Source organism: Crocodylus siamensis, chromosome 10, assembly GCF_052110815.1.
Source record: "Crocodylus siamensis isolate JL-2025a chromosome 10, ASM5211081v1, whole genome shotgun sequence".
Taxonomy (NCBI): Eukaryota; Metazoa; Chordata; order Crocodylia; family Crocodylidae; genus Crocodylus; species Crocodylus siamensis.
Window position 1 is genome coordinate 63,654,074 of NC_143404.1, and position 121,656 is coordinate 63,775,729.

The following is a 121,656-nucleotide window of genomic DNA, read 5'->3' on the forward strand; positions in this document are numbered from 1 at the left end:
ATAGCCCTTAAGGCTTTAGTGCACAGGGCCAGCTGAGACGGGGCACTGACCGGGATACATCAGGGGTACCGTGTCCAAGGGGTTGAAAAGGCAACCTCCCGTAACTCTAATACCATCAAAGACGTGGCGGGCAAGAACAAGGGTGCATTGACACCAACTTGGCACAGTAGGGGGTGCTAGGAGAGATCACGGCTGCTCCTAGGTCCCCGCCCCGTGACACTCTTGTAAACCACTTTGGACAAAAGTTTATTGCATAACTGCTTGTAAAAGCAGGGGACTGGACTAGATGGCCCAGGCAGCACCTTTCAGCACACTGAGTGTTTTTACACGTGCTCCAGGGGGCAGCACTTTAATTAGTGAACCTCTGAGAGCTGCTCTAAAAAGCACCCCGAGCATCTCGCATATCAGCATTCCCGTGCTTCAAAATGGCAGCAGGGGCACTTTATCTAAAACTTGTCAGCCAAGCTTTAGTTAAAGCACTCTGCCACCATGTTGAAGAGCAGGGGCGCTGATACATGAGATGCAGAGCCTGGCTGGAGTGCAGTAATTCCCATGCTCCAGCTGACTCAATTAATCAAGTCTGCTCTAATATGCTGTAATTACAGTGCCTCGGGGCAGCCTTCACCCTCAGGTACAGGTACCCTCTGTTCCTTTGCCTAAATCAAAGACACCAAATCCTCTGTAAATCACTGTAAAATCGGCAGCTTTGGGTTAGTTCCTCAGCACCAGCGCCTTTTGCACCTGGATGCATCTTAGGAAGAGAAGAGGGTCATGAAGGTGTTTTGTTGCCACCTATCAACACCTCTCCAATCCTTGGGCCAGTTCTGAGATGCAATTCAGGATGCCTCTAACTTGCATTACCTGGTTACTAACACCAAGGAATGATTGAAGCAGCCTGGGATTTAGAGACACCAGCCGTGGCCCCTCTTGCCAGAAGTGTGTTCTAGGTCAGGGCCATGTGGGGGAATGGCAAAGTCCCTAGATAAGCAGATCTGGACTGGCAGAGGTGTAAGGAAGCTGAAACAGAGTAAGAGCTGACCTTTACATGGAAGGCAGCGCGCTCGAAACTTCAGATGAATCATCCCATTGCCTTCACTGAGAGCAGAACTGGGCCTCTTGTGCAAATCAAGTTGATCACATAAATAAGGGATTCAGATTTGGCCCTTTATCTTGCTTTAAGCTCCTGGCTTGGTGCAACTCAGAAACTTAGACTAGGAAGAAGGGAGGTAAGGGCAAAAGTAGTCGTAGGCCATCTCCATCCCTGGTCTAAAATCAACTGACTTGCACCTGCTTATCCCAAGCCTTGTACATATCTAGGCTGATTTTTTTTTTAAAGTCACATCATGACATGCTTTCGTAGCAATCATTTTAAACGGATGCAACTTTTCAGTTTTAGTCTAAAGCACTAAGCAATGACTATCTGCTCCTACAAGAGTATTTTTTCATTATGGTAAAAAGGTTGAGCAGCTTAATATAAGCAACAAGATTTGTGATGAGAAGAAAAATGGTGTAAACTTCTAAAATCACTGCTAGTTCCTTAACTACAGCTCCTTGCTTTCAGCTGAGCTGCGACAATTGATAGCAACAGGGTATCCTCTTTGTGTATTAAGCGTTTTTACAGTTGAAGTGAGAGGTGAATGCGCTTCGTAGAGCCCTTCTTCTCCAGGGCCCTGGGTGGTTGTTTGTGTAGACCAATGCTTCTTATCGAAGAAAAAACGCTGGATGCTAGACTAAGCCACAAGTGTGGGAAGTTTCTGGACCAAGGCTGTATCTATCATTTATAATTACTGGTTTTATGTCTTATTAGTTTATTGATCCACTTTTCTGTGGGCAGGGTCACAAATTAATACGCTTCCCTGAACGCTGCTTCTTTCATTCAGGTCTCTTAGCTAAAAGATTTGTTTTTAAAAAGCAAACAACAACAACAAAAGTCAGTCATCTATAAATATTCAGGAGCACAAGCTATTCCAGCAAAATGACTCAAAAAGGCATATTCTGTTATTTGCCTCCAGATATACCTCTTTCATGTAACATTTAGCTGATACACAGTTTTCTTGTAGATTCTCAAATCATTTCACAAAGCAATGTATTGTTCCCATTTTATAGATGGGAAAATGGAGCTGCAGGGCAGTCTAGTATAAGTTATACAGCAGGCTAGCACTAGATCTACAAATGGAGCCAACGTCTCCTGGCTCCCGATGCCATACCTTATCCACTGCTCGTTCAGTGGCATAGCAGAGATGCACACCACATGCTCAAACTCAGGCTGGGTCCAGGGCTATGAGGTTCCAGTAAGTTGTGCCCTTCAGCTCATTTTCAAAACTGAAATCATTTTAACTTCTGTGTTTCAAGTGGCTCCATTACTATCACACAAAGTGGAGAGCTCGGAAGATGATGCAAGTGCCGTAATGGCTAGTTCACAGCTTTAACAGAAACACACAGGGGAAGCTTGTTATTCACAGAGCGGTCCTGTACGACATGTGCTGCTGCTTCCTTTTAATTCAGTGTTTGTTATATTGGTAGGTGATGGGGTCACCATTAAAGCTATGGATGAAAATAAGCTTGGCTGGACTAGCACCAGTGTAAAGCAGACCTTGATCTGCTCAGGGGAATTTTTCTTCTCTCCCCTAAAAGTACCAAACAGCACTTTAAACACGTGAAACACATATAGATTTTTAACCTGGTATTTAAATGAAGGTAAAGGATCACTGCCTTGTTTCTCACACGACACTCCCACAGCATACAGGGGTCATAAGAGGCCCAACAATTTTCTGGGAGATAAGCCCCTGGGAGTGTGCCAGGACAGGGGCGCCACGGCAGGGGTCTCCATGCTCCTCATTGATGCAGGAATTCCAGCTCACTCCACCCAGCCCACAGGTCACTGTTGTAAGGCTGCCATAAGTCAGTTGACTGGGGGAAGAGGGGAGTATGTCTAAGAAACCAAAAGGTGACTTCACCCCTCTTACTCCTGTCCTGGGGCTGCTATCTCTGTGCTGCACCTCAGGAGAAACAACCCTGGGTCAAATTCTTATCTAAAGAATTAGGAACAAATAATAGAGGCAGTTCTCCACAACATGGTTTCTTCCAGACAGCTCCCTGACGAGGAGTATCTTTATGCATCTAAACTTCCCTTAGTTATGAGAAAAAATGGAAAAAAATTGTATGGGTCACAGAACCCATTACTTCAAAGCAAACAAAAATAAGTTTAGTATGACTAAATATAGTGACATACTATAAAAGCGCCTCTGTGTTCTTAGATGAAGAACATTAGATCAGGCATATGTTAACACTAGCAATCATCCTTTGACAATGGCATTACAAAAACCCTTTTGTCATCACCCCTGCTTTCTCCTTTCTTTGTGTGTTGGGTGGGTTGTACATAGTTTTCTTAACACATCTGAATGAGTATAATACTATAGAGCAGATTCAGCAACATGACTGCTGTGGGAAGCTGTGCACATCACAAGAGACCAGAAAGAAATATGTTTACAAAAGCAAGACCTATAGAAAAAGAATGGCCTTGTCCTGGAAAGCCATGCGAGACATGCAAGGATTTCAACAGAGACTGCAAGTGCAAGGCCAGAAACATGTAACACTCTCAGGAAAATCTGTATTAGGATTTTGAAGGTGGCAAGGTTGCTCATGAAAATGCAGGGCGTCACAACAGTTACAAAATTCTGAGATCATGAAAAAGTTGGTCAATTTTACTTATATCTGATCCACCCAATTGCTTTCATGCTGAGCCCTTGAATTTAGAGGGCAGAGCTGACTACCAAATTCTTGATCCTATTTTCCCCAGGCATGTAGCACTGCATGAGTACATATATTATTCGCATTTTCCACCTTCATCTAAAGCAGCTAGCATCAACTCCTGCTGGAGACAAGATGACCAGATTACAAAACACTGGCATATTCTGCTGTAGCCACAGAAAGTCATACACTTAAAGGAAGCGGAGCAGAACCTCAACTGTGGTATGTTATCATTGCTTGACCAACTAGCACCTCACCCAGGTAATTCTGTATTGCCAAATTTGCTTCTAGTTTTCCAAAGTGGAAGTATACTAAGGAAGGAAATTTTTCTGCATAAGGCTATTTCTCATTTCTCATCATTATACAGTAAGCATGCAATATGTCAAGTTGTTTCTTCCACTGATGAACAAGAGCAGCTTCTGACAAATTTATGGTAAGTTATTTTTCAAAAAAAAGGGAATTGTCATGAATTATCCCAAGATGCTCTTCAGTTCTTTCTGGAGTCCCAAAATCTTCTCCCAGAACTCTTTGCTTGTAAAAACTATTGCATTACATTACACACAGAAAATTGAATCAAGCCCCTTTAGCCACAAATACAAATAAACACAAAGCTCCACAGCAGCTCTAAGATACCCATCAAGAAAATTAGACACAGGACAGCTCAACTCCCCTGCACTATGAAAAAAAGCTCCATATGTCCCTATTAGTGGGAATAACAGCCAGTATCCATGGATAAGCATAATCATCATTGGTCTTTTACTTTATTACATGATATGTTCCCTACCATTAGTCTACTCTTCAAGAGAGAAAGCAAGCACTTTCAAATCAGGAGACAGAGTCCTTTCTCTTTCCTTATAACAGGTATAATAAGCAGCATCATGGCACTCTCTCAACACACTACAGATATAATTACCAGAGCTGCAAAAGTGCACATTAGGACTATGTCACATCTGAACCACAAAAACAGAACTCATGGATCTGGAGTTGTTCTGTAGCAATACTGCAGCGGGGTGTTCTCTGTCAGACTAAGCAATTTAAACACTGAAGTGGATTAAAGCCGAACAGGAACAAGGCTTACTAGTCCAGAACAAGAGTGTTCACACAGGGAGTGCCTTAGGAATAGTTACTGCACTTTAAATTCACATCCTGTGGTAAGCTGAATACAAGCATCTGCAAGTCTTTAAGCCTCCTGATGGACCTTAATTTAGGCTGATCAGTAACTATACAGGTGAAAGCAGCCAAGAGCTGTGCAGAACGAGAGTTATTCACATGCACCCGCTATATGCCTTCCACCTTTAGGTTTGCTTACTAAAAATATGAATCTTAAGGGAGCAGCCAACCAATGTATTTTAGCTCTTGTTCACCTTTCAAAGCTGCCATATTGATGCAACATATTCCAAAAGGGCCATTACAAGAAAGGAATCATTACTGGAGACAGTAAAAAGGTGTGCCAGGAAGAAGTCGTTCCAAGTGGCTATGCATAAATTTGGAGAAGAAAAAAAATGGCCCATTAGCATTCATCTCATTCAAGCTTCATATTATGCCTTGTGAGGATTCTGTGATCATGGATTAAAGCTGCATACCGCATACCAAGAAAAGCATGCAATTAGGAAGGCAAGAGCTTCCTCAGCCATTAGCATACAGCTGTGAAGCCCCCCCCCAACCTTAAGACTGTTCTTGCTATAAATGCATTTAACCCATTCCCTACTAGCTTAGTAGATCATCATCAAAATAAAAAAAGTAAGGAAAAAACTAAACAGATTTAAAAATGATCTGGTGCTTGGCTTTCCAGAAGACAGCAGATATGAGAAAACTCTTTGCCTTTTCATGGGATCTTCCACTCAAGGAACAGACTGTTCTTTTACAACATCAATAAACATGATTTTGATGACTTTATACAGAAAAAGAAGGATCACTTCAGTTTTCCCAAGAAATCAGGCAGAGAGAAAAAATGGCCAACCAAAGGCCAACCACTGGCTGAGCATCAAAATTAGACCTCTAATCTACAGTCCTAGTCTCAGTCATATTCCTTACTCTCATTAGGGGCTAATGCCTATATATTTTCATTAATCTGCTGATCTGCATCTGCTTGCTCTTTTAATCTAAGTATCTGTGAGGCAGGGAGCCAGTAGATGCTCAGAAAGGACTTGTTAGACGCAGCAAAAACTTCTGCACCGTCTGTCCTCACTGAACATGCTCAAACCTCTAGGCCTGACCACAGTGTGCATACACCATCCCCATCAAGTAAATTGCTTACTGCTTTCTAGTAAGACTGGCACGGGACAAGGGAAGAGAGAAATCGGTGATTGGAGACAGGGACAAGGAGACTGGAACTGACAGGGAAACAGCAAGTGGCCCAAGATCCTAAAAGCCAGTAAGAGTCACTGAAGTAACACAAGAAGCTGAGTTAACTAAGCGAGAGGCTGGGAAGGAGACGCAGCCAATAAGTTGTTGGACACAAACTGGAACAGTCCGGGCAGTGAGACCTGGACAAGGAGCTACGGTGATGTGAAAGGGAGAGACCAAGACTGCATGAGGAGCCACAGAAGGGAGATGGGGAAATGCAAATCAGTGCACAGGAAAAGGGGAGAGAGAAATTCAATAAGAAACAGGCAGGAAGAATTGGCAAGCAAGGAGCCTTAGAGTGCACCTGGAGAGGAAGAGTAATTGAGTACTGGATGGAGGGGAAATAAACTTTAAAAGCAAGTCAGAAAGGTTGAATAGGACGGCAAGCCCCAACATGCAGGGACATGCACTTGCAGCAACAAAAGCAGTAGCACAAGTTGGTGCCGCTGCTTTTTTGCTGCTGTGCATGCTCCTGCATGTGCTGTACTGTGGGGCAAAATACCCTGCATCAGGAAAAGTGCCCTTTGCACAATCCTCCTGGCTCTGGCATGCTGGAGGAGCCAGGGCAGGACTAGAGAAGACACTCTGGACAGCAGCCAGAGCATCTCCCAGCAAGGCTGAGACTCTGTGTATACCAGCACACAGTCCTGTGGTGTGCACCATGCTGCTTGTGTGTGTGTGTGTGTGGGGGGGGTCTCTTTTTTTTTTTCCTACCAGGAGGTCCCAGCAGCATATTTTGCCCCCATGCTGTAAATTTGCAGCACAGGGCACATTTTAATGTGCCAGACATATAGTTTGTAGCACCACAAAGAGGTTTGCGGTGCCACAGACTACACGTGGCAACACATCTGAATCCAGCCAGAGGGGCTGAGCAGGGAGAGTGACACTTAAATGAGAAGCCTGAGGGCAGAGGAGAATGGGATCTGACACCAAGGGGTAGGCACAGAGAACAGACTGGACTAAAACAGTGCCTGGAACAGGGCAAAAAGGGGCACATTTGGAAAAAAACAAGCAAAAAATTCTGCACCCACTATAACCCACTTTTCTTCAGAGCCTGAGACAGACTCAAACGCTCCAGAGCCTCACTGCTCCTCCACTGTCAGCAAATGGATGTGAAACTCACTGCCAGAGCACACGTCCCACCTCTGCTTCATAGACAGGACATCTACTCATAGGCGGATTAACACACAGGCTCGTGGCACCTGGGCCTAGGGCCCCTACCAAGCAGAGGCCCTGCTTGTGGCTCACTCCTCATCAACAGGGAAGCAAAAGCCATGGTTTTAAACTTGCAATCATTTTTGTCTCCCCACACATGGGCAGCAAACAGCTGGGCCCCTGGGGCAGCCCAGCCAATCAGCAGCAGGGAGACAAAAATGGTACCAAGTTTAAAAACCCAGCTTTCACTTCCCTGCAAATAAATGAGCCTCAAATGGAGCCCTTCCACCAATCGGGAGGGTGGGGGTCCAGGGGAACCTGCAAAATTAAAGGTACTGACATGCATATGGCCTGGGCAGCTAGCACCCTGCAAGTAAGTCGGGGGGGGGTGCAGATCAAGACCCCCATACTGAAAGAGGGAGTGGGGGAGGGGCTGGGGCAGGCATTGGCCAGCCTGGATGGTGAATGTGACCCTGGGGCTGGGAGCAGGGTGGAGCCATGGGAGACTCATCCAGGAGATGTTGGGGGATGGAGAGGAGGGGGCGGCTCCCTGCCACTGCGTGCAGCCCCAGGCAAGGCATGAGAGGCATATGCCCCCCAGATTTATACATGGGGTGAGGGCTGGCTGCCCAATGCAGGCCCCAGGCCAGAGGCTGCACCGGCCTCTACCCAGCGGGGGGAGGGGGAGGGAGGGGAGATGGGCTGGAACAGACAACAGCAGTGATAGTAGTGCTGCGGGGGGTGGCTACATGGGGAACTACAGGGAATGTTGGGGTGGCTATAGTCCCCCAAGTGCCCCCTAGCACCACCCCTGCTTAGGGCTATAGTCACCCCAAAATTGCCCAGAGCCCCTGCATAAGCACCCCACCCAGCACCACTGCTGCCTACCCCGCTGAGCCTGGCCCACTTCCACCCCTAGGCCCAGCCCCCCCCATCGCACCCCGCGGAAGAAGCTGATGCAGCCCCTGGCCCTTGGCAGCTCGCCCTTGCCCCACACAAATCTGGGGGGGACACATGGCTCAGTTCCCGTCCCAAGCCCCAATCTGCCTGGCAGATGAGAGAGCCTGTTTCGAGCTTCCCCATTATAGCTAATGGGTGAAAGGTCAAAACAGCATTGAAACAGCCTCACTGTTTTGATGAAGCCAAACAGAGCAGCTGTTTCAAATTGAAACGAAATTCGAAACAAAGCAGGGCTCCATCGAAACCTCAGCACTCAAGTCAAAAAGGAACGGTGCCATTTCGCACAGCCCTGGTGCACAGCCAAAGCGAGTGGCAAGCGTGAAGCCAGGAAACAGGAAATCAGAGAGATACAAAGTATACGAGTCACTATTAAAAGAAATGGATTTTTTTTTCTTTAATTCCTGTGAACAACCATTGTAATGACTCTGGCATTTCTGAGAACAGAACACCGTGACACAAACAGCTCTTCTTCTGAACAGAGACGGCAAGTTATAGCGCTGGCAAAAGGCCAAACAGTCTTTACAGCTTATTTACTGCCTCTACTATCACTGGCTGTGTATTATCGTAGCCACTTGCTAAAGACCTTGGTTTTTGTCACAGTTCATGTTGTGCAGCACGTACCTGGGAATGCATTTCACAACAGGGGCTTATAATATAAAGCTATTAGGATTCATGGGGGCACCAAAGAAATTTTGAGCACTCTTTCTACAACTTGGATGCTTCAAAAGCCCGCATGAGAAGCTCATGCTAGGAAGCAAAGACAAGTAGGAGAGACATTGCCTTGTGGGAGATCTACCTCCATGCATGAACAAATCAAGGCTTCCATGCAGGCAATGAAGTCTGGGCATACAGAAGCCCTCCCGTGCTTTTGCAGCTCGACTTTTGCAAGCTTAGTAATTATATATATTTTAGTGGTACCTGTTATGCTGTAATCAGTCAAGCCAGTCTTTGTCATAGTTGAAACTATACCGTATTAGACCATTTAAGCAATTTATTTTACAGTGTGATACAGACAGCTATTTAGAGATATTCTTACTATTCAACATAAGAAGGATGCAAACTATGATCTTAAATTAAGCATTGGATTTTTATATTTCAATTCCTGTTCTCTCGCTTTTTCAAATTGTTGGTCAGATGTCACACAATTCCAGCGGTTTGGCTTTTCTTGCTTGTAACTGCACAACTGGGATTACCTATACTCTCCTGGCAATCACATGTCCAAATTAGCTGGCCTGAATGGGTCATTTGACAGGAGACAATTGTGGTAACAGACTGCACAAAAAAGGTCAAATACCATTACAAGAAGCTGGTCTTCAGACATCCTGCTCTTTGCTCTTGTCAGTGAGTTTCATCTCTAAACCTTGGTAAAGGACTCGTAAAGAAACTGAATTGAGGTACAATACTAAGGTTCATTTTATGGTGATTAGCCCCTAAAAAGTGAGAAAAAAAGGAAAACATGTTTAAAAATACTCAAGCAAAAGAGGGAATTCTTGACAATTGGAGAATAATGTGAATGACGTAAAGTCTGTCACTAAAAATTGTATCTGTTATACTGAGGGAAGGAAAAACGGTTTGAAGCGGGAGGGTTGGGGGGTTTTTTGGAGAGAAGAGATTATTTGTTCAGGGAGCAGAATAGGAAAGCGAACCTTTCACCTCTAAGTTGCCAGTTTGGTTGGTAACGACTCAAAATGGCTAGTTCTTCAGAGGACCACATGAAATAAGCTACATGTTAGCTCCAGTTGCCAAAACCATGTAGCATGCATGATAAAACCGTGCTGCCTGAGGGATACAAGTGTGCACAAGTAATGAGAACATGAGAATGATACTCACCAGAAAGATTCAAAAAATCTTATGTATTTGCACCATAAAAAGATCAGACCAACACCAGTGGCATAGTCAGAAGGAAAGAAACCTATCACCCTCCATTCCTTCTGATATGAGGTAATGGGAATTGTTTTGCTGTACTCATGAATTCACACTTGCCTCTCGCCACGTGACAAAAGGCATGCACTTCCACAGAGGCATAAGCATCTTATCTTCTTTTCAAGGTCCAAGTATCTCCTGGATTTGTTTTGCAACGAAACAGCTTGGGAAGCTCTTCAACAATCCTACACTGGGATCTAGGTTTGTGCTCATCTTCACTGGACTGGACACCATGTGTAGATGCCCAGCTCTCAACTCCCAAAACAAGCGCTCAGCTCCCAGCTTAGTTGCAGCCTGAGATCTCACAGTGGCCAGAGGAAACACTAAAAGGACACGGTGAAGGCATCTCTCAAAAGCTGGGAGGAGCTGGCTGCTAATAATCTCCAGTGGTGCTACAACCTCAGCCAAGCAGCAGCCTGCATCAGGGTTAAGTGTTGTGCCCTTGAAGCAGAAAAGAGAGGACAGAGGAAGAAAAGAAGACAAATCCCAACCCGCAGCCTACCCTCCCCGGCAGAACTTCTGCAAACAGGTCCATGGTTCAAAGATTAGACTCGTGTGGTTCAAAGATTAGACTCGTAAGTCACCTCAAGACCCATCAACGAGCCATAGCAGAGATCATCCTCAAATCAATGAATTGGTCCTGACAACGTGGATCCAGAAAAAGAAAACAAGATATTTCAGGTACTAAGTAGCGATTGTCCTTGCTTATTTTAAAACTTTAGGGCATCGTTTAGGGCAGATGTATGTGGTAGCTGTCCATTTACATTTCAATTGTTAAAGTGTTTATGGAGGAATTGATCTCTTTGGTTGATGGACTATCTGTGCTCTACGGTGTGCACTGTTTCAGAAGGTCCACAGCATGAGGAAAAGATTGTGCGGATGATAACCCTGTGGGTATAACAGCAATGCAAACAATCTTTGTAATTCAGTTTCATTATGAATAATATTCCGTAAGAAAAGCTACCTTATTATTACTACCAAAGTACACGTATCCTTCTGTTGTTCAATGCATCTTAAAGTGAAAAGAATACAAAAGACAAGAAATAGTTAGATTATAATATTTGCAAAAAGTTCATAACTCTGTGAAAAACCGAAATGCAAGTCGAGTGCTAAGAGAGATGGAAATTACATTGGAAACAAAATGTTCTTTCACATATCACCATCAGAATGACTTGCTACAGAAAGGAGCCAAACTGCTGGAATTTCTTCAGCCAGGTAGTAATTAGTTTTGAAATCCGTTAAAATGAAATCATGCACATGTGGAATTTTTTTAAAAGATAATGACAGCATAAAAGGCAGGTGCATAAATTAAAATAATTATATATTCTTAACAAAAGGAAAGGTCAGAACTTAAAAACACCCTCTCATCTGTCTTTCAATCAATAGTTTTCTTTTCTCATCTCATGATATACTCACAAGCAGTGTAGTTGCTCAGACTTCTGCCGCTTCTGTGCATTCATTTTGCAGAGTCTCTATTAACTGAAGTGTGAGAGTGTCTTTGTATTTTTGACGTTTCTGTCTAGAGAAAAAGCGGGGTTTGCTGCCTTCAGGAAATACAGATGCCAAAATGCAGTTAAAAGGACCCTGCGTTGGATATAAATATCCAAGGACATCCATACAAATAATAACGTGAAAACCTGAAAAGTAAGTCAGACCAGGCCTCTGCTAAGAGCTGTTCATAATGTACTCATCTAGATAAAAAGCTTCAAATCTGCTTATATGAATTAGCCTGCAACTTCTGCTGACTTTCAACAGACAGTGGGCACGTCTACACATTCATCAATGCACTTTCCCTAATGCGTGTTCAAGTTTAGTACTTCTAATGTGAGGTACTAAATAAATGCACATTAGGCTGCCTTACTGTGCAGTAGCAAAAGCGTATGCTTTTTTAGTGTCACTTAATGTACAGTAGCCTATTTTTACTGCACATTAGCATGTTAGTATGGTTTTTGATGTGACCCTTTAATGCGCATTAAAATAGGCTACTGCATATTAAAGGATGTGTAGATGTGCCCGCTGTGCGTAACGTTCCTCAAGGCATTGTTTTCCAAGCTTTAAGGTGCTCTGCTTGCCCCCTTCCAAAGGGAGAGGCAGCAAAAGTTCCTACTGGGGCCTGAAACTGGGATGACAGCAGAAGCAGCTGATGCTGAGGGCAAAAAAACTGGCTGCAATGGGCACTAGGAACTGCAAGAGTGACTATGGCAAAGCAAAAATCCAAAAAAGTTTGGGAACCGCTGCCATAGGGAGTTTTGAAAATGCCACCCAAATGTTTATGCCATCTACACTTCCATATCCTTGAGCAATGAAAAGATCCCATATCTTCACTGCACAATCATTAGCTGAAATACTGGTAATAGTTAAAAAGCAACCAAGCTCACAAATATCCTTAAAAAAAATGCCAGAGCCTTTAGAAACTGATGATAAAGTCTTTAATACTGATTAATACCTTGGGCTGTCAAGACCAAGTAGCAACACAATTGAACTATTTAAGTTCTAAATTGTGTGTGTTTTAATGCTTACTTTTGGAAATACACTGAGCAAGATGAAGAAAAACTCATTTGCTAATCGAATTGCTCATATGAAATGGTATATGCAGTCCTCCACAGCTGGGTTCTAATGATTTCTGTTTGATAGCTATAATTAACTGGGTCTTCTTGACCAGCACACTTAGGAGGGTGAAATTACTGAAAACATGAGTTAATAGGAGGTACTCAGAAACAGCTCATTTAATGTGCAAAACCAAGAAATGAGTATTAGGGGGTTGTATGTACAGGCAGTCCTCAACTTACAAAGTTTTGAGTTACAACGTTTCTACACTGACACCCTGTTTCAACTTTCTGACGTCAGTTTTGACTTGACAACACTTGATCTGATGTGACGCCATGACAGCCAAGAGCCCAAAAAGTCCAACCAAGAGCCCTTCAAAAAATCCAGCAAAGTCACGTCAAATAAATCCTTCCAAATCAATATGATTGCTATTTACATTATAAATACATTAATGTAGCTATATTACTCATCTATAATTGATAAAGTACAAAATTCTGGGGTATTTTTGGTGAAAATAGGGTATTGGTATAGGTTCAGGAACCAATCCCCCATTTATAACATTGTTTCCTATGGGAAAATTGGTTCCAAGTTACAATTATTCAACTTAAGATGCCGTTTTCAGGAACCAATTGTGTTGTAAGTCTGAGGACTGCCTATACAGTGGATATTTAACATGCACAAGTAAAGCATGTGTAAAACTGTACCACTAAATCTGAATCTGATATATGCCACGTCATGACTCCATACTGGAGTATACTAGTAATAGACGTAGAACCTGATCCGAAGCCCACTGAATCAATAAATCCCCATTGACTTAGTGGGTCATGGCTGGAGTTGTCCAAAAAACTGATATGCTGACTGGCCCAAACAAGACTGATGTTGGATTGAACAAAATGAAGCTTTTCAGATAGGGGAAGGACTTTGTAAATCAAAAATAAGGGAAATTTAGTCTTAAAATAATTTTTATTCCCAGCACTGATGTGTTTTGTCTTGAGAACATTTACACTGTCCTCCAAACATTTGTTTCCATTTTCTTTTTCAACCCAAATTAAATTTAGCAAGAACCTGTAATTTGTTTGTCATCCTGAATCTGTGTTTTTCAGCGATTCAGGATGCCTAGCTCCAATCAGTACGTCAGACAACCTACTCTGCTAGGCTGCACAGGAACACCAATAACATCCCATATTAGCATGCACTGAATCTTGGATTAAGACAAGGGAAAGAGTGTTTTTTTGGCGGCTTTCCCTACTTGGCCAACCCTTCACTCAGCTGGACGGCCATTCCTCTGTAGGTCACAGGATGACCTCTGAAACCTGCATTCTGATCTGTTCCAAAGTTAAACCCACGTTCTAAGCCTGAGTTGGAAGAGCCCTATTGATTTGGGTGGAACGGGAGTGCTAGAAAGACCCAAGTCCCACTGGCAAGATATGAAATCAGGCCCAAAGAACGGCAGTAAAGGACTCTCCGTGCTATAGCTGACTGCTACCTATACATATCACAATCAGCCGATTAACATGCCACCCGCTTTCAGAACTTGAGCTACTTACAGAACACAGCGGGGTAAGTCTCCAGGTTCAGGTCTTCCAACATTGCAGAAATAGGCAGGGAGAATCACCAATTCTTAGCTAGTCAACAACCAAGTTGAGTGAAGTAGAGTATTTAGTTCAAAGACTTTTCAGGATCTTACAACAATGTGATTTTCTTTAAAGCTAAGTATTCACTTTGGTAGCTACCACTAATTAAAAAAATATCCTAATGCACTGAGGTAACACTTTTCTTCTATGACAGTTAGTCCCTATTTGTTTCATAATGACGGTTATTTTTAATGGAAAATAGCTTTTCTAAACATGCACATAAATATTGCTGTTTAGCAAACAATACACCAACATTTGTGCTTTAATAAATGACATGAAGGCTGTATTGCTTGTTCCAAGACTCAACAAAACAGAAGTGCATTAAAAATCAGTTCTGTAGACAGGAAATTAATGGTACCTGATCAAAATTTTCTATATTGTCCCTCAATGAAAAAAAAAAAAGCAGATATAGTTAATAAAACTAATAATACTAAGTGTACTCTTACATAAAGCTACATACATCATTGTTAAACCGTCTTCATTACAAAGGACAGTACATTGGAAGCAAAAAGTTCCAGCTGTAGGAACACAAACAAATACAACTTACAGACATTTCATTATAAAGAAGCACTGTCATTACCCAAAAAATGCATTTTTGTCTGACGAACTTTGTACTTACTGTAAAGAATTAGAGTATAATTCTAACAAAGCACTGAGAAAAAGTTCTCCTTTTTATTTGTTTTTATTGTGAATTGGACCGTATTATATCAATAGTTTTCATACCTGTGTAATGAGGCAGTTCTGATCCATTAAAGCAAGAGCTGAAGAAATTCCCATTAACTATAATTGGCTTTGGATCAGGACCTCAGACAGGCAGTTTCTCCTTGCAAAGTGATGTTTGCATGTATGAATTGACAAACTTTAAGATTCACAAAATATTTTAACTATGTTGTTCTAAAACTCAAGACATGCTGGTCGGGCGGTATATAGAAGAGCCAGTTCCCGCAATGACTAGCAATTATTTCCAAGTCAGTTTCACAAATATTCAAGTTGACAGCACCTCTTCAAGCACTGATTATGGCTCGACTTTCCACTTGTTTGAATTCAATGAAAATCATATATCCATAGGTCAATGTGAATTTGAAGAAATAAAGTATCTTTCTTTAAAACTCTACATACTTATTCAAATATTCTCGGGCTTCATAATCTTTCTATCACAGCAATTGATTCATATTGACCATATATGCCTAGACACGGTTTGTTTGAAAAAAAAAAGAAAGAAAGACCACATTTCAAAAGGTACAAGCCTAAATTGTACTTGCTGATTTGATTTTAACATCACAGGCACCGTGCCTGCAATGCTTCCACTCTGCATGACCATACCACAAAACTAATAGTGCGCATTTCAAATCAGACTTCTAATAACACACTTTGTTTTCAGCACACACCATGCAGCCCTGCATCCCGAGTCTCTATTTGCCATGGCTGCAGGAGCTCAGACCAGCTTTTGCCCAATCCACAGAAACTCAGGGAAAACCCAGGAATTCTGGGAAATACCCAACAGCACATCTACCCAGCCTGCTACCCAGCCCACTTCACCCTGTCGGTTTTGTCTTCTTCCTAATTTGTATCATGCTTTTCTTTCCCTGCAAGAACATCTGTTCCATCAGCGCACCCAGCCGCCTTGAATTAGAGTTCGGAAAATGAACGAGAATAGCCAGGAACTGAAAACCTTTTGCTACATTGTTCAGGAAGCTGGCATAAAGCAATAGAAACCATGAGCAGTTTAGTTAAATGGTCTCAAGATCCCACGGCCTTGGTGTACTTCCAACCTCCCTGACAACTTAATCTCATTGCTGCTTGATTTACTTTTTTTTTTTTTACTCTGTGGTGATTATAAGTAAATGCAGCACATTACTGTACCTGAAATATTTAAAAAACATAAAAGCAGGCCTTCCCTCCGCTTTGCCAGTTTAGGCACTTGGTGTATTGAAAGCTTTTTGGCCAGAATTCCCAAGAGTACATTTGAGCCTCAAGCTGTCAGAAAAATATGTCCATTAAGGAAATAAGGGAAGCCACTGGGTGCAGACAATTCAGACTGCTGCTTACGCTTGAATTTCTGTACCGAAGTTTATTCGAGAATCCAGCCCCTTAGGGCACCCTGCTTTAGGGTCTGATTTTCAGAAAAGCTCGATGCTATTTAAGGACAAAAGGGATTAAACTTCCAAAATACAGTCCCTTCACTGAGTTTAAAGCTGCAGTTTAAACCCTCTGGCATGGCTTGTATATGTAAACCAGGACTCCATATTTCCTTTGGTTTCCCCAGGTTGTCAGAAGTCAGGCTCCTTTTAGACAGGTGAGTGGTTATTCAAAGTCAGCCTGACAATAGGCACAAGCTGGCATGCTGCAAAGAAGGAATCAGTGATGGATTCAAGAAACACAGAGCAAATTTGCAGAGGGGACTGAAGCCTGAGAGACCACTACTGCTGGGCCACCCCCTCTGTGTGATCAGGAACATTTACCAAAAAAAAAAAATGCCCTGACATTTCTGACATTTTCATGCAATTTATATTAATAAATTGTGGGAGGAAATAGGCACAACGAAGCACAACATAATTGCCATGGACAAGTATTGCAAAACAGCCAATTTGTCTGTGTATCAAGTGAAAAATGACTATTGCTCAGCCTTTGTTTACCATCCTCTGTCAGTGCCTACTCTAATTCACATTCCTAGTCCACAGAGAGGGGATTATATTGCACACAGCAGGCAATCCTCAGGCCAACTCAGTGGCTGTTGACGGCTACAGAAATGTGGTACGTGATTATTGCTCCCGCAGTTTAAAACATGGGATGGCACTGAAGCTACCAGCATCCAGCTTCCACTGTCAACTTGAACGGAAAAATCAGCCAAGGGCTCAATATTTTCATCTTGGCAGACAAGAAACTTTCTGAGGAAAGAGAAGTTTTGTTGGTGCATATACTGACAACACACATATGCAAGAGGGGTGCCGGCATGCGAAACAAAAAGTTCTTTTCTAATTCATTAAAGTAATTCCCAACGCTGGCCCACTTCACCACAGTCCAAACCTGAACTACCCAGAACAGGTAACTGGAATAAACACTATGGGATGGATCACTGAAGCTGCCCATCAGGTGCTGGGAGGCCTTAAGCTGTGCTGGAATGAGTGGAAGTTGAGAACACCCTGGTCTCCTAAAAAGTTATGAACCATAAGCACGTTGGTATTGTTTCCTGAAATTTCATACACTTGCACAGTCATTGGTGAAGCTCCCAGCATGCTAGCATATGCCAAGCAGTCACTAGTGGTTTCACTACCCAGTTCTCTAAACAGGTGAATTATCTGGATAGACAAGAAACACCCACAGTCGTCGCACACAGTCACCGTGCGACAGCTCCATCAACAACGACTGGACACCCAATGATATGTCCCAGTTTAGAAACAGCCATGGAGCAAATGGACTCCAGAAAGAATATGTAGTTAACAGGAAAGGGAAAAAAAAGACGGCACATTCCCACATTGTAACCAATTCTAATAAAACCGAAAGATATGAAATAATAACTTCTGCAGTCACATTCAAGACAGCAAAGCAGGTCTTAACCCACAATTCCTCACTACCCGATTGAGATGCTAGCAGATTTGTTTTTCTATTAAGTGTAGAAACTGCTTCAAGCATGACTCATCCAACTGCACCACTTCAGCAACCTGCTAATGCACACCACTTCAGCAAAAAAAAAAGAGCCAGAAATATACTGAAGCATCTCATCTAAGCCCATTAAGAAGCTCTATCAAAGGGGGAAAAATATTCATAATTAAATGAATATTCCACAAAAACTATTGACATGGGCAGAGCAGTAATACTTCCCTAAGTTTCATCAACTTCAAAGATCTATCCACCCTGAATTGTTATAGGGGCTGTTCAATGAAAAGCTCCTGAGACCTTGTTATTCGTTAGTGCTGAGGAGTAAAAAGCATTTTCATGAGAAATAATATGCTTGTCTTCATGACCACACACAAATAGAGCTTCAGTTTAAAATTCCCTGGTTTCATTGTAGCTAAACACCTATTTGCTCTTCATATTCCATTCTTGAAGGGTTTTCCTTACCCGGTGCAAGGGAGACAACAATTGCAGGCCTTGGATCTACCAAATGCACAGGGCTCTCTTGCCAGCTATTACAGGCACATGAAATTATGGGCCATAGGGCTAAATCTGCTCTGCAGTCTCGGAGAGTCTTGCCGTTGCCTTTCAATGGGCAAAAATTACATTGGTCTCCATTCAGGCACCCAAAGGAAAGCTAAATTTCCAAAAGATCCCATCCCCGGGAAGCTCCCTTAGTGACGCAAAGAGGTTTCCAAAGTGCTCTGTGCACACCTGTGAACTCTCATCTGTAAATCTGGCCACACATACTATATTTTGGCATGCAAATGGGAGATGAGCGTGTTTTGTAAAGTCTCCCCTAGAGAAGGAGTTGGGCCCTTCTAAAAATTCCAGCCAGTGGAAACCAGATTAGTCCAAAAAGAAAAACAAGAGGGGGCATCCCTTGGGGGACCCCAAATTGACAGCAGTGCAAGCATGTAGCCTAGGCCACAAAGGGCTCTCCAAACCTGGCTGTAATTATTTACAAGTTGGTTAAAACTTAATTTCAATTTTTAAAAAAATAATAATTCTTAAAATAGTTGGTCGATGTGAGCATTTGCTAAAGGTGCCTATGGAGAAGGCAGGGATGTGTTTCCTCAAGGTAATTTTTTCCTAGAGCAGGTTTCTTCACATCTAATTGCACCTGCTTTAAAGTTCCCTTCAGGAAGTCACGGAGTAGAGCAAGCAGCAGACCAGAGAAGTAGGAAAAACTGTCAACCCCTGTCTCCCAGCAGCTGGTTTCCTACAGGGAGGTGACAAAGCTTGTCTGGATTAGCTGGTAGAAATCAGCAATACTCTTTTGAAATCAGAGGACTGAAGTCAGTGGAGTTCTGCTTCATGTAAACCAGCATACTACCCTCCACAGAAGCAGGCAGAACAATTTTATCATGCGTGGGCCTCTCAAAAGGCCTTGTCAGCTTCTGCAACATACACAGAAATCGTATTTTGCAATCTTAAGCCTCCCAACAGTGTTGGGTCCCCTGCCCGAACCTCAGCTCTAGGCTGCAGTCATGTACAGCACAATGCTGGGGTTGCAATACGTGTTCTTGATTCTGCTGTGCTTGTTAGGAGAGGAGTTGTTTTAATGGGCAATATTCTCTTTCTCTGGGATGGCTCTGCAAAGCAAAAAGCAGATGCTGTGAAAACAGTTGGAACAACTGGGGGAAAATTTCTACTTTCTTGTCAATTTACTCAAACTATGCCAAGATGCACTATACACTTCTCTCTGAAATGTCCTCTGAGCGTGAGCAATGCCAGCTGCCTTGGGGAGGGTGTTGGTTTTACATTGTTTTTCCCTCCAGATAATGAAAGGAAGAAAACTGGCTGACCTGAAGGGAGGAGGCAAACTGATTTCTGGAAAGAAAGTAACCTTCCTATGCTATTTCCCAAACAAGCATTCATGTGAAATGGTAATGTGTTTAAAAATAATTACACAGAAGAGATCTTGAAATTGCAAGCAGCAATTACAAGTAAGTATAGCTGGTGGAAACAGAGGGTTGGCAACAGGACATTAAACATGGACATCAAGGTCCACGGTACTTTAACACAGTCAGTCTGCAAAGTGTTCAAGATCATTCAGTGTTTCCAAGGGCACTTATTCCATATCCAATTCCAGTTTGTTGTACAATAGGAAGAGCTCCACAGTGCCCAGACAACCAGTCTAGATAGCTCAGCCTTAAAGCAAGGTACCTTGCTGGGCCAAGGGCCTATGACTCTGACTCAACCTCATTTCTCAGATCCAACTGGGAAGGGGTGAAGCATTTTCTTTAGAGGACAAGGACAGCTCAGTTGAGAGATGAACTGGAGGAAATATGGTGCCTAAGGCAGGTGCTGGAGAAGAGGGAAAGGCACAAAGGGAACAACCTGTGCCTGCAGCCTGGTTATTTGGAAAAATAATCTTGCTTGTGTTACACTGCAAGTTTGCATTTTGTAGCCCAGGTAACTCAGGTATATACTCCCCTTCTCCAACTGAAGGGGATTGTTGGCTGGCAGGTGTGCTGTGGGGGAATTGCAGACGGCTCAGTTTCCCTCCATCCCTATAGCACCAGGCCAGGACAGTCAGGGGACTTAACTATATACACATTTATTTACATTAACTTATCACAAGGAAAAGAGATATGGATATAAACATATGTAATATATATATATTTATAAGATAGCTAAACAAATAGCAGAAACAATACCCTCTGGGTAAATGCCATTGAACCTTATAACAGTGCTCCAGATACAGGTAAGTCACAGGTAAGTATCAGATCTGAAACTGATAACCCCCCAAATAAACATAGCTAGCTAACAGATAAATTCTAGATAAGTATGGGTGAGCAATAAATAAGCCACGAATAAATACAAATAAACAACAGGTTAAATAATAACAACAGGGAGCCCCAGCAGAGCCCTAGGACTCTACTCATCTAATTTACAAACATGAGAGTTCACAAAATATAAGGCATGACATCACACCACTTATGGTGCAAGAACCCCAAAGATAAACTTAATCCCAAGGGGAAACCACAATGCCCCTGGGCTTTTCCCAAGCCCTGCAAGGAAGCTGGTAACTTTAGTGGTGCCCTCTCAGTAGGACCTCCACTTTCAGGAGCCCTTAACTAACCGGGGGGACTCCCCCTCCCCTGTGGGAATCCTCTTTTCCCTGCAAGTCACGACTCCCAGGCCTGGAGGGTGGCCCTCGTCCTCTGCACCAGGCTGCTCTCTCACCTGCAGTGGGCTTCGGGTGGGGGGGGGGTCGCTGTCCCCTTCAACAGGGCTCCACTATGCAGGACTTAAGGGGCCTCTGGCTTTGCCCTGTCTGCTGGCTCAGTGGCCCGAGCACCGTCTGGCTCCCTGGACTCAACCTTTTGCTATGGGTCAGAGGCCTGGGCTGCCTCATTCAGCACCAGGCTTGGTCCACTCCCAGGCCCCCATGCAGCACCTCCTGCACCGAGCTCCCAGCCTTGTTCTGGGGGTTGAGGACCCGAGCTGCCCAAGCGCTCCAAAAAGCCTGCTCCATGCACCGGCCTGTTGCAGACCCGAGCCACCTCATGCAGCTCCCAGGGTCTGGACTCCATGCTGCGCACTGAGAGACTAGCCGCTGGAGCTGTCTGCCATTCCCCGCTGATGGAAGTCTTCGGGGCGCTTCTGGGCTACTGCTTCTCCCTGCTGAGCAGCTCTCCTCAGCTCTTCTAAGCCCCGCTCATCTCTCTTCTCTTTCCCAGATGGGTTCTCCTCCTGCTGGGCACGCAGCGCCCCAGGGCTCCGCCCCTGAAATCTTCCAGACCTGACTGTTGCAGTCTTCAATTGGGTCCAGGAGGGGAGGACTCCTCTCCCCCCCTCCTCAGGAAAGGGGCATGACTTAACTCCTCTTGCTGCCTCCTGATTGGTGGATGGGCTCCACCAATCAAAACAGCAAGATTTCAAGCCTGGGACGCAACCCAAGCTCCAAAAGATAAGCCTGCTACAATTTGAATAAGCAAAGGGTTATCAGATTCAGACCTGAAGTCCTTGCTTCAGCTCTTAGCAGTCCTTGATCATGGGCCCCTTGGCATTCAGCACATGCTGAAGTGTGGGGCTAAGAAAGGGTGGTGTGCCAAGAGCCCGACTGCAATAACTTCAGGCTACAACAGCCAGTAACAAAGCTCATCTGATTTTGGTGTTGTCAGGAGAAAGGCGTACATACATAGCGCCGTACATACAGAGCACCGTACTTCTGAGGCACTCTCCGTGTCATGCTTCCACTCTGGCAGTCACTTTGATAATGTAATCTGAAATGAAGGACTCTACTTTGAAAGAGATAACAAATGTCAGCAGCTGTGTCCCTACTTTCTTGGCATTCGTTTACAGCTGGAAGTCAGGGTTTGGGCTGCACTGATGACCAAGTGAATTTCAGGACTCCTGCCAGTGATGCCTCCAAGCCTCTTCAGGCCCAACGTAGCAGCATGGACACTAAACCACAGATAAATTACAAAGAGGCCCTAAATGAAGATGTAAATAAGAGCCTAGGATTATCCTTTTTGCTCTGGCTGAGTCGCTTGTGCCATTATGGCCTAGAGAAGGGGAGATGCTCCATATGCAAGTTTGAGGCAAGCCAAAATGGCACAAGGGAAATTAGAACGTATGTGGCACAGGCAAGAAACTCAAGCCTGGGTTTTCCTTAGTGACCGTGTGAATAACTGTCAGGTTCAACGAGGAATCCTCCAGTCCCTGGAAATTATTCACTAGTAAGTGTCCTTCATTTGCAGCTATCCCAGGAAAAAGCGTAGTGTGAAATGTCCAACCAGTGGCACATTATCAGGCTTGTAGTTATTTTCCAAACCACATCAGAACTAGAAACAAACAAAAAATGACTGCCATACAAATTTAAGTAAATATTCCTGGCAGTTGAGTTGCATTATACAACATGAGGCAATTGAGCTCTGTTATATACTACCCAGACATCTGCAGACCAACATTATGGAAACAAAAGTCAAATACTACACCTCCCCCAGGTCTTTTAAATCAAGCCCGAAGTTTCATGTAATAATGGTTTTTATTTTCTGTGTTGGTGATATACCACAACAGCAGGCCATAGTCCAAGCTACATATAATAGCCACGCATTTAATTTTTTTCCAGTAACCAGTTCTCCTGGAAAAAAAAGTCCAGGTAATAAGCCTGGTTAAAAAGTACTAGGGACTAAAATTTCTGCAATTAGTCCAGAATGCAGCCAATACAACCAATATAGAAAAATGGATTTGGATTTGCAGGTTTTCAAGCTGCCTGCAGGGAAACATTTAGAGTACTTCAGTTATATCATTAAGCTACAAAAAAAAAGAACCTCAAAATTCAAGAGCACGTCATGGCCGAGTTAAAATCATCCCTTTGATCATACAGATACACTTCCATCGGAGCTACCAAGGTTTCACTGGTGCAACTGAAAAGGAGATACAGGGAACTTTTATTCCCTGCTGAATGTCAGAATTGTCAAGGGCTCAAAAATGCCAATATTAAATAAATAAATAGAAACTCAAAACAAAGTAGTTTTGCAAAAAGAAGCAAAAATAAAATGGAGGCCAAATTACTCCTTTGACTTAATACCTAGCACCACACACACACACACACACATCAGTAATAGAACAAGTGTGAAGATAGTGCAAGTCCTCCTCTGGTTCCTGTTGGATCATTAAAGGTGGTTCCTCGCTCAGCTCGACTCTCCAGAGGCAGGCCACATTCTCTGGGGAGATGTGATAGCTCCACTTGGACCGAGTAGTTGGAAAAAAGTTCTTAGCAAGCTTTTGGGTGCAATCACTCTTCTCCTGGCTCATTGTGTAGGGAGTTGAAGCAACTCACTTGGGGCTGCAGATACCTCTGTGGGGACAGACATCAAAAAGTAAAATGCTGACGCTCAATCCTTTTGTGGAACTGTGCCTGAGTCCTCAGTCCATAAAATGAGTCTATACCACAGGGGTAATTTAAGGATGCCTTCATTAAGGACTAAAAGATTCTTTGCGGCTACAGTAATGGAGGCCATAAACAGAGACACGGTACCAAAGTCACTGGCAGGGAGTTGAAAATAAACTGTTCTTTTTGCTTCAGTTACTGGGGGGAAGGGACAGGGAAACACTTTACCCACTTAAAGTTTAATTATTAGACTGTATCCTTAATGCACAGTACCAAACGACTTTCCTTTCATAACTAATCAAGACAGCATTTTGATCAAGAGGCCAGCTAATTCAGCCCTGGGTATTTTTCTATTAGTTTCTTGTTAAATTTGATGGAAGTGTAGGCTCTTCCTTGATGTGATGACTTGTGTTTGCATGTCCAGGCCTTTCATGCCCCCTTACACATGTGAGTAAAGGGATGATGATAATGTTCAGTTAACTTTATTGAATGGGACACAGTCTAGTACAGCTATAAACTCACATGTGTAAGGGAACACGAAAGGCCTGAACATACAAACACAAATTGTCACATTGATTTCAAATGGAGTAAGTTAGCTGGTCTGTACAAAAGAGTTGATCAGAATAGCTATTCCAATTTAATGACGAAGGCAATCGGAAGTCCACGCGAAGCAGTGCCTTATAGGACAACTAAATTTAAGGAAGCATAAGCTTTTGCAAGCAACATTACTTCAGATTCATAGCATCTGACAAAAAAGCTGTTGCTTATGAAAGCTTATGCCTCCCTGATCTGTCTTATCATCTGCCCGACTTCAAACTAACACAGCTAACTCCCTCTCTGGAAGGCAGTATTCCTCCCTCTCTTCTCATGACACAGACATAGCTTATACAAGCAGAAAGAATTTCTTGCTTGTGTAAAACCTTTACCAGGGAGCCTGAACAAAGCAAGCTATAGCTTCAAAAGCACTTTGCTACTTGTGTAAATGAGTCACATCTCCAAACCCTACTACAGCGAGACTCTAATGTAGACCTCACCAATGTATTTTCAGCAGCTTCACCGATTCCCTTTTGTTCTCTCCATTACACGAGACAAGAATGACAACATTGTAGCTGATGCTATGTTGGTGAAAGGGTCTGATGTTTTCCTAGTTAATTTACTGCGAGAGAGCATCTCCATTGAAGGAACATGGCTCACACCAGAGACCGTCTTTTTTCATTCAGGAAATGACTTATGCTCAAGCTATTCCCAAGCAATGCAGTCAACTAATTAATAGTCTGAAACACAACACACTCACAATAGCTCTCTAATATATTTTCACATCCTTTTACCTCTTTCAGTTTTCTTGTCGTCTTCCAAAAATCCAAGGGATCGTATTCACCGGGGGTATTTCTAAAGAAGTCTCTAGAAACTGAGCCAAGTGAACAGGGAAGTTACACAGATACCATTTCATATTTTCACAAAATTAACATTAAATAATTTAATAAAAATACTTCAAAATTAAGAGAAGTTATGCACTGAAGATCATTTCACCAGACGCCAGAATTTCGCTTTGATGTTAGCCTTATGTTTATATGTCTTTTCATGACTGATAAGTCATTGGTGAAGAGCCCAGTTCTGAGAGGTAAAAAGAGCTTCTTGCAAATTGCTAAATAGCCTCTAATTCTCCCTGAAGTCACTTGATTTTGCACTCATACAATATGCTGCAGTACATTCATTCAGAAGTTAGTCTGTTGTGGTATGTCTACTATGCCCATTTGTGATGGAGTGGAATGAGCCAAGCGAAGGGCTTGATTTAAATATACTGAGCCAGTCTTACAGACAGCTCATGCCAGCTGCTTTTTGCAGCTTCTCTGCTCATTCTTATTCAAAAAGGGGGGAAATATAAAGGACTGCAATGTTCCACAGCTACAATATGAAGGAGAATTATTTAGAAGGCAAGTGCACAAAAGCAGTGTGCTCCATAGTCCAAGTGCCTTGAAACTCGCTGCTGAGAAAAGTCAGACAGCATTAAGAAATGCAGTCATCCAAAAACGATTCAGTGAAAAGCTGCCAAAATCAATGAGTTCCACCTGCTTTCCACCCAAAACCATACACTTGAATCATCTTTGGAAATTCAGTAATGCTGTAGCTTTCTACACCCACGTTTCAGCTTTAGGGTCTAACATTACCTCTGCTAGCAAAACCCCTATTGATTTCCATGAGTGCAGGGCTACATCTTAGAGAAGGTATGCTGTCCCTGCTTTGAGGTTTCACAGAGGTAGAGAGTGAGCCATTTTCCATATGATTGCATTGAAGCTGTCTTTATTATTTTTGTTTTGTGGCATGCGTTTTCCAATTTGAAGTTCTGTCTTTAGATTGGCTCGCATTACAGTAACATATATTGAGCATCTCAAGGTCTGTAAGATTTTTATCCTCACCGCTTCACTTTGAAGTATGACAGTGCTATTATCTCCATTTAACACCGAGGAAAACCGAGCCCCAGAGAAGCTAAAACTATGCACCCAGGAAGTCTGTGGTAAAGACATGCACACTATCCACTGTGATAACAACAGGTTCACTTCAATGACTGAAGAAATGACAAGAAGAAACAAATCAATGAAGACTTAACAACATAGCTACCTCATTAGCTTCCTTTCCAGGGCACCCAGCGGTCATTTGATGCTATACTTTTACCTGGAAACTGGGATAAAGGAGAGGATATATATTTTTTTAGTATATGGAGAGAACATCAGGGCGAAAACACTTGGTGTTGTCATCTAGCTAGATTATGTAAGGGGGGAGGCAGAAATTGGAACACAATCTTGTATCTCCCTGACCCCCAGGCTCAACTCCATACAGCTGAGAAATCCTGATCAGCTCAATAAGGTCTACAGGAGTCACTGTCTTGTAATCCATACGCATAGCATTAGACCAGAGGTGGGCAATTATTTCAGGCAGAGGACCACCCACAGAGTTTTGGCAAGCCATCGAGGGCCACATGACAGGCAGCCAGGGGCAGATAAATATTAATTTTCTAAGTTTTTTAGGGACCCGTGGGCTGAATAGAATGGCCTGGCAGGCCGTATTTGGCCCACGGGCTGCATTTGCCCACCCCTGCATTAGACTGTAGCCACATTCCAGTCTGGGTTAGGCTTTCAAGCAGTATCAATAAACCTAAAGGAACTATGTTGTTGTTAGTTAGTTAGTTAGTTATGCCCCATTATCCGTGTTGCTAGGAGAGGAAAGCAAGACACTCCCCCATAAGCCAGCTGCATTCATAAGGAGAAAAAAAAATCCTTCTTGACCCTTACAGGAAACCAGCAGTAGTCCAGAGGCATGGGATTCAGGCAGCCACCACACTCCAAGAGATACCGCCAGACCCTAATTTACAGATTGCAAATACATCGTTCCATATGTTTTAGATAGGTAGATGTCTTACAGACCTGGGCCTGATTGATTCACCCAGTCATACAGAACAGGAAACCAGACCCTGGTCTTTCAGTTCCTGGGGCCAGCTTCCCAACCACAAGGCCACTGCTTGCTTCAGGGGTTCAGTGACACCACAAAATGTTTGCAAAACATTATCAGCCTTTTCAGTATTTCCCCATTTCGGATTGTAACAGGTAGCCAACAAGAGGAGGTTCAATGAGTCACAGTTTGTGTACAAGGATTGTTATGTATGCAGCACCAGAGATTTCCTAAGCAACAATCTACAAACATATAACAAGACAAGCTCCTTGTCTTAAAGAGTTTAACTAGAAATTATGCAGACAGGAGATTGGGGGGAAGGGAGGGGGATGTGACAAGTAAAGCAAAGAATGGAGAGAACAGCCGTACTCAGCCACACACCCCATGGTTCCTCACTTTGGGGCATTTTTAGGGATGCATTTTCATTTCTTCAGCCTTCAAGTCATGGGGATGCAAGAAGTTAATAGACCTTGCAGGAGAAAGGAGTCTTAAGAATAGATATGGCAGTGGGGGGGGAAGAGAGGGCTGTTCTTAACCTGTGCTGAGAGCACTGCAGAAGAGTTTTGTGGAGCAGCATCTGGCTCATCCACCCCTCAAGTATTATCAAGAATTACATTCAAGTGACTGGTGAGAGAATAAAAATTAGCACGAGTGCCTTGGCAGCCCTGTCATTCCTCCAGTAAGAGCTTAGGGCTGAACACTTTTATTTAGTTCAAAGAGAGCTCCTGCAATCTGTCCCCTTACTTAGATGCCAACCACATGTATCAGGTGCCTCCTTCACAAGAGACAAGGGGGCCGCCACCGAACAGCAGAGCAAATTATCCCAATCAGGCTCAGAAAATGAGACATAATGAAATAATAGAAATCTGCCAATCCAGTAAGGATTGGCAGATTTCAGGAGCACTCTTCCTGAAAGAGTGCTCATCACAACAATTGTTCACAGGATCAGGCTCTTGGAGGCAAGGGTGGATTTGCATTCATTCAAATTTTTCATGTAGTCCCTAATGTTATCAAGGCTCATTTTTCCTAGGTCTTAATTCATTTCTAGCCAGCCCAACTTACTTCATTGCCCTGATGAAAAGACAAAGACAGATTTAATAAAAGGAATAAAGCCTGGGATTTCAGCCTGGGTGTCTTGTGACATTCATCCTTCTTCTGCCCACAATCTGTCTTCTATTCCCAATGATGTAGTTGAGAAAGTCTCGTTTATCATAGAAAGATAGGTCTGATCATTTAGTGCAATTCTCTGCTTAAGGGATCATCCATGTCAAGCAATCCCAGCTAAGTGTTTCTCTAACCTGTATAACCTCCATTGTCTCTGACAACCCTCTCTGTATCTGAAGACAGTGGGGTAGCAGCCTCAATGATAAATCTTGCTCCTTCTTTTCACTTCTTCGAGTCAGTTTAACTAGTAGCAGTTACCTTCCCTTGACTTCCCTGAAAGCTGCAATGTACTCCTTGAGTCTTGTTTGGCTGCCTCTAACCCAATTAAGCTTCTTTTTAATAATGCTGTTATTAACACTGTTTTTATCCTAGTTGTAAGAAGTGGGAATTTAGCTATCGACTTTCCCCAAGTGGAGGATAAATACACTTCAGACAATGATAAGAGCCCTCTGGACTTGCACAAAACCCAAGACTTTATCCCTACAACCTGACGCTGAAAGTTTTGCCGCTGATGTCAGTGGAGGCAGGCTCAGACCCACCAGGTACAATGTTTAAAAGCTTTAACATTAAATTTATTATTCTGTATTCCAATTATTTGTTTTTATGCAAAACAAACAAGCTAGAAATTTACTCAAACTAACTGTCTGGTCAATACCTGCAAAAGAAGCCATTGGTCTAACAAGCATGTAAAAGTAATTTACTGCCTAATAAAGGAGCTCACATAATAATCAGCAGGATGTGAACAAACATTTTTTATTTAACTCAGTGCACACATCGATGCATTTTGAATCGACAACAATTTCCTTGAACCCAGCCCAGAATTGCAATGATTTAATCTATATTTAACAAGGGGCTGTTCTCTTTCGCAGTTGAAATGGAATAACATATTCATACCATTAACAAATTAATAGTAAACACACTGCAAATCTAAAGGTGTTTCTTAGGACACAGATAGTAACAGAAGTATATCAAGAACTTGGCTAAAGGACTATCATTCAGTTTGTTGACAAACATGCTTTCCACTGGCAATTCATAAAAGTAGGGGTTTAATTAGAGCTTTTGTACTATGACCTCAGTTCAAACACGTTTGACAGCTGTGTAGATGGAAATAAACATGTGTTCATTTTTAATTTGGAGGGCTCTATTACAAATGATGTAGCTTCCTATTCCAATTCTTACCTTTGCCTCCAGTGCAATAATGACATATTTCATATTTTTTCTAACCACAAGATTTTGCAGTAGATCCCTCGGTAACTCTAGCAATGATAATGCACTTTGTTGTGCATCACCATGGTAACGCTTGGGAAAACAGCTTTGCTTTAGGGGTCAAGCAAGATTATGCCTTTTAAAAATAGACAGTGCTGAAATGTCTTGATTTAAACCTGAACCTATAATGCTTTCATTCATTTGAATTCATGCAAGAGGCAGTGTTCTGGACAGAATTTTTGAATGATAAACCTCTGACAACTCCCCAAAGTTTCACACAGACTATTATGCATCCTCATCAACCTTGTAATTGAAAGCACTATAAACGTGCACAGGTTCCAGCATGATCTGTGACCCACGTGACCCACCAGTGATCTGCAGACCACATTAGGGAACCATTCTTCTAGAAGAGTTTTGGATTGGCGTGTCTGAATCCTGGAGGCATTTTATAAGTTGGTGGACTACTTCACTGGTGTATTGGTGTGGGAGAAAGATGCAGTTGCTCAAGAATTTAGATACCTGGAAATTTGAGCTGACCTCCTTAGAAAAGCAGTAATTACACTATTACTTTGTACTTCTTTGTTATCCCTCACATAAGGATTTAAAATTGCTTTATGCGTGTCTTTACTTACAGCAGCTCAGTGTGTATGATTTTTTAAGCTCATATTAGAGCTAGGTACACAGACTCACCCTGACATTACGTAAAGCAAAGTAGTAGCATATCAGCAGAGGAATGCTAGCTTTCCTAACTTAATCCCATAAACTCAATGCAAGGAACAATTGTTCCTCAGACCCACTGCAACCTTGACCATCCTGAAAGAATATCCATAATCCTACATGCATAAAATTAGCTCTGCAAAGCATTTGGATATCCAGCTCAGGATGCTGCGCTTCACATCAGAATGGCAATATCTCTATTTTAAGCAAGACATTGTAAGATATACAATAAACCTGAAAGACAGTAAGAACATGAAGCAAAGAGCAAGAGAGTTGCAGCTATACAAGGAGATGCTCTGACACCGTTCTCATTAGATACCTCTCAGCCAAGCCCAAATAATATAGTGCAACATGTAACTCCTGAAGAACACTACACAGGGTCTTTCTGTGCAGCTCCTCCTCCTCAAACCCTCCAGCTTCGATGTCTCCATAGGCCCCAGTCCCAAAAACTGTTCCAAATAGGTGGTATAGCCAGTGAGGTCAAAGGGCTCCATATGAACACGGGGATCCACCCGTCATAGAACCACTTCCATGGGGGCCACAGAGATTATTGATAAAATCCCAATCCCAATAAAAAGCAATGGGAGTAAAAAGAAAAAATCTTGCCCCCTCCATCCCTGTTAAGACTTCCAAGGCATTTAATCATGCAGTACTTAGTCAGAAAACATTTAACTTCAGGGGCAATATTACTTGCATTTAAACTACAAAACTGAACCACAAGTAAGTGGTGGGAGAAGGAGATAAAGGCGCTTTCCCTTGCTGTCATTAACTCTTACAAGTAAATGACAGACCACAGTTTCATAAATAGGCAGGGCCAGGAGGGACCTGAACAGATCATCTAGCCTGACCCCGTGCCACAGGCAGGAATGAATGCTGGGTTCACAAGACCCCAGACAGGTGATCATCTAACCTCTTTTTGAATTTGCCCAAGGCAGGGGCGAGGACCATTTCCCTGGGAAGTTGGATCCAGATTTTGGCCACCCTAACTGTAAAATATTGCCTCCTGATCTCTAACCTAAACCTATTCTCCATCAGCTTATTACCATTGTTCCTCATCACCCCAGGTGGTGCTGGGGAGAAAAGGGCTCTACTTTTTTGCTGTTGATCTCCCCTGATGAGTTTGTAGGCAGCCACCAGGTCCCCCTCAGGCTCTTCTTGCTGAGGCTGAATAGGTTCAGGTGCCTCAGTCTCTTCACCTTAGGAATAATTCTACTTCAGGAGATGAGAAAATTTCTCTTTGTTGACACAGAAAATGGGACAAGACAAAAAAAACCCAGCACAATAAATAGTAAAAGGCAAGGTGCAAATATTATTTACAGAGGTCAACCCAAATCTTCCATTTCCCTTGAGTTAAAAGTGCTTCAAATCAAGCAGGTCATCTGTATAGGATTAATTTGCAACGGAATGAAACAGAGAAAACTGCAGAACCATCGGGCCACAAGCTTAAGTTTTCAAACCAACAGTCGTTTTTGGCAAGTGTTGTTTTGGCCATAACAAGCCGCGAACACAAACAGAGGTCTCCAACTACAGGTTGAGGTGGTCCAAACTACGAACTCTGACTCGGTATTTAAGTCGTGATTCTGTTTTTGGCAGGATCTTTTCCTTAGGGTTGTCTTATACCATAGGGTATTCGCCCAGTGGGAGTTGTAGTCCAGTAGTGAGGGCAATGGACTACAAGTCACAGGACCTGTACTTGTTCCTAGCTTTGCCACCGATTTGCTGCAATAAACTTGCACACATCACTTTACCACCACCTGTGACTTGGTTTCTCCATCTAAAGAAAAGAGAAAATGATTTTTCTCATTTCTGCCAACTGCTTTGAGATTTACCCAGGGAAAAAAATGCTGTATGTAATGTTATTATTTCATGTGCAAATTATGCTCATTTTGGATGCAAAAGCCATTTTCTTTCCTTGGAAAAATGCTGCTCTCCCTTCCATCCCCCTCCCTGCTTTATTTTTTACTTAAAAACATTGATGTTACGCAAGGTTTTCTATGAAAATGGATACAATTTAAACGCATAATAAATTAGGGAAACTTTTGGTTTAGAGTAGCCTTCTGTTTTCTGTTACCAGACATCTGTCGGTAAGACTCCGGTGTGCTTCTCCACCTGGTGGTTAGACAGGAAAATGCCTAACAGCATTGCTCCCCATAGTGCAGTACAGGCTGATATTTTCTTTTCTTTTTAATTTTTGTGATATTCCAGACAATAATAATGACAAAAAGCCAGTATTAACAGAGTTGGCTAGTGGGTTGCCTGGCAGATTACTGAGGGAGGAGGAAAAGGAAGAAGTAGAAAGAGGGAGGAGGGAGGAAGGACACATGCATGCACACACCCACCCTCCTACCCACCATATTAACCTATGACTAACCATGTAACTTGAACCCTTCCCACCTCAAGGTAACAATTTAGTCTGGCTGCCAAAACAACCACGCAATTAGGCAGTAATATACCATGTCATTACAGAATTACATTGTTATCTGTACTATGCAAAATGCTGTGACACTTAATATGTTTTTATGACTAATATGTCATGGAATAACTCTCAGAGAAAAGTTGATGCTATGCAATTTTGAAGAAAGTCACTAACTTAATGGCTTTATTCTGATCAACATGGTTCATGTATTACACCCTAGGCTCTGTTTCTTCTTCTGGAGAGTCACAAGCCTTTTGCAAATGGGCTTGATCCTGTATTCTTCATTCTTATAAGTAGTCTGGGTCTCATCACAGAGCACACATACAGACCTCTTCCTTGGGCTTGGCAGCTCCACAAGTCATACAGAATAACCCCAGAAACAAAATATTCAGACACCCCATGCCCCTACCAGCTCATAGAGCTTCCCAGAGAGTTATGAGACTGAAGGGCTCTGGCTTCATGGTTAGTGGGACAACGTGGAAGGAAAGCAAAGACAATATACTTGGTATAACAAAAAGCACCGCCAGGAAGAAATTATATGTAAAGTCACCACAGAGCTACACATCTTTGCAAAATATCAAGCAGTGCCGAGATGTACCCCTGCATATCCCAGTCTCACCCAGTCTTCACGTGTCAGCATTTCAGGTTAGCTTCTTGCCTCCTCTCCTTCCACTGCTGTCTTACCCCGGTGGTGACAGATTGGTCCACTGCAATTATTGAGGAACAGTCAATGGCACCAGATTGCTGGAGAACAACTTCTCAATCATAGCAATTCAACCATGTTTTGAGCACCCTTCTGAATTTGGGTCTAGAATCCAATATAAATCACACTTACATTGCCCATGTCAGGTTGGTTTTCCAACATGTGGCATACCGTGGTAGTCAGGAAACCAAATGGAAGACAGTGCACAAAGTAGAAGCCATAATTTGATATGGAAATATTCCACTAGGTTACAGCAGCCATGCTTATTCTTGCGCATCACATTTGTCCAACAATGAAAAGGTTACTTAAAAAACAGTGGCGTACAGGTAAAGCAGTGGACTTCATTCTCCTCTTTCTTCATTTTTATATCAGCTGAACACCACTACAAAGGAGGTGATCCTGGTTTACAGAAGCATGAAAGGAATACGGTCCTTTACAAAGGACGAATAACTAACATAGAACAGAAGGCCAAATTCAATACTACTGAAGATCAAAGTAAACCTAGAGTGAAAGTAAACCAGAAGTTATAAGCTATATATAAACACACACAGAGAGAAAAAGAAGACATAAAAAATTAATGAGGTGTGGGTGTTGACTCTTTCTTAAGCATTTAAGAAGTTTCTTATGGTCTGTTCATTCATCAATACAATGAATTCTTGACACTGCTACTTTAACAACAATGTGATACCAAAGGCTCAGAAACACAAGCCTCTCTGTAAGAGCCCTTTTCAGGCAAAGCTCCCACCCACCTGCACATCAGATACTGTCTTTTATTATTGATAGTGTCCGCGTGCGAGGAGATCATTTATTTATTAATAATCTTCAAGGTGGTGTCATCTTCATAGAGAGCCTTGGGCCTGACAAAGAGTCGTCCTAAGAAGAGGGCTGCTTGCTCAGGTCCTGAACTGGTTCCTCTTTCAAGTCAAGTTAGATGTGCAGAATACCAAACCATTAAGTACTGCTTCACTTTGCAGATCTCATTGTAAATGAATGGATTTGTCTGATGAAAAATAAAGGTTGACACTGCTGTTAAATAAAAATTCCCTTTCTAGAACAAAAAAGGGAAAGTAAGAAAGCCTTGGAACTAATTTCCAGGGTCACAAACTGTTAAAACATGACAGTTATTTCAAAATTAAACTGATTATAGAACTACCAATCCATAGCTTTTACTTCTTGCTGTCCAAGATGCCAAGATCGTCATGATTTATTTAATTTTTAAACCAGATGCAGGTTTTGGATCATAAATTCCAATCTATCCTTCTAAAGATAACTCAGAAATACCAGCTGCTTTTCACATTTCTGTCTATTCAACATACTTTCTGTTTCATCATTTGTATCAGAAGACACATGTAACAGAATTTTTTAACGTGAGTTATAAAATCTTTAGCCATCAGTTCACACTAGCTGAGAATCCGATTTTAAGCTCATCTAAAAAGTCCAAATAATTCCATACTCTGCTATGGCAAGTCAAATATTCTTCTTCATTTTTTGCTTTTTGTGGGAGAGAAGGGAAGATAGGGAACCTCTTATAAAAATTAATGGGCAAGATGTACTAGTCCAGCCAGGCACCAGACATGCCAACTTATTTCATCTGCTCAAGGAAGGCAGGTTTCCACATGCTTTGGGCATAGCAGCCCCCCCCCCCCCCCCCCCCCCCCCAAAAAAAAATTTTTAAAAATCACAGGAGTTCACTACCAGCAAACCTGGCCCAATATTTTCATAGGGTAAATTCTATGCAAAGTTTCTCATCACATGAATGTGTTTGGGCTTATACAAACCATGAAACTGCAAGAATTGAAGGACACTTTAAAGGTTCACACCATCTACTTTGCAAAATATGCTTAGCAACACGGTTTACGGAAAAGGCAAGCTCCTGCACACTGCAGATTGCTGTCTCAGCATCTCCTTCCTACTACTGCAGAAACTTCTGGAAAAGACCTTGATATTGCTCTTGCAAGAAAGCAGCAAAATGGAAACAAAGATGTCATCTCCAAAGGATGCCTCTCGGGTACCATGTCTTTGTATGTTATTGTGCCTCTGACGTCTCCAGTATGCTGTGCAGAAGTGTGGGGTTTGGGTTTTTTTTGAAGAAAATGTAAAGGTCTTTGTAAGTCTTGCTGGCTGCATCTACATGAGATGCTGACTGCAAAGTTGTTACTGTGCAGTCATTTAGTCATTGCATAACCAAGTACTAAACAGCTATGCAGTAACTGGTATTACTGCACAGTAGCATCCCCGCACGACTTCCAGGTGATGCGGACTGTGCAGTAGCTCCTTAGTACTGTGCAGCGGTGTCACGTCATGGCTCATGCCCTGTGACACTACTGCCCAGTAGTAACAAGCTACTTCACAATAAGTGTCTCATGTAGACATGACCACTATGATTGTGAATAGATCACTCTCCCATGAGATAGAACTGGACACACTTCCCCCTTTTGTGCACTACCTTGCACAATTGCGTCCACAGCTGAAGCTCCTACGTGCTCCTGCAGTACAAATGAACACCAGCAATAATTCTCATTTTACAGACTAGGAACTAAGACAAGAGAAATTAAAGCCAAAATTTGCCAAAGCAGACTCCAATTTTGGTGTCCTTCCTGAGGTGCCTTCAGCCTATGGTCCCCACGCTGTAGTTTTGCAGTGATGCAAAAAGGTGGTTTGAGCTGCAAAAGGACCAAGAAAGGCACAGAAGGAAGGAGTTTCTATAAAGAGAAGGGAAAGGATTTTGACCTTTTAATTCAGGTACAACAGGGATTACCTGGTCTGTTGCTTGGCTCATCATGCTCAGTTTATGAAGTGTAGCTTTTCTACGTTGCAAGATACTCTCAATAACCTAAAGCTCATGTAGCTGTGTGTGGCCCTTCAGATCCATACAACCAACAACCAGCCACCGGATTGATCTACTTAACAACCCATCTACATAGTACATTAGTTGTTTTGGTGCTATGCTGATACCACCATAGAAGAATCCACAGGGAAATAAATCTTTTCATCTTCAGACCAGGGTTCTTAGAGTATATGCTAAGTTACCTCTATGGCCACACACCAAGAGGTCAAAATTCACTCAAGCTTAACAGCCTGCAACTAAATATGATTAAGGCACATCAGCCCTAGAGCCAACACTGCATAAAGGATTGGCATGTCTAGTATCACATACAACAGCCATCAGCTCAAAGGAGTAAGAACCTATCGACAGCTGGGTCAACAACATCCGTGCAAGCTCAGAGTGAAGGTTAGATTTGGGCCTCTAGAGTAAGATTCCTTAACTGTTCAGCTATCATGTCCCAAATGCTAAAAAAAGAAGGACAAAATGCTGAATGTCCACAAATGAAACAAGAGTCCTATGGAAAAAATACCAAGTGATCATGTAATTAAAGACAGGACCCACATGCACACAAACGTTATGCAAACTAAAGGGTACATGTGCAAACTTAATTCTGGAGTATCCCGAGTGATACATTTTCAAACTCTTTTTTCTTTTTTTGGAGGGTGGGTGGGGGGAGAGGCAGAGTAAAATCGTATTTACAGAGTTGTACAGCTAGAGCATTCCCCATAAGTACACTTCATGAACTAGGACAGGGCCATACTTAACAGCAACTGTCTCATGACCTTCAGCAAAACTCAGAATAGTTTTTCTTCTGTGCAACAAATTTTAAATTCTATTTTGACAGAATCCCAACTGCAAAGACTCCAGCCTGCAAAGGAAGTTTTAAATTTAACCTTACATTTCTTACTTAATGGCAAGTAGTATGTGTGTTGTTCCTTTTTTAATTATTAAAAGGACTTTTTTCATAAAAGTAAATAACAGCATTTTGCTTCACTTGGGAGCATTTTTAACCATAGCAATAAAAGTATATAATATGGGTTCTAATTTGTGAGTGCCTGTGGTGATTGTCTCTAAAATGCAATTCAGATGTGAATAATAAATTAAATATGTAGTAGATGTTTGAGAAAAAATTACTCCAATTTTTATCTTTAGTTGGTTCCATTTAGAAGATTTCAGGAAGCAATTTTATGCAGTTTTCAAGCTGTAGCATTTCAGGGTAGAGCACCTATTATTAGTTCTAGACAGAAAATGTATCTCCAGCTATCATTTTCCATCATCTTAAAGTATTATTGCAAGGCATGACTTTATGGCAAAGAATTTCAATTTGATCCATACAGTCTACTAAAGAACATTTTAATGAACTGATTATCTTCCATTAATAGCAGTCTGAGTCTTTGCAAAATAAGCAAAGTTCTGAGATTTTCCAAGCACATGCTACAATTCCAATGGACAGTGTAGGGCTCTGTGCATCTTCACGTTCAGTTTACCATAAAAAGCATATCTCAAAGCCTCAGTCCTGTGACCTGTCCTTAAAAACACTCGACTTCAATGGGAACTGTGGATAGGATGAGGATCAATATTAATCCCCATGTGGATCAAGATTCTGGAAGAAGATATTCTTCACTGCTCCGACAGCCAGCCCTTTGAACTTCAGCGCACAGAAGCAAGTCACAGTTAATATAAGCAAAGTCAAAATTGTACCTAATCAATGGCTAGATCTATGCAAGCCACATGCAAACAAAAGTACACCTTTAAAAAGACGCTTACCCATTGAGAAGCGTTCTTTGATGCTTATAGCAAGGATCCTGGTATTTGGGAAACAGCTGAATGGGATGGTTGCAGTTCAAGAGCCACTCCTCCCTCATGTTGCATGTGTGAAATTATTTGTAGGTAGTTCAGGAAATTATCAAGACTCTGATAACCTGCTGACATTTGGGTCCACAGGACCCTGCTGAATGGGGTCTCTCACCATAACTAACCTTCTCAGGAGAACAGGGTATTGATTATCCAGACCAAATAGCATTTGAATATGCTAACAGTCATTCTCTTCTAAATGAGCTGCAGACTTCAGGGAGGACTATTAGAAAAACAGGCCAAGACTTAATCCAAAAATGTTACTTTGCTGCTCCCAGGGATTTTAATGGGAGTTTTGCCATTAACCACACTGGAAATAGGATCAAGTCCTTTTCGGAGTCGGGGTGTTTCTAAAGTTCTTGCTCAGATTAGTTTCCCTGTGTCTACCTTTTGCAGGAAAAGAGCCAGTCCAAGATCTCTCATTAAGAGTAAAATTGAAACAAGGTTTGTTAGCATTGGTAGGGACCACATTTGATGTTCCTTTTAGAGCCTCCAGCTTTTAGGATATTTAAGCTAAATGCCATTAATCTAAGGAGCTGGGAAAAAGCAATTTATCTCTTGATACAGTAAGGCACAGCCCTGATTAGTTCTGGTTCTTAATAAGGTTACAAGTTTAGTAATAATATGCTAATGCTGTGCAGATTCAGTTTAGATCGCAGCAAGGGAACTTGTATTCTACATACAGTTTTGTGTCTGCATTTCCTTCTCATTATATAGGCTGTAGACAGTGAATTTCGCATGAACTGGCCAAGATGAGCATATGAAAGACAAGGAGAAAAAACACTCCCCTTATGAATTTCTGCACACCTTGGTTTACACCTTGGTGTAAAACACAAGTTTTTTAATCAATCATTCTCCAGTGTTTTACTGTGAAAGGAGTGATCTTTTGGAGATAAGGTACCTCAGCCAATACCCACTGTGGTTCATGAGAGATTTTCCCCTTAGTAGGAGTTGGATCAACTCCTAGATGATGCTTCAGGAGGGATTTCAGTGTTTTCCCTGTCCAATTCACTGTCCACAGCCAATATAATGAGAAGGAAATGCAGACACAAGACTGTATATAGCATACAAGTTCCCTCGCTGCGATCTAAACTGAATCTGCACAGCATTAGCATATTATTACTAAACTTGTAACCTTATTAAGAACCAGAACTAGTCAGGGCTGTGCCTTACTGTATCAAGAGATAAATTGCTTTTTCCCAGCTCCTTAGATAAATGGCATTTAGCTTAAATATCCTAAAAGCGACAGGGATTTTTATTTTTCTTCCCATCTTCCCTTAAATATTATTTAATAGACTTGCTAAGTGAATTGTGCCTACGGTCACATACATGAGATTAAGCACTATGGAGCAACGTCTTGAAAACCAAGAGAGGCTACATTGAAAAGCAGAATTCACATGAATTTAAATAAAGATATTTGCATTTGCTGATTGGGAGCCACATTCCACAGAACTGCTCATTGCAGGAAAGTTTACACCAACAAAAATATATTCCCTGCTAAGTCCTTTAGAATAACATCCACTTTCCTGATGAGCTAAGTGAGAAACAATGAACTTTCGCATATGGTTGCTTTGTCAGGTAACACAGCCCGAGGGGCAGTGCTGTCGTGTCACAGAATAGCGAGACTCACTCCCTGCTTGGAAAATATGTTCAAGAGGTCAGCGCACAAACCCCAGGAATGTTTCTCCATGGTGCAGAAATGTCTTAGACAGCTATTTCATTTGTGAGTGCACATTTAGAAGCAGACATCTGGCAGGTTTGTTCACTTGAATGATAACTCTCAAGATACCTGCCGTCTTGTCAGCTCAGACATAATCATTTCAAACTCACCAAACAGTGGAAGAGCTATTCCAACACAATACCTCAGCAGAAGAGGCGTAGCCACTAACCCAGCACTAGGAGGGAATTCCACTGTTTCCCTCAGTGAGAAAAGTATAAGAGCTCCTGCTACAGCAGGCAGTAGCGTGAGATTTGTGATTCCCACTCCCGGCAAAAGTTCAGGTGCAGATCAAGAAATTAGTTGCAATTACTCCCTCATTAGCCTCCCTCTTATAGAAGCTTTGTCTGTGGAAACAAAGTTACCCACTAACCCCACTGTATATTAGTGGAACCTGCAGCCAAAGAGGAGCTGGTTGCTCTTGAACTGCAATTGCAACCCAGAATAAACCACAATTCAAGTTCCTGAAACTGAGGGTAAAGCCTGTCTGGCCAGCTTTTAGGAGCCTGTCTGGAGTTCATTGGGCTTTTGCCATTTTCTGCTTTCACCCTGCAAAAGGAAAGGCATAATCAATGGGTGCTGAAATGCTGGGCTTGCCAGGTACCATGAGACGATCTGTATCATCCAGCTACGAGATGAAGTAGCTACAGGGAGAAAGTTTACAAAATTCCAGGAAGCGGATATACCAACATAAACCAACCATGTACAGCAGCAACACGCTGAGAAGGTGCTTGTACACGTGACGAAAATTGCCCTTTTCGTGTGGCTTATTGGCGACACACTTTACACGTATTTGGTGATTTAAATGAGTTGCGTTGTCGTAAACTTATCTCCACCCTGATGTAGCTTAGTTTGTGATGAAGCCACTTGCAATGGTGCCGCCATTACTGTGTCACGTGTACGCAGTAACTCAGATGCTTCTGCTCTCTTAGTTTCACAGAAACTAAAAATAGGCGGAAAGGGCAAATAAAGCAAAAAATGGCATTGTGCTCACTGACTAAACACATACCGGGGCAGGGGGGAAACCCAGTATAGCCATCTGAATACATTTCAGACAGGTGTTGCTCTTCCTAGTGTCTTCCTGCCTGCGACCTCTAGTCTTGGTGGGGCTGAGAGTCAGATTTCCACAGCCAATAGTCAGTTTTAGCAGTTGCTTTATTTAAATCTAAACATTAGCATCTCCTGCTTGCTCTGTTGCACAAAATCCAGAAACCAGATATAACAACGAGAACATCTAAATGCTGCTTGTAACGTAATTTTGCTGCATATCAAACAAGATATAAAGCAGATGGTGATGTCCTACTGTTGGGGTGAGAACTAGGCAGACAAGAGTAGTAGGTGCTTTTACTAGATGTTCTGCTTTACTTTGTGCAGCTTTGTTAACATTTTTTGGCACTGGACTTTCAGGCAGTTCAGCATGCAGTTGTGAATGAAAATTTTGCTTTTATTCTTTCCACAGCTTGGCATACAAATCAATAAGTTCTGCAAACAAAAATATACTAATGCATTTGCCTGATATGAATGTATCCCTGAGCCAAGCATGAATTAAGAGCACAACTGCCCACACCCCACAAAACTGCCAAAAATTTGAAGCAGGTTTCTGTGCCTTAGTTTCCCAAATATAATTGATCTAGTAACAGCTTCCCAGACAGGAGGTAAGCTTTAGTTAGCGAATAGCTGGGACACTCTGAACCTTGAATTGTGGCTGACAATATTTTATTAGCAATGGCTCAAGTGCTTGTGCAACCATCTTTGATACCCTAATCATAGAAAAGTAGGATTGGAAGGGCCCTTGGGAGGTCTCTAGTTTAACCCCCTGCTCATCCTAGACAAGGATTTACCTAACCTAGGGCCATGAGAGGATCTGGCCTGCAACTGGTTAATGTACAGCCCCCTGCTACCAGTGTAGCTGCTGCTTCATCAACAGTAGCTGCGGTTTGTGGGACGGACAGGAAGGCATGGTGAGAGGCCCAGTGACATCTCTGCCAACACGGCAGCACTAGTGGGAGGTGGGGGTGCACAGCTGCAGCAGTAGGGGATGCCAGGGGAGGAGGGAGGGACACCCTATCCAGATCATCCTATATAAATCTCTTGGCTATAGTAGACAAATTACAGTCAGCCCTGATACAGCCATAAGGCATAACACCCAGACCTGCCACAGGTACAGCAGGGGGGCCATGGTGGCTAACGTCCTGCTGTTGCAGAGATGCTTAGGAGATCCTAGGAGGAAGGACATACCCCCAGCTACAGAGGAAGGCAAAAACCTCCACAGTCTACACCAATCTGACCATGGGGTAAAATTCCTTCCTGACCCCAAATATGGTGATTGGTCTGACCCTGAGCAGAAGAACAAGACCCCCTACCTAGGAATATCCAAGTTTAAGGATCACTGGCACACCCCAGTTAAAATCCCCAGCCTTGCCTGCAGCCAACGCCCAATGCTTCTGGGGACGGCAACCCCCTGCTCCCCGACCCATGTAACAGCAAGAAATGAAAAAAATCTTCCCTAGCCCCCTGTGGCAACCAGCAAAGCCCAGAAGCATGAGACATAGCTCTAGTAATAAAAAGGGGGAAAACAATAATTAAAAGAGCAAATTGTTTTAAAAATGGTTTTCCATAAGTGGTCACAGACTTTCTTGGATGCTGCAGGGGATTCAATCTGGTTTTCCACCCTGGGTTTTAAAGATGAGTACTGGAAAGCAGGTGACAGTCCAAAAAATAGGGTCATGGTTGTTCCCACAACAGGACAAAGCCTGTGGCAATTTAAAGTAACTTTATTTACTTTTCACTGGTCCACAAAGGATCTGGTTCTGCCATCTCTTTTTCTTAACCAGAAGTAGAGAAGAGACTGGAGAATTGCTGAAAGCTCATTTATGCTTCCCTAATGCATTTCTTCTATCATCTGCAGTGTCTCTTTCCTCCTTGCTACAGAGGTGAATGACAAGGTGGCTGCTTAATTCCCACTGAAGTAAAAGCATTTTACAACAAAATGTTCCTGGGCATGTTTTAAACCGAGCAGAGAGCTACAGCAGCTGCACACTAGGCAGGCAGCTCCCCGAAGCCAGCTGAGCTGTAGAAGATCCAGCAGTGCCATCCATTGACTCTGTGTTGTACGGCATGTGCTCCTTAGTGCTGCAGACAGGGAGACGTACCTGTTGGGGGGCAGATGCTATTTTCCTCTTTTTTTCCGATTATTGCAGGTAACATACCAAACTGAAGAGTCACAAACCTCACTTCTAGTAGGACAGAGATCCCTGTACTGCCTGTTCTTAGCCAGCAGCTGCCAGCTGTGTTACAAAGCACTGCTCCCACAGGCAAAACATCGCCATCCTCACATGTTCACTCATGTGACTATTAGAAAGAGTGTTTGTACCAGCTAATTAATGACACAAAAGGAACATGACAACTAGAGAGTTATCACATGCCTACGGCAAAAGAATGGGCTCCTTATTTTCTCCCTGTTGAGAGATGACAGCACCAAAACGCATAACAGAGCCAGGTACAGTTAACATGGCATTATTAACAACATCCAAACTCCCATTAAAATTCCTTTGGCAGGGTGTAAATGGTTAACAAGAAGAGAAGATGCTCTAATAAATGATATTAAAGTGCTTTCCCTGTCCAATTCACTGTGATAAATCAATTGTTATAGATCATTAGAGTGACCATCAGATCAATAGGCTGCTTATAACTACCCCTAACACTTTCTACCAAAGGGCTTTTACCACATGGCTCCTGTCTGTTATATGCTTATACCAGTTAAATTTTAAAAAGTGACTATTAAGACCTATTGCAAGTTTGTGTCCATTTCACTTTTGGATGACTGCAAAGATGCAGACGGCATCAATGCTCAGATCTAAATTAGGAAAGATCTTCATTCTGCAGCTCTTCCTTCAAATGGGTCTGCAAGGCAAAAGATCAGCCGTGAGAGCCTTGCCAGCTCAGCTCTGCTGGAGAGGAGACACACACCGTGCAGCAGGAGGGTACAGGGACTCCACGCAAGTGCTGACCTCTTGTCGAATTGCAGAGCTCTCTGCGCACTTTAGGGGCTAAAATTCTGACCTGGTCTGTGGCAGGGCAAGGCCAGCACCATCGATCTGAGGGGTCCTGCAACAAAGATGATCCAAGAAGGACGCTAAATGCTCTTTTTCACCTATTTTCCAAAATACTGTACCCAGTCTGCTCTACTCAGTGGACTGAAGAAAGGTGCTATGGATGGGCAAGGTCTCTGTCCAAGCCTAAGGTGATACAGCAGTCCTTACTAGGCCCTTCGTAGGCAGCGAGGTACGGCAGCTCTTAAGACATTCGAAAATATGCCAGTGCCTGCTTTGGCTGAATCCACCTTCCTCGCATCCCAGCTCTCCTCTCCTATGGTGAATGTAGACTAGGACTGAGCTCTGAGTCAAGACAGTTGGTCCACACTCCAAACACCGTCCGTGCAGCAACAGGCAGAGGTTAAAGACAAAGATTTGCAACTCTTCATCATCTGTAGTTCTGTCAGCCAAGTCTTGAAGAGGGCTAGATGATGTGTCCTACAAATGTTTATTGCTTTTCCACAGTTTACAGGCCAGATGTGCTTACAGTGAAGTCCCAGATGGACGTCACAGATTTCAGCTAATTGATGCACTTGAGTTCTTGTTACAAATTCTTTTTCATAGAATCGCATTACCAGGCCCCTCTCTTTTTGCTAACAGATATGCAACAGCCTCCTAAATGTTCTCTAAAGCCAGCAGGGTCTTTTCCCCCACATCCTTTACTTCCTAATTTTTTTTAAATTACACCGGTTAGTGCTGACATTTTAGAACATTTTATAGGAACAATTTCCTCTCAAACTCAGTATTTCCTGCAGCTTTTTAAATAAGTAAAATTATCTCAGACTGATTCTCTTAAATGTTTCTCTATAGTTTTCCTGGACCTTTTGAAAGGTCTGACTGTCAGAACTAATTATGGTTCAGACAATTTTTAAAGATGTACATGTTAAGCAAATGGATGAATCATACCTCAGTTACTAATCTTCATTACAGTGTTTCTTCATGTATTCATTTGAATGATCCCTCCTCTCTGTTTGGACCTATAAAAAAGGAGGCAAGTCCACACATGATATTTATTTGCTTGTGGAATGGTCTTTTGAAGACAGTAATGGAAACCACATTTTGGAGACATAAAAAGCCATCGTGGAGTCAAGGCCCTAACGGCTGTACCAACCTCCATTGTTTCCTGCGTTAGACTGGACAAAGGGCTCCCACATGTGGAAATGGGGCCCTGGTGTGAAACACACGGGGCACATCTACACATACAATTAACATATAAACTCCAGCTCGTACACACCTGAATTTATTCCTCTGGGGAACCGTGTTTGAATATGTGCCTGGGACCACCGCAGCATGTTTCATAGATTCATAGATTCATAGATTCATAGATGCTAGGGTCGGAAGGGACCTCAATAGATCATCGAGTCCGACCCCCTGCATAAGCAGGAAAGAGTGCTGGGCCTACATTACCCCAGCTAGATACACATCTAGCCTTCGCTTGAAGACCCCCAGGGTAGGGGAGACACCTCCCTTGGGAGCCCGTTCCAGACCTTGGCCACTCGAACTGTGAAGAAGTTCCTCCTAATATCCAATCTAAATCTGCTCTCCTCTAGCTTGTGGCCATTACTTCTTGTAACCCCCGGGGGCGCCTTGGTGAATAAATACTCACCAATTCCCTTCTGTGCCCCCCTGATGAACTTATAGGCAGCCACCAGGTCGCCTCTCAACCTTCTCTTGCGGAGGTGAAAAGGTCCAGTTTCTCTAATCTCTCCTCGTAGGGCTTGGCCTGCAGGCCCTTAACCATACGAGTGGCCCTTCTCTGGACCCTCTCCAGGTTATCCGCATCCTTCTTGAAGTGCGGCGCCCAGAATTGCACGCAGTACTCCAGCTGCGGTCTGACCAGCGCCCGATAGAGGGGAAGTATCACCTCCTTGGACCTATTTGTCATGCATCTGCTGATGCACGATAAAGTGCCATTGGCTTTTCTGATGGTTTCGTCACACTGCCGACTCATGTTCATCTTGGAGTCCACTAGGACTCCAAGATCCCTTTCCACTTCCGTGCCACCCAGCAGGTCATTTCCTAGGCTGTAGGTGTGCTGGACATTTTTCCTCCCTAGATGCAGCACTTTGCATTTCTCCTTGTTGAACTGCATTCTGTTGTTTTCTGCCCACTTGTCTAACCTGTCCAGGTCTGCTTGCAGCTGTTCCCTGCCCTCTGGCGTGTCCACTTCGCCCCATAGCTTAGTGTCATCTGCAAACTTGGACAGAGTACATTTCACCCCCTCGTCCAAGTCGCTGATGAAGACATTAAAGAGTATCGGTCCAAGCACCGAGCCCTGCGGGACCCCACTGCCCACACTCTTCCAGGTCGAAACCGACCCATCCACCACAACTCTCTGGGTGCGACCCTCCAGCCAATTCTCCACCCACCGGACTGTGCAGTCATCCAAGTCACAGCCCCTTAACTTGTTCACCAGTATGGGTGGGATACCGTATCAAAGGCCTTCCTGAAGTCCAAGTATACGACATCCACCCCTCCTCCTGCGTCGAGGCGTTTTGTGACCTGGTCATAAAAAGAGACTAGATTGGTCAGGCACGATCTACCTGCCACGAACCCGTGCTGGTTTCCCCTCAGCATAATTTGTCCTGCCGGGCTCTCACAAATGTGAGCCTTGATGATTTTCTCAAAGATTTTGCCAAGGATGGAGGTGAGACTGACTGGCCTATAGTTACCCGGGCCCTCCTTCCTCCCCTTCTTGAAAATGGGAACCACATTGGCCCTTTTCCAGTCCTCCGGGACTTGACCCGTGCGCCACGAGCGTTCAAATATTCCCGCCAGTGGCTCTGCAATGATGTCGGCCAGTGCCTTCAGTACCCTCGGATGGAGCTCATCCGGGCTTGCCGACTTAAAGGCATCCAGTTCCTCCAAGTGACCCTGCACCACCTCAGGGTCCACGCATGGAAGTCTGGTGCCCTGCTGCTGCCTCCCTACACTCCCAGTGAGAGACTTGTCGTGCCTCTCGCTTAGGAGCACTGAGGCGAAGAACTCGTTGAGGAGTTCAGCCTTGTCCCCTCTGTCCGTCACCAATTGTTTCTGCCCATTTAGCAGGGGTCCTATTCCTCCCTGGGCCTTCCTTTTACTCCCTATATATCTAAAAAACAATTTCTTATTGTCTTTTACTTGGGTTGCCATCCTCAGCTCCATGGTAGCTTTGGCCTGTCTAACTGCCTCCCTAGAAGCACGAGCAGAAGAGGTATATTCCTCTTTGGTGATCTCTCCCTGTTTCCACTTTTTATGTGCTCCCCTTTTGGCCCTTAGTCTGCCCTGGATTTCTCTGGTCAGCCAGGGAAGCCTCCTGGCCCCTTTCCCTCTTTTACCTCGCACGGGGATCGTCTCGCTTTGTGCTCGAAGGATAGCTTCCTTAAGGCACAGCCACCCTTCTTGGGCTCCCATCATTTCAAAACTACTACTCTGCAGTGCATCCTTCACTAATCGCCTGAGTTCGCTGAAATCAGCTTTCCTAAAGTCCAGCACGTTCACCCTACTGGTTACCTTACCCACTCGACGCCTTATGTTGAATTGTACTTTTAGGTGATCACTGTCCCCCAGATGGCTACCGATCTGTAGGTCCCCTACTATGTCATCCCCCGTTGCCAATACCAGATCCAGTAAGGCATTCCCCCTAGTGGGACCATGTACCTCCTGCGTCAGGTGGAGGTCCTGTACACAGGTTAGAAACCTGCGTGAGCGGTGGGACTTTGCTGTCTGTGTCTCCCAGCAGATGTCCGGGTAGTTTAGGTCCCCCATGACCACCGCCTCTTTAGCTTTTATGGTCTCTGAGAGTTGCCTCAGGAGCCCCAAATCTATTTCTTCCCCTTGATGTGGGGGTCTGTAGCAGACCCCTACCACCAAATCCTTTTCTCCTTGCCCCCCATGTAGCCTAACCCACAGTCCTTCTACTTCCTCATCCTTTGTTGAGCCAGGTTGGAGCCTTCCTAGCTGGCAGGGGGCCTGGGGCTGCTCTGTCCTGGCTCATTGTGCTGTGGAGGGGCTGGCTGGGGCACAAAAGGGCTTCAGTATGGGGCTAGCTGGCAGGCAGTCCCTGCACTGAAGCACCCTCGTGCCCCAGCCACCCTGGTCAGTGTCTACACATGTGTTGCTGTGGAGTAAAAAAACCCACTGTAGGGTAGTACTTGAGTTTACAAGTACTAACCTGCAGCAGAGTTAATTAGTTTGCCCCATCCTAATAGCACTGTACATGTAAATAGTGAGACGTTTACTGCACAGCTAAATATGCAACTCCAGAGTAAATGTCTCATGTAGACGTGCCCATTGAGAACCACGGGCTTTTCTTCTTTCTAACTTTCATTCATAACCCAACAATAATGGAATCATATTTTCTACAATTAGCGAGCCTTAAAATCATGCAGGCTAAATGCCCCATGCTTACTCCTGATACAAGGAGAGCATAGAAAGTGTAACACAATCGTCGCTTTGCACTCCCTTTCTGCAGATGCAAATGACAACACAAGGGGTGAAGCAGGTGAATCGGGTTGCCATTATTCTACAGAGGCAGAAGGGACCACCCTGTCTTGTAGGACTGGTATCTGTGCTACAGCCTCTAGTCAACAGGAGCATCAAATGAAATCTGGTTCTTATGACTGGTTTTGTAGTAAGCCATTGTATGCTGGTGTGTGTCTCGAACTCCAAAAATATCATTAGCGAACTAGGTCAGTGCTAACAAAAGCTGACATTGTTTATAAACATTCAGGCAAACTGAGATTTGGTGCTGAAATGTTTCCTAGCTAAGTAGAACACCGTTACTTGTAAGAATACAAATGACATGATCCGGAAATGGAAATTTTTGTAGTTAGTTTAATGTAGGAACAGAACATGAGGATGGAAGTGAGGACTCCTGGTTTTCACGAGCATGCCTGAGTTATTGCCTCCTCCCTGCCTCAGTCTCCCCATTTGTAATAATATCTACCACATCTACCACACAGCAGTTTTGTGCCACCTAAATAATATTTGTGAGCTTTTACAGTACCTTCTGAAGAAAGGCAATAATAACCATTTTATCATCAATTACTTATATTGAATACGTAAAATCCTGCACTTGTAAGAGAATAGGAAAAAATGTAGGAAGTAGTTTTATCGGTCTTAATTTTTGGGGTGATTTCTCAGAATCAAATCCTTTAGAGCTAGGATGAAGCTCATGGTAGGATTATTTTTCGATGGCCTATAACATCATAACTTACAGGGCTACACCCCGAGTGGATATACAAAAGCTGAGAGGTATGCTCGTTAATCAAAGCATGTACAAGAGAATACAGGTTGGCAGTATTATTTACCTTTGGCACAGTTTTAAGTAATATCTTCCACAGTTGCAGTGTCACCAACTTAAAGCCATAGGAGCAATGTCCACTGACCTCAGAAAAATGTGAGCTAACACACTGACTATTGATAATATTTAGCCACACATGTCAGACACTCTTAACCCACAGGGGAAGACAGCATGTTTCATACATTTCATAGACATTAGGGCTGGAAGGGACCCCGGAGGATCATCGAGTCCAGCCCCTGCCCCGGGGGCAGGAAGTCAGCTGGGGTCATAGGTTGCCAGCAAGATAAATGTCCAACTGAGTCTGAAAGGAGTCCAGAATAAGTGCTTGCACCACCTCTGGTGGCCGTCTGTTCCAGGCCTTGGGGGCTCGGACAATAAAGAAGTTCTTCCTTATGTCCAGCCTGAAATGATCTTGGTGGAGTTTGTGACGGTTCAATTTTGTCATCCCCTGGGGTGCTGTGGTAAACAGGTGTTCCCCCAGATCCTGGGGGACACCCCTTGTATACTTATAGGTGGCCACCAGGTCCCCCCTGAGCCTGCGCTTTTCCAGGCTGAAGAGCCCCATGGCTCTCAGCCTGTCATCGTAAGGTCTGTTTTCCTGACCTCTGATCATGCGTGTGGCTCTCCTCTGGACTCTCTCAAGCTTCTCCACATCCTTTATAAATTGTGGAGACCAGAATTGGACACTACTCCAGCTGTAGCCTCACCAAGGCCGAGTACAGCGGGAGGATGACATCCTAGGATTTGCTAGGGAAGCATCTATGGATGCAAGCCAGAGCTTTGCTCACTTTGCCAGCTGCAACATCACATTGGTGGCTCATATTCATTTTGCGGTCAATCATGACCCCCCAAGTCCCTTTTGGCCGTGGCTCTCGGCAAGCGTAGCACTGCCGAGCCTGTAAGCATGCCACGGGTTTTTCTTCCCAGGGTGGAGTACCTTGCATTTTTCAGTGTTGAAGGCCATCAGGTTTTCGTCTACCCATTTTCTAAGTCTGTCATGTTGTATGGTGCTGAACAGTTTGACCACAACCTCATTAGGTTGTCACACAGTGGGCATGTCTACACGAGGCATTTACTGCAGTTGCCTAATTAGCTCTGCAGTAAACATCTCAGGATCTGCATGTGCAGTGCTATTAGGATGAAGTAAACTAATTAACTCCACCATAGGTTAATACTTGTAAACACAAGTACTAAGCTAGAGTGGAGTTTTTTACTCTGCAGCAATACGCATGTTGACACCAATGGGGCTGACTGGGACACGAGGGTGCTTCAGTGTAGGGGCTGCCTGCCACCTAGTCCCACACTGAAACACCCTCATGCCCCAGCCAGCCCCTCCACAGCATGTTGAGCTGGATCGGAACAGCTCTGGGCTGCAACAGCAATGGATACTCAAAAAGTTTCACGGAGCAGTATTACTTTGCATCACTTTCATGTGTTATACATGTGGACCAACAACATCTAAGTTTTGTTGGGTTGAATAACTTCCTCCCTTCAGAAACACTGAGTACAGTTGTTTGCTTTTCTCCTGATTCGAAGATCTAAAGATCATATTTGAAGATGTGGTTGAACCAAACAGCAAAATAGGAAGTTGAAATCTTAGCTAAAAGGCCAAATTAGATCTGAATAAAACTTTCTGAAAATCACAGCAAATTATCTTAAGCCACAGGCGGAAAATGGAAATTTCTTCACGGATGTCATGGTGGCTACCAAGAAAGGTCATTAAAACTAACTCTAAAAACCTGTTCCTGGTGTAGATGACTAGATGCTTCTGGGCATCAAAAAGAGGGATTTAGAGCCACTTACTTCATGGCTGTTGCTTCAAAGTAGCCCATATTAACAGAGACTGAAAGATATCAGTAGGTGGCTCCTTGTTGGCTTACACAAAATGGGAAGGAGTTAGCCACATTAGTCTCAAGTCAGGTAGAAGTCTGCTGCTTATGAAAGCTTATGCATCTTTGATTAAATTAGCCTGTCTTCTGTCTTACTTGAAATGGGTCTTGATAAAATATCTGGATCATCAAGCAATTCCACAGCTGACAATAATGCTTAACGCATTGGCCAACATTGGAGAAATGAAGATCGGACTGGATGTGGAGTCTGAACTGCCCTCCAGGTCTGAGGTGAGATAGAGTGGGAGGAAATTTGCACTGGCATTGCCTATGCTTGTTCTGTTCTGTGGATAAAGAAATCATTTCCTTTGCTTTGCTAGGGTTATCAATTCCACACATAGCCAGAGCCCCTAAGAGTGATTCTCACTCACATACGCACAAAGTGACTATATATCATCACACCCTCCAAATGAAAGAGCTACTCATCATTAAAATGCTACAGGGGATCTTCACACATAAAAGGAACCTAAACCTTCTCCCCTATCACACCAATAAAGCAGAAAGGAGACAGCAGCAGGGACTAGCTTTCCTCCCCAGTACAAATGACTTCCTACTCAATAAAGCTGACACTTCGTCCCACCCACTTGCATAACTTGCAACTGGTGCAATACTCTGGTGCTTTTCCCTTAATTTTAACTACATGGGACTGATAAAAACTCTGCTCAAAGAGAAATTCACCCCCCTGCAATAGACCAGCAAGAAGGCCCATCCATGTGTCATCCATAGGAGTATTTATGGCCACAGCTCTAGTAGAGCCCCTGCTGCTTTGGCACTCTCTAGGCTGCTGTTTTTTCAGGTTCAGTGTGCCTCTGCGGCAAACTTTCAGAGTACACACTCATTTCCCCTTCACTGAAATGGACCCTACAGCCCAGCTGCCCTCAGGTACCAGACTCTCCGTTGCTTAAGCACACTGTTTCCCACAGCTCCGATCTTATGGGCATCGAGGTTTATGGTTCAGCGAAGGCTGGTAACTGGAGGAAACAAGCATATAGAATGGGTTCCTATTTGAAAAGGTTCAGGTATATACAAATAAAATGATTTTGTCAAATTACCAACACATTTTCTGGTCTGCCACTCTTTAAATACCTTTGGGCTGCTCTCAGAATCTTTACCTAAATACAAGGTGCTTTAGCTCCCATGCCTGGCTTCTCCAAAGCACACAGACTCTCCTGCTCAGTTAGTTTTCTATTTCCTCAGCTTGGTCCCATGGTTAGTTGGGACCCCACTGTGAATCTAAAGTTATTTTCTATTAAATCTGCTGATGTCAATGCATGTGCACTTTTATTTTGTCTTCACAATATAGTCTGTACCTGCCAGTCTAGCAGCACACCTGTGGCAGGAGTAATTAATTTATTAAGGTCCTGGGACAAACATCCCTGAATCGCTTCTATTATAGGGATGTTTCTTTCCTGCTTAACCTTTCTGTATCTATGATTTGCTCTGCACCTTTCCAGGGTCACTAAGTCCAGTTTCCTGCAACTCAAGCAACCATCCAACACATACCTGTCCAGAATGGTCCACAGGGCCTGTGCTACACATCACCAAGCACCTAATAATACAATAAAATCTACAATAATCCACGGGGAGAAAGCAGGGTAGAGGAACCCCCAACCTTAATCCAGCCCCTGTCTTTGCCACTATGATAGCTGGGAAATTGAGCATATTTTACCTAAAAGGTAGGTAACCCCCTGTGCTACAGAGGAAGGCTAACAAACACCAAAACCAACAGTGCTCCTGACTGAGTGGGGGATTCCTTCTTGACTCCAAAACCCTCCAGCCAGGTACCTGCTTGGAACCAAGAGAAGCAAAAATATTTTTAGATGCAATTGTTTTGCTATTCTGTTTGAGTATTTTCCGTTCTCCAAATCCCTGCTCCTGAAGGCAAATTTGACTGAACTGGATTCCCTGGGTTGCAGCCATCACATCCTCCCAAGCCAAGGTGTTTCCAATTCCACTTGAATGGAAACTGTCCAGCTCGAATACCCTCCCACTGTTCCTAGTCTGGGAGATATGTGATACAGCCCTGACAGCAATTGCTAGATTCCACACACACAGAGCCACGGACTGATATTGCACTTCATAACATTAACCAGAATTCATAAATTGTACACAGCCAGATTTCCCCCATTCATTACACAGGCCTTGCATCATCTGCTGTACAGAGACAAATTTCACCCTCAGTGAATTGGTGAATATTTCCTTAGCAACAGGGACTGTGTAACTCTCCCACTATCCTAATTACACCACCCCCACTGCTCTTTTTTCCCCCGCTTTCTTCATAACCTAAGTCATATTGGAACCTGCACACTCTAACGTGAAAAACAGGGGCACTTAACCCTCTTAAAAAATACCCACGCTCCTAATTTACTATGCTACAGAGACTCTGTCTTGCCTTCTTTTCTGAATGAGGCTCATGATCAATTCCCAGTTTCCCTCATTATATTCATCACACATAGTTTAACATCTGTAATGGTAATAAAAGATACGGCCTACATCATGCATATGTAATCATATCCCACTTATTTGCAGGAACTATTACTTGTTCATTATAAGGCATTATATGTTGGACTGATCAGATTCTCAATTCCTAAATTATTAGCAAATGAAAAGCCTTATAAAATGCAAAATAAATTTGCTGCCATGCATTTACATGAAACAAAGGAAAAAAAAGACCTCTGGGCTTTCCTCATTCTGAAAACATCATTCTAATTTGACTGGGAACATGGTTAATGATGATTATGGACTATCAAAATAAATGTGGATTAACTATGTATCCATCCTCACAAAATCATTCAAACTGAGGAACAGGTTGAAAATGTTCAAGTTAAAAGATAAGCACTAGTTAAAAGATAAGAAACACTGTGAAACTGAGGAAGACACTGTGTGAAAGTTATTTCGAGTCCATTGATGCAAAAAAAGTAGACGAAAGCAACTCTTGCTTGGGAAATGAGTGAGAAGACAGTTTGGCATTGGGGCTGAAGAAGTGGCCTGGGACTTACAATACCTATATTCTATTTCTGGCACAATCTCTGGTCACTTTGCACTTCTCTGTAAAACAGAAATAATCTCCTTGACTCTCTTGGAAAATTATGGAAGAAGAGTCTTATATAACAACTAGGTAATATTATTGTGGTTGTTATTGTTATTAAGGTTCGCTGAAAGAATTTAAAAAATAGATCTTATTAAAGATATTCTTATGTTGCTTGATGAAGCACTTGATTATAAATGTATTTCTCCAGTACAAAGAGGAAGACTATTTCTAAGTCAAATTAAACAATCATATCAAGAAATCTGACCCCATGGAAACTGAATTTTACATAATGAATCCAGAATTTCACGCTGGGTTTTCAATGTATCCGGCTCTCTCTTTACAACTTCCTTTATTTTTACTTAAGATAAATAATGATCCCTGATAGTTTAATGACAAAAATCCAGGTAGCCCACCCCTAGGCCTGCAGTAGTTCCCCCCGCCATGTCCCAAGACAGACACAGTCCCACAAGCACCCATGACACGAGTTTTGCCTGTCAGCAGGTAGAGGTGCAGGGCCCCAGAACCTGGAAGCCCCGCTCCGATCTCCTGTTTTGATGGAACGGAGCTCTTTCAAATCGAAACAAAATTTGAGACGGAACACTGTTCCGTCGAAATGTCGAAACGCCGGTCGAAACATAAGGCTGCCGTTTCGCACAGCCCTATTGGGCAGTACCTTGTGACTACTGCACAGTTGCATTATATCATGCTTCCTGCCATGCGAAGCTACTGCGCAGTAGTCAAGAGCTGTTGCTACAGCACCACATGTAGACGCAGGTCTGTGATCACCATAGCCCTGCTACATTCCCAAAGACAGCATAAACGTACGTAGCATCAGATGTGAGATCTTAATTTTAAAGCCATTTGATATTCTTTACATTGTCTATGTGACCGCGTTTCTTTGATTTTAAAAAAAGGAAACACCGTTATAGGTTTGTATACCTTTTTGCCCTCTAGAAAATTCTGTTAATTATATCACCCTAGGGAGATGACATTTGAGCTCATACCAAGAGTGACTCAATCTAGCTGTTAAATTAATATCTATAAATCATCTGTATTGACATATGACCAAATCTGTGCCAGAGGTAGACAACACTAATAGAAATGTCAGTGCAGTAAATCATAGACCTTTTTGAAAAGCATAGCACTTATTTGTTATTATGGAGTACGTATAATATTACTGAAGTATCACTCATCACAGAGCACAATTTTCCTATAAAACCCAGAGGAATATTTAGTTCTAGAGATGTCTGTAATTTAAAAAAAAAAAAAAATTGGTCTGAAAAAGGAAAAATAGCCCATTAAAATAGTCCATAAATTCTGTGAATTTTAATCAGAATTTACGTGTAGATCATTTTAAGGCATTGCCAATATCTTTATCAGAAAAACTATGAACATAAAAAGTTAGCTGCAATTATGTAGCGACTACATCAAGTGATCACATGTTTGGTATGTATCTAATAACATCTTGGTCTCATTTGTATGTTTAGGAAGAAGTTAGAGAGCTGCATGATTATAAGGGACACGTGTGGAAATGCCAACATTCATATTACATCAAAGCAGCAAGTCAAATCTGAGGTCTTTTTGTAAATCTCAGAGAAACAGAAATTACTGCCTAACCTTGGATCTGTCTACATAAAGTGTTACAAAGCCAACAGAGGTGTAGGAACTGACTTATATTCACAGGGAAGACGATCGTGCCTAAGACAAACCAGAGAAATGAGTCTGTCTTATTTACATTCAGTAGATATTTCACTCACTGCAGTGAATATAATTTCAAGCTTCCCCGCTTGGTACCTGTACTGCTAACAGCTGGTAATGCTTCACAAGTTCAAGGAAAGTCTTTCAATGTACAGGACACAAGCAAAAGTTATAAACCAGGATTAAATATGAATGAGATGTTACTGACAACCTGGTGTTCAGAAGCATAACTGAACACAGCTAGATCAGGATCAGGGCCTGTGTGTTTGCATGGCTGTGGCAAAGTTTAATAACAAGATAATAATGCAGTTTGGTGCCACACCCATAAAGTCAGCCAAATTGTAGAGGGCGATTCTGTCTTCTAGCATGGTAAATGCTTCTGTGTAGATAGACAAAGATTTATTTCCTTTGCCAGATGTTCTGTAGCAGTACCAGAAGAGCTGGTAAAGATATGCAGTAGAGCTCCTGAAAACTGTTTATATTCTAGGTTCTCAGAAAGAGACAGATTTATGGAGCAAGGACTACATAAAGAATGAAACCCTGGCAGTGTATGCCCTGCCCATTATGCCTGAAGCAGATGCTCCTTTAATGTATGCAAAGCTCCCTGACTCTCTTCCTTCAAGAGACTCCTTGAAACCCATCTGTTCTGCGGTGCACCCTGCACTGCCCATCACGCCCTTTCAGTATTGTTTCATTCTGGGTAGTCCTGTGTGGTTCTGGCACGTGTGGCTTGTACTAGAAGCCCTTCCCAGCAGGAAACCTCCTGTTTGCTAGACACAGTTCTCCTATTGTATAGGGCAGTGTATGCACACAGCATTACAAACATACCACCATAGGAAAGAGAGGAAGGATGGCTAAGTAAGGAATGAGGAGGAAAACATTTGCATCCAGAGCTTAACATTCAGATAAGTTAAATGTTCATATACAGCTTACAGTTTGGGCTGTGCAATATGCAAAATTTCCCCTCTCTCCCACTCCTGAGAAATACTGTGTGTGATCACAAAAGGTCTGGAAATGGCTGAAGTCAGACATGAATCCTGCAATATTCCCTACCCTTCACCTCGCTGCTGCAGTTATCTGTAAAAGTCAACGATATTTTGGGAATCACCTGCATATAACAAATTGCTGCATCGAGCCCGAAGGTGCATTCAACTATATGACGAGATGGTGTTTTTGTTTCCTTTTTTCCTTATTATGTTTGTAACTTAATGTATAAAGAACTGGATTGTTTACCTGACTTTGCTGGCCAGTCTTTAAAAATGTCAGGGACACGGTAAGTTCTTCTGAGTGAAAGGAAACTGTGGGGTTTTGCTCTGCTTGTCCAGTGCCTGATACAAAGGGGTCCCAAACTATGCCTGAAGCCCCTCAGAGGGCCACAGACCAGACACACAACAATACGGGTAATCAAGTGCAGTGTGCCTTCTCAGAACTGAAAGCCTTGGTGCATTCAACATGTTTGATATGGGGTACATATGTTGAGCCCTGATGTGGGGCACATATGTTGACCCCTGGGCACGTCACAGCTATGTCACCCCAGAAAGGGCAGCAAGCATATGTCTCTTTTGGTTGCTTTCCTAGCTCATAAGAAATATAGCTGGTTAGATGGAAGGAGGCTTAATACACGTTTATTTTTGCAGCTCAGCTGGAAGTGCCATGTCTGCATTAGACTGTAACATCACCTGCACGGGCACAACACACAACTCGGAGACGTGTTACTGCCGCCCTCGGGCCTTACTTCAGAGAGCACGAGGTCCCGTGGGAGCCGTCGCACCATCTTGTCCAGCCACTCTGGCAGCAGAAACCTTGTCGCTGGTGAGGACCTGCGTATCAGTCTCTTGAAACACCAGAACTCCACTGGATTTCCAGCCGCCGGTGACTCTTGGAGGTGACATGATGTTTTTAAGCCTCCCTCAGAGGCGCTGGGTGTTGGCTGCAGTAAAGGCTGGGGACTTTGGCTGGGGTGTGCCAGCGCTCCTGCTGGGACCAAAGCCGGATGCTCCTGGCTAGAGGGTCCTGCCCCTCCGCTCAGGGTCAGACCGATCACATGTATGGGGTCAGGAAGGAATTCTACCCCACGGCCAGATCAGTGCAGACTGTGGGGGGTTTCACCTTCCCCCGTAGCAGGGGGGATGGCCTTCTCTCCGGGGTCTCTTGAGCGTAGACTGACAACATGTCATAGAAGCAGGACGCTGGCTGCCGGGGTCCCCATGCTTTCCCTGCGGCAAGTTCAGGTGTGAGGGCGGTCTGCCTTGTGTCAGGGCTGCCGGTCGTCACGTGTAGAGATTAGAGTGTGGGTGTGCACAGGGAGGTCTGCACAGGGATGTTCCTGCCCCAGGGGTAGGCGTGACCCCTGCAGGTCCCTCCCAGCCCCACTCCTCTAGGATCGATGACCTGATCCAGAGAGGAGCCCCGGCACTGCTCCGCCGAGAACCCGACCTGCCAGGCCCTCCTTGTACTGCAGAAAGAAGAGGGGAAAGGCCCGGGGCCCGGTCCCTGCCGGGACAGTCACCTCCACGCTGGGGCACGCACCAGGAGCTCCATGAAGTGGGGGGTCACACACACCGTGAAGCCACACACACACGCACCCATAAAGTCACACATCCCCCCCGCATGAAGTCACACACACAACCATGAAATCACACACACACATCCATCAAGTCACAAGCACACCCATGAAGTCACACATACACGCACACACACATGCATGAAGCCACATGCACACACACAGTGATGAGGTCTCAGACACACACCCATGAAGCCACACGCACAATGAAGCCACACGTACACACGCATGCACACCCATGAAGTCACACACACACACAACCATGAAATCACACGCACACCCATGAAGTCACGTGCGCACACACACACGAAGTCACATACACGCACACACCCATGAAGTCACATGCACACACACTCATGAGGTCTCAGGCACACACCCATGAAGTCACACGCACACATGCGCACACGCCCATGAAATCACACACACACATGCACACCCCCTCCTCCATGAAGTCTCACAGACACGCCCGCCCCATTAACTCACCCCCCATGAAGTCTCACACACGCACACACCTACCCACGGAGTCACACACATGCGCGCGCACACCCAGGCGGGGCGGGGCGGGGCGGGTGTCCCCGCGGCCCCTTTAAGGAGGCGCCGCCGGGCGCTGCCGGATCCGCCGCCCGGACCAGGCCGCCATCGCCGGTCATGCCGTGGCTGCTGCTGCGGGCGCTGCGCTGGGGCGCGCGGCTCGGCGGGCCGGGGCCGGGGGCCGGCGGGCCGCTGCGCGAGGCGGCGGCGAGCCGGCAGCTGCGGTGCGCCAGGACCGTGCGGGCGAGCTCCGGCGGCGGCCTGCAGGTGGGTGAGCGCCGGCTCCCAGCGGGGCCGGAGGCCGCCCAGTCGCTGCGGCTTGAAGTGGGAGACGGGGGCAGACGGCAGCCCGGCTTCCCCGCCGCGCAGCGGCGCTTCTTCGGCACGCCGGCCTCCCGGGACAGCCAGGTTCTTAGGGAACCGGCGCCTGTACGCTGAGCGACTAATACCTGTAGTCGCTCAGTGTGCGCGCGCGTGTGCACAGACACCTCACGCTGTGCGTGCATCTGTATGTGAAAGCCCGACGTAGCCATTCTCCGGGGAACAGCAATATTCCTCCTCCTTGCCCTTACATAGGAGCCGTGCGGGGCTGCGGCACACAGGCGGCCGCAGAGATAGGGTGGGCGTGGGTGTGCCCTCGTGTGGAGGGAGGGGGTGGCAGGAGCTCTGTTTTCTTGGTGTTTCTGTTGTGGAGGGGTTTGTTTTGTACAGGCCGTCCTCGGACTTGCGCCACGATTGGTTCCTGAAAACTGGGTCTTAAGTAGAAATGTTGCAACTCGGAGCTGATTTTATTTCTCATAAGAAACGATGTTATAAATGGGGGATTGGCTGCTGAACCAAGACCCAATACCCTAATTTCACCAGAAATACCCCAGAATTTTGTACTCGTAGATGTCACAGACATTCGGGCTGGAAGGGACCTCGGGAGATCGAGTCCAGCCCCCGCCCGAAGGGCAGGAAGTCAGCTGGGGTCACAGGATCCCAGCAAGATAAGCATCCAGTTTGCTCTTGAAGGTGGTCAATGTAGGTGCTTGAACCACCTCCGCTGGCAGACTGTTCCAGACCTTGGGGGCTCGGACAGTAAAGAAATCCTTCCTTATGTCCAGCCTGAAACAATCTCGCAGTAGTTTATGACCGTTCGACCTCGTCATCCCTTGGGGCGCTCTGGTGAACAAACATTTCCCCAGATACTGGTGGTCACCCCTGATAAACTTGTAGGTGGCCATCAGATCGCCCCTGAGCCTGCGCCTTTCCAGGCTCAAGAGTCCCATGGCTCTCAGCCTGTCGTTGTAAGGTCTGTTTTCCTGATCTCTGATCATGCGCGTGGCTCTTCCCTGGACTCTCTCAAGCTTCTCCACATCCTTTTTGAATTGTGGAGCCCAAAACTGGATGCACTACTCCAGCTGCAGCCTCACCAAGGCCAAGTACAGGGGGAGAAGGACATCCTGGGATTTGCTGGAGAAGCTTCTATGGATGCAAGCCAGTGTTTTGGTCGCTTTACTAGCCGCAGTATTGCACTGCAGGCTCAAGCTCACCTTGTGGTCAATGATGACCCCCCAAGTCTCTTTCTTCTGTAGTGCTAGCCAGTGTAGCACTGCCAAGCCTATAAAGATGCTGCAGGTTTTTCTTCTCAAGGTGGAGAACCTTGCATTTTTCAGTGTTAAACACCATCAGGTTCTCGTCTGCCCATTTGCTGAGCCTGTCCAGGTCAGCCTGGATCACCCGCCTGTCTTCTGGCGTGGATGCTTTGCCCCAAACTTTGGTGTCATCGGCGAACTTGGCCAGTCCACTCCTGACTCCAGTGTCCACATCATTAATGAAGATGTTGAACAATATGGGTCCAAGGACAGAGCCTTGGGGGACCCCACTGGTCACAGGACACCAGGATGAGTGACTGCCATCAATTACTACCCTCTGGGTCCGACCACGGAGCCAATTCCCCAGCCAGCGGATCATGGTGGACCCAAGGCCACAACTGGCCAGTTTTGCCAAGAGATGATCATGGGATACCAGATTTGAAGGCTTTTTTGAAGTCAAGATATATGACATCAATCTCTTCTCCCTGGTCCAGGTGATAGGTCACCTGGTCATAGAAGGAAATGAGATTGGTCAAGCAAGACTTACCTGCAACAAACCCATGCTGGATCTTCCCTGGGATAGAGGTCAGGCTGATGGGCCTATAGTTAGCCGGATCCACTCTCCTCCCTTTCTTGAATATCGGCACCACATTGGCCTTCTTCCAGTCTTCGGGCACTACACCAGAGCGCCAGGAGTTTTCAAAGACCCGTGCCAGGGGCTGGGCTGTGATGCTCGGCAGCTCCTTGAGTACCCTGGGATGCAGATTGTCAGGGCCGGCTGACTTGAAGGTATCCATTTTCTCAAGATGTTCCTTCACGAGGTCAGCATTGATGGGAGGCAGGGGATCTCCCTCACCTGGACCTCCCTGCCCTGTAGCGGGCATGGGCGTCCCATGGGACTGATGAAAGACTGACACCAGAGCACCCATTTAATAGGTCGGCTTTTTCCTGGGCGTCAGTTGTCAGTTGCCCCATGTGGTTCAGCAGGGGTCCAGTGTTGCCCTTGCTTTTCTTCCGGCTCCCCATGTATCTAAAAGACTTTTTATTGTCCTTGATGCTCGAAGCTAGTTGGAGTTCAGCTGCAGCCTTGGCTTTCCTGGTTTGCTCCCTGCAGGACCAGACCAATGCAGAATAATCCTCCTTGGAGGTAAATCCTGTTTTCCATCCTTTGTAGGCCTTTCTTTTTAGCCTCAGGAGGTCTGCTAGGTCCCTGGAGAGCCAGGGGGGCTGCTGTGCCCCCTTGCTGCCTTTCCTCCGAGATGGAATAGACTTAGCTTGTGCATTGAGGATCACTCCCTTGAGGAGCAACCACTCATCTTGAACTCCCCTCTCCCTGGGGTCGTGGTCCCTCAGGGCCTCACTGACAAGTGTCCTGAGCTTGTCAAAGTCGGCTTTCATGAAGTCAAGGACTTCCGTGTTGCTGACTGACTTGCCAGCTTTACAGTGGATGGTGAAGGTGATCAGCTTGTGGTCGCTGTCACCCAGCATCGATCACTAGGTTGCCGATTAGGTCGTCCCCCGTAGCCAGTACCAGGTCGAGCAGCGCTTTGCCTCTCATTGGCCCATAGACTTCTTGAGTCAGGTAGAGGTCATCCACGCACGAGAGAAAGCTTTGCGCCCACTCAGATTTAGCTGAGTGATCTTCCCACGAGATGTCCGGGTAATTGAAGTCACCCATGACAACCAAGGTCCTGGAGCATGCAGCCTCAGCCAGTTCCCGGGCGAACTCCTGGTCAAGCTTAGGAGTTTGGGTGGGAGGTCTGTAGTAGACTCCCACCGTTGTGTCCCCTGTGCCGTGTTCCCCACGGATTTTAACCTAGAGGGTCTCCAGTCGTCCTACCAAAAATAATAGGAGAAGGTGCCTCAAGTTCAACCAGCAAATTTTTTAATTGTCAACACAAAAAAGGTGGGATGTGGCTATACCTGTGCTTTAGCAGGAGTCTCCTTGACCGTCTGGCAAGCACAAATACTATTAAATTAATGGCAGAAATGAGAGTCCTTCTCCTATGCATCCTCAGTGACTGCCCAGTAACTAGTGAAAGGTTCCAAGGTCTCTGCAGGGGAGGGGGAAGTTGTCTTTTTTTCTCTTCCTATGTCTTGGGCAACATGTGTACTTTATCTAATACAGAACACCAGTCAAGGTGGAGTAAGGGCCAGTACTGAAGACATGCTAGCTGCTCTGTTTATCTGTACAGTTGGTTTCAGCTTATACTGAAACTTTGTTTTTTTCAGCATTCAATTTTACTTTAAATTCATTATTCTATAGGCCCAGCACAAGGAGAAATGCAGTGGATTTCCTGCATGCTTTGACAGAAGCTTACTGGAGAGATTAGGCTGCTAAACGGGTGCTTATGTTTTGCTTTTGCAGCATTTTACAGCAGGAAAAGTACTGCGCAGACTACTGCTGTAGCTTGGTAGCAATTCCCAGATTCTGCCTGTTTGTACCCGTTGCACAACACGTGGTTTCTAGGAGCTTAAGCTGTTGGTCCTTTTCCAGCAGCAAGTTATTTTCAGCCTACATCTCTGCTTCTCAGGTGTCAAATGTGCTTCCTTTATTACTGTGCTTCTCAGGATCCTCTAGCAGGGGTTCTCCACCTTCTTAGACTCAAGGCACTGTTTGGAAAATGCCAGCTTTTAGCTGCAACTTTATTATAGAAGAAGAAAAAATAATAGACTAGTTCTTACGTTGCAAAGAAGTCAGAAAGATCACAACTAACTGTGGATCTGTCTGAAATCTCGGGGTTCATCTTGTGAATCATGTTTGTTAAAACAGTGCTAACATTGTGTTGCACCCTGCAACCACTGAAAAGATCTCAAGGCACCCTTTTTGAGAATCATCCTCGTGCATGAGGATGAATGCTGAGATGCATAGCAAAATCACTCCCATATGCAAACTCGGGGGCTGGCCCTGAGGGGAGTGAACTATAAACATGCATTGGGTTAGGGGCAGAACTGAGGCCCAATTAATTAACAGTGAAACTCAGCCCAGTGCAGAAGCCCATACAGAGCATTAAGCTTAAGGCGGATAAACGCATTTGTGTTATGTTAATTCCGATATGGGCAGATTTTATTTTAATGTACACGTTATGTTTCCATACTGTCCAAAGTGCCTAACAATAATGTTGCAGACAGATTTTTTTTAGTTTCTTGACCTGTAGCTGAAGACCACTAACTGGGAAGCTGTGTGCAATATGAGTATTGGTTCTGAATTGTCATTTTCTCTCTATGTAGGACCCAAGAGGATCCCTTGAATCTATAGACCCCGGTGACAAAGACAAGAAACCTGACAAATCCCAGCACCTGAAAAAAGTTTTTAAGGAATATGGAACTGTTGGGGTTTCATTCCACATTGGAATTTCATTAGTATCTCTGGGAATATTCTATGTGGTTGTTTCAAGGTACTCTCATCTTTGTACCCTCTCTGCTTATTGGTAATGTTAGGTGTCTACTAAGAAAAGTGTTCTCAGCAAGTGTGGATTTGGGGTAGTATTTTGCTTCTGGAACTGGCTTGGGGTCTAATGCTGAGTCTGTTCCGTATGCAAAAGTCTCATGGACTCCAGCTGGGATTGCATGTATGGAGCAGCTAAGTATTTGAGGCTAATCTCTAACAACAGGAAAAATGAGGATGTGCATTCATTAAATACCTTCCCTCTGTCCAGGTGCACAGGGGAATCTGAGTATGGGGCTGAAGCTAGAGCTGTTTATTTCTGAAGTGGGGGTAAGGGAGAGAGTATTTGACTTTTTATATTAACTTTAAAAAGGACAGTGGACACTTACTGGAAATAATTTACCTGCTCTTTTTTCAAGTGTAACCAAAGGCTGTTATGGGTTTACAGAAAAAATACTGCATTATGTATTTAGTGAATAGTTAGTATCTGTTATATGTTACATGGACCTTTCACCATTTAGAAACGGATGTCACTGAATGATGCAGATCAGCTGTGCTGTGATGTCATCGCACAGTCGATATACTTCTCTGGGTGAAATTCACATTGCCTCTCGTCCCACGTCATTAAGGGCAGGACAAGGGGCAGGGCCTTAGGGTTTCATGATTTACACAGAAAAGGAAAATGTCAAATATTCCTTCTAGGTCCTGAAATCTTTTCCCAGACCAGGTGTTGATCAGTGGGGCCACCCCACATTTACATTGCTCCATTTAAAATTTATCCATAGTGCAAGATCAGAATTGGCCATTCAGTGTAACTGAGTTTTTAAAAATAATCTGATGAATGTTAACACTGTTACTATACGGATAATGTACAAATACATTGGAGACTGTGAGAAGATGCAAGTAGTGAACTATTTTTTTCAAACCTGAGGAAAATGGCACAACTTTGCTTTTTATCTATTAAAAATAAAAATAATCCTTTTCTCTTTTTCTTTCCTCAGTGGTGTGGACATGACTGCAGTTCTCTTCAAACTTGGATTCAGTGAAGCAGTGCTGCAATCCAAACTGGCTGCTGGTGCAAGCACATTTGTGCTGGCCTATGCTATTCACAAATTGCTTGCTCCAGTTCGGATCAGCATTACCTTAATTTCTGTACCATTTATTGTCCAGTATTGCCGAAAAATTGGCTACTTCAAGCCTCCATCCCCATGATGCTATCCTGATGTTAGGAATGCTTCATACTCATATAGCTTTTAAAATTGCTGTGCTACTGCAAAAAACCTCTTTGGACCCAGGTTCATACTGGCTTGGGCTTGCATTTTTGACTTTGTCTTTTCTGGAAAATGTTGACATCCATCTTTCATCCCCTTCCTTACCTCTCCGTTGAGAACTCTGGTAAAATGGTATCTGGAAACTCCTGCTAAGAATAAGCGCTTGACAATGAACGAGCTGTCTAGAGCAGACTTGGCATATATATTTCAGTATCCTTACAGCTCACCCTTTAGGCCTTACTCTTCTCTTGGTGAAATGCAGTTGCTACAGTTCACTATTTATATATAATGTATATGAAGGACTAAATGAAGATAGATTTTTTTTTTTCTTATTGCTACAATTATCATCATTTTTCCCTCTCCTTTGCTATTACCTGAAGGAGATACTAAATTACCATGTCAGTTCCCCTTTTGAAAAATATAAATATTAGGAACCCAGTTTGTATATCTGGAACTTTTCTTATTTTAATATATTGACTCATTCTAAAAAGACCATTGACTTGTGCTGTACTCCCATGTTTCTGATCTGAGCATGGACTCTGAGCATCAGTTAAATTTATTGCTCTTGTTGATTAACAGTTGGCCTTAAAGAAATCTTTCCGTTTAGGCTAGAGCTCTATAGACTCTGGGGAGAGGAGCCCCGAGTCCACTGAAGTCATGGAACTGCTATTTGATCCTGTATGGGCATCATTCAGTGAAAGTCATGGTAGATTTGCACCCATCCTGCCTTCTGCTTGACTTCAGACTATAACTGTCTCTCTCATCTTCCAGTGTCTGTTGAACTTAGTGACAGACTTCCTTTGTGCTAGGCTCAGGCTCTGTAGGAAATGACATACGCACAACTGAAAATTAGCAGTAGGTCCCAAAGAAAGGAACCTCAGATACATTTCCTAAGTCTATGCATTAAAAATGTGGCTGCCTGCTGAATGCATCTGCTAGTCACTTGGTTCTTTATATTAAACTTTCATAAATACTTGCTGTGGAAATGCCCTTTAATATTTCATTGCTCACTTCTAATGAAGTCATAAAAACTCAGTTTAACCAGTAATATTTCGATTGTCCATCTGGCTTTCTGTTTACTGCTCTTATAGGTCAATGTGATTCTGTACAAAAATTACAATGGTTATAAGTTCAAGGTACAATTTCTAGATCCCCATGACATCTAATGCCATATTAACAACTTGAATAGTAAATAAAAAATGTTTAGTTCAGATCCTTCAATTCCAAAGACTGATCAAATGGTGACATTTCCACACTAGGAAGCATTATTGTGAAATCGGTGGCATTTCTCCCAAGTGAACACTCAGGAGAAATTTAGGCACCAAATGTAGGACTTTTTTTCCTACTAAATCTAATAATTGACTCCTTCCCCCCCTCCCAATTGCTTTATCTGGATGTTCTTTAGCAGTTTAGTAAAAGCAGTGGTGCCCCATGCCCCAGTGAGAGAGGACTACAAATTTAATAGTCTATAAATATATATTTCTGTTTATAATGTTAGAAATGCTGCTTAAAAATCTTTTTCTGTATGAAAATGTTCCTATCATACAGCCAGACAGCACCCACAAACCCTAAGAATGCGTTCTGAATAAGCTGTTCTACCACATATACTTGGGGCACCTTGGGAGAGAGCATGTAGTTGCATTACTCTAGCAGTAAGGAAGGCGCTATAATGCGATTGTAGTATGGTACCTGCTTCTCTCTTATCTGATGCATGTGAAGCATTGTTATGCTCCTTGCTTGCTTGGCTGGTTCCTAGGGATTGGAAGCCTGTACAACTGTGTGGAGTGGGGAGAAACTGCCACTTAGTGCTAACTTTCTCTCCGTCATAACCTCTGGTATAATTAACTTGTGAATGGCCCTAAAGAAAACACCTTGTAGCCAAGCACAGATGCGTAAACTGGAATATAACTGGACAGTCGGGCTGTGGGTTGTAGGCGTGTTCCTCTAAGAACATAAGCAAACAAGGTTTCTTGGGTAGAAGTGATTTCTCTTATTAGACCAACTAAATAGTTGGAAAAATTGTTCTTTGGATAGTAAGCTAATTTCATCATTATCACAGGCATTTTAATTATTTGGTGGCTTTAACTTTTTAACAGAAGTTTTTACTTTCTGATTTTGGGAGAGGTGGAATTTATAACCACTGTACTTGTAGGGGTGACTGTACTTCGAGAGAAATCCAGTAGTTAGTTCAATGAAAAGGGAAACAAACCTTTTTTCTGGCATAATTTTTAAGAAAATTATTTGTCTGGGTACTTGATGGAGAGTCTTCCACACTCCTGCATGTTAAGACATACAGATTAAGATGGTCATGATGGACTGAACTGTTGCTTCTGATTCAGTATGTTGTGTATTACCACTAATAAGAAAGCAAGTGACATTCAAGTCTATCAGAGTTACTTCTTATAAAAGCAGTCACGATTTAGTGGTTTCTTTAGAAAAAAAGTATCCATCTGGAAAGTCACCAACAGAAAACAGACATTGTATGACTAAACTTTAAATGTAGTTATTTTTCCAATTGAAATTAAACTGACTTTGTTCCTCTTTTTGCTCAGAATGAAATGTTTACCTCATAATCATATAGTGGACTGTATAAAATGTTCAGTCTGTCTAGATCAGTGTTTTACAAAGTATATTTTGGATTAGCTTGACTGTATGTTCAAATATGCATCTTTACCTGTAAGCATAACTATAATTAAAATAGGCTTTTTCATACCAACTTTAGAAGAAATATAATAAATGGGTTGGGGGGGATTTCTAGTGGTTTCTTTGGTATTTTCCAGTAGAAAGTTTTTTAAATAAGAATAAAAATTTTTCACTTAATTTGAGACATTTGATTTCTGAAAGTGTTAATAGTCTTACATGCAAGAAATTACATTGTATGCCATACAGCAGTAGCTTAACAGTGAACTTGCACTCTTGCACTTTAGAAAAGTGAAAGCTGACCCTAGCAGATACTAGTGCCTGCATGAGGCTCCACTAGAGTTGATGAGGGCACAGCTGGGGTCTGTCTTCTGTAGTCAGACCTTAGACCATCACTCGTTTACTTAAATTATTCGTATCACATCCTGCATCTGGAGTGCTTACATGTTCAAATATAGAAGGGGTTGAACTTTAGCTGTTAGCTTTAACTAGTTGTTGCATCTTCACTGGTGCAGAATAATTTGAACACCCCATCCCCTTTCCCACATGCATGCGCCCACACAAAAGAACTGCTGCCAGCACGTAACCAGAGTTTATTTATTTAAAATTTCAATTACCTCACCACAGGAACAGGACTGACAGTTAAAAACAAGAAAAAGAAAAAAGAAATTCAAACATAATTGTTATGACAATTGCTAGGAAGCATGTTCATGTTTCATTCAGCTTCAGATCACAGCGCATTCATGTTTCAGTCAGCTTCAGATCACTGCACATTTCAGATACCCATAGCAGCCCAATAAATTAAAAAACAAAGACCACAGGCATCTCTGGGATGTGTTATTGCACTGTTCGTTAAGCCATGACTTGGACTTGGTTGCATGATGAGCACAGTTACAAGGCTCTCATTTTGTTCAATCCTTTTACAAAAGGAGGATCGCCACCTGGCTAAGACTACGTTCTGTTGTTAGCTTCGCTCTTTCGACTGCCCGCAGCCTCAGTCGCTCTGCTAGCTGGTAATTTTGTAGAGTTCTCTCTAATCCATGGATGTTCAAGAACATCTTTAAGTGGTAGTCTGTGGTATGGATTATGTTTTAGAAGCTTTGAAATTAGATCTTTAGCTCCTTCTGATAAAAAGGGAGGAAATCTGAATTCAACCTGAGGGGGAAGGAAAAAATGTTCATTTTCAGTGATAAGCCAGACTTAAAATTTTTTTAAGTGTCAGATGAAATAAGGCAAATAGTGACAATCCTAAAAGCATGACTACATACCTCATCTGCCTCAGAGGGTCCCTGAAGGCAGAAAATATACAACTAAATGTCCCACTGACAGTGTAGCTATGGATTGTAGTTACTACATGCAGGAAGCTGCAACCCCCCCCCCCCCCAAACAACTAAAATACTGCAGGCTCCTCCCCCACCAAGAGAGAGAAACATTACTACAGACAAAGCAAGTATCCTGTTCGGTAGGTAGAAATGCTTGGAGGAAAAAAAAAAAAAAGTTTTAAAAGGCATGAAATCAGTCTAGTTCATGAAAGCAAGATAAGTAGGAAGAGATTATTTACTACTTACCTTTGAAATGCATCGGTAAGTTTCCTGATATGTCTCTGCCTCAAAAGGAGGTTTTCCCACGAGGAACTCATAGCACAGAACCCCCAGGCTCCAGATATCCACCTTTTCATCATGTGTTCTTCCTTCAATCATCTCAGGAGGCAAGTAGTCAAGTGTTCCACAAAGAGTGGTCCTCCTAAAAGTGAAAACATAATGGTTTCAGAATATCTGTAGTTTTATCTTGGTGGGGTAGCGCTGTCAGCTTCTAAAGACTACTGCAAGTTGTTTGTTAGCATCAGCTTCTACCCATGTCCAGTTTTGCTTAGGAATGCAAGAGCTTCCCAGGGTTAATTTTAGACCCTTATTGTGAAAGTGACTCCCCGTGAGCAAGTTTCAGGGAAATATAAGAGGACGTATGAATTATAGCACAATTCACAGCCCTGACTTGGGTAGAGGGGCTTCTTATACAATGCATGGGGAGTTAGATGCCTCTATAAACAACAACTGCTCAGGATCCTGTTTAGAGAACAACAGTATGGGGAGATGAAATCCAAAGCAGTGGGGCCTAGATACTTTACTCTGGGTAGCAGAATAGTGTTGGTTCCCCATTGCTGAGATGTTGGAACTCTTGCTCATCATGTGGGAATCCTGGGTTAGGTTCCTCAGATGGGAGAACTCAAACCCATATTTTCTAGGAGACATTTCTGGGGTGGGAAGGAAGTGGGAGGAAACCCACTGAAATACTAAAGTGGAATAGTGGTATCCCACCTTTCAGGTGAGCATGGTAAACTTTTCTGCCACAGCAATCTTTTAAATTATTCTGTGAAAAATTTAAGCCATGTGCAATCTTGTACTCTGGCCTAATGAACTGGAATTCCCTCTTGCAGAGTGCCACAGCTTCAACAGAAAATCTAAAAATCATAAAGAAGTGCTTTCTTAGAATATAAAAGCAGGGCTGGAAAGTCACATCTAGTCCAACCCCCCCTGCCTGAAGCAGGACCATCTCTATCTAAACCACCCTATGCAAACTTATTGTCTAACCTATTAGACAAACTGGTCAACACAACCACAAGACAGTACCCTAACCTGTCACAGGTAAAGCAGAGGGTCAACATCCTGCTGCCGCAAGGGTTAAGATTCGCTTGAGAGATCCAAGAAAGATGCCACACCCCCTGCTAGAGACTGCTTGTACCAATCAGACAACCATGGCAAAATTCCTTCCTGACCCCAAATACGGCATTTAGTCTGACCCCGAGCTTGCCCCTCCAGCTAGAAACTTGTAGGTTGAAATCCCCAGCCTTGGCTGCAGCCAACACCCAATGTTTCTGTTGCTTACCTCTAGAGCCTCACCAACTTCTCCATATCCTTTTTTAAAATGTAGACCTCAAAACTGCACACAATACTCTAGATGAGGCCTAACCACTACTGTGTAAAGAAGCACTATTAATGCCCATGTCTTGTGCCCAATTCTTCTATTGATGCATACAAAAACTGCATTCTCCATTCAGCTGCACCACACTGCAGACTCGTACTGTATTTATGATCTAGTTCCTAGATCCTTCTCTGTAGTGCTGCCATCCAGCAAGGTGTCACTCATGGTTTATGATCAGGGATCTGGGTTTTCCATTTCCCCACAGAAACACAAAGTAAAACATGGATTATCCCATCTTACTGAGGGGAAACACAGATTTCTCATTTTAGCAGAGAAGCCCACTCATGCAGGCTCGCAGCCGCAGGCAGCTTTCTCCACACTGCCCTGGTGATGTGCCCCCTGCCTGCACGGCAGCTTTGAGGGGCACAACCCCCCCCCCCCCCACTACCCTCACTGCAGTTGCGCATCACCAGAGTAGCACAGAGCACCCAGTGGCAGGGAGCTTTTCTGCTCAGCTCTGCTGTTCCCTGCCACTGTGGGATGTGCCCACTGGGGTGCACAGGCCCTGGGAAAGGGCAGCAGGGTGGGAGTCTGAGCCCACAACTGATGCCTACCCCCAACCCTGCCCTGTACATAGATGTGGGTGCCCTCTGCCCCCCAGGGAGCACGCCCCGTGGCAGGGAGTCAGCCCCACTCCCAAACCAAGCGTGCACCAGGGGACAGCTGGCCTCTGCTCTCTTGCAGCAGCTGCCACCTCTTAACAGGGGCAGGGGACTGTAGACCCAGATCCCTGGCCCTGTAGCCCTGGCAGCTGGGGGCACCTGCAAAGCTGGTGGGAGGGGGAGGAAAAGAGTGCGAGAGGCACAAACAAGGCTGGGGAGAGCTGTGGGAGGGCTTTAATTTTAAATCACAGATTTTGGTGTTTCTAATCAGAATTTGTGATTCTTTAAGCAGAGAATTTGCATTTATTCATTTATATGGGGGAAAACCAGGATCCCTGCTTATGATGCATCAGAACCTCACTCCAGAACTCAAGGACTTAAAAAATAGTTGGGCCAGTAGTTGGGTCCACTAAGTAGCCAATTTGGTGGTCCTTGCATATTTCCAATCAAGTTAGGTTCTCCCATGAAAAGAACTGTAACAGTAGTAAATAAACAATCACAGTTCCTTAATTCAGAACCACAGAAATTTTGTACTTCATCATGAGATTAGGTGAGCAGTATGCAAGTTCTTACCTAGATGATGGAGCATGCACAGACCATCCAAAATCTGCCATCTTCAGCTCTCCACTTGAGCCAAGAAGCAAGTTTTCTGGTTTGATATCTCTATGAATCACACGTTTTGAATGACAGTATGATAGAGCATCTGCTAACTCTGTGATGTACTGTTTAAATAAATAAGAAAGTAAATTAGTGGTAGCAACTCCTTCAGGATGATTTTAGAAGAATCGGATAGCTTCTATAAAGCATTTTCTAGGTATTACATCTAATCTTACAATGCTAATTTCTGACTAAGTCATTTTGTCATCTTAAGCTCCTGTTATTTGGTAGTCACTTAAAGGAGAAGGAGGAGGTTGTTGTATCTCTACAGCAGACACTTTAAAGTACCAAGAAGCAATGAAAGGCATGTCATTATGCAATACTGACAAGCCTCCCAGAGCTCCAAGTTTTGGATATAAATCCAAATTTAAAAAATGTGTGTGTACTTCAGCATGCTGATAAAAATTTGGTTTCAAGATCAAACTTAGTATTTCAATTATTTGATATATTTGCAGAACAGGTAAAGAAAGAAAAAAGTTAAAAGGGTGTAGAAAAAGAGTGCGTGTACATGCAAACTAGAGCAACTTACGTTAGCAGTTCTTTGCTCATCAAACTTCGTAAGCTTCTGTAGCTCTTTGTAGACTTCTCCACGAGGTGCATATTCTAGAATAAGGTATACTCTTGTGGCATCATGAAAATACCCATACAGTCTGAGAATGTTGGGATGTCTGCAAGAAAGTTTGAATGTCTTTTCAAAACAAAAAAAAATATTAACAGAAGGAAAGCTTTTGCATCCATACGCAAGCTATGCATGTTAGCACTTCACTGAGTTTCCAACTACTCCAGTGTTGACTTGAGTCAGCAACAATTGATACCATGTAGGTACAAGCTAGCTTTAATATGAAGGGCTGATGAAATTGAATGCGTTTGTCATTTCATATCCCCCACCCAGGCCTCAAGCTTACACAAGACAACAGCTTACAACATACTCATCTAGATAAAGAGGTTTTACCTGCTACCTTTAAAAAGATTCTTTAAAATTCTCCAATGAGACATTTAAGAGCATTTTTGCCTAGCCAGCTTCAGTATTTTCTCTAGGGTATGGGTGTGTTATTTTCTTGAGGAGGGTCCCCATGCATAAAGAAGGTGGGACCCCTACTCACCCTCCAAGCTGTAGAGCAGGGGTTGACACCATTTTTGGCTGGAGTGGCAAAAACACCTCAACCCTGACCCCACACCCCCACTTGGCATGCTAGGGGCAGACCACAGGGGAGCCGATCCTCTGCTGACAGGAGCTGCATGTGCGTCTCTGGGCAGATGGTGGGGGAGGGGTCTGGAGCAGGACAACCCCAGCTCCTCCCCTGCCATCTGCCCAGAGGCACAGGAGCAGTCAAAGGCTCTGGAGCGTTATGGAGCTGTCTAAAGCCCTGCCCCCCAGCTGCCAGCCACAGCCAGCTTGGGTTTCAGGCAGCTGCTACCAGCCACAGAGCCCAGGCTGCTTGCAACATGACTTGCAGCTTCCCAGCTGTCTGCTTCGAGTAGCCCATGGCAGCTGCCCAGAGCCTGGGGCCAGCTGTGACGTGCCATGCAAGCCATACTCTGGCATGCATGCTGGGGGTTATAGAGGGTCTTAGGATGTTATTGTTAAAGATACTTTTCATTTTGTAAATTGGTGTTTTTCCTTATATCCAGATTTATTCAATAGGAGAGATGCCATTTGGAAACAACACTGCCAATGAGAAAGTCTTCTCTTCCTCAGCATGTATTAAATTGAAGCATTTTCAAGTACAAAATAATTCACTGCATTATGCCACCCATTATCTCACACTGTCACTTTGCCTAGCAAGTCAGAGGCCAGACTCTGGTAAGGTTAGTTTAAAAGAAAGTTGGAGTTGCATCCTCTGTATTGTATCCTTCATAGAACAGGATATAAAGGCTTCCTCCCCAAACCATAGTTCTTTTAAATTACTCCCTTAAACATGTTTTGTGTAAAGTCCACTCTAAGTTAAAAACAGACACTATTTTAAGGGATTGCCATGGCAGAGTATAAAAGCATAAAGATTTCTGTTATATGTAGATGAGTTCAAACTTTGTTTTAAGTTGATAGAATTCAGGAGGCAATAAGTTCAGCTGCTTATCCTGCTTGAAACAACATATCTTTAACTACAGTTCTAATAAGTTGGGGTTTGTTGGTTGGTTTGTTTTTTTTACCTAAGATGAGACTGTATTTCTACTTCTCTCCTCAGCTGATGCTCTACTCCAGCTTCCTCCAGCTGAGATTTAAACAGCACCTTCAGTGCCAGAATAAATTTGCTTTGTTTTTCACGAGCCAGATACACATTTCCAAACTTCCCTTTTCCCAGAGGACGGCCGATTTCAAAGTCATCAAGAGACCACTGCCTTCTAGGAGAGGAAAAAATAAATATAAGTTAAACTGCTAGAATACAAAAGGTCTGGAACTCTTTTTTTTTTTGGTATAAACATCCATGGAGTTATTCTAGGTTAAGATTTGTATCAATTTAACCAAGATCAAGATCTGGCCTCCAAATCCAATATAGTTAAACTAAAAAACAATTTTTCCTACTTTTTTTATCTTTAAATGCTAAGCGTGAAATTCTAATCCAGCTGGTATCACTGACAAGCATTTTAGACTTCTGGGTCTAGGTTCCCACTTAACACACACGAATACTAGGAATGCAACTTACTTTTTAGTCTCTTGATTTTTTGGTTTAGAAGTACCACCTTCTTTTTCAGGTTGGCTTGCTGCATACAAAGAGAGTTTCAACACCGTGATTAATCAAACCCATAAAACACAATTGCCAGAACTGTCAGCTTTTACCATGCCTTTTCCAGATTCCAAGTTTTGGGTAGGATGATACTTCTATTATTATAATATTATATCTATCAGCAAGGTTCTTTACCATCTGTGGCTGTTAAATTTTAGTCACTATTCTGCTATGTGGACAAGCAGGTAGCAAGCACCCTGCTAGTTGGCCAGTGTTTTTATTCCAGAAATCATTCTGTGTAGGTTGATACTACCCATTTCAACCATCTTCCTATGTGAATGTGATCCTCTTATACAGCAGAGTCAGGATTTAAGATAAGTTACTTTCTCTAGATGAGGTTTATGTAAGTGTCAGGTCTGTCAATTTGCTGCAGTCAACCAGTTTAGTGATCAACCTTTGAAAGTCTGGGTGTCATGTCAAGATGAGATAGATGTGTTAATGAAACTATTTACCAGGTACCGGGACATGATGAGGCTTTTCATTATTATTTGGAGCTTGAGGCCTAGATGACTGAACTACACATGTTGGCTGAGGCTGCTGCATCCGCTGATTATGAGATAATTTCTGATTAGACACTGCAGCCTTTAGAGCTTGTGATGGTACAGGAACTCGCTGAGCCAAGTTTGAAGGACACAAGACACGCTGTGCTTGGGCTGCACCTCCAGGGACTCGACTCTGAGGAAGCTGAGAGATGGGCACCCGTTTTGGGCCATCCCCAGTATGGGCTGGAATCTAAAAAGACACACAAGACAAGACAGAAGCACCAATTATTGTACCGTAACTCATGTAGTTCATTTTCCACCCTTGCACAACCTAATTTAGCTGTATTTCTCCCCATTAGTCTACCCATGGAAGGTAAAAACTTAAAGCAATCTAAAGTGGGGACAGTATCACATTCTCAGACTGTTTTAAGAACAACATTGGCCTCCATAGTAGACCTATTAACTCCTCTGCTACACATTACATACATTATGCTGCCCGGCCTCATACACAGGCAGGGTGAACCACTTGGAGAAGGTAGGGGGCCTTCTGTGGAGATGACCAGAAGGAGTTATTGCAAACAGAGACCAGGATAAATTGGTAAAGCAAAGAACAAGGCCTTTTACCTTGGCGCCATGTGTGGGCAGGCCGGGGCGGTTCTCTTTCCGGTTTCTGTCCATGCTGCCTGAAAAGAGAAAGAGTTCAAATACAGACCAGCCTGGCCTGAAGGCCCAGAGCAACCTCTCCAGCAGACCCATCTGCCCCTCCCCCCTCTCTCCAGGCCCACCTGCTCCACACACGGGGCTCCCAGGAGCCCTCCCGATACCCCAGTGCCCCGCACCACCTCCTCCCCGCAGCCCGCCGCAAGCGCTGTTTGAATTCAAACCTCCCACCCTGTAACAGCCTTTAAAACCGCCGCTGCTCCCTATTGGCCCGCTTCCCACAGTGCCGGCGTTCTGATTGGCTCCTGCTCCACTCTCACCGCCCGCCCATTGGCTCTCGACTGCTCCCGCCCCCTCCCGTCGCTCTCGGGCAGTACGTCCCCAGGGCGCCTGCGCGAGCGGCTTCCCGCCCCTAGGTGGTGCCGACGCGACGCGCGTAGGTGACGTACCGCCCCTCGGCTGCTTCTCCCCCCCTCCTCCGGCGCGCGCCAACTGCGTAGATCGGCGAGACAGTTACGTCGGCTTTTCCGCCAGTTCTCGGCCTCGGTTGGTCTCTCCTTACGCAAGTCGCGTAAGCCCAGACCACGCACCCGTGGCAGCGATGGAAGTGCCATCCCCACCGCCCGCCGCCCCGTGAGGCCGCGGGGCGGGCAGTTAGCGGGGGAGGAAGTGCCTCAGGTCAGTCCTGCCCCCTGGCTGGGAGGCGGCAGCCCCCGGTTCCTGGCAGCGGGGAGGTGGGGGGGCTGCACTGCCCCCTCAGGGGAGGCAGGAGGGCACCGGGCCCGGGATCTGCAGGCCACACTGGGCAGCTCTGCTGCAGGCTGGCGTCGAGCACCTGTGCGCAGCCGTGATACGAGCGCCACGAGGACGTGCAGAGGCCCAGCCGCAGCGTCGCCCGCTCGACGTCTCCTGCTTGCGGTGACCTGCGAGTGGCGCCGGGTTCCGCCGGCCGCCGTCGCTCAACGGTGAGCCGACCCGGGGTGAGAGCAGCCGCAGAGGTAGGTGGCGGCTGACAGCACCGGGCGACCGACGGAGCACGGGAAAGCGACCCGGTGCTGGCAGCGAGCGCCAGGATGTCGGGCCGCCGCCTCGTCCCAGCCTGCGACAGACGCCCGCTGCCACGGGGCCTGGGGAACATGGGCTCCCCCCCCATCGACCCGCGGGCCCTGCGCCTGCCCTTCCTCGAGGCTGACGTGAGTACGGCTGTCCCTTGAGGCGGGCGGGGGGGCGCCCAGGAAGACCCTGCGGTGCCTGAGACTTTGCCCCCTGGTTGACGTGGGGAATCAACTGGCGCTGCCATGAAACTCAGCAGGAGCCCACGTTTGCCCGTGGTGTCCCGCTGCGTCAGTGGCATAGCACCGAGGGGGCAGGGGCTGTGCCCCTGAGCACTGGCTGGGCTCTCCAGGGGTATTTGGTCCCCTGGCCACGCTTCCTGTTTCGCCCCCGTTGTTTCTGGGCTCAGTGATTGCCCGTGGACGGGAGGGCGCAAATGTAAACATTGGCCCCTGGGTGCTGGAGACCTATGCTACGCCACTGCTTTGCATGGATGCATGGCGGGGCAGACCCCGTACAGGAGCACCCCGCAGTGATGGCCCTAGGGGAGGGCAAACAGGGTGACCGCACTTTAGGGGACCCCGAACATTTTGCAACCAATGTCTGTGCTTACAGGTCATCCAGATTTAAGCCTCTAAGGGGCCCCAAAGGACCCTCTGGCCCGGGGCCCCAACACCCCTGAAGCCACCACTGCACCCAGGCAGCTCCCTGAGACCCCACCTGCCTGCAGCAGGGATCTGAACCCACCCCCTTCAGGCCTGGGCTGCCCAGTCCCCCACTTGCTCTCTCCCCAGGAGCCACAGCAGCCTCTGCTGCCCTTCATCCATCTCCACCAGATTCCCTTCACCCGCAGGGACCATGAGACCCCCCAGCCCAAGCTGCCCCAACCCCCCAGGATCGGGCCCGCGTGCTGGACGTGCTGGGGGAGCCCATGTACGGGTCACGTGGCTGCCGGGCGCGGCGGCCCGCGCGCATGCGCGCTGACGCGGTCGTCCCCTCCCTCCAGGGCCGGCTCCCATCGATGTGCGGGCGCTCGATGCAGCTGCCTTCGCGGCGGAGCCTCCTGCGCTCTCGGCTGCTGCTGCCGCCGCCGCCGCCCCCCCCGCCGGCGCCTCCCATCGATGCGCTCAGGGCTCCGGGCGCCATTTTAGGCGGAGAGCGAGGGAGGCCGAAGGAAGGGTCGGTAGGTACCGGGGGGGCGGGCGGGGCTGCGCGTGTCGTATCCCGCCCCGCCCCGCCCTGCCCTGCCTTGCCTAGGCCTGGCGTGGCCCGGCTCGGCGCGGCCGCGCTGCCCCGGGAGCCGCTGGATGCGGCTGCCGCTGTCCTGGCGGGCGGGTTTTCTTTCCCCGCCCTCCTGTGCCGCGAGTCTCCCACGCCCCCTTCCCGCCCGCGCGGGCCACGGGGCCGCGGCCGGCTTCCCCTCCGCTCCTGGCCCCGCGTCCGCCCCGTCCGCGGAGCGAGGTCCTGCCAGCACCGCGTCTGCAGGCGGCGCCGCTGCCCTTTTCCTGGCCCTTGGCGGCCTTTGTCAGCCTGGCATCGCTGCCCCACGCTTGCTAGTGGCCCAGCGTGCTCCTCTGCTGTCACTGCCGTCGGGAACGACTTCTTGTCATCTCTTTTGGCACCTTGGTTTTTAGCCTCTACTTGTGGTTGCCAGCTGAGCATCTCTTTCCCCCCTCTCCCCCAGTATATATAATATCTTTTTTGCCCTCTACTTTTGATTGCAAGCTGAAAATCCTGCCCCATACAATATGTTTTTTAATTGACTTTATCTGCATTAAAGAACTTTGCAAAATGCCATTTTGGTTCACTTTTCTATGAAAGGCAACACTGGTTTGGTTCAACTTTATTTTGTGATTTTTTTTTTTTTTTATCTTTGTTTCAGGCGCCTGCAAGGCAATCCTTGCTCGCAATGTATAGAACAAAAGTGAGCTTGAAAGATCGTCAGCAATTGTATAAACTGATTATTAGTCAGCTGCTGTATGATGGATACATAAACATTGCCAATGGCCTGATAAATGAGATAAAACCACAGTCAGTCTGTGCACCCTCTGAGCAGCTGCTGCACTTAATTAAACTAGGTAAGCTGTAAATTATAATGCCAATAAATGAGGAATTTTGAAATTCAACTTTGGTTACAGTGCAGGTATACAGTGACCTCAATCTCTCATGCAAAAATCACTCTTAATGATGCTCTGTTGTTAGTGTCTTGGATGGCGTTGATCCTGCTTTGATTTAGGGTTTAGATTGGATGATTTTCCGGTGTCCTTCTATCCCATTTCTCTGGTTCTGTTGTGGATAGAAAATATTAAATGTAAGGCTTTCAAAAGCAGTTTTGGGCTTTTGCCACGTACAAAAATGCTTATAGAGTACCCTGAATGTTTTGAAAGCCTTTGGGATCACAATACATGGGTTCATTGGATGTACTGGAGTAAAGCAGATCATGTGGTAATAAAGGTCATAGAAATTGATGTAATCAGTTCTATATGAACAACATAAGCTGTACTCAGCCCACCTGTCCTTGCAGAAAGTGGACAACCCGTGTGTCCTGTTGTGTTTTGAAGGCTGTAAATGTAAACTGCTTTAAGGATTTTGGAAGGCAATGGAATCCAAAGGTCTAAGGCCCCAGAAGAGGCAGTCCTGCCTTTAATGACATACGTGCACCTAGACTATAGCATGGCATCAAAACAGCTGAACTATTCACATCCCAAAAGCAGTTTAGCCATAGCAGCATGGAGTTCTGCATTGGTTAATTTACTGCAGAATGGTTAACTGGAGAGATGCACCGTTACATCAGTCTGATACTGGATTAGTACTGATATAAAGAAAACTGGCTGTATTGGAAATTGGCTCAATGTGGCCAGTAATTTGGCCGATAAGTGCTCATGTATGCGTGTAGCTGCAGTGCAGCACTAAGGCAGCGAGGAGCAGAGCTGATCGCAGCTGGTAAGTCTGATGTGGTGGAAGGGGCTTGGTGGGGGGCAGATCAATACCCACCCCAATGGTGAGGGAGGGAGTGGGAGGGGCACACGACAGCCACAGCTCCTCATGGTGGGGGGAAGAAGGGGGTGGCTCCTGCCACTGCTTGCACCCCAGGAGGGCATGTGCCCCCAGATCTGTGCAGAACAGGTGAGCTGCAGCTGCAGGCTCTTCTCTGTGTGAGCTGGGCTCGGGGGTGGCTACAGAGGAAGGTAGCATCCCATGCTCTGCCCTGGCTGGGCAGCGCTTGCCCCTGCCCTTCTCTCACCATGGGGGGGGGGCGTTGATTTGCCCCCCCCCCCCCCCTTTCCTCCCCTCTACCACAACGGACTTACCAGCTGTATCGGAAATTGGACTGATATCAGCTGATGCGCTTTTGGTATTGGCCCAGAAAATCTCTTATTGGTGCACCCCTAGTTAACCGATTGAACTTGATCTTGTATACCTTGTGCTATATGTCACAGGAAGTATGGCTTGAGGAAGGGCAGGTAGGTCCTAAGTCACTTAGGGTCTGCTGGAATAGGGGCATTGCATACCCTAATGTTGCTTATCAGATCAGCATTCAAATCTGCTGTAGTGCAGCCTGGTTGACTGGACAAGACACAGCGTGACAGTGTACAGCATAAACTTCATGTTTGGCAGCAGGCACTAAGTAATATCTGCATTGGAGTATGCAGCGTAACAGAAAATTTCTTATAGAGATTGTGCTCTAGTAGCAGTAGCATCTAGAAGTCTCAAGGCAGTGACCATATTTTAAAAATAGCTTTGATCTGGAAGACTACCATTTAAATAAGCTAAGCAGATAGGTCAGAGGTGAAAAAAACTAGGAAAGAGAGAGTAACTGATGTATCCTGATTTCAAACCAAATCGGTAGTGGAGCCAGAAATAAAAATTCAAGTGTGAGTCTCAATCTACTGTTTTGACCACTAGACCATACAGTTCTAGTTGCGTCCAATTAGAAAGAGTGTTAGCTGTCCTTTTCAGTGCCGACCTGACTCTTGCCTTGCCAGTGTAGATGCATCCTGCAGGAAAAGAATCTGAAAAATGTATGTCATGCATGAAGAGGATTAGCCATTCTTATCAATGGTACTGCTTTATTGTGGATGAATCTTGGTTTTCTTCACTGAGCCCCAAACAACAGTTCTATAAATATCTCTTCTTCAGTCTCTTCAAACATCCACTTATATGCAAGCAATTTTTTTGTTTGAAAAGGTGACTATAGATGTAATCTTGGCTTCTTCATTGCATTGTGAATACTAAAGATTTTTTTTAGCTCATGTTAGGAGGTGTGGTTTTTTTAGTATACATCCCATTATAAGTAAAGGGGATGTCACTAGAAGTGGCAGATATGTGCTTTACATTTTACAGGCACTTTAAAACTATCTCAGTGGTCATAACAAAGTTTTTTTATCTCAGATTTGCTGATGTAACTGCATCTGTATTAGGAGCTTCTGCTAACTGTCTTGAATAGGGAGCACATCTTTGCATACTTTTGTCCAGCATCACTTTGTTGGCAGAAGACTATATTTTGTCCTGGCTGTGGTAAAAACTTTTGCAAGGATACCTGATATGTTTAATTTCTCTTCTTTCAGGGATGGAGAATGATGACAGTGCAGTTCAGTATGCTATTGGGCGCTCAGATACAGTAGCTCCAGGCACTGGAATTGACTTGGAATTTGATGCAGATGTACAGACTATGTCCCCTGAGGCTTCTGAATATGAGACCTGTTACGTCACTTCTCATAAAGGGCCATGTCGTGTAGCTACCTACAGCAGGGATGGTCAGTTGATAGCTACAGGATCTGCTGATGCATCAATAAAAATTCTTGATACAGAGAGAATGTTGGCAAAAAGTGCCATGCCCATTGAGGTAATGTATTATTTGAATCATAAATGATCAATAAATGTTTAAAATGCTACATCCTTATTAAACTGTTTCATCAACCTGGGATGCCAGTACTAGGAACGGTATATTTTTGTTGAATAGAATCTGTGAGAACTAGTTGTAGTACACATTCTTCATGTTATCCTGATCAAAATTAATGCAACTCTGTGATTTTTTTTTTTTTTTTTTTTAATTGGAGATGGTGCAGTACCATAATTCAGAGCGACGTAGTGACAAACTGACCCTTTGAATTGTATTGAATTGGCTTTTACATTTGATCTTGAACAAGTTGTTTACTCTTATATGGGTCTGGTTGCTTCTCTGAATAAAATATTTGTTAAGTGAAAGAATGATTAGTGACTGCCTTTTGACACAAAAACCCCTGCGTGCTTAACTTTTTTTTGGCAAATCAGGCAATTTATCCTCTATAAAATAAGTATTTTTATACTATAACCATAGCTTTAAATTAAATATTTGATAGTGATTTCTTTCATTGTCAGAATCATGCCGTCTTCTAGGCATCTAACTCATTTCAGTGTTCTTCGTAGGTCATGATGAACGAGACAGCTCAGCAGAACATGGAGAATCATCCTGTTATTCGAACTCTTTATGATCATGTGGATGAGGTTACCTGTCTGGCTTTTCACCCAACAGAACAAATCCTAGCCTCTGGTTCAAGGGACTACACGCTCAAATTATTTGACTATTCAAAACCTTCTGCAAAAAGAGCTTTCAAATATATCCAGGTAAGATGTTATAGCCCAAAAACAAATCAAAAAAGGAGGTTGAAAGCTTTCAGGCAAACAAACAAAATGCACAATAGCAGTTAATTTAATATGTGTTTGTATGTGTAACTTCCAGACAGTCTCCTGTGATAAGGTAAACTAGGTAAATAACGTGCTTTCGCCTGACTAACTTGATTGCCTTCTTTGAGATGACTGGCTCTGTGGATGTGGGGAGAGCTGTGGATATGATATGCTTTGACTTTAGCAAGGCTTTTCATACAGTCTCCCACTACATTCTTGCAAGCAAGCTAAGGGAGTACTGGACTGTACTGGTAGGTAGAAAAAATGGACTGCAAGGTAGATTAAAAAAAAAAAAACTGTCTGGATTGTTGGGCTCAGAGGATAATAATAAATGGCTCATTGTGTAGGTATTGGCCAGTATCAAGTGGAGTGCCCCAGGGGTCAGTCCTGGGGTTGGTTTTATTCAATATCATCATCAACAGTCTGGAAGATGGGATGGATCACACCCTCAGCAAGTTTGTGGTTGACACCAAGCTGGGGAAAGTAGTAGATGTGCTGGAGGGTAGAGGTAGGTTTTGGAGAGACATTGACAGATTGGAGGATTGGTACAAAAGAAATCTCATGAGGCTCATTAAGGACAACTGCAGTCCTTCACTTAAAACAATCCCATGTACTGGTACAGGCTGGGGACCGACTGACTAAGCAGCTGCTCTGCAGAAAAGGCCCTGGGGGATACAGTGGACAGTAAGCTGTATATGAGCCAACAGCGTGCCCTTGTGATGAAAGCTATTGGTATATTGGGCAGCATTAGCAGAAGTATTGTCAGCAGATTGAGAGAAGTGATTTCCCCTCTTATTTGACACTGGCAAGGCCACGTCTGGAGTACTCTGTCCATTTTTGCACATCCTGCCCCACTCCCTCTGGCCCCCCCACTACAGAAAGGATGTGGGCAAATTGGAGAGAATCCAGCAGAGGACAGTGAAAATGGTGAGGGGGCTGGGGCACATGACTTCTGAGGAGAGGCTGAGGGAACTGGGCCTATTTAGTTTGGAGAAGAGAAGACTGAGAAGGGATATATTAGTAGGGCTGTATAAGCTTTGGTCCCTGATTCAGTTCAGTGGCTGAATCTCTGAATCAAATCGGAGGACCCTTTAATCTTCTGGAGTTGAATCAGAACCCTCCAAATTGATTCAGACAGATTCAGCAATTCGGACATAGACGCAGCTTTAAATGCTTTTTCTACCTCTAGGTAGCAGGTGGCTCGTGAACACTGCTATGCTGGGGCACATAGTGTCCCACAGGAGTGTGGGGGGCTCCCCAGTGCAGTCGGCATCAGACCTGGAAGCAGACCAGAAACAGTTCTGGTCCACTTCTGGGTCTGCCAGGGAGAATACGGTGGGGGGGCTCCCCCGTACTCCCTTCAGCTCGGTGACAGGTGCCTCCTGAGTCTGGTCCACTTCTGGGCTCGCCATCAAGCATGTGGAGGGCCCCCCCCACACACTCCTGTGGGATGCTCCATCCACCCCAGCATCGCAGAGTTTATAAGCTGCGCTGGTACTTTGAGGTATGTAGAAAAAACATAAAGTTGTCCGTCTGAATCGCTGATTCTGTGAATCAGCATCGAATCTTCCAATTTGGCCAAATCAAATCGGGGACAGTGATCGGAATCAATGACTCGAATCACTGTCCCCAGTTCGGGCCAAATCCAAATCAAATAGGGTCTGTTTCACACACCCGTGTTTAATAGCAGCCGTCATCTACCTAAGGAGAACGGAGCTGGACTATTCTCAGTCATGGCAGGTGACAGAACATGGAGCAGTAGTCTCAAGTTGCAGCAAGAGAAGTTTAGGTTAGATGTTAGGAAGAACTTTTGCATAAGACCTTGCTTGGGATGATAATAGTTGGGACTGGTCCTTCTTTTAGCAACACTACGCAAGATCCCTTCCAGCCCTAACTTTTTTACGATTATGATCTGAAAGTCTAATGCTTTCCTGCCTGCTTTTTAAAAAATAGTCAGTTTTCAGAATCTGTAATTGTTAGTTTCCGAGTTTCTAGCACGCGTTTTCTGGAACAATGAAAGTTTTATTGTTTGTTTGGCTGGGAGTAGAGATTCCCTGGCTGCCCCTTCAAATAAGCTTTGAAATCTTCTTCCACACACTGCCCATGCAAATGAGATTTGAAAATTGATGTAGGGCTGCAAGTAAAGTTCTGGTATTACTGGCTGCTTGCAGATGTTAAGAAAAACCAAAAAACTTGATTTACCAGAAGAAGTAGCATGTTACTTTGACCTGGCTGCGTATAGATCAGACGCTTCAGCAAGGCTTTTTGGCACTTGTATCTACAGCTGATTCAATCAGCTATTAGATAAAAGCACCAAAAAAGCTCCACTGAAGTGCCCAGACTATACAGATGTTGGGCAAGTTGGCCCAACTAATGTGAAGCCCCTTCTGGGCCTGTGCTGGACTTGGCACTGGGAGCACACTGAGTTTAAAGCACCACTTATTTATTTATTTATTTTAACATCTGCAGGCAGCCTAAATGGGGGGGGGGGAAGAGATTGGTCTTCATTTTTTCTGGCCTAATTATTGAACGCTGACAAATCTGAATTATTATGTTTTGCTATTAAAAATATGTGTTGAATTCTAAATTGACAATCTAACCCTAACCACATTTCTTTTCCCTGGAATTTTTAGTATTTATATTAATTATGTATTTCTGATCAAACAGGAAGCAGAAATGTTACGCTCAATCTCTTTTCATCCTTCTGGAGACTTCATACTTGTTGGTACCCAGCACCCTACGTTACGGCTCTACGATATCAATACATTTCAATGTTTTGTATCATGTAATCCTCAAGATCAGCATACTGATGCTATATGCTCAGTTAACTACAATGCAAGTGCTAATATGTATGTGACAGGCAGCAAGGATGGTTGCATCAAATTATGGGATGGCGTTTCAAATCGATGCATCACTACTTTTGAGAAAGCACATGATGGAGCTGAAGTATGTTCTGCAATTTTTTCCAAAAATTCAAAGTACATCCTGTCAAGTGGAAAAGACTCTGTAGCTAAACTATGGGAAATATCCACAGGTCGAACACTGGTCAAATATACAGGTATGTGACCTATCTAGCAAAAAATTGCTTTCTTGGCCGTCAACTCATGATAAGTAATTCTTGATGAAATGCAAAACTTGTTAATATGTAGTCAGGATACTGGTAGGCTTACTTTCCTTAAAATCTTGGGATGCCCACCTTTTATTCCATAGACATTCTAGACATTAGAGCTGGAAGGGACCTCGGAAGATCTTTGAGTCCAGCCCCTTGAAACAGTAATTGCTAAAGTTAGTGAAAATCATTCTGTGAAGTTGAAATGCTAATGTTCCCTGAAGCGTTTGCTGTTTTTCCATCGCTATTAATGTAAGGCACAACACTAGAAAGAAATCGATTTACTTCTCTTTTAGAGTCCTGGTCAACATCCTTTACCTGGTGAAATTAGAGACCTTCCTATCAGACCTGTTTTATGGTACAAATGTCTCATTACTCTGCTTTCCATAGCATGAAAAGCAGCATCAAATATCATTCTCTAGTTGGCTAGAACTTTGAAACATGCACAAGTAGATTTCGCTGCAGCTATGTAATATTAAGGAGAAATATTAAGGCAATCCAATCTGTTAACAAAGCGACACATTCAGTCTACAAAAAAACACCCCATCATGTAAATTAAGTGAATGTTTGTGTTGCAGTCTTATTCAAGGTAGAAATGTAGTGCTGTTCTTCAACCAGCAGGGTGCAGCAAAAACCGAAGTAAAGCGTTACAAATGTTCAGAAAATGTTGCTGCTGCTGTTGATTTTAAAGTAGTAATGATTAGAAATTTTCTACAAGAAAGCTAAACTTGTTTTGTCATTTGTGAGTAATGGCATATCTAGGATGTTGTGAGGTTTCTTTGTTGTTTTTCCTCTTTCAGAATCTATTTATCAAGGATGCATTTTTAAAGGATTTTTCTACTAGTACTTCAGAGTACTAAATAAAAGTGCATTTGTTGTGAGCAATATGCTTATGAACATTCTGGCTTGGCTGAGTGACACAATCAGTGACTAGTTTTTAAGCCCTTTCCTCTTATACTGACCCTTCCACAAAGTACATAAAGGAGTTTTCTTCTGTAGGACTACATTCCTGAAACTTTTTTCCAAGATATTTTCCAAAGAAGGAACTGTTTGGAATGTAGTGGTAATGGTTAGTACTGCTGTTAGTAGCTAGGGTGGCTAGTATTCAAGATCATTCACATCAAGCAGGAAGTTTGGTACCCTAGTAGTAGGCCTCTGTGCCTCTTGAGTAGAGATTGCCAGCTGTGTCTAATAATATAAATGGCTTCACTTTGATTTCCAAATTCATATCTCTTTGTAAGTGAGAGGGTTGGAATGAAGATCTCCAGAAACATAATTATGTAGCTTCTGAGACGAAATGTACAAAATGATGATATTGAGGACTACCTCCACTTCAGATTTGTCTGTAGTCTGCTGATCTCTGTTCAGTACTAGTTTCAGTGATCCAATTCTTTACTTGGACTTCACTATTGTGTTTGAGCATCAAAGTTCGTTGGCTTTGGTTATACAGTCAAGTAGCTCCCCTTCTCTGTGTTGGTTTTTTATATTTAAGAGTCTACACAACTTTAAAGTTTTTTTTGCCTTAATAAAATAATCATTTTTAAGACTGTGAGATGTATTGTTTCCCTTACTGAAAAAATGGTAAATAGGCAGTAGAACAGAAACCTGATGGTGGGTGGAGAACTTCAATAGCCCCGTTTTTCAAGTCATCCTCAAAATTAATGGTCCTTGTAGGTGAATCTTAGTCATTAATATTTGAAGAGATGTACTTTATGAACCTCTGAAAACCTTCCCTCAAAGTGAAACTATTTAGGTTGACGTTTCAATTAAACCTTTCGATGAACACTTTCACTGCTTTTACCAGGAGCCGGTTTGAGTGGACGACAGGTGCATAGAACGCAAGCAGTTTTCAACCACACGGAAGACTATGTTTTACTTCCTGATGAAAGGACCATAAGTCTCTGCTGCTGGGACTCAAGAACTGCTGAACGGAGGAACCTTCTTTCGTTGGGTCATAACAGCATTGTTCGCTGTATTGTTCATTCTCCTACCAATCCTGGTTTCATGACATGCAGTGATGACTACAGAGCTCGATTTTGGTATCGAAGATCAACCACAGATTAAAGACAGTGTTTCATAAAACGGTTCTCATCCAGATTTGTTATACCATCTTGTACTGGTTGTACTGCCAAAAAATTGGAGCCGTGCTGGTTCTGTCCTTCACGTCTCACATGTGATGGAAAAAGATGAAAATGCTCAGGCTTAGTTTTCCTGTGCCTGCTGTTTTTTGTGGGATTTTTACAGAAGTGATGCCACACTAATTTTAAGTCATCTTTACCATTTTTTCTCAAATAAAATTAATTCTTCAAGGACACTTTTTAAAAAAAATTTTTATGTCTAAATTTTGGGGGGTTGGGGGAACAGGCGTGAGTGAATCCTGTTCAGTCTGGGTAGAACAAGCCAGTTTTGCTCTGGATTGGGCTTGTGCAATCCTACAGAAGTCCATCTTTTAGAATGGATTGCACTAGAATTCAGCAGAATTTGGCCAGATATTTTAATGAGTTCTGAAGCCATCTTTCAGTTCTGATTCATGCATTGTACAGGCAGACGTCTGTTTTATATCCTTTTTATTGTGATTTTTTTTTTTTAAAAGGTCAAATGACCTTCCAGCTCTGAGCCAGAATCCTGTGCCATAAGAACTTGACTTTCATTTTTAAATCATTTTAGTTGAATTCAACAAAATGTACTTTTTTTTAAGTTCTGATATTAAAGCTCAGACTTGAAATCTTTGTCTTTCATCTGAATTTCTTAATGAGACCTTTAGACCACTGAAAAGTGTTTTATAGCCCTTTTACCCATAAACATTTTTATGTAAGTATGCCCTGAGAAAGCAGTGTGACTGCCAAAGCAAATGAAGGCAAGAAAAACAATACTTATTTGCAGACAAGCAGAATACCAGCTGGACAAAGTAATCATCAGGACTGGTGGGGGAGTATTACTGTGTGTACGTATATGTGTATATGCATATACATGAATGTATATAAAATGTAGGGTCACTCAAAAAGCATTTCTTTTAAATATAAGTTTCTAAATCCAGCAGCTAATAAGACAGTATGCCTGTATCCTAATTTGCAACATGTGCAAAAGATACTTGGTGTCATACAAGCCATAATTTAGACTAGGCAGACTGAAGGAAGTCCTCCTAATATCACTGCATCATCCACAGCTAAGGCTAAGCATCCCTCTACAGTGGAATTCAAGGCCTGGTTTACAGTGGTTGTGGAATGGAGAGAATACATCTTAGGGATATGTAACACCATAAGAGTCTCCAAGCCAAGGAGACATGCTGAGAGCTGCTGTAAGATCTAGATAGCTGCTGAGTAAAGCAAGTTTGGAGTGAGAACTAGTAAGACAAATTAGCTGGTAAGTGCCTATCTTGAGGCTAGCTTCTTGACAGACCCTCAAATGGAATCTCTGGACTTAAGGAGAAAAACCCACTTCCATTTGCAAAATGAAGTAAACATTGGAGTGCAGGAGGTGAAAAATACTGTTTTTAAAGTGCTAATGGCATCTTCTAGGAAATCAGAAGGATATTAAGATCTTGTGTACATTGCGTCAGCAGCATTCCACAGCTGAGCATGCCCCGCATACCCACTCATGTTGGTACTCTCCCAATCTTAGAAATACACTGTTAAGACCCCTGAGGAGCATACTCCTGCAGCTATTTTCAAGAATTTGGTCTTTGAGCTTGGGAGAGGCTGCTGGTGAGCCCTGGATCAGCTTCACCTACTGTACTGGGGAGCAAGTGGGCAGGGCGTGTTCAGGGGTGCACTCACATGTGGAAAACGTGTCCAAGTCACCTTCGGAATGAGACTTTATGGTCTTATTCCAAGGATCCATAATCGATATGTTGATAGTCAACACCACAGCTATGGGTTATGTCAACAGGCATGAGGGATGGAGGTTGGCTCTTGAAGAGGCTATATAGCATTTTGGAATTAGTGTTTCAAAACCAAATTGGGCTGTTGGCTCTGCACATTTTTGGCCTTCAAAACAACATGGTAGATCAACTGAGCAGGTAGTACTTCAACACTCAGAAGTAATCTACAGCAACACAGTTATACAAAACTTTTTTCTCACCAGTGGGGACTCCCAGAAATGCACCTGTTTTGCCACAGACCAAAGCAACAATATCAGACATTTTGCTTCAGTGGTGGTGTAAGCTCCACCTTCCTTTTTTTTTTTCTCCACCCTTCAATGTCAGATTGCCCGTTCATCAAGGAACTTGATACTGAGGCCCTGAAAACAAGATAGGAGACAGAAGGGATTGATAACTGCTTCTTGTGGCTCTGTCATGTGACAGCATTTTGACAGACCTTGCACATCTCACTAACTGCTCGGCTAATACAGAACAGCAGGTTCCTTGCTGTAATTTTGTTACCTTTAATTTTGCTGGCTGGATGAGCTAAAACGCTTGTATACATTTGCTAGGAGCTTTAGGCATGTAAGAATCAAAGTCTGCTACCCAGTGGAGCTTAAAATCTGATGCAGCAAAGAATTTTAGAACAAATGCTTTGTATCGAATCACGATAAAATTTGGCATGTTTGGATGACATCTCTGAAGTGCCATGCAAGCTCTTGTGATACTCAATAAATTCTAGCAATTTTAGCTCTCTTATTCGTATATCAAAGCTTCTAAAATAGGAACTACAGGAACAAAGCAGGAAGGTGGTTTACTGAGTGTGGTTATTTGCCCCCATTCGATGACAAACAGATTAAGGAAACAGCTAGTTCTGCAGGCTTTTCTCAGTCTTCGAAGCTTATTTCGGTTTGGTGTGTTTTCTCCTTTTTTTGCCTCCTTTTTAATCTTATCTGTTGTCACAGGAACTGTCTTTCATTGGAACTTTTTGTATGACTTTCTAAATACTTCTGAGACAACAGTTGTCAGACACTTGAGAAATAGTTCCTGACGCGCTATGACTCTGCAATATATGAAGTGTCTGTGACACTGTGGTAGTTAATAAATACTCCGAGTGATGGTGTTAGCTGCTGACCACTATGGATAAAAATACCGGAATCAACACAGCTGCAAAGGTAGGTCCATTTGTTTAAGGACACAAAACAATGTTAGGAGCTGGAGTATGTGTGATTATTTTCTAAGCTCAGAATGACCCTTGTTATAAGGGTGTTTTTTGTATTTTTACCTATAAGATGTAGAAGAAGATTTCTTGTTTAAGATACTTGGATGTCTGAAGGGGGTCTGGATTTCTGCTGTTTGAAGAGATGGCTGTCCCTGGGTTAAAGGGGTCTGAAGAAATTTCTACTTGGACAGACTTGTAAATAGAAGGAAACCTGAAGATTCTTTTAAGTAGTAATGACACTGACAAAAAGGAATTAACCCGTACTCTTACCTTCAAGGTATCATCTATCTCTTTACCAGTTCTTAATCATACTTGATACATTGTTAATGCCCCAATGAACTTTAATGGCTGTTAACCAAATTGTCGGCATAATATGTAAGGTAGGCAAGTCGCTTCTCTTTTTTATAGGCAAGCTTCAACAAGTAAAAAGGTTAATAAAATGCTATATATTAATGAAATTTGTAAGTATTTTAGGGTAGAAAAACTGCTTGTGTGTATTGCATGGTTTACTGCATACAGTTGTAAATCAAGCAGCTAGGGTATTTATCTTTACTCAGAGTCATTGATCTTGATGGTTAATATCAATAAATATGGGGTCTATTTTGCCAGGTGGGTATTTGCATTCCCTTTTTCCTCCTTAAACCTCCAAAGGGAAGATATGCGGACCATTTGTTTTCCTGCCAAAGACTGTAGAAATAAGAGGATAATGTGTTCCTGTTAAATTCATCAGGAGATAATAGGACATATTTTTCTTTTATTAATAAATGTTTAACCCTATTTTTGCTTTAAGACATTTGTGAATTTAAAAAAAATACTTTTATAATTGTCCAAATGGACAACTTGTGCCATGTCACCAACGGGCAATTTATATTGATCAATAACAAACTAACATGTAAATTCTTCAGCACTGCCAAATTTCCAAGTCCCACATCTGAATCAGCCCCCACCGTGCCCACCCCTTACACTGGACTGGGCCCACTAGCGGGATCCAGCCCATGAATAGACCTGGCGCCACCCATCCAGCCTGTGGGGCAAAAAGGTTGGGGCTGACTGGTTTAGAGGGATACAGCTACAGTTAAATTGACTGAAACGTTTAGGCACCTGGCTCCCAAAGCAGAAGCTAGAGCTCCGAGTTTGGTGTCCAGGCCTCTCCATGCATTGGATAGGGACTTAGATGTCCCTGGTGAGATTCCCAAAACACAGCACACTGAGCACAGAGGTCCATGAGCTAGACAATAAGAAAAATGGAGGCTTAGGGACTCAGATATTTAGTTCTATGCTAGTGAAATGCCTGGATCAAGATTCACAGTTCAAAAGCTTTTGGCTCCAAGTCCTCCCTTTCCACAGGAGGCATTTCTTTGTTTTACCAAGCTACAGAGGAAAGGGCTGGTGCTGCCCTTTATGAAAATAGCTCAGTGTTGTGGCATTGGTAAAGTTGCTCAGAGCATACATGTACTCAGGATGTGGGAGACCTCCCTGACCAGAATGCCCTAACCACATGCCTGTAAGCTGTTCAGAGGTCAGCTCACTTTTTCATCATCTTGTTAAACCTAGGTCCTTGTGCAGAAACCCAGGAACTTGAGATATGTTGGGCCCGAAACAGGGAGAATGATGCTGAAAGCCCAGTGACTGGGACACACACTTGAGTGAGGGGAGACCTGAGTCCAGCTCCTCATCCAAAGACTGCTTACAGGTCTGGAGTTGTGTTTCTTCTCCATAGCCGTGACTCTTAAAATATTTTGCCAAGTGGCTCTGCTTCAGCTGGAGACGTCCAACAACCCTCCTCTCTCCCTTTCTATATTATGTGCGTTCAGAGCACCACCACACATTGGCTTCTTGGATGCAGGTGGGACCCTGATCAGCAAGGATCCTAGTTTTCTCTGGTTTATTTAACCAAAAATTGGGGATTTTTTTAAAGAAACTCCAAATCCACATTTTTCCATGATTAAAAAGAAACACCACTATATATATCTATATATTAGTGGTGTTTCATTTAAATCATGGAAAAAGTGGATTTGGGGTAACTTTTTTTTTTTAAAACTGAAAGTTGGGGGTTATTTTTAAATTGGAGAAAAGCGGATCAGCAGGGATCCTGGTTAGGTACTTAGCCCTACCAAGAGGACAACAGTTCTGAGCATGCACAGAAGAAGCAGGACTTCAGGTGACCAGAGAACTTTCCTAGCGGAAATTTAGGGTGTCTCTCCATACGTTCAGTATTAACCTTACTTGGTCCCTCGCAACATAGTGGGCTGCCTCCTAAATTGGAAGCAATGCCCACGTTGTGCTGCAGACTGGCTATAACGTGGAGCCTGATCAGTACTGTAGCAAGGAGGGGGTGAGCGGGGCAACTGCCCCGGGTGCTGAAACAAAGGGGAACCAACAGGTGCTGTCCAGCTGGAGCGGAGGTAGGATGGAGCTGCTGTGCTCAGTCTACCATCAGGAGCAACTTAGAGCAGCCTATTTTTATACCAGCTACCCAGTGAATGCAGAAGCCAGTGCAGCAGCTGGGAGCAGATACAGGGCAGGGAATCCCCACTGCTTGCTTCTCTCTGAGCCACAGCTTAGCGGTGTTAACAGGAAGCTCTGGAGTAGTGTTGCAGTTATTCTGGCTTTGAGCCACTTGAGGTTTCTCTCTGGGGTCATCCCTTTACACCAGTCATGCCAGGGGTGCCACTCCAGGGCAATGTTTTATCTGCAGATTGCATCATTGTAACACTCACTTTCCCTAACAAATCTGTGCAGGGTCTCTGAGCTGAATTCTCTTTTCATGCCATGTCACTGGTTGATAATGCCTCTTGCTGCAGCTTCTTCTGCATGAGCTTCCTCATGCCAGACACTTAGCTTTCATGCAAGGTTGATTCATTGTTTCTCCACTGCCCAGTCTTGTCAAATTGTATGAGATATGTATTTAGAAAACAGCACTTTTAATGTAAATTTCCTCATTTTAAAGAGAACCTTTCAGGTTAAAAGTGTTTCCAAGAGGTTTTTTTCCTTCTAGTTACTAGGGAAAGAGGAATGAAAAAGTCTAGCCATCAAAAAGGCAAAAGATTAGCTCCGAGTAACGCAGTGGTTCTCAGCCTTTTAACCTTTCAAGGCATCACTTGTTAGACTCAAGACATCCTGTGGAAAATGCCAGCTTATGCTTTCTACTCATTTTTTGACTACAGAAAAATAATAGAGCAATTATGTTAGAAAGAATTCAGAAGTGACTACAACAGGTCAGAAAGTGTTATATCCACAGATTTCAAAAAGGCATTCATAGTGTTAATCTTGTGAATGATGCTTGCACACCGAACAGCATCGACCTTGTGTGGCAGCCTTGAAAGGATCTTAAGGCATCCCAGCATGTCATGTCACCTGGCTGAGAATCACTGGTATAAAGGAATCGGAGGGGATTGTGCAGAACCAAAGATGTGGCATGTGATTACACCGAGCAGGGCAGCCGGGCACCACGTGGAGCAGTTAGTACTCCATAAAAATACTTTGTTTACTTGGATGGTTTAATTTTGCTCTCCGTTTCTCTGCCTGTAAAGATATGTGGTTACATGGTATGATTTGTGCAGCTGCAGTGGTATCCCTGAGCTGCTGATGCTTCTAGCAAACTGAACATGAAAAATTCAAACCAGGAACAAAATCAAATGGTTTCTGGATAAAAACCAGTCGAAAAGAAGAAATGCTCCTGGCTGATGAGCTTCAAAATTGCTTTCTGCCTGAGCCCTGCCGTCCTCTTTCTCTGCCTCTCTTCTTGGAACCAGAGGCTTCCTGAGTGTCTGTGCCACTCCCTTCTTCGCTGCAGACCAATTGCAGTGTTAGGGAACAGTCCCTGTGTAATTGGCTCCATTCATTCCCAATAGCTGCTTGTTTTACTCTAGAGTTGGCAGCAAATCCGGCCCTGGGAGCAATAGGTCTGGGGATTAGGCTTCTAGCCAAACCCTAAAGTGCTTTTAAATTGAAGAACTTCAGTTTGAGGAGAGGGGGAGACTGGATTGTACCGTTCTGGGTGATGGAATAAGACAGAGAAAGAGAGGAGACAGGAATATGAGGGTCAATGTAAGTACTAACTAGATTATGTTATGCTTTTTTATTCATTGGGGCTGTCATGAAGAATTTTTGTAATTGATAAGTATCTTTTTTTAAGCATACCCTGCTTCTATTCACCAGTTGCTAATACATCATTTGTAACATAATTTTAATTCCTCAAATTTAAGAGTGCGACTATGCTTGATGAAAGGGAGCACTCTTTCTGAAGAAGAGTGAGCTTTTGTATTCTGTAAGTAAGAAGCTAGACCATCGCCTATTCTATACCAAGCAACGTTTAATGAGAATGACCGAGTATTAAGTGTCAGACTGGGCATCTGCCTTCTTCATTACAGTGTGATTTTTTTTTTTTTTTTAAATACACACAAGTGATTAAGCCTCATCTTAAGATTTTATATCTCATCCAAAAGAGGAATCATCCAAGCACAGTTTTGCTATATGTTACAAAAAGAAACACGTCTGATTTGTGCCAACAAAACCCTCTTACTCTGTTGGTGTACAAATGTCAGGTAATGTGAACAAGAGTTACATGAGTGCACGGAGGACTGTGTATTTTAGAGCAATGATTGAACATAGCCTGCAATACTCTTCTGAACTGAAGTTTACTCTGGCTAAACTGAAAAACAGCAAATGGCTGATAACAGGGGTTTTTTCTTCAGAATAGTTTTGTATCCTCTCAGATTTCAGGGGAAGATAACGGCTGCATACCAGAGTGATCAAATACACGTTTGTGATTATTTTGGTCTAGATTTTCAGAACTGGGCACACTCAGCAGTACAAGAAGTGGCCAGTTTGAAGTGTGGGTTGTAATTTTCCCATGTATTTATCAAACCTGCCAGTTTTATGTTCCCCAATCAGTTGTGTGTGTCTGGAAATGTGAACCAGGGCTCTTAGTAGTAAACATTCTCTACCCTGGTTCCTTTCATCAGATTATCTTGAAACTCTTGACAAATATTTGACAAGGGGGAACAGTAAAATGAAATGCCTTACTCAAGGTTCAAATATGCTGGCATGGGAAGGCAAGTGCCAGTCCCCTTCTTGAAGAACTTGCACGCTAGAGAATGTGTTCTTTTATTAACCAAATGATACCGGGTGTTTATGACCTTCTCCCTGTAGCCTTCTAGCAGTGGTTTTCTTTATGCAGACAGATGGAAAATGCATGCATTGAAAAACTTTTATAACTCTCTTTCAGTCTAGCACATAGGGCTGACAAATGACCACTGTAATTTAGGTGGTGATGACACGTATTTAATAATATCATGAGTCAGGAGCAGATCTGGGGGGGCTGCAGTGAGACAGTTGCTTCCCCCCACTTCAGCAGCAAAGGTCACCTGTTACTCCCCAGCCAGAAGCAGCAGCACTGGGTGTTGGGCTTGGCAGCAGTGGCTTCCTGCCCTTTCCCCCGGATTTCCCCCACCAGCCTGGGGGACTACAGCTTGGCTGGACCAGGGAAGGCAGCATAGGTATGTGGGTCCCCTCTTCCAGTCCCTGCTCCCAGCCAGTGGGAGACACCTGGGGAGAACAGGCAGGGAACAAGTGCTGGAAGGGGAGACCTGCACGCTGCCACCACTTTCCCTAGCTGAGCCCAGCCCCCTGTGCTGCTACACACTGCAGCCCCCAGCTGGAGTGGGACACTAATGGCCCTGAGGCTTCCCCTGTGCCTGGATCAGCTGGGGACAGCAGCAGTGGTAGGGGGTCACCCCTGGATAGGCCCAGAGACAACTCCTGCTGGAGAGAGGGGCATGGGAGAGAAGGGGTGGTGCCCAGACCAGGGTGAGTGGGGGATGAAGTGGGGAGTCATACCTGCTTCAAGGATGCAAAAAAAAGCCCCGTGGGATGGGTGCTGTAGTGCTATTTGCCTAGGGCGTGGGGGTTTCAGTCACACCCTCCATACCCATTTTTTGACTTTCTAGATTTGCCGGTGCCAACAGCCTCACGATGTGGACATTGCTTCCTGCACATGGAAGGGAGTATAGTTGAGGGATTCAGGTTCTTCAGAAATATAGCTGCTGCCTTTTCCATGGAAATGTGTGTGTTCATCAGCATGAACGTGTCTGCTTTCCAAAACACTTCTAACCTTCTGCAGGAATCCAAAATCTTGGGGGAGGGGTAGATGAAAAATCAGATTTTTTTTTACTGAGTCTTTTTACTGAATTTTGCCTTGGGGATAGAACCAGCTCTATCATAATAGAGAGCAGTGGGGTAGCTAAGAGATCTGGCTTTTAATCCTGTCTATGGAAGTTTCTTGCTGTGACTCAGAGCAGGCTCCTCTTTCCCCATTATAATGTGACTTTCAGCAACATTTGTGCTGTTTATATTTTATCTAGCTCTCATGAGTTTGTGTCATGGTGTCAGGTCACCATTATATCATTATGAAAGAGAAAATATAGGAATAACTCATTATGATCCACATGGCGTCACTTGAAAATTATTTTCCTGGAAAATTATGAGGGCATTGAAGAAGTGGATAGAACGGAGGCCCCTGACCGGTCCCCGATTTCTTTAACAGCTGGAGTTTTAAAAGAGATTGAGCCTAGGACCAGAGAGGATAGTTTGCTCAAGGGAAAGCTGGCAAAAACAATCTCCTGTATGAAGAGATTTCCAGCTTTTAATTCCTATTGCTGCCTCCAGTTGGGTCTTATGGGGGGATACCCAGGAAACATCTCTCTGCTCCAACCAGCCTCTGGTCAACCCCTGTCCTGCCTATTTCAGCCATAGGTGCCTAAGTCCATCAGGTAGTCGCTCTCTGTCTTTACTAGAGTATAAGAAGCACCTGTCCTCAGTATGGCCAACAAATCTGGAGTTTGTAGGCTAAGACCATTCAAAGACTGAATAAGCCAAAAAAAAGTCCTTTTTTTAAACAGCTGCAGAGAATTTTTTTCTAAACCAAATTTGAAAACCTGTTTGAAGGGGCTTTTCATCGCTGTTGTTGTTCACTTCTTGGGAGAATTCGGAGGCTGGGTGTGAAACACGGAAGGACTGAAATCTTGGCCCTACTGTAGTCAATGGGAATTTTGATGCCAGTGAGCCAGATTTTAACTCAACATGGGACTTTTTTGGCTAGAAAAAAATGGAAGGGGGTTGGAAAAACTGATTTTAGGAAAACAAATTCAAGCCTACCTATGAAAGCTATCCGCACTCAGCAATCATGAGAGAAGAGCATTCTCTGGGTAATGTTGCCTCCAAAAAAGTTACGCATACAGATGGAAAGCCAATTTTTCCAGCTTGACTGGACCCTCTTTTTGTCAAATACCGAGTTTCCCAGGCTGGATTTGGTTCTATGAATTTAAAACTTGAGGCGAGACAACTTCTTATTAATTACCTTAGGCGAGACAACTCTTCACACAGAAAATAAAAACTGAGTGTTTGTCACCAGTCCTGGTTATCCAACACTTAATGATACCCAGTCCTTAAACAGTTTCTATATACAAAACCCATGGGACGACAGCCGTTTTCCTTCTGTTGTGCAAACAGAATAGTAGTTAAAATGCAGGGCCCTTAAATCACTTGTAAGGAACTCCCTCTAACCCCTGAAAATGAACCCATGGACTGGAGGAAGGAACCCATAGAAGGAAGTTGTGCGCATTTAGGGAAAATTCACGCACAGTGAAGGATTTTCTTCTACTTTGCATTTTTAAAAGGTACTAACTACTGCCTGTCTGCAGTTAACTTAATTTGCCAAGCTAATTGGTGTAATCTACACTGCTGTTTAAAAAAAAGGAACCTTAATTTTAGAAGGGCCTAGGAATCTTATTCCACACTTAGAAGACAGTGCAAGGATGTTTATTTGTTCAGCTTTGTTCAGAGGTGAATAGATTAACTGGAAGCGGTTATGTAAACATGTCGAAGGGTGTCACTGATGCATCAATGTAATTGTTTTGCAAACACAGACCCCAGCTTCAATTGTATCTTTTTCTCCTCAAATATTGGAACTCCATTTCTCTGCACAAAAGGTTCTTAAAAGATTTCCAAAGAGATGCAACGTGTGGCTACAGCTTTTAAGAATATTAAATCTGAATCCACTAACGAAACTCCTCTGCATACAGAAATTTGCATTTAGATTTTTTAATGGCATTTTAAAAGATGAAAACTACAACTAAAGCTGGGTTTCCTTAGAAATGAAGATCCCATGAGATGCCTAACTTCCTTGTGGATACCATTAAATAATAAGCAATAATAAGGTATTCAGGTTGTAGCCATAGTGGTGTAGAGAGGAAAAAGCAATCAGCACTCATGGGAAAGGTGATATCTTTTATTAGACCAATTAGATTTTTGTAAAATATATATAAAATATATTTTATTGCAAGGTTTTTGTGCCCAAAAGCTTGCAATTAAATAATTTTTTGCAAAAACCTAGTTGGTCTAATACAAGCAATAATAAGGTTTTTAAAATGGATGTATGTGGGGTCCATAAGCAGAGTACCAGGATTTTGACTGATCAGTCTGACTCAAAAGCGTTGTCGATAACTAACATGCATGGTCTTATTTGCAACATTAGCATGTGCTTGCACCAAATTTTACTTTCCCTCATGTAGTTGTCTCATTGCGTCAAATACTGCTTAGGAATATTAATTCTATACGATGTTCTAAAATACCCAATGTTAAATCATGATATTATCAACTTTTTAACAGCTGTGTTCCTTATATTTTTCACTGATAAGCCTGAATTACCACTGAAACTTTATTTCTGAGGAATCCAAGAGTTCTTCCCTAATTCTACACATGAGAACCATTTATCAGTTCAGTCTAGAGGGCAGCAGCCAAACAGACCCTGGGCTCCTTAGAAACCTACTTCAGGTCTCATTCAATAAAGTGCCCCCCATGCTCAGGAAGAATTAGTTTTCTTGAAAGGTCAAGGGTTGAGTTGATCCAATTAGGTTGTGAACTAGTGTTGCCAAGGAGCTCAGACTGCTCCTTACATTGCCACATCATCTCTTTTTATTAGCTTTTTTATCAAGCCAGAATATCTGTATTCCTGCAGACAGGACTACACATCATTTTGGGGAAAAAACTACCTTCTCAGAAAAAAGTTGTATATGATAGTCACGTTTCAGGCTTAAAACTCAGTGATAATCTAGCTAAGGTTTTTCTAGCATGAGCTACAATTAGCAAATCATCTTCTCCCATGAAGATACTGGCTTCCAACAAGCATTTGTTCTTCTTTGTAAGCATTTAATTTTATTTTTATATGACACCAATATGGTTGATGGAGAAATGTTGCTATATTGCAGCTGTTTGGAAGATGCAACTTTTTAAGAAGCGTTAAAAAGACGGGCTACTTTGATCTCATCTGTTCTGCTTTAGTATTCACATTGGGGTGATTATCACAAGTATACATGAAAAAGAAGTCTAGAGATCATACAAAAATATTTGAAAAGCCATGTCCAGTTTGCCTAGTTGGCATTTTTGTGGATGATGAAATTAGACAAGCAACTTCCGTTCCCCTGGTACCAAAGGAAAAATGCAGTTCCCTTTGGCCTCAGAGCAGAACTTCCTTTGGTCCCACCACTGCGGGGAGGTCTCTGTGGTCCTGGGAATGACTAGCTAATAAACATAAACACAAGCTACAGAGACATTTCTGCTCAGATAACGGAAGGGCCTGTGATTATGAGTTTTTACAAGCATCCTCAACTTTACATATGTTTAGGGCCTGATGTTGAAAAAGGTCCTCAAATTTGGTGCTGCTGATTTTTTGTATTGCAAATAACTCTAGTGCAAATAACTGTGGCTGCAATTGACACTTCATTATCCACCATCCTGATTGCAGTGGCAGATCAAGTGCTCAAAACTCTTAGGCTAGGGGCAGAAATTACACATAAACTGGTATAAGTGATTGGAAACCGGTTCAAATCTGTAATACAACAGACATTTAGTACACATAAATTGCTTTCAAAATGGCTGAAATGGGTTGAAGATAAACCTGGATGGATGTCGCCTCAAAACAGCTCAACAGATACTATTAATATTTATATTGCAATTATACCTGGATTTAGGTTATATTGAACTTCTGTCCCAGATCCCTTCCAGATTCAAGTTGAGTCACATTCCCCCAGCATCCCAGGATGCTTTGCATCTCCTCCACACACCCTGCCTTGCAGGGTGGATGGGATAGCCTTGGCCTAAGCTGTCTGTTCCAGCCGATTAAGGAGGTATGCTCTAGCTTTCCCCAGCTTCTGGCCTGGGCTACTTCAGGCACGTGGCTGCATTTCTGGAATCAAAGGTGAATGTCTGTTCTCTTGCTTATCAGTTCAATCTATGCAGCTCAGACTAACCTGTGAAGATTGTATCAATTCAGCCTCAGGCTTTCGTGCTGTTTGCCCTGATGTCGCAGAAAGCAGTTAGTTATTTGTACCCACAAAGTTACCCACACATTTCCTGGTGTCAAGCTAAACAATATTACCGGTCAGAGTTTGCACGGAATGTTATTTTTTATAATCTAAACTGGAATGGCTTCAGTAAACAGTGGCTGACTGGCAATTCACTGTGTTTCCCAAAATGAGCTTAAATCTGAGGTGGGAGGGTATAAATGTAAAGTTCTTTGCTGTGAGAAGGCCAGTGAGTGGGGCCTGGGAAACAAGTGGGACATGTGCATCAATCTGTCAGTGACTCAGTTTCATTGCACCTCACTTTGCTTATTGGAAAATTAATAGTATTTAAATTAGTGAGGCTATTAAAGGTATGTCTACACTGCATTCACTGTTACAACATCAGTGCAGCATAGGTACATCCAACCTAGCTTTAAACTAAGTAGTTCAGGTACCTGGCTGAGGTGCCACAAAGTTTAGTATTGTCTGGGAGTGTCTACATGAGATGCTAAATGTGCAGTAGACTAATTCTACTGTGCATTAGCGCAGCAAGCAAAAACCATGTTAATGCACAGTAGAATTAGTCTACTGCATATTAGCGTCACAAAAAATGTGTGTGATGGCGCTACTGTACAGTAGCACCTATTACAGTGCATTAACTTAGTACCAGTTATTACAGGTACTAAAGTTAATGCACCCATAATTATGGTGCATTAATGAATGTGTAGACGCACCCACTGGGTAACTACTCAGGTTGTTAGCCCAAACTGAGCTCCAACTACTGCAGCTAGCTTGCTATCAATAACTTTCCTCTAGCTGAATCAATGTTATCTCAGGCATGTATATTCTAAGTGTCAGGCCATGGCCTTGGCCTGCCTAGCATGGCTGCTCATCCCAGCTTGCTCCTTCCTCACAGAGCACTGGGAAGACACAGGAGGCCAGAACCCCTCCATCTAGCCACACACCCACTTCCTGCTCCCAGAGTAGCTGGACAAGGTTAGCTGACCATTCACGCCTTCCACTACCAACTCCTGACCCAGCAGAGAAAGTGGCTTAACTTTGTACCTAGGCTTCCGCACCCTTGGCCTGTGCTGCTACTGACTCTGATGGATTCTTTGAATAGTGGATCTAGCTTCCCCATGGATCCCAGATTTGGTCTGACCCTTTGCATACCTGACCCAACTTTGATTTGATCTGAATACCTGACCTGGCTGGCCTCCTGACCTCGCACTTTGCCTGACCCTATGGAGCTCTGACAGGTTTCCCCAAACAGATCTCCTAGCTTCCTGGCATCTCTACATCTGGACATGGCATACTCCTCTCAAATCTTGGCTGCTTCTCCCAACCCTGAGGCAAATCCCCCAACCTGGCCACCCACAGCCTGGCATGTCCCTACACCGCAGTCACAGCTAGAGATTCACAAACTTTTATCGAGGGCCTCCCTCCAGGTTTACCACCTGCCAGCATACCCCTACCAGCATACATTTAATATTTTAACCCTTTAAATACCAGTTATTAATTGTAATGAAAATTAAATCCACCATTACACAATTTCTCTCACGTACCTTCCCCCTTTCCTGCCCCAGCCCAAGATGTCTTGCATACCCCCAAGGGAGTGTGTACCACGGTTTGGGAACCCCTGGTGTAGACAAACCCTCCATTTTTTTAACACTAAGAAATTATTTTCAAAGTGTGCACCAATTATACAGTTGCACACTTGGTTCCTGGTCCCGATCTGAGGCTCCCAGGTATAATTGCAATACAAATATTAATATTATCTGTTGAGCTGTTTTGGTGCTACATAAGTGTGAAGTGTTATTCTTACTCACCACCCAAATGTTAGGCTGTCTAACCACAAACTGAAAGGAAATGAGAAGAAAAAAATTACTATATTTAAACTATTAACAGATAGGCAAGGGAGAACATAAGTCATGGAAGAAAAAAGAAACAGCACAGTGCAAAAAACTTTATCATTTATCATGGGTGCTGGTGTTAAGTGGTTAAGACCGCAACATTATTTTAACAGCTATATTCTTGCATCTGCAATACTCTACCCCTGCTAGCACATACACGTGCTGTAGCTGTTGTAATTTATTTGACCATAAAGCAATACCACTTCAGACGTACAATTACTGCATAGTAATTTTGTATGTGCAATTTAGTATGTGCAAATATCTAGTGTGTTCTGTGTCCTGGGTGTTTCTTCCTGCTGCTCAAATCTCTTCAGATATGACTGCCAGTGCAAATAAGTATACAAACCTCATGAATAACCTTAGGCCAGTTTCCCAGCTCATTTTAATATATGATAAACCAGTATCACCCATATGATATCATGCAATGGAAGAGCAGGCAACAAAATCTGTGAACACAGAATTTATCATACTTATCCATATGGATCTCTCTCTAGACTGGAATTGTATTTCAAGCCATGGCCAATACCCTGATGCTCCAAAAACAGACATATGAAGAAGTTCTGTAATCCTCCTGGACAGATGTGGAATGTCGAATAAAGGGACAGATGGTAGTAAGAATAGTCTCCTGACTCCTGTGCCACTGACCACATGCCTGGAAGCATGGGGTTTAATTTGGCATTACCCAAGGTGGCATAGTCTAGGCCTATCTAAATCTAAAAATATAATTTTCAAGCCATCAAGATGAGTCAACTAAACAAGAACTACTTAGGGACCTGGATCTATGTACTGATTCTGCCTTGCCAAATGGAATGATTTCTGGCCTTCCACCTGCATTCATCGAAGTTGAGCTTTTTATGAATATCAGTCAGTACACAAGGACAACAGATTTGTAACACACAGTGGGGCAGAAAGCTCATATGTCAAGTGCCTCCAGCAAGGGGCCCTGAATTTACCTAACGCCCAGTTGGCATGGGTCTGAAGCATTCCAAATTAGAGGCCACTTCTGCACATTTGGACCAGTACGACTTACTGTGAATTTGTCTCACACTTTGAGTTTCATGGCCCATGGGTGTTTGTATAGGTTGTATGTACAAAGCCAATGGAATCCATACCTGTGCATCAAACAAAGAATTCACTCCTACATTTAAGAGCACAAGACCTCACCTGTGCTAAGCTTCAAATTCAATTTGGGGTGCTCTTGAATGCTGCTGGACTTGGATGATGATCTGCCAGAAGTACTGTTTGCCGATCCAGCTCCAAGAGAATTTTCCTGTAACACCTTGTGTTATAGAATGACCTTAAAATGCAGGAATAAACCCTGTACTGGTTATACTGAGACAGTGGGATTGTCTTCCCTATTCATTTGCAGCAGAAGCAGACCTGGCTACCCTTAGAAAAGGAGATTAGGAAATACTTGGAATACTTTTCCCCAGGAATGCTTGCTGCAATGTTTGGATGTCACTGAAGCATGGCTAATGTGCAGGGTACCTTATGCTTTTATATATCTTGGGCCAAAGCCTACAGTCCTCATTTGCATAAAGTCCCATTGAAATACATGGGCTAAGTTTAGACTCGAGTCCAGCTCTTTTGAAATCACTGAAATCTCCAAGTCCTCAAGTATTCGCTGGGTGGGGAGGGGGTGGAAGTGCATGACAACTGCTGAGGCAGGCCTAATAGTCTTCACATGATTTTCTCTTACGAAAGAATTCTCTGGGAATATGTTGATGTCCAAATGTCTTATACAATCATCACTTCAAAAAAATTCTCCTTTCTTTTTCATGGTTGTCACTAGGAAGGATATTTCCGTGGTTAAGGCTCAGCACTGGGACAGTGTTCTGGCTTCGCTTCCTGCCTCTTGCTACAGGTTTCCTGAGTGACCTTGGATAAATCACTTAATCTCTCGGTTGCCCATCTGCAAAGAGAGATAATAGTTTTCCTTGGGCTTTTCTTTCTGTGTAGATCAGAAGCTCTGAGGGATAGATACCGTTATTACGCATTTGTACAGCATGTAGTGCAAAGCAGGCCCACAATCAGCTGGCATGGAGAGAGACTCGGGGAAGACTACTATTGCTACTGGCACAATTTGGCCTTTCTTCTTTAGAATTGTGACCATGTCTAAGACCCTCACCTGCCAGGGATTGTCCTGTGGGATAAGATACCTCCACTTAAACACAAGCAGTTCAAAGCATTTGGTATTGTCAAAGTTGGATCTGGAACTGATGTTTGGGAAGCAAAAAAAAAAGCATTTTAGTCAACTATGACGCAAGGTGATGGGACTGTTGCTGTCTGTCTCTGACAGCTGCTGGTGCTGTATGTGTGAACAAATCCATATATAATGAAAAGGCTATTGTTCCTGACCATCCCTAGGAAGAAATTTATGCTACCAACAACAGGCCACTTTCATCAGCTCAGCTGACAAATTGATTTTCTTCTCCTAATACTTCAAACCAGCTGTTGTTTTACAGCAAATGCTCTGGATAAAAATACAAAGCATCATATTTCCAGTGCAGTCACTCATTATCTCTTTGGAGATTCCTTGCACTGTAGGATAAGAAACTCTTCTTCCTATGTTCAGACTGAAAAATACTCAATGGGGAAGTCGTCAATCTTATTTTTTAAAGTTGAAAGCAAAACCCATGCACTTGTTTAGAAAATAAGATGTACAGACTTCTTCTTTTTAGCCCTTTGGCAAATTTTATAGAAATGCTCAAACCGATCAAGGCCACATTTTTTTGGCTGTTTTAATTGTTGGTTTTTTTAACATTAGCAAAATCAGTCAGGTGCAAAATAGTTAAAAGATCTAAAAAATCAAGTGTGTTTAGGTGCAAACCCACTTTCACAGCAAGCTGTAGATTTTTAACTCTCAGAAGAAAAAGCATCCAGCTGTTACGGTGCATATCTGAGACCTGGGACCTCTGTCTTGTCTTCCATGAAGCCTCTGCTCTATCATGTATTTTGTGTGTGACTCCAAGTCAGGTCTTTCCTCAGTTTCTTATCTGTGAAGAAGTAAGAGAAGAGGGCCTTGCGGTTAAAGCCTGCCCTAAGCAAAGCGGTGTTCCAACACCATGTGTGAGGAGTGTGGTTAAAAGGTGCTAAACATACTAGATATGCGAAGATACGCTGGTGCTATGCTTGGCTTGGTGATACATTTCCTGTGTAACTTCAGGTAAGTTGTATGGGGTATGTCTATACTCCGCTGATGCAGCGCCAGAAGAGGTGCACTGAAATACACTGCACGTATCCTACACGAGCTGTCTCCCGAACCCAGGGCAGCATAATTACTTCAGTGTAGGGTTAGCCAGGCAGTAATAGGTTCTGACTTTCAGCAGCTCCTATTATTCTGCAAAGCAGTGCCATGAGAAGCAGCTGCATGACTTGGGGCTTGAGAGGTATGGCATGCAAGACAGAGATGGATGCTATCTGGTAGCTCCAAATGACATTCCTACATGATACAAGCAGTGCAATATGCCCTTTGTTTTTTCCTTCTCCAGAACACGCTGGCAAAAGCCCTCTATGACAACAAGGCAGAGTGTTCTGATGAACTGGGCTTCCGCAAAGGAGACATCCTGACAGTCCTTGACCAGAACGTCATAGGGAGCGAGGGATGGTGGAAATGTTCCCTGCATGGAAGACAGGGCCTGGCACCTGCTAATCGCCTCCAGCTCCTTGCTGGCTTACAGGCAGGCATGCTGTCTCCCTCCTGCCAACATGACTCTCAGGAATTGCCGTCCAATCAGCCCAACATCTACCAGGTTCCAAAGGCTCCCAAGTCTACTGTGTCATTGTCGGTGTACGAACAGATGGACAGTTGGGTAAAGCCATCTCCTACTGTTTTGCCTCTGCCCACTCAAGAAGTGTATCAGGTGCCAGCTTTGTCTGCACAATTATTCAACGAAAAGACCCACATGTTAACAAATCAGGTAAGAATATAAGCAGGCGTTAAGGTGCCAAATGTTTGAAAATACTCAGGAGAGAAAATACTGGTGGCTTTTAATTTTTCAGCAAACTCTTTGGGACCTGAGCACTGCAGCTGAAGTTGCCACAAAGTCACTTGACCAAGTGATGGATAGGTTAGTCAGCTTCAGTAATGTTATCTGAAACACATTCCTATAAAATATTCCTAAGGTTATCCCCTAACACCCGACTGAAATGCAGCCAACTCTGTGTGATGGTATGAAGCTTTACTGTTTAGGACAGGAACAGAAGAATAGCTGCTTTGAATAGAGTCTGCAAGCAATGCCCAGTCCTGATAAATACGTGCAAAGAATTTCTGAAGTTCGTATAGTTACATCCTCAGGTCTCTCCTTCCGTAGTTTATGCACACAGTCTCCTTCATGTTCATGGGCCCTTGGCATCTGCTCGGGCAGGGGTGAAGGTGAGTTGTGACTTGCGTGGAGATACTACTCTTCACATCCCACCTCTCCAGCAAGTTCACTGCACCTTCAGACGACAACCTAACTAATCCCCTCTTCATTTTAGGATTCACTTCAAAATTGCTCTGCTTGATTTTTAAGAGAGCTTTCCTCTTTTGCAGAGTGGATCTCCTCTTCCGTTACTTAGTCCCTGTGTGAACATGCTTCAGTGCCTAATTGTTCAGTTCCAATTTGGGTAATCCCAGCAGCACCTGGTTATCCAAATGGACTAAATAAGGGCAAAGTATTAAGTGTAAGTTTGAAAATTGGGCCTCCTACTAGAAATAATTACCTGGGAAATCTTCATAATTAAAAATGAGCACTAATTATAGGGATTTATTGGAACAAGTTGTGCCATTCTATTTTACTTTGTTTTGTCTCTGGGACTTCGTACTGGATTTCCCACACAAACCACTTTCCAAAGGAAGCTTATCTTATAAATGTTAAATGACTTTGAAGTAGAGAATATTAAGGCAGTCCCAAAGAGATTCAACTTACCCTTTGCTCTGAGCAATATTTTCTCTTTACTCACCTCTTTTGGCCATCTTTCCTACTTTTGCATCGGTAGGCAGGATATATTGATGTGTGCTGCTTGTAAATACATGCTGGAGAACAAAATATCGGAAGTGTATCTGAAGACGACTGCCCATACTTTAAAACTGCAACTGTGGTGCTAACGTCTATGCATAATAATCATGATTGCAAGATCAAACTGGGTTACTCATGCCAAAGAATTCAATCAGGGTTTTTTGGGTATCTGCCATGATCTGATTTGCGCACCTAAACACAGAAGAAGCATAATGACATTCAGCATGATATCGCATGAACATTTGCCTGTAAAATCAAGCCCCCAACATCGAAGAAATCAAGCCCTGAAGCTGCCACATGCTTATTCTTCCCTGAATTAGAAGGAAAAGTAAAATTTAGGCTTTGGTATTTCTCTCCCTCTCACTTTCTCTGACCTAGCCTGTGTCTGTCTCTGGGTTTATACTGGTCCCTTCCGATACCTGCTAGGTTTAAGTATCTTTTGCAATGTTTCTGCCTTGCAGCTTTAACTTTTCTTCAGTGGGGAAGGAAACAATACTTTAAAATAATTAACATCTTTTTAATCTTTAGCCTTCCAGGTTTGTCTCAGCTGCATCTTGCACAAGGCAGCAGTTGTTCCAGCAAAAAAACAACTGTACTCTAGCAGTCAGCAGCCAGGCAGGCATATGCAGACACATTTCAGGGCATAGAAGGTGAACAGCTCATCTGAGTGCAGGAATACACATGACAGCGTCTTAGATCACTGCATGTAGCTGCTATAAGACAACTGGGAAAGCCCCTGACATACTCAGCTGTTCTGTGAGCAACTGGATGAAGCTACTGTCAAGCCTTTGGGGGATCCTGACTGAAGAAAACTAAGTCCCTCTAAAAAAATAAAAACAAAAAAACCTACTGGCCTTTCACTCCTGTTCTAAAGGACTTTACCGGGTATCCAATAAAGATTTAAGGCATTTCTCATAGCCTACCTGACCCTGCAAATATACAAAGGGGTTTGTCCTCTGTAGCAGGTTATCCAGCTGCTACTTACATTCGATCTACTCTCTGCAGAAAAACAAAACTTGTATTCTCATCATTCTCTAGATGCTTTGATAAGAGAAATAGTCCTTCTTCAGAATAATAGAGTGAATTTATTAATTTTCTTTCTTTACAAGAAGCCAATGTTTCAGTTCTTCGGGTCTTTAAAATTCAACAGGCAGAAATCAGCTTGGAGTCTTGTGCTTCTCTGCTCTGACATGAGTCATTCCCCTGAATGCGGTGGCTCTGCCTACTAATGTAGTGGAGGGCATTCCCTCCCAGGGGAAGTATTTTCAGGTCAGATGTTTGGTTTTGAAAATACAAGTTTATAGACTAGCTCTGGAGCCCTATATTCACTTTACTGCTAAGCGGACACAATTTAGAGCAGTTTTGAAAACAAAAGGCTCTTTCCAAGAGTTTGTATTCTCGTGGCATCTTAGCTAAACATCTTCCATCCTCTAATCATGGCTGAAGTCCTTGGCCCATGGCTCTTAAAATAATGTTTCGGGCAAATTTTTTCTTACCTCTTTTCTTTTCAGTCATTTTGTTTTTTGAGAACCAAAAGATGCAGCGGGTGCCTAGAGCGGGATGGATGCACTAGAAATTTTCTTTAATGAGTGGCAATTTACCTCAACTCTTGTGACAATCCATAAGTAGGGTAGAAACGCTGGTAAAAGGGTGTTACAGGTAAGTATACTCAGGTTTTTAACAGACAGACTGTGAGCTGTCTGTTAGGACCAGTGAATGAAGAAGGTTTTTACTTATAGAGCAGTAAAAGGTGTGAAATAAATATCAGCAAAGTAATTCTAACAATAGTCTGTTTGGCTTGTCCTACACTGTAGCTCATTGCAGCTTTCGCATTACTGTCTTTTTTCCCCTCAAGCACCTGTTGACTCTTCCCAGAGTATCTCAGGCCTCAGCATCAAATCTCCAAAGCTATGTATATGATGTTCCATCTCCCCAGCGCCAGGAGTCCTTGCTCACTCAGGTGAGTCCTGCTAAGCCATGTGTCCACTGCAGCTATCATCCAGCACTCCCGTGTCCCAGGCCACGTAGAACAGTCCTACAGGACAGACCGTGAAAGTAAATGAAAACTTAGTTATATCTTGGCTTTTTGAACTCCGCTCTGAAACTTAATAAAAAATCATCTCTGGGAAATTCTGTGGGCAGGCTCAAAACCTGTAGCAAAGCTCTTTGTTAAAGTAGTTACTTTTCTATAGATCTCTGTAGGTCCAATCCCTATTCAGTGCTACATGGTTGTTCTGTAGAGAGGTTCATCATGTTAGATAAATCACCGGGCCTCTGAGTTCAGTCATTGGTAAATAAACTAAACCTTTCAGCCTTTTAGTGGGGGCTGTGACTGTCAAGCCGTTGTGGAAAAAAGGAAGCTTGGACTGACTGGCCAAGGAGACAGGGAGTGGGAAATGAGTGGGACAATAGGGAAAGGCTGGGCAAATATATTAGGACCATAAGCCAGAGATGGAAACTGAAGACGGTAAGGATTTGAGGGATGACTGAACTTGGATAGAGATTGGGAGGAAGGCTGGGAATAGCTGAAAAAGGAGACTGGGAATGGGAACTGGTAATGCAGGGACAGTAAGAGAATTGGGACTGGCTGAAGAGATCGGGAAGGAGGGAAACCAGCTCAGGGCTGGGAATCAGTAGGGCTGTGCGAGGCTTCCGATCCAGAGATGCTTTGGACGCTTCGGGGTCCAAAGCAGCACATCCGGGTCAAAGTGCTGGCCTCGTTAGGCTTCCCAAAGAGCTTTGGAGCCACCTCGGAGATCCGGCCATAGGGTATAATGGGGAAACAATAAATTATCTATAACTTTGTCGTTTTTTGTCCGACTTGGATGAAATTTTCAGGGGTGGTAGACAGAGAGGATGAAGCCTGCCAGGTTTCAAGAAGATTGGTGCAGGGGTTTGGGGAGGAGCTGCCCCTCAAGCTGCAGACAAGCAAAACTGGTGCCATGGGTGCTTGTGGGACTGACTGTCTGTCTTCGGGCGGGAGGGGAGACACTGCTGCGGGCCTGGCTGCTAGGCTGCTGTGTTCCCAGTTACCAACCAACCAACCAACCGTGATTCACTCAGGGACCAGGGACTAGGGGACCAGCTCAATACACAGGACCCAGCTATTACATAATGACTTAAGGAGCATCAGTTAGCACCTACAAAACCAGGCTAAGGAGGGGCAAGACAATACAGACAATCAGCTGCTCCAAGACAGACACAGTCTTGGCAGGAGTTTTGTCTGTCAGCAGCTCGGCATGCAGGGCCCCAAAACCCCCCTGCACCGATCTCCTCCACAGCTGGCAGGCATCGTGGCCTCAGCAGGGACCACCACCCCTGCAGCTGTCACCCCGCTGCGCCTTAACAGACGCAGTGTCACCCATGGCACGAGTTTTGCTTGTTCGCAGCTTGAGGTGCAGTTCTCTCAAAAGCCCTCCACCCATCTCCTTGAAACTTGGCAGGCTTTGTGGCCTCAGTAAGAGCCACCACCCCTACAGTTTTGACCTCCCCCCCATTGTAACACACAGCCTTGACATGAGTTTGGCTTTCAAGAATTTGGGGTACAGTTTTCCCCAAACCCCTGCACCGATCTTCTTGAAACTTGGCGGGTTTCGTGCTCTCAGCAGAGGCAGCCATCCCTGCATGTTTCATCCAAATTGGACACAAACCAACAAGTTATATCTATTTCATTGATTCCCCATTATACCCTATGGCTGGATCTCCAAGGCAGCTCTGAAGCTTTGGAGCCGTTTTGGCCGGATTGAGGCAGAAACCCGGTCCGGAGCTCCGGATCAGATCGTGGCCATCCAAAGCAGCCGGATCCGAAACTGGATCAGATCGCTGCCGACTTGCACAGGCCTGCGAACCAGTGGGGAGGAAAGGTGTGTGTGGGCGGGAGGCTGGAAGGGAAGAGAAAGAGGCTTGTCAGATGAGGAACCAGAAGAGGGGAACTTGAACTGTGTGGGCAAATTGCCCAAAGAAAGAGGCTGGGGGTTGGAAGGGAAGTGGGGATAGCTGAGCAAGGAAACCAGAGCCTGGAGGGAAGACGAGGACTGGCTGGAAGGTGCCAGGGACAGGGATGAGAAGCCTGAGCTGAGAGATAGGAACCGAACAGAGGATGAGAATGCGACAAAGGTAAAGAACCAGGGAAGGGAAAGACGCATCAGAGTGCATGGGGTCAAGAGGCCAAGCTTGCCAGGGGGGAATGGATAGAGAAGTCTGCGCTTACAAGAGCGCATTCACCTCCAGAGCCTGGATAAGAACAAGCATGAACCTTTTGCCTGCTGGCAGCAAATGTCTATCAAACCCACTGTCACCATGGAAGTCTTCTGTGCTCCTGGGCTACACTGAGGACTGATATCAGAGTTTTTTTCACTAGCTCAAACAACAGAGATCTGTGCAGTGGATCGAAAGATTGCCTGCAGACGTAGAATGATGGAGTTCTATGTATTCAGGCAGCTATTTGTAAACACCTAAGAAATTACAATTAAAAAAAATCTGCATTCAAGATGCATTATGAAAGTTGTAAAGTCAAGTCTTCAAAAGAGTTAGGATATATCAGAATTAAGGTTGTTAATGCAAAGTTAAGAGGCACCCTTTGGGCATATGCATTACTTTAATTAAGAGCTTGAAACAAGATATTGACTGGCTGTTCATTCAACAGCTGCCCTACTCGCCCTGAGAACTTGACTGATGTAGAGATCATGTGTGAATAATTGTATGTGGTGGTGTAGTATCAGAAAATATCACATAAAATTCTGGCATTCCCTAGCTTTGGAAGGCTTGGCTTTGAAATCTTAGTAGGTTCCCTCAGTGCAGTGTATGTGTGTGCATGCATAGGCCGCAGAACGGGGTGGGGCACCCGGGCCATGGCCCGACCAACTTTTAGCACGTTAATTTAGCTAGCTATGCAGTTAAAAAAAATAGCTATACAGATTTAACCTAGATGACAATTCCGCATTTGTCATCGGTCATATAAAGTAACGTGCTAAAAGTTGGTCGGGCCATGGCCTGGGTGGCCCATCCTATTCCACGGCCTATGCGCACATGTGTGCACACATGTGTGTAGATGTGTCTGAGTGCAGGTACATGTCATTATTCTCTAAACCAGCCTGGTGCCTGTGTGCATGAATCCTTATTTGGATGTAAAATTTGTGACATTTGTGCAACAGCCCACTGCGCCATCTAGTGTCTATCTCCCCTGCCTACAGAGCTCTTGTAGGACCCATATCCTGGCCCAAATCTACACAGAGGGATTCTTGATGCCCAGGGCTTTTTTACAAAGGCAATCTAGGACTTTAAGTCTTTCGCAGTTTGTATAAAACTAAACAAAAGTTAAGCCAACTTTACTTTTGTATTTGATTAGAGCTATGCCACTCCACCCAGAGCCAGAAAGGTCTCCACGCAATTTTGCCCCACTGAATATTTCCAGGAAGGGCAGAAACAGCTTTACAAAATCTCATCCAGCCCGGAAGAGGCAAAAGACCACATCCAGCAAGACTCTCTAGCAAGCTCTGTAAGTGTTGCTCCTGAATGGTAGAGACCAGTCTCTCAGTAATGCTGTTAAACTAATACAAGTGACTGAACATATTAAACCATGAAGCCTGGGGTTGTACTAGTGTGTTGATATCAGGCAGGCCACTGCTATGATTAACAGATGTGCCAAGAAGAATAGATATAAAAACAGGCCATCTTAAATGTGATATCGCTTTAAGATTATTTTAATAAGAATGTATAAAGTGATGAGAGAGGCTTGACTCATGGTCATGCTTCATAATTGCCAGGGCTGGAGTCATCACTGCATTTAAATTTACTTATTGGAGTTAAAGTAACATTGTCATGAAAAAGGAGACTCAAAATCTGTTAAGTAGAAGTGACTGCGGATTCCTACGTACGTGAACAGCTGGCGATAGAGTGATATGGGCACCTATCTGGCTGACTGATCTCTCCACTTCTACCCAGCCCTTTTAGAGCTGGTGGGAAAGTTGCTGACCCACAGTGTTTCTTTGAAAAATGCTGATTTGTAGAGCCTAATGTGTTTCATCTGAAACATCTTGGGTTTGATGATCCTTTGCAGGGTCCCTGGCTAGACCCACAGGGTAAATTATCTCAGGGCTGCTAGCTTGTAGGGTCTCTGGCTCTGGGGAGGATTCTCAGCTGGGCTGTCCCAGTTTTCCAGGATTTCTGACTTTGGAGCAGCAAGCCATGCCAGGGACTCCAGGTTATCTGTCATGGAGCTGGGAGCCTGCAAGGCCCTGACAGCCTGGGCTCTAATCAGAGCCAAAGACCTTGCTATCCCAGCTTCAGCCCCACTGCTTTTATCAGGTCAGGTCAGCAGCTGCCTGGGAGAAGGCTTCATGTTAAGCTTTCCAGAATTCAGGTTTTTGGGGCCATCACAGAAACTTTGGAAAATGTTGGGTCTGATCTGATTTGGACAAACATCAGAATTAAAAGAATCCCACAAACCAGACGTACGGCCAGTTCTATCTGGGATCCTTAGCAAGCAGCAGCCACTGCAGTTAAGTCCTGGAGTTATGCACTCCCATTGCTTTTTAAGCTCTTTCCCTCTCAGGCTTATGAAGCAGCTGGACACAGTCTGGGCCAGAGTGTTTCGTTAGAAGTCTTATTATTGGCCATATCAGACACCATTTTTCAAGCTGCAGATGCCAGCTATGCACAAGACCTTACTGTAAGGCTTTGAATAAGATCATTATCCATCTCAGGAGCCTCCTGAAGAATGCAAATGTGAACACCGGGCAATTATTTAAGTGTGGTCAGTTGTGAAGTCTCATAATTTTCCTGTGTCTATATGTGTCTGTGAATACTGGAAATGAAAGAGATTAGAATCAGTTCTCTTAGGGACTCATGAAATCTCATTTGCTTCATTATAGAAAACCTGTTTTTCTGATATTGCCCGATACTTCGATATCTGTAGATACGACAATAGTACTTTCATATACAGGGTTTGACTGTGTATTTCAGAGGGCAGTTAACATTAGAATGGTGGGCCTGGTCCTCAACTGGTGTAAAATAAGTGTCATCCCATAGACATCAATGGATTTGTGCTGAAGATCTGGCCTTATGTTTCTTAAAATGAGCTTAATTTCCCTTGATTTCCAGATGTATGATGTCCCCCCTACCAGAGAATGTGATATCCCCATCCAAAATACATCTCAGAGAAAATATGTGGGTCATTGCAATACCTTGCCAAATCCTCGGAAGTCAGAATGGATTTATGATATTCCAGTCTCACCTGAAAAACCAAGCTTGAAACACTATCCTCTTAACCATTCCCTGGAGAAGCAGATGTTGTATGATGTACCACCAGCCAGGTATGGTGCTGGGGTGCAAAATGCAGCTAGCACCATACCAGCAACAGCAATTGAAGGCAAATTGGTGAACCCACAAGAATACGATGTTCCACCAATACAGAAGAAATTAACTTTTCCAGATGCACCCCTTTATGCTGTACCATCCTCACGAGATATGTTGCGTTTGAGGAAAAATGGCAACTATCATGTTCCCCTGAGCTTTCTGACCACAAAGGTTGAAAATCAGAACTGTGATCAAAACATTTATGACATTCCAAAAGTGTTGAGTACTGCTTTACAGAACAGGAAGGGGACTGAAAAAAACAACGGGAGTTTTGAAGACCATACATACAATGTTCCTCTACAACTGTCAAGAGATGCCAAATTAGAGCAGGATACGATATCATTTGACAGTGCGGACAGTAGAACTAGCACCTTATCTACATCCTCAAGCACTTCTGTTGAGTCCTTTTCTCTGTCATCAGAAGAGGAACCTGCTCAAGAAATTAAATTGGACCTTGATGTAGCCGTAGAGATGCTGACCAAGCTACAGCACAGCGTATCCAGTTCAGTTGCGAGCCTAATGATATTTGTGAGTAGTAAATGGAGATACCAACAACACCTGGAGGCAAACATTGAGGAAATTCATAGAGCAGTTGATCACATAAAAGTTTCTTTGGGAGAATTCTTGAACTTTGCTCAAGGTATTAAGGCAAATGCCTCTTGCCTCAGTGACAATAACCTTCAGACCAGAATTAAAAAGCAGTTACAAATTCTTGTAGACTCATTCCACATATTAGTAGAAACAAGGGAAGCACTGAACAGCTGCAAATGGTCACTGCAGGTTCTGGTCATTAAGAAACCTCAGAACAATCCAGATGATCTTGATCGGTTTGTTATGGTAGCCCGTGCCATTCCAGATGATATCAGGAGGTTTGTCTCCATTATCATAGCTAATGGAAAGCTTCTCTTCAAGAAGAATGACAAAGAACAGAAGACTGTGCAACCAAAACTGAACACAGAGCATAAGATGGCAAAACCAGTCCCGGCACCCAGAAGAAGAGAATTTAATTCACTTCAAAGAAATAAACCAAACAAAAGTGAACTCTCTTCTGAGAAATCAAGGAAAAATGTCAGTGAAGACCGTGATTATGATCACCTGCAGGTTTGTATAACGTTAGCTTCCTGCCTATGTTCTGTGTTGTGGTGTTTGTACATAGCAGTTCATTTGTATTATTTCTGCATTAATACAAACTTGGCTTTGCTTTATATGCAGTTTCCAGCCCACATATATGACTGCTAAGCTTTTATTGCCATAGCCATGAATAGCAGGGAGCACAGAATTCAGCAGAAGTATAAGAGGAGCCAGGTTTATTCAGCAAGCAGTATAGAAACCAATTTGTTAGCTCCACCATTGGATTCAGTTTTTAGCTGGGCTTCAAACAGTAGTTTCCTATGTGTTTCTTTACAGTAATGTTCTTATTCTTAATAGTACATTAAGCTTCAATTGTTCCGATACAATTTTGGTTTGGGGTCCATGTCTTGTTTCGATTCCTTGACATAAGAAACATCACCTTCATTCTTTGTGATTTGTTAGAAATGATTGCTTGTTTCTAATAGATAGTCTCAGATACTCAGTGATGGTTGATAAGCTTTAATACAGATAGCTATTTAATACTAAATGCCAGGAAACAGCTAGACTTACTGTTGGAAATCACTTCGGGAATGGAGGAGAAAGAACACATATCAGACAGTTAGCCTTTAAATGCCAGTGTTTAAATACATTAAAAACCATTAAATACATAGCATAAATATTAAATTATGAGTTGGATGTGGTTCATTGATAATGGAGCCAGTGCTATCTTTTGCAGGGTCAGTCCCTAAGTTCTGTAATACAAACAACTCTGGCTAATGGGTTATGCTAATAACAAGTTCAGTGTAGTCAGTGATTACACCTAGATTACATGGCATGGGAGGCTTATGCTACCACAAAGAAGAAAACCAAAGTCACATGGAAGCATTTTATGTAAACTTTTCATTTTTCAGAAATATCAAGGTTTGGAACAGGCAGCAAAACACCGTTCACCTAAAGAGGCAGCAACAAAGAATGGCGATTCAAAACAGAAGGTATTTCTGACCTTGAAAATATGTTGCTAATTAAGACTGTCCAGCCCTCAAGCTGCATAAAGCACCTATACCTTGCTAAAATGTAAAATAGTTTGAATTTGACTGGTATAGGGATCTATCTGCCCTGTTTCTAATCTTTTATTCCCCACACCATTTTTTAGCAATAGTGCTGATAGCATTTGTGGCAGTCCACCAAAACTTTTCTGTTTCCTAAGTCAAGGGATACTGTAACTTAAAATCATAACATAATTGATCAGCTTGCCTTTTTTCACTTAATTTTGAGTGGAACTATGACTGCCCTTTATCTCAAAAGCTTAACAAGAGAGGAAATCCTTGATTTACCAAAGTTTTGTTCATCCACTTCCATGACTCCAGTACCTTTTAAAACCAGATTTAATGGCTTTATGCTGTTTAAAAGCTAGATTCCACATGTTCAGGCCATGTAAGGCACTAATATTTCAGTATCATTCCAAGATTTGTTGTGATATCAGCTAGTAAAAATAATGTCATTGAAGTCTGTTGCACAAAAGCCGGATTGTAATTTAGATTTTATCCTTTCTGCAAACCAAGCATAATGAAAAATAGTGCTGTATAACTGCAAAAGGCCTCTAGGCTGTGCCAGTACTGGGGCTACTGGCTAATCAGGTGCAGAGAAGTGAAGAAACTACACAAAAAAAGGACAAAGTGGAAACAGTTTTTAGGCCATCGAGCTGAAGGTATGTTTTGTTTTCTTTTCCCTTTCCTAGGTTATTCCAGAAAAACCTATTCAGAACAAGCAAGACTCATCAAAGAAAACCATTTTCTCAGAAAACTGTAGGCTGTGTTTTGGTGCACTTCAAAAAGCCATCAGTGTTTTTACCAATAGTCTCAGCAATAACCAACCACCTGAAGTCTTCATAGGACACAGCAAGCTGATCATTATGGTAGGACAAAAGCTAGTGGATTCTCTCTGCCAGGAAACTCAAGAGAAGGATACAAGGAATGATATCCTCCACAGCAGCAGCCAGTTTTGCAGCCTGCTGAAGAACTTGGCTCTTGCCACCAAAAATGCTGCAGTGCAATATCCAAACACAGACGCAGTGAAGGAACTTCTGGGTCAAGCTGACACACTGTCTAAATATACACAGCAGTTTCAAGACACAATGGAGTGACATAATCTTTCTATTCTTTGAAAGACCCAAAGGAAACCCTCACAGTGTCTCCATCTTTCTGGGTTTTGACCTCCTCATCTTTGGCATCCTGCAGTCTAAGGACAGGACTGTCTGTGCAGAGCATCTCAGTGATGCCAATCTTAACTCATCCATAGGGATTCCTTTTGGGAAAAGAAAGGAGTTAACTCATGTACTGAAGTGTGTTCAGTCTCCAGAGATCCAGCCTACAGGTGATACCGTGACAGGGACCAGAATGTGCACTTTCTACTTGAGAGTTCAGTCATACATGGAAGATGCTAAACCAGTCCTTCCAATCCATTTTTCACACTGGCTTGGCAAGAATTTTCAGTGTATAAGTACAAACATATTATATAATTTCACTGTTTTGGCACATAAATATACTGTATTTTTCTATTTTTTTTTCCATTTGGAAATACAAGGTTTTGTTACTGTTTTTTCCAATGGCACATCAGTACACAAATAGTGTGTATAAATTAGCTTCTCTTTACAAGGGACTGTTTACTGTATTTGTTTTAAACTACAATAAAAAAATCCTTTACAGATGTTTCACATTCAAATGTTATAAACATCATGGGATAAATTCTGACAGGTCCCCCCCATATATATAGAGAGAGACAGAGAATGTATTTAGTTCTACTGCGGCACTACTACTCAGTAACTCTAGTTACTGTGCATTCACTTAGTACTTTATTAAGCAAGTGCTAAACTAAATGTGCAGTGTGTGTATGTGTGTGTGTGTGTGTACACAACACACACACACACACACACACACACTTATAGAGAGAGAGAGATGGGGGGACCTGGCAGAATTTAGAGAGAGAGAGAGGAAGAGTGGACCTGGCAGTCTCTCTCTCTCTAGGTGTGTGTAGAATTATCAGAAACCCAAGCTGAGTATCTGAGCATGAAGAGAGAGAGAGTTGTTCTCCACTGTTCTAGCTCTCATCAAAACCCACAGAGACTGCATATGTGGTTCTTTACAACAGGTGCCAAAGAGAAGCATTCTAGAAAAGGACTCCATGTTTAAGGGTAGAGTTAATATGTTTATGGCAAGGGCAGACAATTATTTTGGGCGGAGGGCTGCTTACTGAATTTTGGCAAGCCATTGAGGGCCACATGACAGGCAGCCTAAGGCAGATTAATATTAATTTTAATTTTTTTAGGGGCCCCGCAGGCTGGATAGAATGGTCTGGTGGGTCACATCTGGCCCGTAGGCCACATTTTGCCCACCCCTGGTTTATGGCCACTAAATGCAGGGAAGTTGTCCCAGCAAAAGCTGGGAGTTAACTAAGAAACCATCTGCTTGTTGTGTCACTGCTGGCCACAGTAATACTGTACTACTCTTGCTGAGTACCTACGTGTTTATTTTGTGGCCTCTCCTGCATATGTCAGGAAACTTGAGAGCAGAATGAATCTGCTTTAATCCAATGATTTGTTTGCCACTCATATATGAGAGTGATGGGGCCATACTCACAGCTGGATGCATAGTTTTGGATATGTGTGTGCATGTGTTGTACTTTTCTTCCCAATTAATTTTTTTAAATACATCTGAAGTTTCACAACTTGCCTTTTTTTGTAAGTGAAACTTGAGTCTGCATTAGTTGCTTCAGAGAGTCAGGCAATGCTTATTTGCAGTATGCAGTTCATTTGTGATGCAAAAAATGCATATACCATTTATACCTGTGAAAGAAAGTTCCACTTGAAGTTTTAGTGTATTCATTACAATTGCCAAGTTACATATATTTTATATTAGTTAAATGTAGAAATATTTCAGGACTATATTTGAATAGTAAAATGCAGGTAATTGCATATGGTAGTTGTCTTTGTTTTTTGTACATTAAACTCACTCATGTGAATCAGTGAAATGTTCCAACATGAAACATAATGCATGGATTACACAGCAGCCTTCAAAAGCTGTGCAATGGAAGAGTAAAGAATAGTAATATAAATTGTCATTTATTTTGAGCACGCTTTATTTATTTCAGTCTCACTTGATCTGCATAGGAATATGCTCTCTGCACTTCTGCCATTTACCAGCCAATTTTGTCCTTCAGATTTTTGCTTTTGAATGATTTTTGTTTTTTAGATTTTCGTAGGTCACGCAACACTTCAATAAATCTTGATGAAATTTTTTTTTTATCAACATAATGCCCCTTTCACCCCATAACAACTTTCTCACAGACTGTTTCAGGCAGAACAGAAGGGATTCTTTCTTTGGGTCTCTTTTCTGAGGCTGTGACTACATTACAAGGTTATGCCCTCATGTGCACATTGGCTCTGGGCACTTCTATACAAGAAGCTTACTGCGCATTAGCCTAATAACACTGTGCAGTAGTGTGGTGGTTAAAAACCGTGCTACTAGCCTATGTGCAGTAGTGGTAGGCTAATGCGCAATAAGCGTCACAAAATAACTGCGGGCCAGTACTACTAGGCAGTAACTAGAGTTACTGTGCATTAGTTAGTACTTTATTAAGCAAGTACTAAACTAAATGCACAGTATCTAAGGCACGTTAATGAGGGTATAGACACGCCCTCTGAGTAAAAAGCAGGCTAACTCTAAGCAGCAAGGGAACGTGGCTCCCACGGAGCTCTGTGCTACCGCAACTAGACGGCTGGTTTAGCGCTCCGAGGTCTCCCTGCATTATCCTGCAACATGTAAACGTGCTGTCAGTCACATTATGCAGGGAAACAGCTTAGAAGCATGTGGCCGAGATACCATCAATTCTAGCGATCCAGGCTAACATCTGTACTGATTCCATGTCCGTTCCTCACAGATAGATTTTTTTTTTTCTGTTTTGGGGCCTGCTCAGAACCCCTAAGGGAATCAGTCCTGCTTCAAACGAGCCCAGGCGTGTCTCTCTAGCTGATTCCACAACTGAGGGGCATGGATGGTGGAAGCAGCCATAAGAAGCAGCCCCCTGGAAGTCTTACGTGGCAAACGCCTGAGCCCCGAAAGGGGGCACCGGACCCTAGCGTGCGGGCTTCTGTAGACACAGCCCAG

General features: G+C 43.7%; 4 protein-coding genes across 5 annotated transcripts; 3 read left to right on the plus strand and 1 right to left on the minus strand.

Moving 5' to 3' along the window:
• Nucleotides 1-58,917: 58,917 nt before the first annotated feature.
• Nucleotides 58,918-67,698, plus strand: MIMS2 (mitochondrial inner membrane structural 2). The gene is made up of 3 exons (XM_090064748.1): nucleotides 58,918-59,186; nucleotides 63,728-63,894; nucleotides 64,886-67,698. The coding sequence occupies exons 1-3, from the start codon at nucleotides 59,037-59,039 to the stop codon at nucleotides 65,094-65,096; spliced, it is 528 nt and encodes a 175-aa protein (XP_089920874.1). The 5' UTR covers nucleotides 58,918-59,036; the 3' UTR covers nucleotides 65,097-67,698.
• Nucleotides 67,699-68,378: 680 nt separating this feature from the next.
• On the minus strand, nucleotides 68,379-76,119 carry AURKA (aurora kinase A). The gene is made up of 9 exons (XM_090064747.1): nucleotides 76,027-76,119; nucleotides 75,866-75,924; nucleotides 75,212-75,491; nucleotides 74,679-74,736; nucleotides 74,185-74,376; nucleotides 72,563-72,701; nucleotides 71,950-72,098; nucleotides 69,364-69,538; nucleotides 68,379-68,950 (listed from the first exon to the last, which is right to left on the minus strand). Exons 2-9 carry the CDS (start codon nucleotides 75,917-75,919, stop codon nucleotides 68,747-68,749), a joined length of 1,251 nt encoding a protein of 416 aa, XP_089920873.1. The 5' UTR covers nucleotides 75,920-75,924; nucleotides 76,027-76,119; the 3' UTR covers nucleotides 68,379-68,746.
• A 222-nt stretch (nucleotides 76,120-76,341) lies between these two features.
• On the plus strand, nucleotides 76,342-88,455 carry CSTF1 (cleavage stimulation factor subunit 1). Of its 2 annotated transcripts, XM_090065251.1 has the most exons (8): nucleotides 76,342-76,579; nucleotides 76,722-77,094; nucleotides 77,961-78,137; nucleotides 78,837-79,032; nucleotides 81,523-81,800; nucleotides 82,364-82,561; nucleotides 85,289-85,679; nucleotides 87,535-88,455. In XM_090065251.1, exons 2-8 carry the CDS (start codon nucleotides 76,975-76,977, stop codon nucleotides 87,792-87,794), a joined length of 1,620 nt encoding a protein of 539 aa, XP_089921377.1. In that variant the 5' UTR covers nucleotides 76,342-76,579; nucleotides 76,722-76,974; the 3' UTR covers nucleotides 87,795-88,455. The 2 variants fall into 2 exon arrangements, with proteins under 2 accessions (XP_089921377.1, XP_089921378.1); XM_090065252.1 differs by lacking the exon at nucleotides 77,961-78,137 and having other exon boundaries at nucleotides 76,343-77,094.
• A 6,263-nt stretch (nucleotides 88,456-94,718) lies between these two features.
• On the plus strand, nucleotides 94,719-120,604 carry CASS4 (Cas scaffold protein family member 4). Its single transcript, XM_090064342.1, has 7 exons — nucleotides 94,719-94,861; nucleotides 106,559-106,987; nucleotides 109,923-110,027; nucleotides 113,415-113,564; nucleotides 115,169-116,524; nucleotides 117,406-117,486; nucleotides 118,233-120,604. The coding sequence occupies exons 1-7, from the start codon at nucleotides 94,850-94,852 to the stop codon at nucleotides 118,635-118,637; spliced, it is 2,538 nt and encodes an 845-aa protein (XP_089920468.1). The 5' UTR covers nucleotides 94,719-94,849; the 3' UTR covers nucleotides 118,638-120,604.
• Nucleotides 120,605-121,656: the final 1,052 nt, after the last annotated feature.

Coding starts and splice junctions, on each gene's coding strand:
- MIMS2 (XM_090064748.1), top strand. CDS start 59,037: ATGCCGTGGCTGCTGCTGCGGGCGCTGCGCTGGGGCGCGCGGCTCGGC. Junction 59,187..63,727: donor GCTCCGGCGGCGGCCTGCAG/GTGGGTGAGCGC, acceptor CTCTCTATGTAG/GACCCAAGAGGATCCCTTGA. Junction 63,895..64,885: donor TTCTATGTGGTTGTTTCAAG/GTACTCTCATCT, acceptor TTCTTTCCTCAG/TGGTGTGGACATGACTGCAG.
- AURKA (XM_090064747.1), bottom strand. CDS start 75,919: ATGGACAGAAACCGGAAAGAGAACCGCCCCGGCCTGCCCACACATGGC. Junction 74,377..74,678: donor AAAAATCAAGAGACTAAAAA/GTAAGTTGCATT, acceptor TTCCTCTCCTAG/AAGGCAGTGGTCTCTTGATG. Junction 72,099..72,562: donor ATGAGCAAAGAACTGCTAAC/GTAAGTTGCTCT, acceptor TTATTTAAACAG/TACATCACAGAGTTAGCAGA.
- CSTF1 (XM_090065251.1), top strand. CDS start 76,975: ATGTCGGGCCGCCGCCTCGTCCCAGCCTGCGACAGACGCCCGCTGCCA. Junction 79,033..81,522: donor GCTGCACTTAATTAAACTAG/GTAAGCTGTAAA, acceptor CTCTTCTTTCAG/GGATGGAGAATGATGACAGT. Junction 82,562..85,288: donor GAGCTTTCAAATATATCCAG/GTAAGATGTTAT, acceptor CTGATCAAACAG/GAAGCAGAAATGTTACGCTC.
- CASS4 (XM_090064342.1), top strand. Junction 106,988..109,922: donor CCCACATGTTAACAAATCAG/GTAAGAATATAA, acceptor TTTCCCCTCAAG/CACCTGTTGACTCTTCCCAG. Junction 113,565..115,168: donor AAGACTCTCTAGCAAGCTCT/GTAAGTGTTGCT, acceptor CTTGATTTCCAG/ATGTATGATGTCCCCCCTAC.